The sequence below is a fragment of the Miscanthus floridulus genome, chromosome 1 (assembly GCF_019320115.1).
Source record: "Miscanthus floridulus cultivar M001 chromosome 1, ASM1932011v1, whole genome shotgun sequence".
In the NCBI taxonomy this organism is placed as follows: domain Eukaryota; kingdom Viridiplantae; phylum Streptophyta; class Magnoliopsida; order Poales; family Poaceae; genus Miscanthus; species Miscanthus floridulus.
The window spans coordinates 122,555,189-122,699,367 of NC_089580.1; the positions used below are offsets into that span (position 1 = coordinate 122,555,189).

The following is a 144,179-nucleotide window of genomic DNA, read 5'->3' on the forward strand; positions in this document are numbered from 1 at the left end:
GTAAGCACGCTAAAAACAACCGACAAGGAGATTCAAGGGGAAAAGGACAAGTACCAGAAACTCACCTCAGCCGCAAGCTGCATGTCACCCTCAACCAACTACCAGGCAAACAAAGCCCGCTTCTAGGCGCTTTCAAGCTGCGTGGTCAGCTTGATGAGTTCTGATACCACGACGTGCCCTTGCCCCCCGAAGATATCCTAGAGCTGACGCTCCTAGGAGTCCTGAAGGACGAACCGCGCGCTCATTGGATGCTCAGGGCAGGGCCACTCTAGGTCACCCTCTGGCACCTTGTTGGAGGGCCCAGCCTCCAACCGAGCCACCGCCAAGTCCCGCGGTGACACCACCGACCCGCCAGAGGTCCCAGCCATCGATTGGACCACCGCCAGCCTCTACGACGGCACCAACGGCCCTACCATGACATCACCAACGGGCTACTGTGATGGCACCATCGGGACATCCGCCTCATCATCAGACGGGATGTCCACCACCTCGTCGACCTAGGCTGCCGCTGGGCGTCTCGACCCTAGCCCGACCACATCTTCCCTTGGTGCCTTTGGCTCCGACGGTAAGGGCAAGCCGCGTGACCCTCTACCCGGCAAGGCAGGAAGCTCGGTTTCCCTTGCCTCCACCGTGAGAGTCACCTCCAACGCCACCACTACCATCAGCACCGAGATTGCCGCTAACACCAATGCCACAGTCACCTCCTCCTCGATAGCCGAGTCGGAGGGCACCATCCCTAGAACGGAAGGTCCTGCCGCCGTGACACGCTGCAGGACGGGCTTCTAGGTCTCCTGCACGATGGGGCAATACTCATACCCGGCATCCCCAAGCCACTAACGGAAGGTATGGGTCAGTCACACTCCAACAAAAAGCTCAACCATCAAAAAACTAGAAGAAAATGGAGAAAGACATACCGGGTGGCGAGCGGCACAACTCTGAAGGCCGACCCCGACCTCGATGCGCCCATAGGACGAGGACCGCTCTCGGACTACGACCCATGCCCCCTCACTTTGGATGGGGTTAGAGCCAACCCAACCTGCTCCTGCCTGGCCTGTGAATCGCCATGACCTCCGGCTCGGGGCTCCCCAACCAGAGCAGCGGTCGGGGCGTCCCTCGACTACGAGTCATGCATCGATCGGGCGCTAGTCTGCCCCTCGAACCACTCGGACTGTTCGGCCACATTCACAGTAGGCGGGGCCACCTCCAGCCGCAAGTTCAGCGTCGGCACTGGTCCCGCCGCCGCACATTCATCGGGCCGCTCCTCGGACTGCCCGGCTCATCCAGCCGTGTCCACCACGAGCAACAGTGGAGGTGGCAACACTACTGAGGGGTGCAGTGACTACATCCGCTTCGCCGCTCGCTCACCCACAGTGTCCGCGCTAGCCGCATGCTTCTTCGATGTAGGAACCTCCGCGCGCTGTGTGGCCTCCTGCTCCCCACCAGCAGACGTCGCCGCGAGGTCGCGACGCATCGTCGAGGTCGTAACAACCTCCCGACTCTCCTCCTCGTCGAAGAAGGCCATGTCGTCTAGATCCGTAGGATCATTCGACGTGAGTTCCAACTCGATGTCGCTCGCACGTTCCCCGACCCTCACGCGCCGGGCGACCTCCTTCTTCTTCCCTTCCTTTCGCTGAACCTCTTTGGTTTTCTTCTTCTTCCGGGCGTCCACCGCCTCCTTTTGGGCAGCCTGTCGGGCCTAGCTCGCCGCCCTCTTAGGAAGGTGCGGCCAGGACTTGTACCTCCCAAGCCCCAATGGAACGAATGAACCAAAATCAAAAAAGAAGAGGGGAAGAGGAAAAAGCACGAGCAAAGCGAGGGAGCATACCAGCGAGGGCATGATCGAGGCATTAAACGGTATGGGTTTTCCCACCACTGTCTCATTAGGCCTCAGTTGTAGCACTCAGCCGATGCGACTCCAGATCTCATCGTCCGACAGCTCCTCCGGCGACGCACGGTCAGGGTCTGACCGGCCGTCATACTTCCACATCGGGTGTGTCCTCTCCGCCAACGGTGCGACCCGGTGGTGGTAAAAGGTGTGGAACACCCGCACCCCATCGAGGCCATCCCTTACAAGCTTCCAGAGCTCCTCCTCGATGACCTCCACCTTGTGCCTCTCTGTGTGGGCACACCCCCACGACCAACTCTTCTGCTTCACCGTCCTCCCGCTGGTAAACGCTAGAAATGGTGCCCCCACCGGATTCCTAATGTAGAACCACTCCCCATACCATCCTCGGTTGGAATCACATGGGGAGTATGCGGGATACGAGCTTCCCGTGCATGGCTTCCTCTGTAGGGTGAAGCCTCTGACCGGAGCGATCTCGGCCGAACTCTAGTTCACCATCGCTCTCCTAGAGAAGAAGAGCCAGAAGAGGTCCACATGTGGCTCCATCCCAAGAAAGACCTCGCAGACGGTGACGAAGCCAGTGATGTGCAGCGCCCCCATTGAATTGAGGTGCTATAGTTCTAGACCCCACTCGTTGAGGAGCCCGTGCAGGAACCAATGCGTGGGGTATCCTAACCCATGCTCGTGGAAGGTAAGGAAAGACACCACCTCATCAGGACGAGGTTGCAGGAACTACTACTCCTTCCCAGGGACCCTCCAGTGCACCACCTTCTGTGGCGGCAGAAACCCCTTCACGACGAATGCCTCCAGCACTAACGCCCTCATGGTGGATGACCTTCAGTCCAACATTCTGGTGAATTCTCCTCTTCTCCCTCACTCTTTCACCCTTCCTTTTCTAGAAACCTCCACAGCTCTCAGGAACACTCTCGACGAGGAGGAAAAGAAAAGGTGGCGGTGGCAGACGATGAACAGCTAAAAGAATGAGGCGAACACCCTCTCTCTTCTCCTACTTAAAGGAAAGGGAGCATCGGTTAGGAAAGGGCATGTCGATCAGGAAGGCAAAGCGGCGGGGCGAGAAACTCTCTCTCTCTCTCTCTCTCTCTCCATTTAATGTAGATGGGACACCCCCTGATCGACGAGACATGCCTAGCATGATGAAATAGCTCCTAATCAGACGGGACATGACCAGGACATGGCCCACCACTACCGCACACCAGCCACTACCGCACGTCGGGCACGAAAACCAAAGCATCACCACACGTGGACGACTCCCTATCTCCCCAGGCATGACCTAGAGAGATCCAACAATGAAGTCTCCACCGAGAGAGACCAATCGACCTCCTAAGTTGATTGATTCACTCAGGATAAACACCTGAGATACAGGTCCCGGTCGGACGGCTCCGACTGGAGCTCTTCGAACCCCGTCTCTCAGATCACCAAGGTGAGCATGTGTTCATTAATACATACAGTTCACACAAGGGCTAACCCACGGTTGATGAGCGCAGGTACCGGCTGGACGTCTCCGACTAGAGCTCTTCGAACTCTGTCACTCTAGTCGTGCAGGCGTCACCACGCAAAAACTCCGCCGAAAGACAACCAGACCTCCCTGAGTTGATTGAGTCACCCAGGATAGATCAACTGGACTCCTAAGTCGATCGATTCACTCAGGACAAGTACCTGAGATACAGGAAGGAAGCGAAGGGACGCCCCATGCGGGCCATGCCGACTCCGTCTCGAATGACGAGCTCGGGTCCCGGTCAGACATTTCCGACTAAAGCTCTCCGAACCTCGTCTCTTAGGTCATCAAGGTAAGCATGCGTTCATTAAATACAAAACTGTTCACGCGAGGGCTAACCCATGATTGACAAGCGCAGGTCCCAGACGGACGTTTCCGACTGGAGCTCGACGAACCCCGTCTCTCCAGTCTTCAAGGTAGAACACTATCAAAGCCTCTCTATTTCAATTACAAATCATTCATACATCCATACGCGCATTCATCTCATACGCCTGAACCCCCCGGACGATTAGGGCATGAACCGCCCAGGGGCTCGGGAACTAAGCATCGCACGTGCAGCGAAATGCACCAAAATGCTCCATGTTGTGCCACGAAGCGGTGGCTTGCCTCATTCGACATGAGCAACCAAACAGAGCCAGGGGAGAAAATCGTAGATGAGCACCGTGCGGCCTTCGCCTGGTCTGGCAAACCGGGTCATCTCAACCTTCTCGTTCGATCCTGAACCTCTCGGGCTCACAGAATCTCCATTGAGGGGGAGGCCATCAGGCCACCCGGGTCGGTCTATGGAATGACCTAGGTATCTGCCGGGCTGAAGGTAAAGGAGTAGTGGAATGTCATAAGAGGGCTATGTCGACCCCGTCATGAACGACGAACCCGGATTCCACTCGATCACACCCGTTAGCGAGCTCACCGAGCTAGTCTTTGAGCCCGAGCGATCGGGACAGGCGATGAAACTCAGCCCCTCCGGTTGTGAGGAATCGGATGGGGTAGCGTAAAAATGACTCACAGCCCCCATGAAGGCTCGACAGGGCTTGGGGGTTTAAACGCTATAGGACCGTGACTCTGAATTCGCATCGACGGGATAGACGACATCCGGCTACGACTTGGGACCACGACTCCTTAACTCGCGTCGACGGGATAGGCGACATCTGGCTACGGCTTGGGACCGCGACTCCTTAACTCGCATCGACGGGATAGGCGACATCTGGTTACGGCTTGGGACCGCGACTCCTTAACTCACGTTGATGGGATAGGTGACATCCGGCTACAGCTTGGGTCCACGACTCCTTAACTCGCATCGACAGGATCGGCGATATCCGGTTACGGCTCCTAGGACCGCGACTCCTTAACTCGCGTAATGGCTTCAGACGGCTTCACTAACTAAAACTAACTCTTTCGATCCATGGCGAGCACCGACGCCTGGGTCTACTTGCGACTCCACCTTACCTGATCCCACGGCGCGCACCGACGTCAAAGATCGAACTCTGTTGCATCCGAAACTAAGTTATTTCCATTCACGACGCGCACCGACGCCAGGGCTTGTTTCAAAAACTAAAAACTTCCTCGTCCGATCCCCGGCACGCACCGACCCTGGGATCATTAAGTTCTGTCTCAATCTAATCCCCGCGCTTAAAAACACCTCGGCTGCACAATGACGCCATGGTTAAACAAAATTCCATCTCAAACTAAAAAACATGCACGCCTGCTGACACAACACCCCCAACCGATTCGGTCCGAATCGCCTGGGGCTCGGGGGCTACACCCACGGGTACGCTCGCGCACACCCGGCTGCAAGACAAAAATCCCCCAAACGATTATGTCTGAATCGCCCGGGGGCTCGGGGGCTCCTGTCGGGTTTATTAACCTAGGGTCCCTCGAGGATCGGCTTCCACGCCAAGGCTCGGCCCAGAAGAACGACCTTTTCTTCTTCTGGACCAGCCCAAGAGTCTGAACTCAACAGACCGGAGCACTCGCTTTAGGCCCAGGCCGCCTTCGGTCCATCTCTCCGACCGAAGCGCTAGCTCAGGCTCAGGCTAGCTCCGAACGGCCTCTCCGATCAGAGCGCTAGCGTCAGGCCCCGACCGTCTCCGCACGGCCTCCACTCAAAAAGCCCGATCCGAGGACCGCCTCCAACTCTGGCCCCGTGTCTTCGACCGGGATTCATAGAAAACCCTGCTCATCGCTATTCTCCAATAGGGAACCATCCGATCGAGGACGCCCGCTCGGAAAGAACCAGAAGATGTGCAAAGAAAGGCAAGGCATGGCTCACAAGTTAAAACCACTGTACCAGGGACCATACCCTACACGGAACAGTGCTCTGTAGCCACCCTGACACAAAGTATTGTAGGGGCCGCTAGAAACTCCCATATGGTAAGCCCCCTCCGCGTGTCTCTGGACACCGATTGCGGTATGGGCTCTAGGATCTGCCATACTGAGTGAACATAGCATGGCTCCTCACATGCCACCAGGCATCCAGAAGTATTTGCAGGTACTGGCGTCCATCCTTCCTAAAGAAGATAGCTTGACCTTCCGTACACATCTGACATCCTACAGCGACATCGACAGTATTGGGAGGCTTCAACCATTATCTATTTTTCATCACCATAGGTAGGAAGGCTTAGAAATATCTGTACTCTTTTCCTCTCACCTGTAAAAAGCCATCCCCTTTATCTATAAAAGGGGATGCACTCCCTCCAACCAGGAGAGATCGACTTCTTTAAGCTCAGACTTACTAGATCAACATCAACACTCCCAACCGCAAAACCACCCAGTTCCGACCGCGACCCTTCCGGTCAGAGCCGACTGAACCTCTTGTACACCCCCTTCTTCCTCCTTCTTGTTTGTACCCCCACTACAGACTTTGAGCACCTGGGCTCAGGAATACAGTCGTCGATCGACCCCGATTGGACGTAGGGCATGTTATTTGAACCAGTATAAATCCTGTGTCATTGAGTGCTAGGCCACCTCCGATCACAACGTACAGTAAAACTATAAATATTTACTAGTTGGTCACTTTCTGCACCGACACGTATGTTTTAAGTGTTTCATATATTTCAGAGGTATGTTGCAAGTATTTCATATGGATGTTGCAAAAGTAGATCAGGATATTGCATATATTGCAATGGCTATACACATATGTTGCAAGCGTCTGTTCCAAAGATTTCATCTATTTTTTCAAACGTATGTTGCAAGTGTGTTTAATTGGATGTTGCATATGTTTTGTAATGGCTTTTCAAGTGTTTTCAGGTGTTTTTACAAGTGTTTTAGACGCGTGTTTTAATTGTTTTATCTGTCTTCGAACGTATGTTGTAAATATTTCATCTGTATATTTCAAAAATAGACCAGGTGTTGCACATATTGCAATAGCACCGGTGACTGCGCGAACAACGGCATGCTATAGGACTTCGGCTCCTACCTCGTGCGGCGCGTCTCGCCCTCTCCTCTCCCTCCCTCCCTTTCCTTCCCTTCCCTTTCCTCTATCTCATTGCGGCAATTCGAGCTTGGCGACAGGGCGCGCGCGGGGGATGGCGGTGCTGCGGGGAAAGGAGCGTGGCTAGGCGCGGGCGCAGCAAGGTTGAGGATGTCGCATGTGACATGGGTCTGGTGGACGCTCTCCTTTACACGTGGGTGGGATGGACATGATGTTACGCTTGAATGGGAGCAGCCTCTGAACGCGTAATGCTGCCAGACATCCAGACGCTAGCTGCCCTGTCCCGTATGAATATAGGACCTTTGTAGCTGCGTTTTTTACCATTGATGGTCTACAGCTGCTAACCTGCTACTTACCTTCTCTCACGAATCTTTTTTTGAAATAAATAAATATTAAGGGCCTCTTTAACAACGCTCCTGCGTGCTCCAGCTCTGTCACTGTTTATGCACTGTAGCCAGAGCCGCAGGAGCCGGAAAAACGAGCCCGGACGACTCTGTGAACCGTGCCCCGTGAACAGTGAGATAAAAAAAAAGCATGAGGGAGAAAAGCGACTTCAGTGACAGTTCCCGCTCGACGACTTGGAAAAGAGCGAGGGCAAAATCGGAAGAGAAATAGAAAAAGGGAAAGCAGTTACGGGTTGCAGTAGCGACGCCTCTATCTGCTCGGCTCGCACACCTCAGACACAGGCAGGCAGTGGGGAGCGCTCTGCTCCTCGATCCTTCCGCTGCCTTCTAGAACCTTCCGCCCCCCTCCGTCGCCGCACAGCGCTTTCTCCTCCTCCAACCCCGAAGATGGCTACCATGGAGAACGTGATCGTGCTCGTGAACCGCATCCAGCGCGCCTGCACCGTCCTCGGCGACCACGGCGGCGGGGATGTCGCCGCCCTCTGGGAAGCGCTCCCGTCAGTCGCCGTCGTCGGCGGTCAGGTCCGCCTCCTTTCCGTCACCTCTAGGTGCTTGCTCGCCTAGGATTTTGTTCCGTAGTTCAAATACGAGGCGCTTAATTGGGCGGCCATGTACAGAGTTCGGGGAAATCATCGGTGCTCGAGAGCATCGTGGGGCGAGACTTCCTGCCTCGAGGGTCAGGTATGAAGAGATTTTTACCTTCTTCATTCACTGAATCATGTTTTTTTGGGCTCGAAATTTTATGGTTTTTGGTTTGTGTTTGGATTGGAAGGGATCGTGACGCGTAGGCCACTCGTACTGCAGCTGCACAAGACGGAGGACGGCGTGCAGGAGTACGCCGAGTTCCTGCACATGCCCAAGCGCCGCTTCACTGATTTCGGTAAGCATCCTTCGTCATCTTCAGCGATATAGGGTTATTCACTTATTCTTGGCCTAAGCTGCTATGAAATTGGTTTGTTGGTAAGTTGATTGCTAGTATAATTGAATGCTTGATTGGCCATGTTTACCGTCGCAAGATGCACTGTTTACTGAAACTAATAATTTTATACTATATTTCTGCCAGCAGAAGCTGTGTCTTACTATTATTCAGTTATTAACGAATTTGGTTCTGCCAGTGTGCAATTGTATTGTCTCCTATTTGAGTTCTCTTCAAAATTTCTGCTCGATGAGGATGACACTTCTTACCTTACTTGCTATGTTGCACCTACCATTGCCATTGGGGTCTAAGAAGTATTCGACTTGTGTAAATGGCATGATCATCTTTGTGTTTCCCATGTTGTGCTGCTAGTTCAAATATCATGTGCATTTATCATGCTTTGCAACATGTATTCAAAAGTAGAATGCACAAACTTAGTAAGAAGCAGTTGCCATTTGATCTCAGAGTGGATTTGGTATTTTTCAGTACATGGAAATGGCTGAAGTACTTATCTCAGATGCCAACAATTATTGTTCTCTGCAGCTCTTGTGCGGAAGGAAATCCAAGATGAAACTGACAGGTTGACTGGAAAGACAAAGCAAATATCTCCAGTTCCAATTCATCTCAGCATATACTCTCCACATGGTATCTAAGCCCTGGGCACAACCTGCCACTGCTTTTTTCAAGAAACAAGAAAAAAATGGAGATTATTGCTATTTCTTTTAGTTGTTGAATCTAAAAATCTCAGTCGAATGCTATGTGTATAGCACTATATCTCTTCTTTCTGACAAAAGCTGTGTTGCAATGTTTTTTTGTTTCCTTTTGTTTTCCTGGTCATGTTTTAATAATTGAAATTGATGCTAGTGGACGCTTCTTGTTGACTAGTTTGTAGAGCAGTTGATTTATATGCAAAAGCATCTCTGAGCTCCTGAATCTTTGTAGTATATATTTATTTACTCAATTCAATCGATTATTGCAGTGGTCAACTTAACATTGATTGATCTGCCGGGTCTAACAAAAGTTGCAGTAGGTATGTAAATGTGTTTATTGTTTTTGTTCACGTTCTTGTATTAGGTGGGCCTTTTTCAGGAGAAATTTCATTGATTATGTTGTCTCTTTCAGAGGGGCAGCCTGAAAGCATTGTTCAGGATATCGAAAGCATGGTGCGCTCGTATGTTGATAAGGTATGAATGATGCACATATCTCTAAAACTGACTATGACCTTGACATATTTTGCATGTTGTTTCTTAAATTAAATGGCGTAACACTTGCATCGTTGGTAGAAGTGCACCTTTAGTGGTCATACAAAATGCTTCAGCGTTAACATTCATTTCTTCTTCAGAATAGAATTAAAGCCACTGATGTTTACCTTGTTATTATTCATGTTTCTAAATAGCGCTAGAGCATTTTCAGAGGGCCTACCTCTAAGATATTGCCAATTCTTTTGCTATTGCACCTTAAAATGGTTCCACTAAACACTGCTATTTGTCTTTGCAGCAAAATTTGTTTAGCACCACTAATGCTAGCTGAGTCAAATATCCACTCTTTGCTGTAGATGAATAGAATTCTATGCCTCTTCATTGTGTTTTTTACTCAATGAATGTTGTAATGAGCCATTGAGTAACTGTTGAGTTTATTTCTTCATTGTGAATTGAGTGAATATGAATGTTGATTATAGCCGTGAATATATTATATTTTTGATTGAATGATTGTTAAGACATGGGACATGTATCCTAGAGAATTTTTTATGTATTCAAGTATTATGTTTATGAAATATTGTTAGTTTCATGTTTTTTTCATAATTGATTGACAATTTCCATTTTTTTATAAAACCACTAAATGAAATAGCTTTGCTGTATCCGCTATAACTTTTCATGGCTCTTGGAGGAGGCTGCTGCTAAATGGCGTAGTCCACTATTTTAAACCATGTTTTTAGTTGAAAATGGTGAGGAAATACTCTGTATAGTCTATTCAAGAGCATCTAACTATAACACTTGATCTCACGAGCAGATCTACTAAGTGTAAGACTGGGTAGAATTCCTATAGCATGGACTGAATTATTATGCCTGATTATGCCTGTTCTATCTTGAATTCAATTCCTAACTTCCTATACCTACTCTATGTTTTGGCACTTTGCTTATTGCATACGGTTACATTCTCAATCACATCAACAAGGTGTCTTGAATTTTTGTATTTTCTTTGCAGCCGAATTGTCTTATACTGGCTATATCTCCTGCCAATCAAGATATAGCAACATCAGATGCAATCAAGCTTGCCCGGGATGTGGATCCAACTGGTATGAATCAAGATAGCACACTTGTTTTTCCATGGTATATTACTTTTATTAGCTGATGATACCTACTTTGATTGTGAGTTTGAATACTTGTGTATTCTCGTTTCACATATGTCTAATAAAACCTTTTCTTTGATCATTTCAAAACTTGTCCACATCATATGTGCTCGTCGTGAACAAATAGCCTCTTAACAGGTCACCAAGAACTCTCACACACTAGATACACACGAACACAATGGTTTTGGTGGCTGGAATGACTTGAGCTTTTTCTGATTTTCCTCATAGCTTTATACAGTGCTGAGAGCTACAATTGTGGCTGTGATAGCCTCCTAATTAATGCAGAATATTACCCAAATAATCAGCCTATTACTCCTATTACTCAATGCTGAAATTTAGCTAAAGTAAAGGCTATGAACCTAGACACTAGCATGCACCTAGCACACAGGATTATTTCCAACAATGATTGCATGCACATCATTTTAGGATAGAGACCATTTGCTTGTTTCAGTGTGTTGGGTAGAACCTAAGAGCATTTGTGCCAAGCATGTTGCAGGTTGAAGCATACTATACTCCAACTCTGCAAATTTGGGGCATTTTGTACTAACTGATTATAGACTTCCCTTCCTTGTTACTTCTACCAGTTTCTAAATGAACTATCCTGTTCCCTAACCATTTGTATAATGGAAAAATAAGACACTTGCTAACAAACCTCATTTGAAGTATATCTGTCACCTTTTCATGTCTATAAGTCCAGAACATTCAAAATTTTGTTGTTGAGGTCACCACAGTAGTGTTCAAACTCTTGGCTTGCTGTATCTTAGTTTTATGGTATGTAGCAAAGTTCTAAAATGAGGTAATAAATTTGTCACCGTGTGCATCTTTTGATGCAGAGGGTGCGATATGATTACTACAAACTACATTATCTAAAAAAGTGCCAGGAAACATGATGGTTGTGAACACTAATAAAATAAGAGAACGTGAAGCTGTAAACTCATGTCAGCTACTAGATCAACTTTGGATGGTGTAAGAAGTTGACATAAGAGTAAAGTGGAATGATTCAGGAGTTTTTCCAAGTGTCAGTAATTTGACTTAGATTACTGTTTCTCTTTCTCCAAAATTAAGGTTAATTATCATTTGAGAATCTCCATGCTGACAAAGTCCTATCCTTTTGATTCGCCTAGTTAATTCCTTGGCTTAGGATCATCTTAAATTTCTTCAGGTGAGAGGACATTTGGTGTGTTGACAAAGCTTGATCTAATGGACAAGGGAACAAATGCACTTGACGTACGTTTCTGTGGTCTCTTGTTCTGTGTGAATTATTTGTTTTTATTGCCATTGGACTCTGTAACTTCCCCTTCTTTATTTTCATTTAGGTTCTCGAAGGAAGAGCTTACAGACTGCAGCATCCCTGGGTTGGAATTGTGAACCGTTCACAAGCAGATATCAACAGGAATGTTGACATGATTATTGCTAGGCGAAAAGAGCAAGAGTTCTTTGATTCTAGTCCTGAATATTCTCATCTTGCCAGCAGGATGGGTTCAGAATATCTTGCTAAACTTCTTTCACAGGTTCAAGAAATCTTGCATTGCTTTCATTTATGCTGTTAGTGATCTAAAAAAGGTAGATGATGCAGTGCTGCTTCAATCTTTCAGCATCTAGAGGCTGCGATCAGATCACGCATTCCGAGCATAACCTCTCTGATAAACAAAACTATTGATGAGCTTGAATCTGAGATGGATCGCCTTGGTAGACCTATTGCCTCTGATTCTGGGGTAATTTTTACTGAAATTTTGAGTTGAAGTGCATTGGAGTTAAATGGACATAGGGACATCATGGCTATTCTTTTGCAGGCTCAATTGTACCTCATCCTGGAGCTTTGCCGTGCATTTGACAAAATATTTAAAGAACATCTTGATGGAGGGTAAACCTCATATCAATGTTTTTCTTAATTGATTTACTGTCAATCTGATTATTGTTCTGGGCTGTCCTTAATATTAAATGCAATTTAAAATTTGTAGACGACCTGGTGGTGATAGAATTTATGGGGTCTTTGATAACCAACTTCCTTCTGCTCTGCGGAAGCTTCCATTTGATCGTCACCTCTCCGTGCAAAATGTGAAGCGGGTTGTATCACAGGCAGATGGTTATCAGCCTCATTTAATTGCTCCTGAGCAAGGGTACCGTCGGCTGATTGAATCTGCTCTCAATTATTTTAGAGGTCCAGCTGAAGCTTCTGTAGATGCTGTAAGAAATCTTCTTCCTGTGCTGATTGTATTAGTACTTTCTTTCATCAACTGAAGAGTCTTTTATACATCACTGCAGGTGCATTCTGTTTTGAAAGAGCTGGTGAGGATATCCATTGGGGAGACTCAGGTTGGCCCTTGGTTTCTTAGTTAAAAGTATCAGTTACACCCTTTTCCCTTGTACATTAGTTACAAAAGTTACTGCATCTTTAGGAGTTGAAACGATTTCCAACTCTACAAACGGAGCTTGCTGCTGCATGCTATAAGGCCCTTGAGAGATTCCGTGAAGATGGCAGGAAAACTACTCTACGGCTGGTTGATATGGAGTCAGCATATTTGACTGTGGAGTTCTTCCGCAAGCTCCCACAGGAAGTTGATAAGACTGGAACTGGAAATCCCAGGACTGCAAACCCTCCTGCTCCTTCAGATGATCGTTACACTGATGCACATTTCAGGAGGATTGCTTCTAATGTGTCCTCATACATTGGCATGGTATCTGAAACGCTGAAGAATACTATCCCCAAGTCTGTTGTCCACTGTCAGGTCCGCGAAGCTAAGCGGTCCCTGCTTAATGATTTCTATACTCAAGTGGGTGGGAAAGATGTGAGTAACCTTTCTTTGTGTTCTAGCTTGTTCATTCCTCCTCCTAGCATTTTTTTTCCAGTAAATAAATTTTGTTTTTGCAGGCTAAGCAACTTGCAGTACTCCTTGATGAGGATCCTGCCCTCATGGAACGCAGGTTGCAATGCTTTAAGAGGCTTGAGCTGTACAAGTCTGCTCGGGACGAGATTGATTCCGTGTCATGGACACGATGAAGGTAACACTTATCTTCCATTAGACACATTGTAATTCGACTAATGCAGAATTAGCAGCCAGCTATTATGCACATTGGTTGTCAAGTATTACTAGACCGATCACCTGTCTCGTATCTTAGCCTGTTAATATCAGTTGTGTGCTTGACTGCTTGTGTTGTATCTATGTCTCAACTCCCAACTCTTATTAGGTGCAAATCTCTCAGTCCTTCGTAACCCATGTGGAAACTTGTATGCACGAATGAGAATGAATTTTGTTCATGATACCTAGATTCTGTAGTAGTAGGATGCACATGCAGGTTCTTCTTCCATCTTTTACTAAGTGTAGTCGTGTAGACTGCAGAATTCGGACTTTTAATGACAAATATATTTTATGCAATTTGCCACTAGTCAATCACACTGTAGAATAAATCCACATTGTTGGCTGCGAGCATTACCATGCAATTGAATCAGGAAGTTATTTGGGAGCCGTTCGATAAACAATACTGGTATTGCGTCTGAACATTCTCGGCCTGCTGGACCAGCAAGACCCGTCTGCCATCTACGAGTATCTTTTGTTAGCGTTATTGCTGACATTTTCCACATCCGGGATGGATGACGCGTGCAGTGCAGAACCATCCGAAACAGGGATCAGGTCAGTCAAGCCCCGCATAAGCCTTGGTCAATTTCGCGATGCTTATTTGTCCCGCTCGCATTCTTTCAGCAGCATACAAATCAGTCCGCGCGTTCTTTTCTGGTCAGTTGCGCCCTCCGTTGATCTGACCCTTTTGGTTCGTCGGGGAAATCCTCGCGTGCTGGCCATGGATTCATGCTTTCTAGAGGAGGTTTTGCCCGCCGTGCGCCCTTCCATGAGTTCCCCCCCGCGTAGAACATGTCTTCTTCTGGAATAGAAACGCTAAACGCATGACGTGCTGTCCTGATTTTGACGAGTTCATGCATCTTCAGCAGACTGGATTGGTCGTCCTAAGAACACGAAATTGTCATTAGGAGCCGTACACGTCATCTACTAGTGTTTCCGGTGAAGTTGATGTCACCATGATCTGCCAGTCAGAATAAATGTGCTCCTAGTATTAATCAGGCCTTGATCCGTCTTCCTCATTGCTGAAAACCTCACCCAAATTGGATTGTAGGCTTTTAGAGCACGTCCGTCACCATGGATATGATCATTAGCTGTTCCGGCTGTCCACATTTTGTACAGGTCCAAACTGGCATCGCTGCCCATCCACAGTACCAGTGCGTAATAGCCGCTCAAAAATTTCCGACCAATATTGATTGATGGTGGTAACAAGCGCTACTAATTGCTTATATGTTATCTGTCACGGTCGTGACTCTAATGCCTGAACAAAATCCAGGGCCGCACTTTGGACTTTACTAGCGTATAAATACTAGAACATGCCAGTAGTTATCTCTGGGGGCAGTATTCTTTTAAGGTGAAGAATAGGCCGGCCGGTAGTTGTTGGCCATTACGTACTTAGCAGTAGCACACATATACTCTTGTCTCATTTGGCGGTTGGTCGATTAAGGCACGTCTAGGCATCTAGTGAGTGGTCGGTCGGACCGGATCACCGAACGAGTAATGAGTAATCTCCTCGTGCAGGCCTTCCTCATCGAGCTTATAATTTCTCTGCCGCTGACCACCCCATGACCGAGCACCTCACGCGGATGTGCCACAACCGTCATATCTCTCAGCCGTGTTATCTTATACCTAGATATAGGTTGTAAATCTAGCCTGTGCACTAGGAGCGTACGTGTGGTGTGTGTCAGTGCGTGAATTCAGATAATATAAGTCTTTTAAACTAGAGTTTGTTGCACATGTAATCCCGTGGCGCTGCTGCTCGCCACATACCAGGCATGGGCAGCGCCCACGCGCTCCTCTCCAGTCTCCACCCCCAATGATCCATCCCTCCTCGGCGGACGGACAGACGGGCGTGAGGGCGTCGTTGCTCGCATGTCGTGTGCGCGGGGGGAGGGAGCGGCCGGCGCTCTGTTGGCGTCTCCCCGGTCACCTCACCTGCCGTTCCTCCACTATTCAACTGCTCCTCCCTCCCCGTCAGCTGCTGTTGTTGTCTCCCGCCAAACCTGGACAAGCCTTGTTCCTGTACTCATGGGCCAGAACACGGACCCAAATGGATGGAAGCTTCTCCCTGTCACGCCTGTCGGTCTCTCTCTCTCGAGCACAGAATTCGAAAATGCAGAGCAATAATCAAACAGAGACGGGCATACGCTCTCCAGCAAACAAATCTGTACGACTGTACCGGCACTGTTTCATGGCGTGTGCCGGCGTTTTTGTGTACCATGTTTTTGACGTTTGACTTGAGCCCAATCGACCTAGGAGGCTAGGACTGTGCACGCACCACTCTACGCCCTACTGCCGGTTGAGCCTGAAGGGGCATGAGTCCGATCCCAAACAAACAAGCGAGAGGAAGAGGACGTCCTCGCAAGGGGGAAGCGGGTGGAGATGATAAAGAACCGGCGCCCTTGATTCCTTCCCTCACCAAGCATATATATGTGTCCTGTCCCCGACGTATTCAATTTGTCCGTCAGCGACAACGGGGGCAATAAATCCCGTGCATATGAACGTCCTACTCCTACCGGCAATAACTCCGTTTAAACGGTTTCCCGTTTAGCAATGTTAGAATCAGCATGCCATTCATTCACATATTTAGGGTTGGTTGCTTTTGTTGTTAGACGTGGTAAATTCATGTAAAACAGTGTAATTTCCCCCTAGAGTACGCTAGCCTTGTTTTGGATTAGTGAATTACGCTCGATGGACTATAATTGTTTAAACTTTGAAGTGGAATCTGTCAAGTGATTGCCAATTCTTTTCTTGTCAGTGTGGAAATTTCTCATTTGCAAATCTGTGGTTATATATTTTTATATTATATTATATCTAACTCCTTGCTGAGTTCATTCTCAATGTATGGTCTCTATATAAATCGCAACAAATGTGCTTAGACAAGATCAGGTAAGCATTGTTGAGCAGAGACTTTTTTCTGAGAGGAAGACTCGAGTTTTATTTTGCTTTATCTTTTTTAATAAAAAAAATGAACCCGGGAGTTGAACTAGACTAGCGGAGTAGCCTGCGCCAGGGCCCCACCCCCTCCACACCGTTTCGTTCCGAGTCCCCACCCCCCCGTCCTTCCCTCCCCCAAGATAAATCCCAGCCATTACGGCGCCATCGCCCAGCCCAACCACTCTTCCGGTCTTCCCACAGGCCACAGCGCAGAGGCACAGCACAGGCCGACAGGCGCAAGCGCAGCGCCAAGGAAAATCCGAGCTGCCCTGCTGCTGCACAGCGCGGTACAACTGCAACGCCGCTGCTACAAAGGCAACGCCAAAATCCAAACCCAACCAACGAACCGCGCTGCTCCAGTCTCTTGCGCCTCGCGATCTGCCGCTGCTCCTTCCTCTCGGCGCTGTGGCTGCGGCGGGCGGCGGCGGCTGGCCGGCGTGATGAGCGCTGGGAGATGAGGTGCAAGCTCCACCCTTACGCCAACCCCGTGGGCGTGTGCGCGCCCTGCCTCCGCGACCGCCTCCTCGCGCTCGCCGCCGAGCGCGCCCAGGCCGCCGACGCCAGCAGCGACGGGGGCTGCGGGAGCAGCAGCTGTGGCGGCTCGCCCCCGGCGGCCCTACTACACCTGCCCGCGCGGCGGCACCAGCACCAGCACGGCCACGCCGAGGAAAGGGCCGGGGCGGCGTTCCCGCGCTCCGTCTCGCCGTACGTGCAGCACCGACGCTCCGATGCCTGCGCTTATGCGACCTCCTCCTCCTCGTCCGGGTACCACCAGCACCAGCCGAACCTCCTCTTCTTCCGCACGCCGCAGGTCGGACCGGCCGCAGCGGCCGCGGCCGCCTTTCGCGCCGCCGACGAGCCCGGGGAGGAGACCGGCGGCAAGAGGAAGCAGGCCGCGCCGAGGCGGTCCTTCCTGTCAGCGATCTTCGGCGGCGGCAGGCGGCACGGACGGGAAGCAGTGGCAGGCAGGAAGGAGCCTCCCCGGCGGTCCACCTCGTGGCTCTCGGCGATCATCCGCCGCAAGCGGAGGCCGACCGACTTGCCCGCGGCCGCGTCCTTCCCGGCGCCGCCACGGGCGCAGCAGGACGAGGAGCCTGAGTCCCCCGGAGGCAGCAGCAGCAGCTGGTGGTTCCCCTCGCCGTCGCTGGCCAGACAGCAGCAGCACCGGCGCCGGCACGGCGGCGGCGGCGGCGGCGGCGCTGGCGCGGGCACCAGCGGGGACGGGATCTCGGGGTTCGCCGTGTGCCTGAGCCCGCTCGTCCGGCCCAGCTCCGCCGGCGGCCGGCGCCAGTGCCAGCCGCCGGGCACCTCCACGATGGGAGACAGCCACCGGCGACACGCGTCGGCCGGAGGCGCCGCGTCGTTCGGGCGCAACGCCTCCCGGAAGCTCGCTGATATGGGTAGGTTCCGATGACGCGGCCTCGCCGGCCGGTCCTCGTCGTCGGCGCCGACCGAAGTTCCTCTTTTTTTTAAGTTAAATACAACGGCGTAAGTCCATTAACTTTTTTTTTTGTGTGACGTGTCATCTTACAGCCCGTTCGGGAGGCCGTAAACGATCGTGGATTATTTACTGCTGACTGGTTTGGTGTGAGAGAAAAACACTGTTCCTGGCTGAAAATTTACGATCGTTTACGAGCAAACGAACATGCTTCATAAACTTTAAAACTGTATTTTTAGGTCCATTAACTTTTGGTGGTGTGTCATCTAGTTCCATTAACTTTTAAATTGTATTTTTGAGTCCCTAAACTTTTTAACTGGTTCCTCGTAGATCCATATCCTTTCGTTTAGCAAATAGATCTGACATGACACATCAAACAAGCAGCCATCATGGAGTAGGTGATGAGTTCATAGCTCCTCAAGATGTTCATGGAGACTTGTCTAGCAATAATTCAAATGTAGCAGCTGGTAATTCGTTAATATCCTCTGGTCTTAAATTTGAGACTATTATTTTTAAAGATAAATATATCGTGGACATGGAGAAATTGACAACCGCTGGACTGTCATCAAAGATATTTTATAAAGGTGCCTTATTATTGCGTGAAAAGAAGAAGAAAATAAAGCCAACAAGATACATCAGTACTAATTCTACAGAGGTGAAGATCATCAATGGATTTTTCCCAACGTGATTAGTATCCTTGCTGTAGTATTTTATTATTTCCATGCGTTAATTTTCTATCCAGTTGTGATACACGATCTTTTATCTAGCATATAGCTTTTAGTGCCTACGCGCACCTACGTACGTGAATCAAATTGGTGGCTGCGTTTGGATGTGCCATGCATGTTAGCTGAATCAGAGACTCAGGGTCAATTGGTCCTAGTAGGGCTGGTGGAGTCCGAGTTTTGTTTGACTCAGTTGACCTACATGCCTATACCTGTGGCCTTCGGTCTTGTACTGGGTAAATTAGACTGGATTTTATGTTTGGTTGATCGGCCATGGTGGCTGCTTTTTTGTGTGCCATGTCAGATCTGTTCGCTAAACGAAGGGGTATAGGCCTACGGTGAACCAGTTAAAAAGTTTAGAGATTTAAAAATGTAATTTAAAAGTTGATGAACCTGGATGACACACCACTAAAAGTTAATGGACCTAAAAATACAGTTTGAAAGTTGATAAACCTAGATGACACATCACTTAAAGTTAATGGACCTACGGTGCATTTAACTTTTTCTTTTCTTTTTTGTTAATCTCAAGGATGATTGATGATGTTTGTTAATACAGTAGTAGCACTTAGCGCCTAGGTAGCCGCCACGAGAGTGAAAACAAACTTGGGAAGAAATTCAATGGTGATTCGAGGGGTCTGCTTTGGGCTCTGTTTGGCTGTTCGTAAAGTCGCTTGTGTTGATTTGTACGGTTGATTTTCTGAAAGAGAAAAATATTATACCATGATTTATAAGCCGGCTTATAACGGCAGCCGCACACTTCCTTGGTTTGTACTCCTACGAGCCAGCACATTAGACGAAGACAGTGGATTAGTAAGAAAATTGTGAGCTTTGAAATTTTGTTTCGTTTGGGAGGAATATGTCAATCAAGGCGACCTGGGGATATCAGCTCTGCTGACCTCTGAACCGCGACTTCAATTTTGTCCGCTGCCGAGTGCCGAGCTGTTTATCGGGCGATTGGTTCGTTTTGTTTGTGGCCGGCGCGGTGTTTGCTGGCGCTCACCATTCACTCCCGGAGGCCGGAGGTAGTTGTCAGTTGCGTCGCTAGCCTCCCTCTGTTGGACTTGGATCCTTCCTCTTCCGTCAGCACTGTATTTGGAGCACTTCCTGCTACTACTGTAATGGCCGTAGCCTGTTCGCTTAGGTCGTATTTAGCTTATAAGTCATGGTTTATCAGTCAACGAACGGTATTTTTCTCTCACACCAAATCAGCCAACAGTATTTTCAGCTATGACTTATAAGTCAAACAAGCTCAAACGAACAGGGCCTACTGCCCATGGCAGCATGTGCTCCTAGGTGTACAGGGGAATTCATGGAATTCATTAAAGGCGAGAAGCCGAGAACTGGTCTGGCCGGAGTACTGTGCACAGGGTTTCTTCTGACTCTGAGGCCGCAAATGTATAATCCTCGGCCCGTTCGCTATCCGTTATGGTATAGTATTTTTCTCTCACACCAAATTAATACCAACCGGGCTTATCGTCCAAATACTAACCCGTCGGATGTTACATACTCCTACAGTATGCGTGTAGGATAGGAGCACGTAGTATACAGTATACTATACGGCGGGCAGACGCGACGCGGGATTTATTAACTAGCTGCGTCACGTCATGGGTCGCCCGACCATTAAGAACCCCGCCGTGTGGCGACAAGGCCCCGACGCGACGGACTACGGTCGCCTCGCTCCATGCGCGACAACACGGACACGTAGTGAGCCGCGTCGGCCCGTTCGTCGCCTGTTGCCCGCTGACAATGCAGACCATCGGTTTCAGGCAGCCGCAATCACACGTCACGTACTTAAATGATGGTTGGCACTCGGACACCGTACGCCCAAGCGCGAGCCGCAGGTGCTACGGCACCAACGGTTGGCATGGCGGCTCTGGACGGGCGATACCCGTTGGCCTGCTGATCCGACGAGCAGAGATCGTCCACGACACAAGAGATTTGCGGAATCGCCATGCATGTCTCATTAAGCGTCACATCCCAGTCTCACGCACTCAAGGGCAAGCAAGTACGTACGCTTCGCCACGCTCACGCAGAGAGAAAGATCGGGATTGATGATGCCTCGCAGCCACGGCGAATCTAGTGAGAGTGATGCACGCCTGCAGAAGGCTCATGCAGGCATCGAAGGGAGCGAGTGGCCGAGCGCTCGATGCCTCCGCGGGACAGGGAGGACGACGGTGACAAATTGCTTCTGGGGCAGAGCCGCATAGTAGGATAGGGGCAGTAGGAAGCATTTTAGCAGCGCCATGGGAATGCGAGACCGGATGATGGAAAGGGCCGCACGCCTGGCTCGCGCATCATGACATGGCGCGGGCGACGGCACTGCATGATGATCCGCTACATACACTGCTGCGCGCATTAGCTCAAGGGGAAAAAGGAGCTAGCAGCAACATTCCACTTCCACCAGGGTGCTCGCGTGCGTCTGGCCGGACGACACCTCGCTCGCTCGTCGGCACCGGCGTCTGCGTCGGATCGGACCCGCTGGGCAGCAGGGCCGTCGGGATCACCCGGTCATGGTTCAGCGCACAGCATCAGGTTCCTGGACCGTGCTGTACGTTCCTTGGCAGGAGGCAGTCGGCGCTGCACGTCGCTCAGTTCACTGCCTGTCGATTAGGAGTATAGATTCTTCCATTCTCTAAACGATGCCTACATCACCTGTCCGAATATGGATCGCACTGCAGAGACACGAGGAGACCCCACATCACAAGAACCTCACGCTAGCTGGGAGTGAGACGACTCGACTCGAGCTTGTTACATGCACGGCATGGTAAAATGGCATGGTAGCAATACCAACCAACACCCGGTCAATTCAAATTGCCCGCTCCGGCAGGCGGCAGGCGCACACCTCGGCGTTCCCATCGCTTTTTTCCGTCTTTCTCCGGTTTGCCGGATCAAACATGCCAAAAGCTAGCTCTTCTTAGACGTCGGCGAAAGCAACCGCTTGTTGCGGACAAGACACAGGCACACACAGCCAGTGTTAAACAAACTTGCAGCGGCACTGGACTTTCTGGAAAGTTTATGGGGACGGACGGACCTCGGAAGACGACGGAGACTACACAGCATGCTGCAGCCCGTCGAGCACGCGGTGGTTGATGGCGATTGTAGCCGCATGAGGTCCGGCAACAAAAGGCGTCTACATGCATGGAAGTTGTAGTCCTGGGACTGCACTGCATGCACTTTGCCTCGTCAGCCTGCCTCCCGTGTATTGTATCCGACGGACGAGCTAGTAGCGCTGGCTAAACTGTTCAAATTTTTTGTTTCCTCAAAAAAACTGTTCAATTTTTTTGTGTCCCGTACATGATCCGAGTTGAGATTGTGCTTTGTTGAACAGAAAATCTGGTACCCACTGCGTCAGCACCTCCCTCCTCATCGTATTCTTCTCCAGAATTTTAGCATCTGAACTGAAAGCACTTCGTATATATAAACGCTTTCATTTCATTGGTGAATGCGAGAGCTTAAAGCAAAAATCCGTCATGCCGTTTGCTCTCATGTTAGCTAGTGCTGCAAGGGATAAGTCAACTATATATGCAGTGTGCAGCGGGGCCAACAACAGCCAAAACACTCATCTTTTAGGCGTCCAAAGAAACTTCGATCAAGCAGAATGAAATCCTGTTTGTGAAGATCAACGAGTAGTGGTTGGTGCTCGATTGCATGCTGGAAAGAAAAAAAAAACAATAAAGTTGGGCAGGCCATGCAGCAGCAGCTCCTCCATCCGACATCTACACTTGCTTCCCTCCACCAACCCCGAAAATACGAATGAAACCGGCCAAAACATTATTTATATTATATATATAAATACTGAAACTAGCAATGGGTGGGAGCGTCTTGTCAAAGGGAATATTAGTGGCAGATTGCCGCCTTTCCACGTAGTAACCACACCCTTGCTCCTCACGCGAAAGTGCCAGGCCAAAAGCCTGATTTCCTAGCTAGTAGTTGGTGCTGGTCAGATACCAAACCTTGCAGGGGAGCAATCTATCAGCCTGAGACCCTGAGAGTGACGGCACTAGAAGGATCATGCAATCAGATGGCCCAACTGCTGAATGCTCTATTGGGAATAATGGTGACATGAATAGTCAAGGTAATATAGAACCTTGAGGCTGGCACTAACCCCTTTAATTTGTTTGGTTCCAAATTTGATTCCCAATGATCTATGGAGAATCAATCTGTTTGTTGGGCCTACCTCCATTTGTCTAAACTATATATTTTTTCTTCAAATCATATAAAATAAACTACAAGGATAAGCTTTTCCCTTTTTTTTTATTCCCTGGAGCAGATGCTCAAACTCGTGAGCATTAGCCCAGGGGTTTCAGCTTCTGCTGTTCAGAGTTTGTCACCCATAATCAGCTAGCGTTGTTGTGTTATATCAGGAAGCCTGGTTTGCTGCTTCAGTCTCTGACCTATAAGAGATTTTCTAGAAACTGAATTAAAACAATCACAAAAGGGTCACAGCATGGAACATCTCTGAAGACTCTAGCCTGTTCGGCAGGACTGAAAAATAAGCCAAAATACTATCCCGGCTGATTGTTGTGAGAAAAAAATACGGTTCTGCCTGAAAACACTGTTTACATGAACAGTGCTTTGGTGAGTGGGCTGGCCGGCCGGCCAGCCCCACCAGCCAGCCGAACAGCCCGGATCGCAAGTGCCTCTCATCAACCGATAGTGGGAAACAATATCATATCAACTGTTGAGAGTTGAGAGCCTTCATGCATGTCTACCACCATGTCAATTGGCACAACATAAGACTAGCAAAGATAAATGATTGGCATACCTCAGTGTGCTCCATGGGACCCAACTCTCATGTCAAGATTCATACTTCCATTTAGATCTCAAAGTGGATGTTAGCATCAATGTTAGGCAGACTGATACAGCACCAAAGCAGTAAGATAATATGGCAGAAAAGAACCAAGAAATAAACTTGAAACAGTAAGAGTAAGGACAGGCTACAACAAGTGGGACCAGTCTCCTTTACCGTATAACATAGATTAAGATAAAAAGGAAAATTGTTAAACTAGAATTTTTTTTGTGACCCAAAACGATTTTTTGACACTAGACTGGTACAACTTGGAGTGACTGTCAGTCAGACACCTATGTGCACTAAAGATATGTGCCACCATATATAAATTGTCAAAATAGTACTGTGAGCAATTTTTATGCAGTCAGACACCTATGTGCACTGGCATGTTGGGCTGTTCACTTGCACAGTAGATTTTGGATTATTTTGGATGATTCAATAGTGTTCTGTGAGAGAGAATAAACTGAAACAAGCTGAAAAGTGAACAGCCGAGGACTATGTAACAGGACTTCACAAATGTACTGTATCAATAAGCTCTAATCATCACTGAACATTGCTGATCATGTTCTTCACTATACAAGCCTTTTTTTTTTTTGACAAACACTATACAAGCCAGTTTGTTTCTATTCTAATATTACACCAGTGAGATCATTCCTTGACATAACCCTCAACAATGTTCTGATAAGAAGCAGGCATTGGAACAGATTTAATTAGTATTAGCCGATACAACATCCTGTATGTTGTCTTCCAATTCTCTTTGATTTCTTTAGCTTGTTTTGAAGGAATTTTTTTAGCTTGTCTAGCAGTTAAAAGAAGGGCCAGTTCGATGCTGGTCGCAAGCACAAAGTTTGCCCAGAAAACTGATGGAATAACAGGCATGTGTAAAAGGAACAGAACAGGAAACTACACCGGAAAGACTGCTCAAATAGTAAAATCTGCAGTTACAACCAGCACGTAGCAGAGGAAATTCTTCTCAGTCTTAGTCTCTTAGATACCATCAGCAAGCCATTATGTGCATGATAGGTAATTTATGAAAATGAATTCTAAAAATATAATATAATCTGCATTAATCATGACCTCACGCAGCTGATATTATGCACTTCACAGCTATTCTGCAAATATTACAAAAAATATATTACCTGTACCTAAAAAAAAGACTCGGGAGAGACGTCCCCCTGATTTTCGTCTTAAGAAGATGGTGCCGTGTCTCGAACCCCGACCAGTTGCACCGTGAGAGTGTTGGCATATAGAGTTTGTTTTAATAAAACATGCTCACCATTTTTTTTTGATAAACCATGTTCAGCAAATTGAAATATGCTTCCTCCATTTCAAATTATAAGGCGTTTTGTTTTTTCTAGATACATTATTTTGCTATATATGTAGACATAGTATATATCTAAGTGTATAGCAAAAACCACATATCTAGATAAGTCAAAACGTCTTATAATTTGGAACGAAGAGAGTAGCTTGTAACAAGTAACCTTGGAACAGTGTTATTTACTGAATTATCAGTGAACAGGAGACGAGAGCAAACAAAATTATAGTAAAATTACAAACAGCTTACTGTTGACTAAAGCATTTCAGCTGGACTGAAACTACTCACAAAAATTGAATAAGTGAACAACCAAACACAATCCAACTAGATACAATATAAGCAATTAGGGTTCTGAACACACCTTAAGGCTCATAATGAACTTGCAGAAGCAGGATGTGGATAGAATGTGTTTCTATGTATTTTTCAAATGCATAAATAGGCTTCATAAAATCTCACTAAACATCAGGCTTGATATATGAGGAGCTAGCCCTGCATGTGGCACACAATTTAAAACCAAGATGAGATCTCCACTAGTTCCCTGAAATGCCATGCTGTGTCAAAGTTCATGTTTGAGCACCACTGACAGTATTCACCATCGCCTTCAGCATTAAGGAACAAACTTGACCGATGCAGCGGCACAATTGCTATCTCACTAAAACATTCAGCATTAAGGAACAAACTTGACCGAGCAGGAAACAGGCAAACAGCCATCTGCTTAGGTCACCACGAAGCAATCAACAAAGATGTAAAGTCTCACTAAAACATTCAGGATTGATATATGAGGAGCTAACCCTGCAGGTGGCACACAATTTGACACCAACATAAGATCTCCCACTAGTTCCCTGAAATGCCATGCTGTGTCAAACCTCTTGTTTAAGCACCACAGTCCACAGACAGTATTCACCATGGCCCTCAACATTAAGGAACAGACTTCAACGAAGCAGTGGCACAATTATCATCTCATTGACACAGCAAGTAGTCCTCTGCTTAGGCCACCACAAAGTAGTCAGCAAAGAACTAGCAGTTGGTTTCGTGTTTTCACAGTCACCAACCAACCATCCAGTCAATGAGTCAAATGCCCCTTGGGAACACTACAGAGTTCGTCAATAATCATGGCATTTCAGCAAACTTTGGGAAACCATGTTTGCCCTTATTTCCAAGCTCTTTTTCATCCAATTCATCAGTATCTGAACTCAGATGCTCTGTGGATCTTTGGGCTACAAGAAATATGCCATTTGGCCCCTGTTCGGCTTACCCTATATCCGGCTTGTTCGGCTTCTTTTTTCAGCCGAAACAGTGTTTTTCTCTCACAACATTTTAGCCAGAACAGTGTTTTTCAGCCAAGTTTCAGCCAGCCGAATGGGGATTTTTCTTGTAGCCCTATACAAGCATCGAAATATAGTCCCGTGGTGTTACAAGCCCCTCCTCTCTGAAGCAGTTTAGCTGCTCTTCCACTGTCTGTTGATCTGTGAGCTTTATATACTCCAGCAAAATCTTGTCATGGTCCAGCCGCAATCAACTTGGTAGACGGTAACGGCTTGTAATCAGGATCAGGAAATTGTGATACTCTGGCGAGTGGCGACTGCCCTTTCTTATATCCTTCAATGGTTGACTTAGGTTCTTTGACGCAATCTTACAGACCTTTGCCCTTGACCGCAGCTTGTACTTGGCAGCATATAAGCCCGTGTTTAGTTGGTTGAAAAGTTGTAATTTGGCTACGGTAGCATTTTCGTTTTTATTTGGCAATTAATGTTCAATCATGGACTAATTAGGCTCAAAACGTTCGTCTCGCGATTTCCAACCAAACTGTGTAATTAGTTTTTTTTCGTCTATATTTAATGCTCTATGCACGTATCGTAAGATTCGATGTGATGGGTACTATAGCATTTTTTTTGTTAAACTAAACACGGGCTAACTTTGCCAACGACCCCATTATATAACGTAAGAGCAGAAGTTGACCACTTTCTTGCGGTTATCAGCGTAGCGACACCGCTCTGCCATCGTCAGTAAAAACTCATTATTCACCTGACATTTTGTGTGTAAGCTTGTGTGGCGTGGAACATACAGAAGCATATGGTTGTGGATCTGGTTCACGGTCTCCTTTCAAAAACTCGAGCTTCCAAAACTGCTTGATACACTGCTTCATTTGTACAGTTTCTTAGATAAGCACTTTTTTACCGCTCTGCCAAACACGGTCTCAGTCTTTGGATTCTTCTAAAACGTTTCTCTGGTGATTCTCCATCACGTTCTCTAAAAACGTTTGGAAGGAATTCTATAGATCCGTGGAAGAGAAATGAGAAGGAAATGAACTGAAATTCGGGTGAAACATCTTTTTGGACGATTCTCGCTTATGTTGTGAGAATTGTTTTGGGTGATTCTGGACGAAATGTTTCACATTTTAGCACGTTTGACAGGGATTCTAAAGATTCATGTGAGAATCCGAAATGTTTCTTCAATCTCTTAAAGAGAAATGAGAAGGAAATGAATCAAAACAAGTGAATCATCCTTTTGGTTGATTCTCCCTTATACAATGTTAAAAATAAGAACCGTTCTAGGCAAAATGTTTCACATCTTATTAGCATGTTTGGCAAGGATTCAAAAAATTCACATGAGAATCCGAAATGTTTCTTACATCTAAATGCACCCTATGTCGATCTTTGAGCATGTCGATTCTAAGCGACATGTTGAGTTTTTATGGCCTTTTTCTATCCCATGTACCAGACTGACCAGAACTGATGCTGGCCCATTAACGCATTACATGAGAATACATTTAGTTTATTATGGAGTTACCTAAACCACTCGTGGATCGGAGATCTATATAACCTACTCGCTATGTCCTAAAAAAAAAGTCATTCTCGCCTCTCAAAAGTTCAAAAACTTTTAACTTTGATCAAATATGTTTAACAAAATATTAATATTTATAGTATATAATTAGTATCATTAGGTAGATCATTAAATATACTTTCATAATAATAAACTTATTTAGAGATATAAATGTTGCACGTATTTTCTACAAATTTAGTTAAAGTTGAAAAAATTTGACCAGCAGGATTTCCATAGAGACTCTTTCTTAGGGACAGGGGAGTATATAAATGGAAGCCACTAGCAAAAAAAAAAAAAGCAACCATAGTTGCTATAAAGCTCACACCACATTGAGGGCCTGTTTGACAGGGTTCTGGCTCCTCTGAAAATGGCTCCGGCTTTGGCTCCTCTGAAGGAGCAGCTCATCTGGAGGAGCTAAAGTCATTCTGGAAAACGTTTGGCAAAACGGCTCCTTCGCACTAGACGACGTGAACCCACAACAAGGAGCCGCGCGAAGCTCGTTTTTGAGGCTTCTCCTGCGCATGCAAAAAATGGCTCTGGCTCTTGACCGGCTCTCCATGCGGAGCCCTTTCCGAAAAAGACGTTTGGTACAGCTCCTGCAGGAGCTGGAGCTGAAGCCCTTGCCAAAAAGGCTCTGAGCCACATCAGCTTAAAATTAGAGCTGTCAGATTTCCTGCACTTCCTTTATGCTCAGCTTAATCTGACCTTTCATTGTCCCCGCACGAGTGCCTCTCGAGGCAGCCGAACAGACCATAGACCAAGCGGCAGATGAGAGTCCATTTGGAGGCAGGTAATTAAACAGACCAACAGACCAACAGACCAAACGTTGCCTGCTTCGTCTTCTGCAAACTGGATACAAAACTGAATAGGAGCCGCTCTATCTTCCATAGGACCAGGCCCAGCTATATTGTGCCAGAAACCTCGCCGCTTCCGCAGCTGCGCCTCACCTTGCTCTGCGTCAACCCCTTCCAGCCTCCCTACACTTGGCAGCCGCGGGCTCTTAGGCTGTCTTCCTCGACGTGCAAGTCCAGTTCTTGCTCACCATGTATGAATCGGCGACGCTGAGCTCCCATGCGGCAGAGGCGTTAGTGCAGCACTGCTGAGCGCGCGGTACTCTCACGTAACAGTTGCGGATAAGTATTTTGTATTTGCACTTTGCAGAAGTCTAATGGCCGGGCCAGCCTGTTACACGGGATGCTGATGGTGCGACACTGTTGCCCATCGGATCGAGGGGCGGAGGGAGTTACCTCACGCAGCATGCCCTAGATGATCCAATCTGTAAAGGCATGCGAGACTTGCAGAACCCCAACTTCTAGATCACCGGGCTCTGGGAAGCAAGCGAGTTTTACAACCAAAAAAAAAAAAATGTTACCCAGATAAAACTAGATTACACAAAATCACAGTCAAAGCGCTCTATATATTGGTTATGTTTGCTTTCAAAAATACTAATATTTAAGACATCACAAAGATAGGCTACAAAAATACACTTGATAATACTTTTTTATAGAGTGGTAAAGTCTTCCTTTTACTAAATAATAATTCGGCTCAGATAAACCAAGAACATAACCACAAAAAATGACAACCTATGTTAAATATTTAAGAATTGCATTATCTACAATTACAGCATATACAACAGGAAAATGTTACTTACTGAACTGTTGTTCATCGAATACCAACTATCCAATAGAGATAAATGGGAACACACACGGACTAAGCGTAACTTAGCAGGTTAGATTCCTTGTGGTGAAACCTGTCTACTCGGGTTTAAGTCCCCCACTTGACATGGGTGCTCACATTTTCCTAGATTTATTCCACGATTTAATGGCGCTATTCTTTCAGTGGTAGACGACGTGCCCGTCGACAGCGAGACACCTACGGTGACTTCGTCAATCTCGAGATTTGCCGGTCTAACTCAGTTCTTCGGAGGTGCTCATAGGGGTAGGGTGTGTATGCGTGCGTTTATAGGGTTGAGTGTGCGCTTGTGTTTGTGAGCTTCTGTGCCTGTAACTGGGTCTCGCAAAAAAAAAAGAAATTGCAAGAGTTTGACGCCAGATTTACTGAACAACACAATGGACTGAGCATGTAACCGATAGCTAGATGGCTAACATACCATATAGATGAGTTATGTGCGTGATTGGAGGCGAGATCTCGCGAGGGTGGAGTAGAGATTTGTGTTAGATTCGGTTTAGGGTATGTTGTGTGCGTCTAAGCTCGATTCCGTATCTCATGGTGGGTCTGCCTGTCATGGATGGAAACGGAGATGCTAGCGGCCGGACATCCGGACGGACGCCCGCGCATGCTAGCCCGTTTCCCTACACCATGTTTCCCGCACTCGCTCATTACGCATGACCATGTGGGGCTTACGGGCCAGAATGTCTCCCGCGCTGCCTGATCGCAGGTGAGGACCATCTGTCTGCTCGGTGGCGCCACTTGACTCTCCGAATAACATGAACATGTGCAACATGAAACACTTAAATGTAACATATGTCTGAAACAGATGAAACATCTGGAACATACACTTGCAACATATGTGTAAAAACATATGCAACATCCAGATATAACACTTGCAACTTGCAACATGAAAACACTTGCTGCAACAGAAGACTGAAACAGATGAAACATTTTAGAACATACTGTTGCAACATATGTGTGAAAACATACGCAACATCTAGATCAAAACAATTGCAACATATGTCTAGAAACAGATGAAACATTTTGAACAAACGCTTGCAACATGCCTCTGAAACACTTGCAACATATGCAACATCCCTCGATCAACTTTTGCAACATCCATATGAAACAATTGCAACATACATCTAAAACGCCTGAAACACTTCAAACATACATATGCAACATAGGGGAACGAAAGGATGGACCGGTCAATTATTCCGGTCGTCGGGGTCAGAGACGGCGGCAAGTGGCTGCGTGCGAGCACCATTGCCACTAGGGGCGAGGAGCGCCATGGCTGCTGAGTGGGGGAGCTCGATCACCAAGGTGAGAGAGGGTGCCGCCGAGGGTGGGGAGGGCACCGCGCCTGGGTGGGAGAGAGCCGCCTACTCCCCCGTAACACCGCCACGCCACCTCCATGGATCTCGCGTCATGCTCCATGGATCTCGCCGGGGTAGGGGAGAGGGCCACTGGATCTGCAGCATTGGGGGCTCCTAGTGGGTGAGGATGCCGGGGTGGGGGAGGAGGACGCCGGGGTAGGGAGGGCGCGCGCCGGGATGGGCAAGCGAGAGAGAGAGAGCGGAGCAGCAGAGAAGAACGAGAGAGAGGACCTCATTGGGCAGGCGGCGCGTGCGGAACGAGGCGGCCATGAGTTGATTTTGTTTTTTATTTATTTAGATGAGCAACGTGTGCGACAATGACGTAAAAGTTGTGGTGCACGCCATGCCACGCGTCAGGAGGGGAGTTTATTGTCGGACGTCTAGCATTTCCAATGGAAAAATAGTGATAGACATGGGACAGGTCGTGAGGGGCGATGGACTGAAAGCTCTAGTTTGGTTTTGGTTAATTGATGAAACCCTAAGTGCTAACCTAGTTTATCAAGATGATTATGAGATAGGTAGCACTACTTCAAGTGATGAAGCAATGACGAAGATCATGACAAAGGTGATAGCATGGTGATGATCAAATGCTTGAACTTGGAAAAGAAGAAAGAGAAAAACAAAAGGCTCAAGGCAAAGGTATAAAATGTAGGAGCCATTTTGTTTTAGTGATCAAAACACTTAGTGAGTGTGATCACATTTAGGATAGATAGCCGTACTATTAAGAGGAGTGAAACTCGTATCGGAATGCGGTTATCAAAGTGCCACTAGATGCTCTAACTCATTGCATATGCATTTAGGATCTAGTGGGGTGCTAACACCCTTGATAATATTTGTGAAAATATGCTAACACATGTGCACAAGGTGTTTGCAGGGTTAAGATGGGTTTGGGTCCCTCTCTTCCTCCCGCCGAGCTTGTGAGGCGGGATTCGGCGCTTTTGGGAAAATGAAATGTCTATTTTCTATTGCGCCGGATGCAAAATTCTTGGTGGTTGGCACACTTGAGCAAGGGTGAAGAAGTTAGAGTTGAAATAGAGTTGGTCGAATTGATGCTGGCGTCGGTCTACTGACCGGACGCTGGGTCACTCAGCGACCGGACGCTGAAGGGCTGCGTCCGGTCGAGCTGTCAGATGGCACAGTCGCTAGGGTTGAGCACCGGACGCTGGTCTGCGTCTGGTCAAGGTGGACCGGACGCGTCCGGTCGAAAAAACATGCCTCGGGGAGCTTACTGGAAACGACCGGACGCTGGAGCTTCAGCGTCCGGTCAGTTTTACCGAAGCGTCCGATCAGCTTCATAGCCGTTGAAATCTGACGAACAGCGTTTGAAGCCGGTGACGCGTGGTGTCCATCGGGCAACCGGACGCTGAGGGCCAGCGTCCGGTCAGTATGACCGGAGCGTCCGGTCAGAGCGCGTTTTGCCCAGTGAAGGGGTATAACGGCTCTATTTGATAGGGGCTCTATTTATAGCCCCATGGCCGGCTCAAAGGACAACTCTTGCACATTTTCATTGACATAGCATCCTTGTGAGCTTAGCCAAAGCCCTCCCACTCATCTCCATCATTGATCCATCATCATTGTGAGATTGGGAGAGAATCCAAGTGCATTGCTTGAGTGATTGCATCTAGAGGCACTTGGTATTCGTGTTGCGCTACGAATTTCGCTTGTTTCTCTTGGTGGTTGCTACCACCTAGACGGTTGGAGCAGCGGTGGAGGATCGGCACGAGTTGGTGATTGTTCGTGGCCGTCTCCGGTGATTGTAAGGGGAGTTGTACCTTCCCCGGTAGAGTGCCGAAAGGTAACTCTAGTAAATTGCTCGTGTCATTGAGTTACCTCACTTGTGGGTCGGTTCTTGCGGTGTCCAATCGTGTGGACGAGGTTTGTGAAACACCTCTTAGCCGCCGAACCACCAAGTGTTGGTCGACACAACGGGGACGTAGCGTGTTGGCAAGCACGTGAACCTCGGGAGAAAATCGATTGTCTCTCTTCTTTGGCATTCTCCCGGTGATTGGCTATATATTCATCTTGTGATTGGTTCATCCCCTACACGTCGGTATAATCACTCTACTCACTCAATTACATTCTTGCAAACTAGTTGATACAAGCTCTTTAGTGTAATTAAAATTGAGAGCTTGCTTTATTATTTACATTCATCTAGTTGAGCTCTTTAGAGTAGCAAGGTTGAGAGCTCTTAGTGAGTAATTACATAGCAAGTTTGTGTGCCTAAGTATTCATTGCAACTAGAATTGTTGGATAGGTGGCTTGCAACCCTTGTAGAGCTAGAGCAAGTTTGCATTACGCTATTTGTCATACTAATCAAATTGCTCTAGTTGATTTGTAGATTTTTAAATAGGCTATTCACCCCCCCTCTAGCCATATTAGGACCTTTCACGGACTGGTGGGCAGCGGTGCCTGTTTCTCTCTGGATATGATCTGCGAGAGAGAAAGCAATAGAGATGAAGATAGATAGATTTAGGATTCTTATTCGGTTATTAGAATCCCTATTCAACTTACTCGAAGGTATCTATTTGAATTAGAATAGGATTCTTAACTATACTTGTGTCAAATCACTATATATAAAATAGGAGGGTTATAAACAAACTAAAAAAGACATCTATATTCATGGAGTTAGTTAGGGGAGGCTAGACCAAAATAAATGGTGAGAAATTTTGGGCTGAAATTTTGCCTCTTTATTATTAGGTATAGATATAAAAATAATTTGGCTCAAATAAAACAAGAACATAACAAAAAAATGGCAACCTATGTTAAATATATTTAAGAAATGCATGATCGACAATTACAGCATATACAACAGGAAAATGTTACTTACTGAACTGTTGTTCATCGAATACCAACTATCCAATAGAGATAAGTGGGACGCACAAAATCGAAATTGCAAGAGTTTGACGCCAGATTTGCTGAATAACAGGTGCCTAGTACAAAAATATATTTTGCAGAGATGAGAAAACAGGCAAAGTGAGACATGAAGCTATGGACTGAGCAGGTAACCGATAGCTAGACGGCTAATTGGCTAGCATACCATATGGATGAGTTGTACGGTTGTACCCAAGCAAATAATCAATCGGCACAACGTAGGAAAACCAGCAAACCATTATTTGCTATAAATATTGGAGATAACTATGTGCTATGCAGGTACTCCCTACGTCCCTAAATATTTGTCGTTTTCGCTTCTCGAAAAATAACTTTGACTAAATATATATTAAAAGATATTAATATTCATGATACATAATTAATATCATTTGATAGATATTTGAATCTAGTTTTTTTAATAAATTTATTTAAAAATAAAAATATTACACGTATTTTTTATAAATTAAATTAAAGTTATTGACATGTAAATCATGGCGACGAACGCTGAGGGAGTAGGAATTAGTGGGGAAAAGAGATGCTAGGTCATGTCAGCGATGTACGTGAATATCGAAATTTGTGCTGACAAATATTTAATATGTGGGTAAGCATGTAGCGTCGGAGAGCCTCCAGTCTCTCTCTCTCTTTTTTTTTTTTTGGTTGAGAGGATCCTGCCTGGCTCCTTGCTTCTAGTCCCTTGTGCAGAACTGGGCCGTGTCGCATGTATTGGGCCGGAACCGGAGAGGCAACAAGTGGGTCGAAACAGCAAGCCCAAGCGCCTGCACGTGGGATCGTACGGCGATCCTTCTTCGGACTGTTCTATGTCGTTGTCGAAGCCAACTGCCGAGGATCTCGTCGTTCCCTGACGCAAGTCACGGTCTCTCGCGTTCGCTTCGGTCGATTTCTATCCCTGAATCCCGAGTCCCGACCGCGACCGGCAACCCCAAACACTAGCGTCCGGTGGCGGTGGCGGCAACTGGGTGAGCGGCTCCACGGCGAGCGGCCTACGTGCGGGCAGCCGGGCGTGAGGCGGCTCCGCGGCAGGCAACCGGAGGCGGACGTGAGGCCACGAGGGCGGGCGTCGGGCGGGGGCTAAAGATGGCGATAGGGACCGCGACCTGATATCTAACCGGTATTTATTCTATTAGGGTTTAAATATGGACTAAACATACTATCTACGGGTACGTAAATAGATCAAACCCTTCACCCATCGGGTACGTGGGTATGGGTATGTTCCAGCAGTCCCCGTAACCGTTTACCCATAGGTAAAAAATACACAGCCATTTGAAAGAGATCAATGCTCCGTGGTTAGACTATATATTCTGAAAAGTAATGCAGGTAGAGAGAAACAAATATGCTTGCCAGTAACCTTGGTCATATTTGGTGCAAAAATCATAGCAATGTTGCGAGCATTCATCTTGTTGTAGCTTTTATTTTTCACCACATCTGCCATGAGATTGATGGCCCATTCAAGCAATGCTGCTTTAATAGGAGGTAGGGTACTTGCAAGATGGCTACACTCTTCTTCAGTGTTGCAGTGCATCACTTGTTCTGGAGTCAACGAGTCCAATACTCCACTTGGAAGTTCCCGAAACCATGTCTATAATCAATAACTTCTACATTAATCATGACTAATGTAGAGGAGAAACTAAATGGAAAGGAATCTTAATTTGTAGAAGATATTATTATATGCTATTATTTGTCTAATTTTGTGTGCTCTGGTTAGTGGTGATTGCTGTTGAATTGTTGATTTTCATGTGCATGAATAAATTATTGGCGGGTACGGGTGACTCGACGGGTATGATTTACCTGGCCGGGTATGGGTCTAGGAAAAATTCCCCACTCATGATGGATATGGGTATTCTGATGGTACCAAATTTTTATGGCGGGATGAGTCTGGAGTGGCCATACCCGATGGAGATTTACCCATTGCCATCCTTAGCGGGGGCGCGAGGCGCCGTTGCGCCGAAGCGGCTCCACGCCGCAAGGGTGGGAGCTGGCTCCACGGCGCGCGCCCGGTGACCGGTGTGCTCAGGCTTCGGGGCGTCCAACGGGTTCTGTTCGGGCGTCCTGCAGAGCATAGACCAATGCCGGCGCATGCCTTAGCCCTTGTTTAGTTTCAAAAAAAAAATTTCTCAAAAAGTGCTACAGTACCTACCACATCGAATCTTGCGATACGTGTATGGAACATTAAATGTAGACGGAAAAAAACTAATTGCACAGTTTAGTTGGAAATTGCGAGATGAACGTTTTGAGCCTAATTAGTCCATGATTGAATACTAATTGCCAAATAAAAACGAAAGTGCTACAGTAGCCCAAATTCTAAAATCCAGCCAACTAAACACGCGCTTAGTGTAAGTGAAATTGGCTATCTAGGTGATTCCATGTTTTCATTTTTAGATCTGAACCATGAAGAGGAAGAGTTTTCAATTATGTGTTATATATTTGATATATATATTATGTAATTACGTCTATGCGGTATTATACATACTGAATATTAGGCTTTACATTTTGAATACCCAACCTCAAAATCTTAGGCCCTGTCACTTACTTGAGTTAATTTTAACGATTTTTCTTCCAGCTACTGCCACCATTTAACATGTTAATTTTAACGCTTTTTCTTGCGGCTAATGCCACCATTTAACATTTTAGCTTATTCTTTTACTGTGCCATACAGGCATACAGCTTGGCGAATCATACTAGTATGGCCAGGAACATTTTTTCTTATATAATATAAAAGGGAGGGAAGAGAAGCAGCACTATAAAACATTGCCCTGCCTAACTGCTGACGTGGACGAGACCTCAAGTCTGAAGACGAGGACCGAGGAGACAGAGAGAAGGCCCGGCCGCGCCACCCACCGTCGGCTCGCCAGTCGCCTCCTCCCTCCTCCTCGAGTTCCCAAATCCGAACCAAGGTAATTCTTGGAGCTCGTCTTTCCCGTTGTCTCCCTCTTCCCCGTGCATCCAGCTGCTCCGAAGATCTCTCAGATCTTATTCTCCTCTGGCCCATCTCTCTTCATCTCCATGCATGGATGAACAAGAGACGGAGAGAGAGACCGAGATGCAAGCATCGAAACTAGGTAGGTGTGGCCACGTGAGGTTCGTCCGTCCTGCTGATCTTCCTCCCACCTTACTTGACCATGGAACCTTTAGAGCTAAAAGGCACCGGGCACTGGTTAGATTAGGCTACTTGTTAATTAACAATTGGCATCGCGATTAGACTAGTGTTTTCAATTATGTGTAGATCTCTCAGATCTTCTTCTCCTCTGGCCCATCTCTCTTCATCTCCATGCATGGATGAACAAGAGACGGAGAGAGAGACCGAGATGCAAGCATCGAAACTAGGTAGGTGTGGCCACGTGAGGTTCGTCCGTCCTGCTGATCTTCCTCCCACCTTACTTGACCATGGAACCTTTAGAGCTAAAAGGCACCGGGCACTGGTTAGATTAGGCTACTTGTTAATTAACAATTGGCATCGCGATTAGACTAGACCAGTTGATTACTCACAATCAAACAATCAGTATCGAGATGTCAAAGGCAGGCACCTTTAGCGGGATCGATACTTTTCTTTTAGTCTATCTATTCAATTCAGTAGCAGAGTAATCAGAAGACGCCACTTGTTTCGCTCGCTTCAAAGGCGCTGTCACGGTTTCAGATATGTTTATATTTTCTTCTTTTCCACCCTTACTTTTTGATTAAACTAATTATCTGTTTCTGGTCTTCGTTTAGGTGTCCTTTCTCGCTCCTACAATTTTTTTTCGCGTGTGCCATATGTGTTCCCGGTAAAGTTCCCTGTCCCTTTCAGGAACTCCGGACGGTTCCCATTTTTCTTTCTTTCATAAAAGTTTCATTTCGATGTTTGGAGAACAGTGACGTACATGTACTGCGAACTATTTGATTTGACTGAAGAAAAAAAAATGTTGCCTATAAACACGACTCTCCAGTCTCCTCCGTCTTCAGAGCTGTGATGTGATTTGTCCAGATACCTACAAAAACGTACCAAATCCTATCTTTTTGCCCTACTCATTGTTTGGTTCCCATGCTTCCATAATTTATATGGCCTGTGAATTTTAAATGAAGAAAAGAAAGGAAAATTATGGATCATGGATTACTGACTCATGTCATAACATTGACTTTTTGTGCAGGGTTGTTATCTGTCTTTGTAGCCGAAGAAACAATCCTGACAAAGAATGGAGAGCTCCTCAGCTAGGAGCAATGTTTCTGAGGGAAATCACCTGGGTTATGCGAGAAGCACATCTATGGATTCCACTGGTCCTCCGTTAGCTAGTAGGTCTGGCTCAATGTTAAGCAGGAGAAGTAGCAGACAGGGCTCAAGGGGATCCATCAGCCTCTCAAGGGATATGGGGGACTCCATACTGAGCTCGATGAGGCATTCTCTTCAGTCGGCGGATCAATTGCTAGGAGACATCGATAGCTCAGTTCTGGCTCAGCTCATCGAAAGTGGTCGTGTTCTATCACCCGAAGGCGATTTTGATGAGGATACAGCAAGAATCTCTGAGCATCATAAGATTGGCCCTCTTCCAGATGATGCAATAAAGCAAAACAGCAACAAATTTGCATCAGCACCTGCATCTTCAGCAGAGACAAAAGATACTACTATTTCTAACGTCCTAGCAGATTCATCTACCAAGGTAAAGATAGTAATTGAGTTGAGCAGCTTCTTATCCATTGATATATTGCTGAAAGGTTGTATTTTATGCTATATGTGCTAACATAACAATGCTTTGGTTTGCTCTAGGTTGAACCATATAAGCTTTCTCTGAGGCTCGACTATGCTGCTTACATGATCCATTTAGCTGTCTTTGGCTTTTTCGGGGTAACTCTCCAACATCTTGCATGAGGTTCTTTGTGGTAGCTCTTACTTAATCTATGCTGATCTAATGTAATGTGGCAACACTTGGTGTTTCATGCTAATGGAGGTCCTGGACCATTGAAATTTAGAGAAATCTTACATTGATACTTTTTAGCACATACTGTACCAACTTAGGTGTCTGCCAGCACCAAGTACTGATGTGTGGATGTCTAGATCACTGAAGGATCCGGCAAGATTGCTATTAGAGGATGATTACCTATCTTGCATTATTCCAGTTCCCTTGGACTAATTATGCTTTTAATAACTAATCAGGTATTCACAAGGTATGGGCTCCAAAAGCTGTTTGGCCCAGACTGCTTGGCACTCACCTCAGACCAAAGCCCGCTTTACCCTGACCTTCCATCTAATATGGTATGCGCAATCCTTTTGGTGTTAAAGTTACACCTTGAGTCGTAGAGAAACTACAGAGGATTTTATATGTACTAACTCATGTTGATTGCCAAATTTCTTGGGCCAGCTTGGATCTTTCTTGATGGGCTGGTTTGGTATCATATTCAAGGCTGATATACGATACATATCTGACCATCTTATCGTCGGAATCACAACTGGATACATGGGAAGCCTTACAACCTTCAGTGGGTGGAACCAGAAAATGGTTGGTTTGTCTTCCAAAGGCCACTGGGTATATGCTATAGCGGGCGTAGTACTAGGTATCTCATCATCATTTTTATGATAAAGTGCAATATGTCCTAAATTAGATAGTATCAAACCAAAAATAGGAAGAAAATAATCCTTCTGATGGCTAACAACATTGATTCAGGGATGTTCATTGTCAATGAATCCATCACGATTGGTGCTGAGACGGGTGAGCGCCTACGGAGTTTGATCCTGAAATACATCAGGGAGAAGAGTTTGATAGGTCACAAATATGACTGGGAGCACTGGAGGGTGGATACCAGGACTAAGCAGTTTGTGATTTTGTCAGTGATGATAATTTTGATGTCTTTCTTTTGGATTTTGAGCATAGTGTTGACTGTAGTAAAGATGCATAGTCTTGCTGACGGTGCTGTCCTTTGGATGGGCTGCTCGGTAGCACCTCCAGGAGTTTGGCTACGCTGGTACCTGGCAAGGCTCAATGGCCAGGGAATTGGCAAGCAGAGATCCTTGAAATGGCTGCCCATTGGGACCCTGGTAGCCAATGTTCTTGCTGCAGGCATCATGGCCATTCTTGCTGTAACCTCCAAAGCGGTATGGCCAAATAATTTTTCATACAAATTCACGATTTGTTGTGGGTATATTGACTTTTCCATACATTAGCCTGTATATCTGATTCGTTTGATTTTTCTTACAGGTACATACAGAGCGATCGACAACTATTATTAGTGGAATACAGCTTGGCTTCCTTGGTTGCTTGAGCACAGTGTCTACTTTTGCTGCTGAAGTGTATACAATGAGAAGAAGCGGGCAGATTGCCAGGGCCTTTGTTTATGCCGCATCCACTTTCCTGCTTTCTTTTGTGCTGGGAACTCTAGTGTATTCTGTGCCAGTTTGGGAAAAGCATTATAAATGACCTCCTGCAACTTCCAGGTCAACAAATTAGCAGATGGCTCAAATGTGCAATGGGAATTTTTCAAAAACATACTCTGTGTTTTTACATGTTGTATTAGTTTTGTTCTAAGTTAAATTGATAGTCAAAGTTAAGATTTAAGAATGTTTAACTTAAGAAAAAAACTAATACGACATGTAAAAAAATGGAGGGAGTACAAGATTGTGTCCCCGTACTAAGCAAGAACATCAAGACCTGAAAAAGTACAAGATACAGAGTGAAGAGCTCGAAGGTTCACAAATATGGAAGAGAGCACCAAATATGCAATTTAGTTGCACAAATATTTGCTGAATGGACCCAGAGCCATCTATATACTTGGCTAGGAAAAACAGAGTAAACTCTGCTTAGTAGAATACGTAGTGGTATAGAACAATTTTTGTCTTGGAGAATGGAGTACATGTATGTTCAAAATGAGCGCACATATAGTATCTGTGAACTAAAATGGTATCATTAAAGTATGGGATTTGAGATGTACATATATGAATTTGATTAGTGTGGGATTAGCTTCACTTGTATTCTCATGCTGTCTCGTGTAAATGCAGGACATCTAGACATGTCCTTTTCTAGTTATTGACCTATTGGCTTAATTGAATAAAACCATTTGCTTTTGACAGTGTGTTGATTCTTTGTTTCAAGTGGCATGTACTCTTGTGAAAAGAAATATTATAAAATGGATGAAAGGATATATTGTTTTTGTGATGTTGAGAAATGTTTGCCAGTGGTACATGCATATACGGTAAGAATTCCAAAGTGTACGTGCGAACACAAGGTTGACAAGTACCTTTGTGTGTTCGTTTTATGATGAGTGATTGTCAATGTGATCCACGAAGTAGGTTGAGTGGTGACTAACCCTACCATGGCGAAAGCTATGTGTACAACATGTCTTTTGGCTTGTGTTGTGCAGGTGTGGAGCTCGGATGCGGTGGTCGACGGCGAGGTGAAGGTCAAGGAGGACGTGCCGTGCCGACAGACCGGGAGCGGTGAAGGACGGACGTGAGGCTTGGACCAAGGGACCCAGAGGCCGGGTGACTAGCCGCGGTGGCTGACACTTGAGACATCGACAAGTGCAAGAAGACATGGAGTGACGGTGTTGACCGGGTCAAGACGGCGGACGCGTGAGTCGAGCGAGGCTCAGGAGGACTTAGCGGGCCGGCCGGTCGAGGACGGCGGTGACACGCGTCGGATGGCGGGGGACGCGTATGGAGTACGCTACCCGCGGACGGTTTGATGGTTTGGACCTCAAAACCATCGGATGGACGGTTTACGGGTTTGGGCCTCAAAACCCGGGCGGAGGTTCCAAGGAGGGACGGACGGCACGTGGCGGCATCGGGGAGTTCGCGTCGAGGCGAAGCTACCGATGAGAAGGCGCGGTGGCCGTCGGATCAAGATTACACCGGGTTGGACAACAACGCCCTTGGGCTTAGCGGTTCAACTCATTTGTATCCAGGGACAAAACTGGAAATGTGTAATAGCCCTGTTAAATAGGATGAGGGAGCCCCCGTCTCCCTCACCTCCTCTAGTTTTCATTTTCTCCTTTAGGGTTTCTTCCTCTAGTTTGCTTCCATGTATGAGAGAGGTCCACAACTCAAATTGTGACTTGGTTTTCAAGGAATCGGTGGCCGTAACCACCGTATGTCCTCCGGGATTCATGATTTAGTTGTGTTCTTGATGCGATTTTGGTGTTCTTCACGAGCTCCTTTTGTCCCTTCTTGTTTCCCCTCTCGTTTCTTTGTTTTGGGATGATTTTGGTTCGTTCTTGTTGCCTTGGATCGATCAATGACATGAGTAGAAGCTTTCCACCGAAGGAAATCCACTAATTCCTCACGAGATCGCAGATCCGAGCAATTTAAGTTCTTGACCTATTTTTGGGGGATTCTTCAATTCCTTCGATTCACGGAGTTAGAGTTTGTTTCGGGCCATGATCCTTTAGAGGTTGCCTTTCTACTCGCTTGTGAACCCTTGTGCAAAGTTTCAAGTCATTTGGAGTTGATTTGATCAAGTTTTGGCTTGATTTGATTTTTTCCCGAGAAACTGCTCGCTCATACCGGACGCGTCCGATATGATCTAGGACGTGTCCGATATTTCTCACTTTGGAGTTTTGAGCTGAAATTTGGTGGAGACCTTCCCTTGGTGTCTAAAGAGCTATGGTTAAAATTTTATGATTTTTGGACAGCATTTGACGGGGTTTTGGAGTTTTCTCTTTTGGTCAGCTTGCTGCTGAAAATACCGGACGTGTCCGAGATCATACCGGACGTGTCCGAAAATACCGGACGTGTCTGATATAATACCGGACGTGTTCGATATTTGCAGGAGCAGTGCTATTTTTCTTTTGGGAGTTTGCTCATTTGGGCTTCGATCTGTGTTCCATTTACTCTGTGGTGACCCGCTGTGTTCTGAGGGAGCATCCACCCTTCTCTAGGGTTGTGGTCATCAAGTCTTTCGTGTATGCTTTTTGGGGATTGATGTTGGGACAGTGGTTGAAGATTTCGAAAGAAATTTGAGGCTCCCATTCACCCCCTCTCTGGTCGCCGTTTCCGGTCCTTCAATTGGTATCAGAGCCGGTTAAGGATCATTCCACCTTAATCGGTTCGTGATCCACGAAGGCGACATGGAGCGTGGTTCCGGCAAACCACCGCACTTTGATGGGTCCAACTATCCTTATTGGAAGATCCGCATGTCTGCGCATCTCCAGGGGATTGATTGGCTCGTCTGAGAAATTTGTGAGGATGCTACTTACGTTGTGCTTCCTGTTGTGGCCCGTACCACCCAGGATCACAAGGATCGGCACAACGTAAATAGCAAAGCTCGCAGTGTGCTTTTCTCGAGTCTTTCGCTTTCTGAGTTCGAGCGTGTCTCCGATTGTACTACAGCTCGAGAGATCTGGGTGAGGCTTCAGAGCTATCACGAGGGGACCGCACAGGTCAAGACTAGACTCTACGAGACGTACAAGCGCGAGTACGAGAACTTCTCTCAGCTTGATGGCGAGTCCATCGATGCCATGTTTTCTCGCTTTCAGACTATCGTCAACAAAATGAAAGCGAACAAGGCCAACTTACCTTATAGTGATCATGAGAGGGCGCTCAAGCTTCTCTATGCCCTTGATCAAAAGGTATGGGACGTGAAGGTGTCGGCGATCATCGAGTCGGCTAACTACCACACCCTCACCATCGACGAGCTTTTCAGCAAGCTCAAGTCCACAGAGATCGACTACCAAACCCAAGCCAAGCTCAAGAATCCTTCTGCACCAACCATGGCTTTGGTCTCAGGTAGTGGTTCAAGTTCATTGACTAACCCTTCACAAGCTTCTTTCTCTTTGTCGTGCTTGATGTCAGTCACAGAGGACCAGCTGGAGTCTCTTGGGGATGATGAGTTGGCACTCGTCATCAGTCGGTTCTCTCGGTTTTACAACAACTGTTTGAACCGTCGATGCAGTGGTGGACCGAAGGAGGGATGCTATGGATGTGGAGATCCGGACCACTTTGTCGCCCACTGCCCCAAGAAGAAGCCCTTCACCAACAAATATGACTCCAGCAAGCGCAAGGATAAGCGCGACTACACCTCCGGCAAGCACAAGGCCAAGGGCGGCTTCGACAAGGAGGCAATCAAGAAGGCGTACTGCAGGAAGGCCAAAGCTCAAGAACGCGCCTTCCTCGCCTCCCTCAGCGACCTCGATGACGACTCCGACGATGATCACTCTTCTTCTCCCTCGACCGACGATGAGTCTGAGAAGAAGCGCGAGGACAAGCTCAACGGTCTCTGCTTTGTCGCCGGTGCAAACCGTGGTGGGTTTTGCACTATGGCGGTTGACGGTGGAGCAAAGCTCAAAAAGGACGTCGACGTCGACGACGACAAAAATGAGGTACCGCCCACACTTGACTCACTTATGCTTGAGCTTGATACTATGAATGATACATTGATGAGTCAAGATAAGTTGCTTAAGCGTGCTGCCCATGAGAGAAAAGAGTTTAAGGACCAGCTAGAGGTTGCTTTGAAGGAGTTGGAGCTTGCCAAGAGTGGTGTAGTGGTGTCAGAGGAGGAGAAGTGCGATGAGTGCGCTATACACATGTCTAACCTCTCTGACTTGCAATCCAAGTATGCTGTTTTGCTTGATGAATGTGATGAGCTGAAGTCTCGTTCTGGGTTGCTCGGTGCATGCAAGTCCTGCTCAGGCTTACAATCTGAGTTGGCAGAGAAGGTTGCCAAACTTGCTGAGTTTGAGAAGGCCAACTCAGATAGCACCACCACTACATGTGTTCAATGTGAAGCTTTGGTGTTGGAGCTTGAGTCCTGCAGGCACGATAAGATGGGAACCGAGGAAGAAAACACACAACTTTGGTCCATCTTGAGCTGGGTGTCGTGCAGTGAGCCTCAGTTGGGCATGATGGTGAGCCAATTCAGGCGGGGAATTGACTCATCGGGAGTAGGCTTTGCTATAGGTGGGAAGGGTGAGCATGTCTATGGCAAGGTTGGTGAACATAGTGGTTTGAACCCAAGTGAGAAACCCACCAACACTCTCAAATTGATCAAGATCCCTCCACCAGAGTCTACCAAGCCTATGATCAAAGATGACCGAACCACTTTCGGAACTCACTCGATACTCTACCCAACATCTCTAGTGCACCCCTTCCTAAAGCCAAAAAGCCTCAGAGAGTGAACCACATCCACAAAAGAGTGAGTCAACCACCATCCAAGAGAGAGGTGAGGTACCACTGTGACTATTGCCATAGAGATGGCCATTTGGCTGAGTTTTGCTTTAGGAGGAAGAGAGATGAGCGGCACGAGTACGAGTTGAACAATCGGAACATGTACCGTCCTCCCCATGGTGTACATGTACCACCTATTCAGAGGCACAGTGTTAGGCCTAGAGGTGCAATGCCTTAAGGTGCTAGGCCTCAGGTGGCGAGACCACGTGGTGGTCGTGCCCGGCGTGGCCCAAGTCATGATCTATATGACTCTGGACCTCGCGACGGTGGCTTTCAGTCCTACACTCCTAGCGGACCACGTTTTCCCCCACGTGGTGATCGCTTCTCTCCAATGGGACATGGCATGTATGGTGTTTTTCCTAACACTTTTCCAGGGCAAATGACTCAACACTGGTATTCTCCTCATTTCACTAACCCCAGTGTTGTGCCATTTGCTCACCCCCTGTCTTTCTATTGATGCAGAGCGGAGGCCTGGAGAACACGTGGCTTGTTGATTCTGGCTGTTCGCGCCACATGACCGGAAGTTCCAAATGGTTCTCCAGCCTTGACCCCATGCAATACAAGGAGTACATCACATTTGGGGACAATAGCAAAGGTAAGGTGCTGTCTCGTGGGACCATTCGGGTCAATGAGTCTTTTATCTTGAAGGACATTGCTTTGGTTTCAAGCCTGCATTTCAATTTGCTCTCTGTTTCGCAACTCCTTCAAGATGGATTTGAGGTGTGCTTTAAGACTGTACTTTCTCGTGTGCTTGATTCTCAGGGACATCTAGTTTGTCAGATCGTTCCTTTTGGTCGAGTTTTCAAAGCTGATTTCTCTCAGTCTTTCGGTTCTTCTCGCTGTTTGGTTGCCGGATCTTCTTCTGATCTGTGGAAGTGGCATAGGAGACTTGGTCACTTGAGCTTCGATCTCCTAGTGAGGTTGAGTTCTCTTGACATGATCCGAGGATTGCCCAAACTTAAGTTTGAGAAGGATCTGGTATGCCATCCATGTCGCCATGGAAAGATGGTGGCTGCTTCCCATCCTCCAGTGACTCAGGTCATGACCATGAGACTCGGTGAGCTACTCCATATGGACACAGTTGGTTCGGCTCGGGTTCGGTCAGAGGGAGGGAAGTGGTACGTTCTTGTGATCGTGGATGATTTTTCTCGTTATTCTTGGGTGTTTTTCATGGAGGGCAAGGACAAAGCGTTTTCTCATGCTCGTGACTTGATCTTGAGGTTGCAAACTGAGTTACCAAAGAATGCCATACGAGCTATCCACAGTGACAATGGCACTGAGTTCAAAAACTCTTAGTTTGACACCTTTTGTGCTTTCTTGGGTCTTGAACATCAGTTTTCTTTGCCCTATGTCCCTCAGCAGAATGGTGTTGTTGAGCGCAAAAATCGGACTTTGGTTGAAATGGTCAGGACGATGCTCGATGAGCATAGGACTCCTAGGCGTTACTGGGCCGAAGCCATCAACACCGCCTGCCATGTTTCAAACCGCATTTTTCTTCGTGCTTTCTTAAAGAAGACATCCTACGAGTTGCGGTTTGGGCGTCCACCCAAGGTGAGTCATTTTCGAGTCTTCGGTTGCAGGTGCTTCATTCTTAAGCAAGGTAATCTTGACAAGTTTGAATCTAGATCTTCGGACGGTATATTCCTCAGTTATGCTTCTCATTCACATGCGTGCCGTGTGCTTAATCTTGAGACTAACCGTGTCGTGGAGACTTGTGAAGTCACCTTTGACGAAACCATGCCCTCTTCTATTTCTGTCTTTGAACGTGCAGGTGATGAAGAGATGGGTGACAGCATTTTCATTGCGGATGACGATGACATCGATTGAGATGATCCCAAGCCATCTCAACTAGCTACCCCGATCGAGCCAGCTTCGACCACTTTGGCTCATAGCCCTGAGCCCTCCACCTCTACTTCATGGGGTCCGTGCGAGCCGCTTCCTCAATCGACTGAGGAGGCCCTAGCTGTGGATGAGGGGGAGGTGACTTCGTCTTTGGGTGCACCTCGACATATCCAGCGACGCCATCCTCCTCAGACCATGATCGGCGACATCAACGAAAGGGTAACGCGTTCCAAGTCTTATCATATTTCCCATTTCGCTCATTCTACTTTCGTAGCTTCTTTTGAGCCTCGAGATATTGGACACACACTATCTAATGCCGATTGGGTTAATGCTATGCACGAGGAGTTAGAGAACTTTGAGCAAAACCAAGTGTGGGTTTTAGTTCCACCTCCACCAGAGTGCCACCCCATAGGTACAAAGTGGGTTTACAAGAACAAGCAGAGTGAGGATGGGGTGGTGGTGAGAAACAAGGCAAAATTAGTGGCTCAGGGTTTTTACCAAAAAGAGGGAATAGACTATGAAGAAACCTTTGCTCCTGTTGCCCATCTAGAAGCCATTAGGATTCTTTTAGCTTTTGTAGCTTCAAAAGGGTTCAAGCTGTATCAGATGGATGTAAAGAGTGCCTTCTTGAATGGGCACATAGAGGAAGAGGTTTATGTGAGGCAACCCCCTGGCTTTGAAAATCCAAAGTACCCCAACCATGTTTTTAAACTCCACAAAGCCTTGTATGGTTTGAAACAAGCCCCGAGAGCCTGGTATGAGCGTTTAAAAGCTTTCTTGCTTAATAAGGGTTTTAGGATGGGTTCCGTAGATAAGACTTTGTTCCTCCTCAAGCAAGGCACAGACATCCTTTTGGTTTAGATATACGTGGATGATATAATCTTTGGTGGCTCTTCTCATGCTCTTGTTGCCAAGTTTTTAGATACTATGAGCAGGGAATTTGAGATGAGCATGATGGGTGAATTGACTTGCTGCCTCGGGCTGCAAATCAAGCAAACTCATGAGGGGACGTTCGTGCACCAAGGCAAGTACACCAAGGACGTGCTCAAGAAATTTGATATGGGTGAGGCCAAGCCTCTTTCGACGCCCATGTCAACCATGACGGCCCTGGATGAGGACAAGGAGGGAGAAGCCGTGGACCAGAAGGAATACCGAAGCATGATCGGGTCCCTGCTGTACCTAACGGTGATGAGACCGGACATCCAGTTCGCAGTCTGCTTGTGCGCGCGCTTTCAATCTTCTCCGTGCACGTCTCATCGTCAAGCCATCAAGTGGATCCTTAGGTACCTTCGTTTCACACCCGAGTTTGGTCTTTGGTTTTCAGCCTCCTCCTCTCTTTCTCTTTGCGGGTATTCTGATGCGGATTATGCTGGTTGTCGTGTTGAGAGGAAGTCCACTTCGGGGACTTGTCAGTTTCTTGGATCTTCTCTTGTGTCTTGGTCTTCTCGCAAGCAGTCTAGCGTCGCCCAATCCACCACAGAAGCTGAGTATGTTGCTGCTGCTGCTTGTTGTTCCCAGTTGCTTTGGATGATAGCTACTCTGAGAGACTTTGGGTTAGAGTTTAGGCGAGTGCCTTTGTTTTGTGACAGCATCAGTGCCATAAGTGTAGCCAAAAACCTAGTCCTTCACTCAAAGACAAAGCACATAGAAGTTCGCTTTCACTTCTTGCGTGACCACTATGAGAAAGGTGATATCGATCTGCACCACATTGATACCCAAAACTAGCTCGCATATATCTTCACCAAACCACTTGACCAAGCCCAGTTTGCTCGCTTGCGAGGGGAGCTTGGAGTTTGTTTCCCTTTTTAGAGGAGGGAAACTTTGGTTGTTGTATTCTAGTTTTGCTTTTCTTTGTAGTTTAGCCTTTGTTTTTGTTTTTATATCTTTCTTGCATATCATATCATCATGTATCATATTGCATCCTGAGCTTCATCCTTATAGTAGCTAGATTGACACTATGCTCTTGTTGGGGATGTTATGGATATACATGATGTGCTTTTGGCTTAGGCTCCTTTTGATCAATTGATGCATGTTATGAGCTAAGGTTGTTTTCCAAACTATGAACTTGATTAAAACTTGTTGTAACATGAAATGTGTTCACCACTACTTGTGGCACTAGCATGTGTAGAATGTGTCGAGATCTTTTTCTTGCTTCATGTATATGCTTAGTTGCTACGGCTCATACTTTGAGTTACACACTTGCTTGAGAAACTTGAATTTGTGCTAAAACTTGAAAATCAAACTCAGTGATTTGAAAAGATCGGGATGGGTCTGTACTATCCTATGTCAGAGTATCGAGACAGCTCTAAATTGCACTTATTGGTGAACTTGAGCTCTGTAATGGATACCGAGATCATTGTCTTAAGTTTTTGATTGCCTTTGGCATAGGCTTGACATGGTCGCTAAGTCAAGTTTTGATGGCACAGATAACCTCCCGCACACACTTGTCTGACAAACTTTGGTAATAAGCTGTATAACTCCGATAAATTTCAATTGGTGTCTAAAATTTGATCAAACCACAAGTTTGTCTCATGACATGATGTGTGAACTTTGTTTGAGGTAGTTCACTTTGCATACATGTGTAGCACAAGGTCGATCTCCTGTCTACTTTTGCTATGTGCTCCTTTGGTGGTGAACCCTCTTTTAAAATTGCTCAAACTTGATCAAAATTGCTTAAATGCCATATTTCGTCTCATTTGGTCACTTTGAGCATTTGCTAGCACTTGTATGTGTTGCTACATATACATGACAGCATCAACTAGAGCCTTTTTTCAATCTACTTACTATAATCTTGAAGCTTCTGCATTCATGCATTTCTGCATTCATAGCATGATTTGAGGGGGAGATGCAATCTTTGGGCTCTAGCTTGATAAGTGCATGTGTCAACAAGGGGGAGAAGTTTTCCACACTCACAATGACACAAGGGGAGAAATATTCAGAAAAGGGGAAGAAACTTCCAATTTCACCTAAAGTTGAGAGATATGCATTCATTTGAGAGAGATTGCACTTGTTCAGGGGGAGTTGCATTTGAGGTGTTTTGCTAGATGTGTTGAGCCTTTGCCTCTTCTGGAGGGTCTAGCAGTTTTTTGGTTTTTTGAGCTTTGCTAGTGGTGTTGAGCCCGTTGCCTCTTCTTGAGGGCTAGCTTTGTTTTACTTGGTTGCGTCGAGCCGTTGCCCATGTCTTTGGGGACCAAGTTTTGCTCATTTTCAAATGACCCAGTTCTTGGCTTTTCTTTGGCTTTTGGTCATTTGGGTGAGTTCTTTCTTTTCTATTCTTCTTCTTTTTCTTTTGCTCAAGCTGTTCGTGTATTGGTGTTGACAATGCACTCATCAAGGGGGAGATTGCGAACACAAGGTTGACAAGTACCCTTGTGTGTTTGTTTTGTGATGAGTGATTGTCAATGTGATCCACGAAGTAGATTGAGTGGTGACTAACCCTACCATGGCGAAAGCTATGTGTACGACATGTCTTTTGGCTTGTGTTGTGCAGATGTGGAGCTCGGATGCGGTGGTCGACGGCGAGGTGAAGGTCAAGGAGGACGTGCCGTGCCGACAGACCGGGAGCGGTGAAGGACGGACGTGAGGCTTGGACCAAGGGACCCAAAGGCCGGGTGACTAGCCACGGTGGCTGACACTTGGGACATCGACAAGTGCAAGAAGACATGGAGTGACGGTGTTGACTGGGTCAAGACGGTGGACGCGTGAGTCGAGCGAGGCTCAGGAGGACTTGGCGGGCCGGCCGGTCGAGGATGGCGGTGACACGCGTCGGATGGCGGGGGACGCGTATGGAGTACGCTACTCGCGGACGGTTTGATGGTTTGGACCTCAAAACCATTGGATGGACGGTTTATGGGTTTGGGCCTCAAAACCCGGGCGGAGGTTCTGAGGAGGGACGAACGGCACGTGGCGGCATCGGGGAGTTCGCGTCGAGGCGAAGCTACCGATGAGAAGGCGCGGTGGCCGTCAGATCAAGATTACACTGGGTTGGACAACAACGCCCTTGGGCTTAGCGGTTCAACTCATTTGTATCCAGGGGCAAAACTGGGAATGTGTAATAGTCCTGTTAAATAGGATGAGGGAGCCCCCGTCTCCCTCACCTCCTCTAGTTTTCATTTTCTCCTTTAGGGTTTCTTCCTCTAGTTTGCTTCCATGTATGAGAGAGGTCCACAACTCAAATTGTGACTTGGTTTTCAAGGAATCGGTGGCCGTAACCACCGTATGTCCTCCGGGATTCATGATTTAGTTGTGTTCTTGATGTGATTTTGGTGTTCTTCACGAGCTCCTTTTGTCCCTTCTTGTTTCCCCTCTCGTTTCTTCGTTTTGGGATGATTTTGGTTCGTTCTTGTTGCCTTGGATCGATCAATGACATGAGTAGAAGCTTTCCACCGAAGGAAATCCACTAATTCCTCACGAGATCGCAGATCCGAGCAATTTAAGTTCTTGACCTATTTTTTGGGGGATTCTTCAATTCCTTCGATTCACGGAGTTAGAGTTTGTTTCGGGCCATGATCCTTTAGAGGTTGCCTTTCTACTCGCTTGTGAACCCTTGTGCAAAGTTTCAAGTCATTTGGAGTTGATTTGATCAAGTTATGGCTTGATTTGATTTTTTCCCGAGAAACTGCTCGCTCATACCGGACGCGTCCGATATGATTTAGGACGTGTCCGATATTTCTCACTTTGGAGTTTTGAGCTGAAATTTGGTGGAGACCTTCCCTTGGTGTCTAAAGAGCTATGGTTAAAATTTCATGATTTTTGGACACCATTTGACGGGGTTTTGGATTTTTCTCTTTTGGTCAGCTTGCTGCTGAAAATACCGGACGTGTCCGAGATCATACCGGACGTGTCCGAAAATACCGGACGTGTCCGATATAATACCGGATGTGTCCGATATTTGCAAGAGCAGTGCTGTTTTTCTTTTGGGAGTTTGCTCGTTTGGGCTTCGATCTGTGTTCCGTTTGCTCTGTGGTGACCCGCTGTGTTCTGAGGGAGCATCCACCCTTCTCTAGGGTCGTGGTCATCAAGTCTTTCGTGTATGCTTTTTGGGGATTGATGTTGGGACAGTGGTCGAAGATTTCAAAAAAAATTTAAGGCTCCCATTCACCCCCCTCTGGTTGTCGTTTCCGGTCCTTCAGTACGTCTTTACATCTAAGAAGGGTATATAGAATATAATTGCTATTGCTCTTAATTTGAGGTTTCCTTTTCTATGCTCGTCAGGATGTGGCAGAAAAAAATTCGGAGATCAACAATGTAAATACTTTTATCCAGATTCCTGAGCCAGCTGACATGCAATCTGTCGAAGAACAGAACGATCTCCTTGAGGATTAAAGAGTAGCTTTCTCCTTTTTTTTGGAGGACCAGTGGCTTGTCACATCTTGTTCCCTTATTCAGTACAAAAGATTTATGCAAATGGTCCAGAAGTATATCATAATTTGCAATCAAAGTGATTATTTGTTTCATGTACCACAAAAACATAATTATATTCTCTTGCTGTAACGAGAGAAAAGAAAATGAGAATCTGTACAGCATTCCTGAATGAATTCTTGGAATACATACAGCTATAACATGTATATAAATTATTGCACAAAAAAATTGAAAAGCCTGCATCGTTCTTAAGAAGATTTGTTGGGAGATGATGCAAAATTCCCTGTTCCTTCTGTATGTTAGCATGTGATGTGACAGCACATTGTTCGCTTGAGAAAAGTTGCAATTCTACCTTTTATTCCCCATCAATTGGGAAGACAAACAGCAGGACATCATTCATTTGAGAATATTCCTTGAATAGTCCTTACAATGATCTATTTCTTCAATTGTGTCGAACACATCATAATTCCGATGTCCACTTGCAATGTTTTCTGATCGTCCGATTAATCGCGATTAATCATTCTTATCGGTACTTAGCACTTGATTAGGCCCTCCGATTCGATCAGAGCGATCAGAAACCTGATCGTCCGATTAATCGTCGATTACTCACGATTAATCGTCCGATTATGTCTCTTTGCCGATCAGCACTAAATAGACAGATAGGCTACTTCAGTTTACTGGGCTATATTTATTTGGGCCAGGCCCATTAGGGTTACTCTTACATACCTCACCCCTACTCTTTCTCTCCTCAGTACTCCTCACTCCCGCTGTGTGTGCAGCTGAGCTCCATCTCTTCCATGCTGCGTGCATCTCACTCCCTCCTCCCTCCCTTCCAGTTCCAATCCAAGCAGCCCATCCGTGGATCTTCCATGCTGCTTGCTGCTTCCTCCTCCCTTTTGTTGCAGGGTCGCCTATTCTCTTATCCACCTGTAGGCTGCAGGTCCAGGGAGCACGAAGATGAGCTCCTCCTCTGAAGGTGAGTCATTAAATCGGTTTTGTTCTGTCATTTCTGTCATCTCTTTTCCTCTGCACTCTGCTTAAATCTTGATGCTTTGTTTCTTTGGCTCTTTGCTGAACTTGCGTAGATGAAAATCGAAAGCGGTAGCTTGCAGTGGAAGTCATCATGCCTGGGCCTAATCCTGAAGGAGGTGCTGGTGCAAGCTCATCAGTTGCATCAGGTGGTGCTGGTTCAGCATCCTCAGCTGCTCCAGATGTTTCAGCACTGTCTACTATATAAATATATAGTATATGGTATATTATATATATACCATACATATATGATATATATAGTTATATAGTCCTGCTATATGCTGGACGATTAGACCGATCAGAGGTCGATTAATCGTCCTGATCATCGATTTTGGTACCAGACCGATTAGGAACGATAAGCCGATCAGAAAACATTGTCCACTTGACCCCCTCATTGAGGTTTCTTTTGGATCAATACAGTCATGAACTCTGCAGGGATGCAGTTGTTGTTGTCTTATCTCTGCTTATTGAAATGAATGGCTCCTGTGCATCGAACAAGCATGACCATCCTTCAACCTCACAAGTCAAACTAAGAACAACCATCCATTCATTCTGGATGGTCCAATCTAGCCAGTTGCTCCTCTACCTTGTTCATCAATTCAATGTTCCCATGTATGGTGCAATTCCTAACAAGAACTTCCCAAACTCGTTCGTTAAAACTAAATGGTGAGCTTTTTATCCATTCAATTACTTTATCATTGGATGATGCATGGCTAACCAAATCAACCATACAAAAATAGTGCTCTTGTCCTGGAACAATCCTGTATCTCTCACTCATCAAATAAAAAAAAATCATCCCTTCTTCAACTAGGCCGCAGTGGCAGCAAGCCGTCAAAACCAGAAAGAATGTATTAGCATCAGGCTTCTGTCTTTCATGAATCATCTGAACAAACAATCCAATCGCATCCTGTTCATGACCATGATGACACAGAGCAGACAACATGACATTCCATAACACTGCATTCTTCCTTTCCCTACCTGTTAGGCTGAACACCTCTATGGCACCAGACAAAAAGCTGCATTTTGAATACATGTCAATGATTGAGCTAATGATCATTGCACTTCGACCAAAACCACATCTTAGCAACATTCCATGGATCTGCTGCCCAAGTTTCAGTGAACGCATAGCTGCACAAGCACTCAGGCAACAACCCAAGGTGATTTGATCTGGCTGCAAACCTTCCTTCATCAAGTGTTGAAACATATTCAGTGCATCCATTGGCTGCCCATGGCAAACATATCCCTCGATGAGGGCATTCCATGAAAATGCATTCCTCTCTGGCATCTGATCAAAGAGCTGACGAGCGGTAGCCAGTTGGCCATCTTCAGCACAGGCACAGACTACTGTCATCCACATATGCACATCCTTGATATGCATCTCATCAAATAGCTTCTGTCGGTGCAGAAAGTGACCAACTAGTAAATATTTGTAGTTTTGCTGTACGTTATGATCGAAGGTGGCCTAACACTCAATGACACGAGATTTATACTGGTTCAGATAACGTGCCCTACGTCCAGTGGAGGTCGGTCGGTGACTTTATTCCCGAGCCCAGGTGCTCGAAGTCTGTAGTGGGGGTACAAACGAGAAGGAGGAAGAAGGGGGGATACAAGAGGTTCGATCGGCTCCGACCGGAAGGGTTGCGGTCGGAACTTGGTGGTCCTACGGTTGGGAGTGTTGATGTCTATCTAGTAAGTCTAAGCTTGAAGAAGTCGATCTCCCTTGTTGGAGGGAGCGCATCCCCTTTTTTAGATGAAGGGGATGGCTTTATAGGTGAGGGGGAGAGAGTACGGATGTTTCTAAGCAGTGTTATCCTAAACGCTAAACGGTAAACAGTCGGTCACCTACCGTTTAGCCTATTATTCGGGCAAAACGGGTGTTTAAACGGGGAAAACAGCCGTTTAAACGGTCAAAACAACCGATTAAACGGAAACGGTGTACCACCGTGTAGCGTTTAAACGGTGTGTAAACGGGCTAAACGGCCGTTTAGGCGAACAGTGTTTCTAAGTCTTGTTGCCTACGGTGATGAAAACTGGATAATGGTTGACACCCCCCAATACTGTTGATGTCGCTGTAGGATGTCAGATGCGCACGGGGGGTTGAGCTATCTTCTTCAGGAAGGATGGACGTCGGTACCTGCAAATACTTCTGGATGCCTAGTGGCATGTGAGGAGCCATGCTATGTTCACCTAGTATGGCAAATCATGGAGCCCATACTGCGATCGATGTCCAGGGACACGCGCGGGGGGGGGGGGGGGGGGGGGGGCTTACCATATGGGAGTTTCTAGCGGCCCCTACAATACTTTGTGTCAGGGTGGCTGCAGAGCACTGTTTTGCGCAGGGTATGGTCCCTGGTACAGTGGTGTTGACTTGTGAGCCATGCCTTGCCTTTCTTCGCACGCCTTCTGGTTCTTTCTGAGCGGGCGTCCCCGGTCGGATGGTCCCTAGTCGGATTGGCGCGCCAGTCGGAGAATAGCGATGAGCAGGGTTTTCTATGAACCCCGGTCGGAGACACAGGGTCAAGGTCGGAGGCGGTCCTCAGGTCAAGCTTTCCGAGCAGAGGTCGTGTGAAGGCGGCCGGGGCCTGAAGCTAGCGCTCAGATTGGAGAGGCCATTCAGAGTTGGCACGAGCCTAAGGTGCTCCGGTCGGAAATATGGGCCGAAGGCGGCCAGGGCCTAAAGCGAGTGCTCCGGTCTGTTGAGTTCAGACTCTTAGGCCGGTCCAGAAGAAGAAAAGGCCGTCCTTCTAAGCCGAGCCTTGGCGTGGAAGCCGGTCCCCGAGTGACCCCGGGTTTATGAACCCGACAGGAGCCCTCGAGCCCCCAAGCCCCCGGGCGATTCAAGCCGAATCGTCCGGGGGATTTTTTTCGTTTTGCTGGCGGGTGCGCGCGAGCACACCCGCGGGTATAGCCCCCGAGCCCCTGGGTGGTTTCGGGTGGAACCGGCTAGGGGGTTCTTTGTGTGGTGTCTGTGGGTGCGTGTGTGTTTTGAGTTTTAAGACGTAATTTTTGTTTTAACCATGGCGTTGTTGTGCAGCCGAGGTGTTTTTAAGCGCGGGGATTGGATTGAGATAGAACTTATTGATCCCAGCGTCGGTGCGTGCCAGGGATCGAGTGAGGAAGTCTTTAGTTTTTGAAACAAACCCTGGCGCCAGTGCGCGCCGTGGATGGAGATAGCTTAGTTTTGGATGCAACAGAGTTTGATCTTTGGCGTCGGTGCGCGCCGTGGGATCGGGTAAGGTGGAGTCGCGAGTAGTCCTAGGCGTCAGTGCTCACCGTGGACTGAGAGAGTTAGTTTTGGTTAATTCAGGAAGCCGTTACGTGAGTTTAGGAGTCACGGTCCCAGGAGCCGTAGCCGGATGTCGCCGATCATGTCGACGCGAGTTTAGGAGTCGCAGACCCAAGAGTTGTAGCTGGATGTCGCCTATCCCGTCGATGCGAGTTAAGGAGTCACGGTCCCAAGCCATAGCCGGATGTCGCCTATCCCGTCAATGCGAGTTTCGAGTCATGGTCCCATGGCATTTAAACCCCCGAGCCTTGTCGGGCCTTCGTGGGGGTTGTGAGTCATTTTGCGCTACCCCATCTGGTTCCTCACAACTGGAGGGGCTGAGTTTCGTTGCCTGTCCTGATCGCTTAGGCTCGAAGACTAGCTTGGTGAGCTCGCTAACGGGTGTGATCGAGTGGAATCCAGGTCCGTCGTTCGTGATGGGGTCGGCATAGCCCTCTTGTGGCATTCCACTACTCCTTTACCTGCAGCCCGATAGATGCCTAGGTCGTTCCATAGACCGACCCAGGTGGCCTGACAGCCTCCCCTCGATGGAGATTCTGTGGGCTTGGTGAGAGGTTCAGGATCGAACAAGAAGGTTGAGATGACCTGGTTTGCTAGACCGAGCAAAGGCCGCACGGTGCTCATCTACGGTTTTCTCCCCTAACTCTGTTCGGTTGCTCATATCGAATGAGGCAAGCCGTCGCTTCGTGGTGCAACACGAAGCGTTCTGATGCATTTTGCTGCATGTGCGATGCTTAGTTCTCGAGCCCCCAGGCGGTTCATGCCCTAACTATCCGGGGGATTCAGGCGTATGGAATGAAATGCACGTATGGATGTATGAATGTTTTTAAATTGAAATAGAGGGGCTTTGATAGTGTTTTACCTTGAAGACTGGAGAGACGGGGTTCGTCGGGCTCCAGTCAGAAACGTCCATCTAGGACCTACGCTTGTCAATCATGGGTTAGTCCTCGTGTGAACAGTTTTGTATTTAATGAACATATGCTTACCTTGATGACCTGAGAGACGGGGTTCGGAGAGCTTCAGTCAGAAATGTCCGACCAGGACCCATGTTCGTCATTCAAGACGGAGTCAGCATGGCCCGCATGGGGCGCCCCTTTGCTTCCTACCTGTATCTCAGGTGCTTATCCTAAGTGAATCGATCGACTCAGGAGGCCAGTTGATCTATCCTGGGTGACTCGATCGACTCAGGGAGGTCTGGTTGTCTCTCGGTGGAGATTTCGTGTGGTGGCGCCTGCATGACTGGAGTGACGGAGCTCGAAGAGCTCCAGTTGGAAACGTCCGACCAGTACCTGTGCTTGTCAATCGTGGGTTAGCGTCGAGGATGGCGGTGACACGCGTCGGATGGCGGGGGACGCGTATGGAGTACGCTACTCGCGGACGGTTTGATGGTTTGGACCTCAAAACCATTGGATGGACGGTTTATGGGTTTGGGCCTCAAAACCCGGGCGGAGGTTCTGAGGAGGGACGAACGCACGTGGCGGCATCGGGGAGTTCGCGTCGAGGCGAAGCTACCGATGAGAAGGCGCGGTGGCCGTCAGATCAAGATTACACTGGGTTGGACAACAACGCCCTTGGGCTTAGCGGTTCAACTCATTTGTATCCAGGGGCAAAACTGGGAATGTGTAATAGTCCTGTTAAATAGGATGAGGGAGCCCCCGTCTCCCTCACCTCCTCTAGTTTTCATTTCTCCTTTAGGGTTTCTTCCTCTAGTTTGCTTCCATGTATGAGAGAGGTCCACAACTCAAATTGTGACTTGGTTTTCAAGGAATCGGTGGCCGTAACCACCGTATGTCCTCCGGGATTCATGATTTAGTTGTGTTCTTGATGTGATTTTGGTGTTCTTCACGAGCTCCTTTTGTCCCTTCTTGTTTCCCCTCTCGTTTCTTCTTCCTTCTTCTTTCTTCGTTTTGGGATGATTTTGGTTCGTTCTTGTTGCCTTGGATCGATCAATGACATGAGTAGAAGCTTTCCACCGAAGGAAATCCACTAATTCCTCACGAGATCGCAGATCCGAGCAATTTAAGTTCTTGACCTATTTTTTGGGGGATTCTTCAATTCCTTCGATTCACGGAGTTAGAGTTTGTTTCGGGCCATGATCCTTTAGAGGTTGCCTTTCTACTCGCTTGTGAACCCTTGTGCAAAGTTTCAAGTCATTTGGAGTTGATTTGATCAAGTTATGGCTTGATTTGATTTTTTCCCGAGAAACTGCTCGCTCATACCGGACGCGTCCGATATGATTTAGGACGTGTCCGATATTTCTCACTTTGGAGTTTTGAGCTGAAATTTGGTGGAGACCTTCCCTTGGTGTCTAAAGAGCTATGGTTAAAATTTCATGATTTTTGGACACCATTTGACGGGGTTTTGGATTTTTCTCTTTTGGTCAGCTTGCTGCTGAAAATACCGGACGTGTCCGAGATCATACCGGACGTGTCCGAAAATACCGGACGTGTCCGATATAATACCGGATGTGTCCGATATTTGCAAGAGCAGTGCTGTTTTTCTTTTGGGAGTTTGCTCGTTTGGGCTTCGATCTGTGTTCCGTTTGCTCTGTGGTGACCCGCTGTGTTCTGAGGGAGCATCCACCCTTCTCTAGGGTCGTGGTCATCAAGTCTTTCGTGTATGCTTTTTGGGGATTGATGTTGGGACAGTGGTCGAAGATTTCAAAAAAAATTTAAGGCTCCCATTCACCCCCCTCTGGTTGTCGTTTCCGGTCCTTCAGTACGTCTTTACATCTAAGAAGGGTATATAGAATATAATTGCTATTGCTCTTAATTTGAGGTTTCCTTTTCTATGCTCGTCAGGATGTGGCAGAAAAAAATTCGGAGATCAACAATGTAAATACTTTTATCCAGATTCCTGAGCCAGCTGACATGCAATCTGTCGAAGAACAGAACGATCTCCTTGAGGATTAAAGAGTAGCTTTTCTCCTTTTTTTTGGAGGACCAGTGGCTTGTCACATCTTGTTCCCTTATTCAGTACAAAAGATTTATGCAAATGGTCCAGAAGTATATCATAATTTGCAATCAAAGTGATTATTTGTTTCATGTACCACAAAAACATAATTATATTCTCTTGCTGTAACGAGAGAAAAGAAAATGAGAATCTGTACAGCATTCCTGAATGAATTCTTGGAATACATACAGCTATAACATGTATATAAATTATTGCACAAAAAAATTGAAAAGCCTGCATCGTTCTTAAGAAGATTTGTTGGGAGATGATGCAAAATTCCCTGTTCCTTCTGTATGTTAGCATGTGATGTGACAGCACATTGTTCGCTTGAGAAAAGTTGCAATTCTACCTTTTATTCCCCATCAATTGGGAAGACAAACAGCAGGACATCATTCATTTGAGAATATTCCTTGAATAGTCCTTACAATGATCTATTTCTTCAATTGTGTCGAACACATCATAATTCCGATGTCCACTTGCAATGTTTTCTGATCGTCCGATTAATCGCGATTAATCATTCTTATCGGTACTTAGCACTTGATTAGGCCCTCCGATTCGATCAGAGCGATCAGAAACCTGATCGTCCGATTAATCGTCGATTACTCACGATTAATCGTCCGATTATGTCTCTTTGCCGATCAGCACTAAATAGACAGATAGGCTACTTCAGTTTACTGGGCTATATTTATTTGGGCCAGGCCCATTAGGGTTACTCTTACATACCTCACCCCTACTCTTTCTCTCCTCAGTACTCCTCACTCCCGCTGTGTGTGCAGCTGAGCTCCATCTCTTCCATGCTGCGTGCATCTCACTCCCTCCTCCCTCCCTTCCAGTTCCAATCCAAGCAGCCCATCCGTGGATCTTCCATGCTGCTTGCTGCTTCCTCCTCCCTTTTGTTGCAGGGTCGCCTATTCTCTTATCCACCTGTAGGCTGCAGGTCCAGGGAGCACGAAGATGAGCTCCTCCTCTGAAGGTGAGTCATTAAATCGGTTTTGTTCTGTCATTTCTGTCATCTCTTTTCCTCTGCACTCTGCTTAAATCTTGATGCTTTGTTTCTTTGGCTCTTTGCTGAACTTGCGTAGATGAAAATCGAAAGCGGTAGCTTGCAGTGGAAGTCATCATGCCTGGGCCTAATCCTGAAGGAGGTGCTGGTGCAAGCTCATCAGTTGCATCAGGTGGTGCTGGTTCAGCATCCTCAGCTGCTCCAGATGTTTCAGCACTGTCTACTATATAAATATATAGTATATGGTATATTATATATATACCATACATATATGATATATATAGTTATATAGTCCTGCTATATGCTGGACGATTAGACCGATCAGAGGTCGATTAATCGTCCTGATCATCGATTTGGTACCAGACCGATTAGGAACGATAAGCCGATCAGAAAACATTGTCCACTTGACCCCCTCATTGAGGTTTCTTTTGGATCAATACAGTCATGAACTCTGCAGGGATGCAGTTGTTGTTGTCTTATCTCTGCTTATTGAAATGAATGGCTCCTGTGCATCGAACAAGCATGACCATCCTTCAACCTCACAAGTCAAACTAAGAACAACCATCCATTCATTCTGGATGGTCCAATCTAGCCAGTTGCTCCTCTACCTTGTTCATCAATTCAATGTTCCCATGTATGGTGCAATTCCTAACAAGAACTTCCCAAACTCGTTCGTTAAAACTAAATGGTGAGCTTTTTATCCATTCAATTACTTTATCATTGGATGATGCATGGCTAACCAAATCAACCATACAAAAATAGTGCTCTTGTCCTGGAACAATCCTGTATCTCTCACTCATCAAATAAAAAAAAATCATCCCTTCTTCAACTAGGCCGCAGTGGCAGCAAGCCGTCAAAACCAGAAAGAATGTATTAGCATCAGGCTTCTGTCTTTCATGAATCATCTGAACAAACAATCCAATCGCATCCTGTTCATGACCATGATGACACAGAGCAGACAACATGACATTCCATAACACTGCATTCTTCCTTTCCCTACCTGTTAGGCTGAACACCTCTATGGCACCAGACAAAAAGCTGCATTTTGAATACATGTCAATGATTGAGCTAATGATCATTGCACTTCGACCAAAACCACATCTTAGCAACATTCCATGGATCTGCTGCCCAAGTTTCAGTGAACGCATAGCTGCACAAGCACTCAGGCAACAACCCAAGGTGATTTGATCTGGCTGCAAACCTTCCTTCATCAAGTGTTGAAACATATTCAGTGCATCCATTGGCTGCCCATGGCAAACATATCCCTCGATGAGGGCATTCCATGAAAATGCATTCCTCTCTGGCATCTGATCAAAGAGCTGACGAGCGGTAGCCAGTTGGCCATCTTCAGCACAGGCACAGACTACTGTCATCCACATATGCACATCCTTGATATGCATCTCATCAAATAGCTTCTGTCGGTGCAGAAAGTGACCAACTAGTAAATATTTGTAGTTTTGCTGTACGTTATGATCGAAGGTGGCCTAACACTCAATGACACGAGATTTATACTGGTTCAGATAACGTGCCCTACGTCCAGTGGAGGTCGGTCGGTGACTTTATTCCCGAGCCCAGGTGCTCGAAGTCTGTAGTGGGGGTACAAACGAGAAGGAGGAAGAAGGGGGGATACAAGAGGTTCGATCGGCTCCGACCGGAAGGGTTGCGGTCGGAACTTGGTGGTCCTACGGTTGGGAGTGTTGATGTCTATCTAGTAAGTCTAAGCTTGAAGAAGTCGATCTCCCTTGTTGGAGGGAGCGCATCCCCTTTTTTAGATGAAGGGGATGGCTTTATAGGTGAGGGGGAGAGAGTACGGATGTTTCTAAGCAGTGTTATCCTAAACGCTAAACGGTAAACAGTCGGTCACCTACCGTTTAGCCTATTATTCGGGCAAAACGGGTGTTTAAACGGGGAAAACAGCCGTTTAAACGGTCAAAACAACCGATTAAACGGAAACGGTGTACCACCGTGTAGCGTTTAAACGGTGTGTAAACGGGCTAAACGGCCGTTTAGGCGAACAGTGTTTCTAAGTCTTGTTGCCTACGGTGATGAAAACTGGATAATGGTTGACACCCCCCAATACTGTTGATGTCGCTGTAGGATGTCAGATGCGCACGGGGGGTTGAGCTATCTTCTTCAGGAAGGATGGACGTCGGTACCTGCAAATACTTCTGGATGCCTAGTGGCATGTGAGGAGCCATGCTATGTTCACCTAGTATGGCAAATCATGGAGCCCATACTGCGATCGATGTCCAGGGACACGCGCGGGGGGGGGGGGGGGGGGGGGGCTTACCATATGGGAGTTTCTAGCGGCCCCTACAATACTTTGTGTCAGGGTGGCTGCAGAGCACTGTTTTGCGCAGGGTATGGTCCCTGGTACAGTGGTGTTGACTTGTGAGCCATGCCTTGCCTTTCTTCGCACGCCTTCTGGTTCTTTCTGAGCGGGCGTCCCCGGTCGGATGGTCCCTAGTCGGATTGGCGCGCCAGTCGGAGAATAGCGATGAGCAGGGTTTTCTATGAACCCCGGTCGGAGACACAGGGTCAAGGTCGGAGGCGGTCCTCAGGTCAAGCTTTCCGAGCAGAGGTCGTGTGAAGGCGGCCGGGGCCTGAAGCTAGCGCTCAGATTGGAGAGGCCATTCAGAGTTGGCACGAGCCTAAGGTGCTCCGGTCGGAAATATGGGCCGAAGGCGGCCAGGGCCTAAAGCGAGTGCTCCGGTCTGTTGAGTTCAGACTCTTAGGCCGGTCCAGAAGAAGAAAAGGCCGTCCTTCTAAGCCGAGCCTTGGCGTGGAAGCCGGTCCCCGAGTGACCCCGGGTTTATGAACCCGACAGGAGCCCTCGAGCCCCCAAGCCCCCGGGCGATTCAAGCCGAATCGTCCGGGGGATTTTTTTCGTTTTGCTGGCGGGTGCGCGCGAGCACACCCGCGGGTATAGCCCCCGAGCCCCTGGGTGGTTTCGGGTGGAACCGGCTAGGGGGTTCTTTGTGTGGTGTCTGTGGGTGCGTGTGTGTTTTGAGTTTTAAGACGTAATTTTTGTTTTAACCATGGCGTTGTTGTGCAGCCGAGGTGTTTTTAAGCGCGGGGATTGGATTGAGATAGAACTTATTGATCCCAGCGTCGGTGCGTGCCAGGGATCGAGTGAGGAAGTCTTTAGTTTTTGAAACAAACCCTGGCGCCAGTGCGCGCCGTGGATGGAGATAGCTTAGTTTTGGATGCAACAGAGTTTGATCTTTGGCGTCGGTGCGCGCCGTGGGATCGGGTAAGGTGGAGTCGCGAGTAGTCCTAGGCGTCAGTGCTCACCGTGGACTGAGAGAGTTAGTTTTGGTTAATTCAGGAAGCCGTTACGTGAGTTTAGGAGTCACGGTCCCAGGAGCCGTAGCCGGATGTCGCCGATCATGTCGACGCGAGTTTAGGAGTCGCAGACCCAAGAGTTGTAGCTGGATGTCGCCTATCCCGTCGATGCGAGTTAAGGAGTCACGGTCCCAAGCCATAGCCGGATGTCGCCTATCCCGTCAATGCGAGTTTCGAGTCATGGTCCCATGGCATTTAAACCCCCGAGCCTTGTCGGGCCTTCGTGGGGGTTGTGAGTCATTTTGCGCTACCCCATCTGGTTCCTCACAACTGGAGGGGCTGAGTTTCGTTGCCTGTCCTGATCGCTTAGGCTCGAAGACTAGCTTGGTGAGCTCGCTAACGGGTGTGATCGAGTGGAATCCAGGTCCGTCGTTCGTGATGGGGTCGGCATAGCCCTCTTGTGGCATTCCACTACTCCTTTACCTGCAGCCCGATAGATGCCTAGGTCGTTCCATAGACCGACCCAGGTGGCCTGACAGCCTCCCCTCGATGGAGATTCTGTGGGCTTGGTGAGAGGTTCAGGATCGAACAAGAAGGTTGAGATGACCTGGTTTGCTAGACCGAGCAAAGGCCGCACGGTGCTCATCTACGGTTTTCTCCCCTAACTCTGTTCGGTTGCTCATATCGAATGAGGCAAGCCGTCGCTTCGTGGTGCAACACGAAGCGTTCTGATGCATTTTGCTGCATGTGCGATGCTTAGTTCTCGAGCCCCCAGGCGGTTCATGCCCTAACTATCCGGGGGATTCAGGCGTATGGAATGAAATGCACGTATGGATGTATGAATGTTTTTAAATTGAAATAGAGGGGCTTTGATAGTGTTTTACCTTGAAGACTGGAGAGACGGGGTTCGTCGGGCTCCAGTCAGAAACGTCCATCTAGGACCTACGCTTGTCAATCATGGGTTAGTCCTCGTGTGAACAGTTTTGTATTTAATGAACATATGCTTACCTTGATGACCTGAGAGACGGGGTTCGGAGAGCTTCAGTCAGAAATGTCCGACCAGGACCCATGTTCGTCATTCAAGACGGAGTCAGCATGGCCCGCATGGGGCGCCCCTTTGCTTCCTACCTGTATCTCAGGTGCTTATCCTAAGTGAATCGATCGACTCAGGAGGCCAGTTGATCTATCCTGGGTGACTCGATCGACTCAGGGAGGTCTGGTTGTCTCTCGGTGGAGATTTCGTGTGGTGGCGCCTGCATGACTGGAGTGACGGAGCTCGAAGAGCTCCAGTTGGAAACGTCCGACCAGTACCTGTGCTTGTCAATCGTGGGTTAGCCCTCGTGTGAACTATTTGTATTAATGAACACATGCTCACCTTGGCGACCTAAGAGACGAGGTTCGAAGAGCTCTAGTCGGAGACGTCCGACCGGTACCTGCGCTTGTCAATCGTGGGTTAGCCCTCGTGTGAACTATATGTATTAATGAACACATGCTCACCTTGGTGACCTAAGAGATGGGGTTCGGATAGCTTCAGTTCAGAAACGTCCGACTAGGACCTATATCTCAGGTGCTCATCTTGAGTAAATCGATCGATTCAGGAGGTCGGCTGATTTCTCCCGGTGGAGATTTCGCTGCTGGATCTCTCTAGGTCACGCCTAGGGAGACGGGGAGTCGTCTACGTGTGGTGGCACTTCGGTTTTCATGCCCAGCACATGGTAGTGGTTGATTGTGCGGTAGTGGTGGGCCATGGCTAGGCCACGTCCCGCCTGATCAGGAGCCGTTTCATTGTGCTAGGCATGTCCTGTCGATCAGGGGGTGTCCCATCTACATTAAATGGAAAGAGAGAGAGTTTCTCGCCCCGCCGCTTTACCTTCCCGATCGGCATGTCCTTTCCTAACCGCTGCTCCCCTTCCTTTAAGTAGGAGAAGAGAGAGGGTGTTCGCCTCGTTCTTTTGCCTGTTCATCGTCTGTTGCTGCCGCCTTTCTTTTTCCTCCTCGTCGAGAGTGTTCCTGAGAGCTGTGGAGGTTTCTAGGAAAGGAAGGGGAGAGAGCGAGGGAGAAGAGGAGAACTTACTGATCCTTTTTGCAAGCTGAAGCAAGATGTCGGACTAGAGGTCATCCACCATGAGGAAGTCGGTGCTGGAGTCTTTCGTCAAGAAGGGTTTTCTGCCGTCGCAGGAGGTGGCGCACTAGGGGGTTGAAAGGTCCTAATGGCTAGAGGGGGGGGTGAATAGCCTAATAAAAATTTCTACAACAACACTTAATCAAATGGTTAGACAATTATGAGGCGAAGCAAGTGTTGCGCTAGCCTACTCAAAATGCAAGCCACCTACCACAATTCTAGTTTAGATGGTGTCAATTCACACAAGAGCAATGACACTACCCTATGTTAGTGTGCTCTCAAAGGCTAACTAAAGAGCCACACCAACCAAGCATGCAAGCTCTCACAACTAGCTACACTAAAGAGCTTGTCAACTAGTTTGCGATAAAGTAAAGAGGGTGATCAAGAGGGTTATACCGCCGTGTAGATGAATGAACCAATCAATCACAAAGATGAATAACAATGATGACCAATCACCTCGGAATCAATGATAAACACAATGATTTTTACCGAGGTTCACTTGTTTGTCGGCAAGCTAGTCCTTGTTGTGGCGATACACTCACTTGGAGGTTCACGTGCTAATTGGCTTCACACACCAAACCCTCAATAGGGTGCCGCACAACCAACACAAGATGAGGATCACACAAGCCACGAGCAATCCACTAGAGTACCTTTTGGCGCTACGCCGGGGAAAGGTCAAGAACCCCTCACAATCACCACGATCGGAGCCGAAGACAATCACATCCTCCGCTCGACGATCCTCGCTGCTCCAAGCCATCTAGGTGGCGGCAACCACCAAGAGTAACAAGCGAAATCTACAGCGAAACACGATCACTAAGTGCCTCTAGATGCAATCACTCAAGCAATGCACTTGGATCACTCCCAATTTCACTATGATGATGAATTAATGATGTAGATGAGTGGGAGTACTTTGGCTAGGCTCATAAGGTTGCTATGTCAATGAAAAATGGCCAAAGATATGAGCCACAGCCGACCATGGGGCTTAAATAGAACCCCTACGAAATAGAGCCGTTGTACCCCTTCACTAGGTACTCTGCGCTCTGATCAGACGCTTCTGTCCACTTGACCGGACCCTAGACCTAGCGTCCGGTCCACAGATGGACGCCACGCATCATCAGCTTCAAACGCTGTTCGTCAGATTCCAACAGTTATGACGCTGACCGAACGCTCCGGTAAAAACTGACCAAACGCTGGAACCTCAGCGTCCGGTCGAGTACAGTAAGGGTCGAAACCTGGTTTTCCTCGACTGGACACGTCCGGTCCACCTCGACTAGACACAGCCCAGCGTCTGGTGGTAAACCCTAGCCACTATACCGACAGTCAACACAACCGGACGCAGGCAGTCAGCGTCCGGTGCTTCTAGATCTAGCGTCCGGTCACTGGACCGACGCTGGCATCAGCTCTGTTCTCACTTCTATCTTCTCCACCCTTGCTCCAATGTGCCAACCACCAAGAATTTGCATCCGACGCAATAGAAAATAGGCATTCCATTTTCCTAAAAGCGTCAAATCCCTCAACCCTGCAAACACCACCTCCTTTGTAGATGTGCCAACACCACCAAGTGTATCACCTTGTGCACAAGTGTTAGCATATTTTCACAAACAATTTCAAGGGTGTTAGCACTCCACTAGATCCTAAATGCATATGCAATGAGTTAGAGCATCTAGTGGCACTTTGATAACCGTATTCCGATACGAGTTTCACCCCTCTTAATAGTACGACTATCAAACCTAAATGTGATCACACTCTCTAAGTGTCTTGATCACCAAAACAAAATAGCTCCTACAAGTTATACCTTTGCCTTGAGCTTTTTGTTTCTCTCTTTCTTCTTTTCAAGTTTAAGCCCTTGATCATCTCCATGCTATCACCATTGTCATGTTATGATCTTCATTTGCTTCTCTACTTGAAGTGTGCTACCTATCTCATGATCACTTGATGAACTAGGTTAGCACTTAGGGTTTCATCAATTCATCAAAACCAAACTAGAGCTTTCAGGTGTCCCTGGGGGAGAGGAGTTCCCACGACCTCGTCCTGGTGAGGTAGTGTCCTTCCTTACCTTTCATGAGCATGGGCTAGGATACCCCATGCACTGGTTCCTATATGGGCTCCTTAATGAGTGGGATTTGGAGCTGCAACACCTCAATCCGACGGGGGTGTTGCATATAGCTAGTTTTGTCACTACCTACGAGGCTTTCCTCAGGATAGAGCCGCACGCGGATCTCTTTCGGCGATTCTTCTCTGGGAGGACCTTGACGGTGGGGAGCTCGGTCGAGGCCGTGTCGGTGGGGGGTTTCACCCCTTAGAGGAAGCTGAGCGCAGGAGGTTCGTACCCCGCATACATGCCTTGTAGTTCCAACCGGGGGTGGCATGGGGAGTGGTTCTACATCAGGAACCTAGAGGCGGCGCCGTTCCCGGCGTTTACCGGTAGGAGGTCAGAGGAGCGGGAAAGCTGGTCATGGGGTTATGGCCGTAAGGGGAGGCACAAGGTGGAGGCCATAGAAGAGGAGCTCTGGAAGGTCATGAGGTGCGGCCTCGACGGAGTGCAGGTGTTCTACACCCTCTACCACCGTCGAATTGCGCCATTGGCGGAGAGGACGCAGCCGATGTGGGAGTACGGCAGCCGGTCGAACCCAAACCGCATGTCGCTAGAGGAGTTTTTGGATGGTGAAGTCTAGAGTCACGTTGGTTGGGTGCTACAGCTGAGGCCCAGGGAGATGGTTGCGGGAAAACCCATACCACTCAATGCCTCGATCGCGTCCACATTGGTGCGTTCTCTTGTTTTTGTTCGTGCTTCTTGTCTGCTCTTTCCTATTTCTTTGACCTAGTTCATTCGTTCCGTAGGGGCTTGGGAGGTATAAGTCCCGACCGCACCTTCCCAAGGGACCAGAGGGCGTGGCTCGGCAGACCGCTCAGAAGAAGGCGGCCGAGGCTCGGAAGAAGAAGAAGAATAAGGAGATCCTATGGAAGCAAGAGAAGGAGTAGGAGATCGTTCGGCGCACGAGGGCTAGGGAACGTAGGAGGGACGTCGAGTTGGAACTCGCGTCAGACAATCCTACAGATCTGGATGATATGGTCTTCTCCGATGAGGAGGAGAGCGAGGGGGGGGGGGGTCGTTGCGACCTCGACGGAGCGTCGTGATACCGCAACATCGTCCGCTGGTGATGAGCTGGTGGTCGCATGTCGTGCGGCGGATCCCTCATCGAGGAAACGCACAGCGGGCGCGGACGTCGTCGGTGAGCGAGCATCGAAGCGGACACGGTCACCATGCCCCTTGATAGCGTTGTTGGCCCTGCCCCCACCTGTTGTGGGCATGGTGGAGCAAGGCAGGTGGTCTGCTGAGGGGCGGACTGACACTCACACGTCGCTCGGACCGGTGTCGACGCATGACTCGTGGTGGGAGGAGGACCTACCTGCTGCGGGCATAGTCGAGCATGCTAGGCGATCTGAGTGGTGGACCGAGGCACGTGTGCCGCGTGAGTCACAGTCGGGGGATACTGCGCTTGTTGCTCCGGTCAAGGATTCCTGAGCCAGGGGTCGAGATGACCTGCAGGTCAGGCAGGAGCTGGTAGGGATGACTTTGCCCCCTGCTGAAGTAAAGGAGCGCGGGTCGCAGTTCGGGAGTGGTCCTCGACGCGCAGGCGCATCGAGGTTAGGGTCAGCCTTCAGAGTTGTGCCGCTAGCCACCCGGTATGTCTTTCTCTGTTTTCTTTTGGTTTTTCGCTGGTTGAGCTTTTTGTTGGAGTGCGACTGACCCATACCTTCCGTCAGTGGCTTGGGGATGCCGGGGATGAGTATTGCCCCGACTACCGTGCAGGAGACCTAGAAGCCCATTCTGCAGCGTGTCGCGGCGGCAAGACCTTCTGTTCCAGGGATGGTGCCCTCCGGTTCGGCTATTGAGGAGGCAATGGTTGTGGCATCGGTGTTAGCGGTGATCCTAGTGCTGATGGCGGCGGTGGCATCGGAGGTGACTCTCACGGCGGAGGCAAGGGAAACCGAGCTTCCTGCCTTGCCGGGTAGAGGGTCATGTGGCTCGCCCTTGCCGTCGGAGCCGAAGGCGTCGAGGAAAGATGTGGCCAGGCTAGGGTCGGGACACCTAGTGGCGGCCTAGGTTGACGAGGTGGTGGAGATCCTGTCTGACGACGAGGCGGATGTCCCAGTGGAGCCGTTGGTGCCATTGCAGCAACCCACTGGTGATGTCCTGGTGGAGCCGTTGGTGCCGTTGCGGAGCTTGGTGGTGGTCCAGTCGGTGGCTGGGACCTCTAGCGGGCCGATGATGTCACCATGGGACTTGGCGGTGGCACGGTTGGAGGCTAGGCCCTCCGGCGAAGTGCTAGAGGGTGACCTGGAGTGGCCCTACCCTAAGCACCCAGCGAGCGCGCGGTTCATCCTTCGAGACTCCCGAGAGCGTCAGCTCTGGGACATCTTCGGAGGGCAAGGGTACATCACAGTATCAGAACTCACCAAGCTAACCATGCAGCTTGAAAGCGCCCAAAAGCGGGCTTTGTTCGCTCGGTAGTTGGTTGAGGGCGACATGCAGCTCGCGGTGGAGGTGAGTTTCTGGCACTTGTCTTTTACCCCTTGAATCCCTTGTCGGTTGTTTTTAGCGTGCTTACCTTTCATAGGAGATAAGGAAGACGTCGTCCCGCAAGTCCCACTTCCTCCGGTCGGAGTACGCCCGAATGGCCGAGCTCGAGCGTCGGGCGGAGTCCGCTTGCCACGAGTCCTAGGATCGGGCGGCTGAGGCGGCCACGGCACGGGTGGAGGGGCAGCGTGTGGAGGAGCGAGCGACTGTGGTCGAGCAAGGGCTCGAGGCGGCAAGGGCCTGCCAGGCGGAGACTGAGGCGGAGTTGCGGGCGTCCCTGGTGAACATCGAGGTGGCACTTTAGGAGGCTTTGGCGGCCCTTGATCTGGAGTGCGCCACCCTAGAGTCAGCGGAGAAAGCCCTGGAGGTGGAGCGAAGGGCCCGATCGGAGGCGGATCGAGAGATGCACACGCTCTGGGGTCGAGTGATGGAGACAGAGGACGCGAGTGCCCGACTACATGAGTAGGTGGCCTAGCCACGTGAGCAGGTGGCTCGGCAAGCGGAGGATCTCTCCACCCTTGAGGCTTCTCACATCGGTATGTCCCCTTTTTGTTTTTTGTTATGTTGGCTTTTCCCTCAGCCTGTTTCTGAGCTCGTTGCTCTTCTTGCAGAGCTGGGCGGAAAAGTGGAGGTACTAGAGTGGGACTTGGAGACGACCAAGGCGATGCTTGGCCGACGTACGGAGGAGCTGGCCAAGTCCCATGAGGAGTGTCTACTCTTGAGGGGGATCTTGACCAGATCTACAACGTTGCCCAGCACGTTGTTTCGGAGATCTTTGGGTCAGCGCCGAGCACCAGCGCACCCACCATCCAGCTGGCGGAGGTCCCGAGGGAGGTCTGGGATCTTATCATATCTGGGCTATTCTACGGGGCGTCGGGGGTGCTGACCATGGTGGGGACACACCATCTACACCTGGACTTCACCACCATATGTAGCGGATACGCTGAAGGCATGAGCATGGCGGACATCTAGTCCATCAGGGAGAGCTTGCTGCCGTACGCGCGGTTGGTGGCAGACCAAGTCTCCATCGAGTGGGTGATGGACGTCCGTCGTGAAGACCTGGCGAAAAGCGCGCGTGGAGAGGATGCCGCAGAGCTCTCGGATGGCGAGGAGCCTGGGTCGGAGGTGAATGTCACCCCAGTTTTGGCCGAGCCGGATGCCGTGCCATCGGGAAGTGAGCAGCCTATGCCTTCGTCGGTTGCACCATCGTCGAATGTCGCTGAGCCGGCCTAGTAGCATGTAAAAATATAATAGTAGTTAGTAAATGTAGGAAGTTTTAAGTTCGTGGGGAAGCCCCCGTGTAAGACGTTTCGTGGTGTGTTTTAATTACTACAATTGGTTTTTGTTCTTATGATGGAGTCGCTCCGTTCGGGGAAGCTTGTTCCCTTTCGTTCCTTAGTTTTCCCTTAGCATAATTTTGTTTTAAATTTCTTTCTATCTCATACCTGCCCGTTTGTTCCGTAGGTCACAACTTTGCGAGCCCGGGGCATGGCCCACAAGGCTCGACCGGTCGTAGCCATAGGAAAAGGCGGGGTGCGATCAGTCGGAATGTTCTAAAGCAAAGTTACGTAAGGTAAAACAAAGAAACGAACTACCCCCTTGTTAGGGTAGGAAGGAATTTCTCCATACAAAAGCAAAAGAGTACTTAAGGTAAAAACAACAACAAAGGGGTAGTAGAGCCCCCTAGTGGAGCCCCCGAGCGCCCCGAGCCGAAAAGTGTTCGGGTCGGGGTGCTCTTATAGGAGCGTTCGCTAAGTAAGGTAAGACCAAAACTTAGGAAAAGAAGAAAAGACATAGTTGTTCCAAGGTCCTTGGAGAGAGCGTCGTCGTCGTCCTTTAGTCGGTAGGCTTTTGGTCGGATCACCTCAGTCATCTGGATCCTCGCCCGCTGCGGCCTGTTCTTCGGTCGTGGCCTCCTCGCCTTTTTCTTCCTTTAGGCTGCCAGCCTACCTCAGCAGGCGCTTGAGGAGATGGCAGTCCTTGTAGAGATAGTTGATGGGATAGTTGTGGTTGGTGCACGGGCTCTCCATGAGCTCGTGAAAGTGGCCCAGAGGGTCTTGCTGGGGCTGAGTGCCCACATAATCTACCACGGTGGCCAATGCGGAGTTGGTCGGTTGACGGCGATCCTTTCTATTCTTCTTTCCCCTCTGTGTGGAGGGGCCCTCGTCTTGATCCTGGCGCTTGGCCTTACCTTTGTCACGGCCCCCATTGAAGTGCGGTAGAAAAGGCGCTTACTGGGGGTGTTGGACAAAGGTTCGTGGCTCTAGGCTGTCAGGGCTAGAACTCCGACTGACACTACGTGCGTCTTGGTTTAGCCCAAGCCGCACATAGATAGGCGGTCAGCATGAGGTGGTCATCAAGTCAAGACGAGGTGCGGTTGTGGCTTCTTGTGCCGCAATCGATGGTTGTGGCGATGACAGGGTGTAGTGCCCATCTGCTGCGTCCCTATTCCCCGGACAGGGAGCGAGGTCGTGAGTCAGTGTCGCGATACAGAGCACTCCGCTTATTGAACGGCGGTGGTCTCCAACAGTGCCCAGAGGTTCTGGTGGATTGCTCGTCCACGAGGGTCGTTCGGCTCGGGCAGGTCGCGTAGGAGCATTGCCACAGCAGCAACATTCTGACTAGCCCGAGCGAACTGTGGGGGGTCGGTCCCCCAAACTGGAGCGTTGCGCTAGGGCTGACGGGCGTGATCCCGATCGCCGCTCGCCGGTCTATGCGCACGGGGCGCAGTGTGGTGTGCCAAGCGTGTTGGTGCAGTTGGTGTCTGATGCGGCCACTGTCATTGTAGATCCTCCTCGTGCTCATGTGTGAGCTCGGAGGTCCCCGCGTGGGGGCCCAGCGGGGCGTGGGTCCAGAAGGACTCCGTTACCCCTAGCGGCTGTTCCGAGGCGTCCGCCGTAGCATACTCCTAGGACCGACGGTGGCTAGGCGCCACGTCGTCGATGCTAGAGCCATCACTCCTGATGTTGTCATCCATGATGTCGAGGAAACAGGTGGGAGCATAGCTCGCCATCCCCACGAACTCAGATGTGAGAGGGTGCGGCGCCAGCACCTTTTGGAGTCCCCGAGCGTATGCGTCCGCGGAAGACGCGAGGCCATAGGGGAACCGGCCGTATGGCGGCTGCGACGGGGACAACGGTAACCCACCGGGTATTTGGCGGAAAATAGAGCACAATAAGTAAATAACAACATGTATATTACTCACCACGGGGTTTGAGCAGAGAGTTTGCTCGGAATGAAGCACAGATGCCGCGCCGTCGAAGTCACGCGTCCCAGAGTCGATGGTGGACGTCCCTCCGACGGATGCTGGGTCGCGAGCCTCCTCGCGGAGGTGGAGTACGCCGAGCCGGTCGGCGACGAAGTCTAGGCTCCCGAAGCGGAAGGCCTAGGATGGCTCGAAGATGGGTGGAACCCGCATCCCCGCGGGCGAGAGTGCGGGGAACTCCAGCGAGCCGAAACGAATCGTATCGCCCGAGCCTGCCACGGCGGGGGTGGCGGAGAAATGGCCATCCGATGACCAGAAAAGTGTTGAACGTACAACGTCTTCCCCACAGACAGCGCCAACTGTCGGTGCAGAAAGTGACCAACTAGTAAATATTTGTAGTTTTGCTGTACGTTATGATTGGAGGTGGCCTAGCACTCAATGACACGAGATTTATACTGGTTCAGGCAACGTGCCCTACGTCTAGTGGGGGTCGGTCGGTGACTTTATTCCTGAGCCTAGGTGCTCGAAGTCTGTAGTGGGGGTACAAATGAGAAGGAGGAAGAAGGGGGGATACAAGAGGTTTGGTCGGCTTCGACCGGAAGGGTCACGGTCGAAACTTGGTGGTCCTACGGTTGGGAGTGTTGATGTCTATCTAGTGAGTCTGAGCTTGAAGAAGTCGATCTCCCTTGTTGGAGGGAGCGCATCCCCTTTTATAGATGAAGGGGATGGCTTTACAGGTGAGGGGGAGAGAGTACGGATGTTTCTAAGCCTTGTTGCCTACGGTGATGAAAACTGGATAATGGTTGACACCCCCAATACTGTTGATGTCGCTGTAGGATGTCAGATGCGCATGGGGGGTTGAGCTATCTTCTTCAGGAAGGATGGACGCCGGTACCTGCAAATACTTTTGGATGCCTAGTGGCATGTGAGGAGTCGTGCTATGTTCACCCAGTATGGCAAATCATGGATCCCATACTGCGATCGATGTCCAGGGACACGCGGGGGGGGGGGGGGGGGTGGGGGGTGGGGGGGGGGTGGGGGTGTTGGTGTGTGGTGGTGGGGGTTTGGTTTTTTTTGTTTTTTTTTGGTTTTTTTTTTTTGCTTACCATATGAGAGTTTCTAGCGGCCCCTACAATACTTTGTGTCAGGGTGGCTGCAGAGCACTATTTTGCGTAGGGTATGGTCCCTGATACAGTGGTGTTGACTTGTGAGCCATGCCTTGCCTTTCTTCGCACGCCTTCTGATTCTTTCCGAGCAGGCGTCCCCGGTCGGATGGTCCCCAGTCGGAGAATAGCGATGAACAAGGTTTTCTATGAACCCTGGTCGGAGACACGGGGTCGAGGTCGGAGGCGGTCCTCGGGTCAGGCTTTCCGAGCGGAGGCCGTGTGAAGGCGGCTGGGGCCTGAAGCTAGCGCTCCGATCGGAGAGGCCATTCGGAGTTGGCACGAGCCTGAGGTGCTCCGATCGGAAAGATGGGCCGAAGGCGGCCAGGGCCTGAAGCGAGTGCTCCGGTCTGTTGAGTTCAGACTCTTGGGCCGGTCCAGAAGAAGAAAAGGCCGTCTTTCTAGGCCGAGTCTTGGCGTGGAAGCCGGTCCCCGAGGGACCCCGGGTTTATGAACCCGACAACTTCCTAGCATCATCAACACAATGGCATTTTCTATAAACATCAAGAAGAGAGCTGGCAATTTTGGTAGGAAAGTATCCTATTTGGTAGGATACAATATCTTGCGGTGCACGTCGACCAGTGCCATGCACGCCTTTATCTTGTGGGCTGTGCCACCTTTGAGGGTGCGGCCCCTATCTTGTCTTGTGGATACCGGGGTCATACACAAGCCCACTCTGCCTAGGGGTGAGCTCCACCTATGTAGCAACCCGCTTGCGCTTTCGTTCTCGTTTCGCGCAAAATGGTTAACCAAAAGTTACTATGCGTCCTTGGCCTGATTATTTAAGCTAGTCCAGCGAACTCAGAATTCACGATATGATCCTAACTTCTGGTTGCACAGTGTTTTATGCAGCTACAGAACTCAAATTCAGCCCAACCCCAATTCAGTGCTAGAGCTACAGTAGCCCCCACCCAACCGCAAATTCAGTCCATGAGCCGGGTCTCACAGCTGCATTACAATCCCAATGCAACGAAGAAAAAAATAGATTATCCCTGAAACCGAGGGAATGTGGTATAAGATTGATTGCGAGCCAGAGAGATTTCCTTTGTTAGTGCTCATATGCGAATTTCAGCAGCTGCTTCACACGATTCTGTACCTGCAACATGTCCAGATTACTGCTGCATTCGCTGAGATCACGGGCGCGCCACCATAACAACTCATTGGCAATATGCTAAACTACTTTGAAGCAACTTCCTATGCTTCAGAACCAGTACATCATCAATGGAAGGTCCAGCCTCTAGGTCTTCAATCAAGATGCTGACAGCTGAAGCAGATGAAGACTTTGCCACGGCCACAATGCTTCAACAATTGGGTTCATCGAGCATATAATTTTCAGACTGACTCAGTCATCACCTGAGCAGGCAGCTTGATCAGAACATAGGGGGAAAGGCTTCAACAAATCAAATACCAGCTGGTCAACAAAGTCAGCAAATATAATGTCGAATATGGACTGGACTGCAAAATAAGGAAAACACATTGTAACACTCAATCATGTAATTAGACAGATGAAAAAATGGAATCATTGAAAGTATAACCAGACAAGCTTTTTTATTCTTTTTTTTTTTCATTCTGCACCTTCATCTTTTGGAATGTTTGGCTGGTCTACTAAGAGTTGACGTAGTACAGCAGTGTCACTGGAACTGCAAATGAAAATATCACCATGATTGCTCTAGCTAATAAAACACCAACGAAGATGTATGAACTGCATGTGTTCTAAATACTAAATTAAGAAAAAAACATCACTATCATCTATAAGAATCTCGACAGAGAATGAATTCCAGAAATGACAAATCAATGAGTCATTAGGAAAAGCTGAATGGCAAAACCATCGAACTTGCCTGCTCTTCCATGTCAGCAAGGATATAATTGATGATTTTAGTGTAAACCTGTCAAATGGCAACCAGAATAAGTTCACACCAAAATAAAAGGGGGGCAGATTTTCCTGCAGGAGAGTTAAGATTAGATGAACATGTGTTGTGACTCCTGTGAGAGTAGTGCCAGGACATATGTCTGTGGCGTCTTAAAATATCAGTATAATGGAAGAATATAAATCATGTCTGAATTGGAGGATTAGCATACAAAGGTTAGAAGTTGGATGCAGCTCTATTATCAACTGAGAATATTTTAAACCAACATGAGCTGAACTTCTTAGTCATAGTTATTGATATGGTTGGATTGGATCATAAGAAATTAGGTCAAGAACAATGATCTTGTGGAAACACAACACAAGAAGCACCAGCATAACAATAGCATAGTTATATTAAGGCCAAATGCAAGCTATAAATGATTAAATTGGGCAACTGGAAGGGGTCTAAGTATAATTCCATTCTTACTCTGCCTGGTGCATCTCGCATAATGTTTGAAATCCATCCAAGCATTCTGCAATCGTTGGCAAAATTCCCACTTGTAACTGCATCTGTTTTGCCGTGAGTGCCGAGCCGCCTCTCACCATCTGCTTGTTATCACGCAGAGCCTTATTTAAAGCTTTCACAATGCCATTGAATTTCTCCCTGAATAATTGGCAGCATTGTTGTCAGACCAACTTGAATTAAAATTTTCCCCTTTGTCTGTTCACACCAAAATTGAAGGAAACTGTAAATGTAATAGTAAAGTAGCTTACAGGACCTCCCTAGCATTAACGAAAATGAGCTCCAGAACCTCCATCTGGTTCCCCATGAGTTCCTCTCTGATGTTGGGCACACCACGCAAGGGACCATAATTCTTGTCCTCTCCAAGGGCCTTTATCAAATGATACAAGCAATCAAACTTAGGTTCCTCTACATAGTTGAGAAGCTAAAATGACAACAGTACAACACAACCACATGCCACTGCAAGTTATAAATTTTCCATAGAATTCTCAAAGATACAAGCCAGTCAAGTAGCAACTTGCCGTCTTATGCAAATAGCAAAACTGCAGACCACCAATAGTTAACAGAATAACCAAGGATTCTATGAAGCCCCAAAATTTGCTGTTGCAATCTCAGAAAAGTGCTGCGCAACAATTACGAAAGAACAGTCTCAAACTGCATCATGGTTGTGAAACCTTGGGCCGCCAAACTGGCTGTCACGAGTTGGGACATGGGACTGCACGAGAGGATGATCCAAGAAGGTACCTGAAGGCGAGAGATGACCGTGCCGGCATTGGAGAAGTACGAAAGGAGGCGAGTGTTTAGGTCATCCCACTGGCCCATCTCCTCCTGCGCCTTCCTCACACGCTGCTGCACCTTCCGCACCACCGCCTCCATCTAGTTGTTTGCTTTTTGTTCGGCTTTCACTGTCCCACAATGGTTTCTTGAAGCCTATGGCCTAGATGCCTAGCTCCCCTGATTCTGGACTACGGGAGCCTCACAGCATTGTGCCAAAGGGGAGAGAACTGGACACAAGTCGCAACACAGGATTTCAATGCAGAGCATGCCTAGCCAATTCTCCAATATGCAATTCGGTATCCAATACACAACTTGGTAACACAACTACAAATTTTGCCATGCAATTCAGAAAATAACAATCTCATAGGAGCGAAGTAGCGAACTATTCTGAAAATAGTGCTAACATAGATCTCCCTACAGGTATGAACCTAGACACACAGGATTATTTCCAACAGATGATCGATGAGTGAGACTGAGAGATGCGTCCGTGGAACCGCGGAACCACCCACAGCTATGAAGTGTAGGTAGGTCTAGGACCACTGTGCTTTACCTATACGTTACTTAGTAAGCATCTAAACAATAATTAAACATTTTACATGGTAGGATATTTTCTACCAACTAAAACCTTTTATGGAACAAAATTGTCCTACTAGGACTAGGAACAACTATTTGTTTTATAAGAAGGAAAAAACATTCGTGAAGAGGAAAGAATATTCTAGAGGACGAACAAAAAATGTCCTAGTGTGAACGATGTGGCTGTTCGATGCAGCGAACTGTATATACGATGCATAAATATAGGGCCCATGGCGGACCCAAGAATTGTTCAAAACTAGGGCCACTTCCAAGTAGCAAAAACTACCTTATACGGAGTACGTCACAGATAGAAAATAGCTAAAATGAAGGAATATTTTACCCCATATGTCACACATAGAGAAAGAGCTAAAGTGAAGAAAAAATTTCTAATTGATATGATGCTTGAACTACATGCTTATCATAGTACACTAAAATTGTCAAGAACATTACATTACGAGATTATGCACAGAAATAAGATGCCATGGTCTTGGTCCTCTTCATTGTAAATAATGTGTAGATTTAGATTGATGATTCTACCTACAATTCTCAATCCAACTTAATAGATACTACTGCAAATGGTTGAATTGGAAATTGGAGTAGTAGTAGAGAGAAATACCTCAAACTGGAGCTCACTACTACAGGATTGATTTTGGGTGGCGTCACCCTTTTTTTTACGGAGGCGGGCGTCCAGGTTGGCCGCCTCGGTTATTCCATGGCCGGCCGGAGAACGGAGGCTGGACTGCCGGAGAACGGAGGGGTGCTGCCGTGCACCGTGCTCGCGTGCTGCGGCCTACGGGCTGCCTGCGGGCTGTGGCGCAACCGCGCAAGACATCCGGGGCAGCGCGTTTCTTCTCATGCCTGGATCCTGAAGCGGCGGCTGTGCCGCCGGCGTGCTCTCCACGTCCAAGGGCTAGCAGTGGCAGCCGAGCGCCCAAGCTGGCGAGCAGAGCTGCGGACAGCCGAGTGCTGAGTGCAGGGGTTAGGGCGGATAGATTCGTCGGATGCAGCACTCCGGTAGCCGGCGAGCAGTCGGCGGCGGCGGATCGATGCCGAGGCGACGGGGGTCGGGCGCCGGGCGCTGTCGCGTGGAACGCGAACGAGGACTAGACTAACAACTAATTAAGTTACTGTAATAAAATCAAATAAAAAAACAAATATGAAAAGAAGATTCTAATAGTGACCAAATTAAATGGGCGAGAAAGCTCATGAAAATTTTAGAAAAAGATTATGAATAGTATTCAATCCTCTCCCCTCTATAAAGGAGAGAGAGGATGGCCGAAAGACATCATCCTCGAACGTCAGCGTATACATCTTCATGTACCGAAACAAATCAGGAAATAAAAGGTTTATTTCCTCAATCAGTTCTAGTTTGTGTTCTTGCATCTGTGCAATCCAACTAGGTTTCTCAACAATTATAAGTCGTTCTGATTTTTTTTAGTACATAGCTTTTGCTATAAATCTAGATCTTATGTATACATTTCTTGAATACCATCGTGATAATATAGGATACATCTCGTAAATACTATGAGAATAGCCATATTATATTAAGAAATAGATGAAGTGAACATCACCCAAGATCATGATCAAGAAAAGATACTTTGAAATAGAAAATACAAAATAAAAGAAACAGAAAGAAACGAAAGGTAAATAGAAAACAAAAGTAATAAAATAAAACAATATAAAGGAAAGAGAAAACAAAAAAAAGCCACATAATAAAAGAAAATAATAAAAAGATATGGAACTATGAGAACAACTTAAAATACGCCATAAAACATTCCATGAATACTAAACAACAAAAAAACAACGTGAAACATACAATGAATTTACGTAAAGAATCAAACATACACCACTGACCATCTTTTTTTTTGAACTTACTACATGAATGTTGCAAATACATGTATAAATATGAGTACTATGAGAATACTTCATAAAACATCTCAAAATTACTATAGAAACAGTATAGAACACATCATAGAATATCAAATACTCCGTATAACCAAGGAAATAAAAATAAAGAGAATAATTAACTAGATAAACATAAAAAAATGGAACATGAACTCAAACACATAAATGATATATATGGGCTGAACTGGAATACATGGATCAAAATGAAGTAACAAGATGAGTTTGGTGCGGTGGGAAGAAAACTTACCCAACAACCCATTACAGAAAACAAACAACCCGAAACTACCGAAACAATCGAGCGGAGGTGATGGTCGGTAGCACGCTGGGGAGAATCGTCCATTTCGCCTTAGTTTGAGCACAAACAAATCATGATTCGCACATCAGTGATCATAGTCATAGCACTGGGAAACGGAATGCTTGTCACTACCACGATGGATGTACTCAAAAGCTAACGTTTTCACCTGAATTTCTGAGATTTATCATACACGGGGTACAATAACCCATCATGTTTGTCGTTACAAATTAAACCTCCAGGGAACCACCTTGTATTCTCAGCAAACATTTCTCCTTAATACAATGATCCGTAAGTTTTTTGCGTATTCGAGAATAAAAATTACAAATTAAACCGACATCATGTTACAAAAAAGAATGAATCAAACTTAACGCGGAAATGAAGTAATTTTGATGAAGCAAATGGGAAGGAGAAGGGCAACATCAGACGATCAAACCATGTTTCCGTAGAAAATTAAAGTAAGCGAGAATGACGAACAAGATCAAGAGGTACGGTGGTCAATATAATGGCGGATCATCAGTTGAACCTGCTGCAGACCTTGCGGATCTCCCCCTGCGTGCCGGTGAGCACGTTGACCTCGCTGAGCTTGACGAGGGCCTTGGGGAAGAGCGAAGTGAAGAGGCCGTTGTCTTTGGCGAGCTGGTCCACGATCCAGCTCGTGGACCCGTCCTTGTACAGGTTCTGATCGACGGAGAGCACGCCGCGTTTTTTCTGCAGGTTCTTGTAGTAGTGGTTGTCCACCTTGAGCGCGCTCCACTGGTCGTCCAGGAACACGACGTTGTTGTCCGACGAGGGCACGTTGGGGCACACCTGGTTCTTGTACACGATCGCGTAGCTCGGGTCCATGCCGGGGTCCGTCGCGCCGGGCCTGCCGCCGTACCTGTACAGCCGGCTGCTCTTGATCGCGTTGCAGCGCGTGGCGCCCACGGTGTGCGCGCCCAGCAGCAGCGCCGTGTCGAACGCGCTCAGCCCCAGCCCGCCGAAGTACGCGACCGTCTGCGCCGCGGTGAACTCAGGCGACGGGAGCTTGACGTCGGAGGCCAGTGACCGCCGGCGGTCCCTCCGCCCCGTGCGCACCGCGTACGCGGCCCCGCCGGCCAGCGTGACGGCGTCCCTGGTGGCGAGGATCTGGATGTCAGAGCAGGACACGACGCCGGGGCACCTCCGCTCCAGCTCCGCCTTGATGGCCGCGATGACGTCGTAGCCCTTGACGCTAAGGTTCGGCGGCGCCGTCTTCTCGGTGCCGGGGCCGTCGATCAGCAGACCGCCGTCACAGCCCTGCATGCGAATTATATAGTAACCGTGGCACCGTGCCGTGTCATCACGTTATTAACAAACCAGCGCAACACACGCGTGGACAGTGGATTTGCTATAGCTTGTACACGTACATTGACGGCGCACTCGTGGAACTGCATGCGGAGGAGGTAGGCGACGATGGGGTTCTCGCGCGCGAAGCGGGCCCTGACGATGCTCTGCACCACCGCCTCCACGTCGGTGCCGTTGCACTTGCCCTTGTAGAACCCGTACTGCAGCTGGGCGCTGCCGCCGCTGGCCAGTGCCAGGATGGAGACGGCCACCATGAGCGCCGCCGCCGCCGCACCATTGCGCGCTGCTGAGGCCATACCGATCTTAGCTTGGTTTGTCTTTGGGATTTCTCGACAGATCAGTATGGTGACAGGGAAATGGTGCATGGCTAGCCTACTTATAGGATAGTACCGCTGGGTCTGGGAGATAATACAACGCAACAAAAAAAAGTGATGCGAGCTTAGTTGTTTACTAGTACTGTTTTCATGGTCGTGGAGATCACGATATGACGCTGACAGCCCCATGTCTGTCCTTTTATGTATCCATTAAATCCATTAAACAAAAGGACCATGCTAGCTGTGCCTGGAAGATGCAGTATATATGCTGTCCTCTGAGTTTTATTGTATTATTGATCCGGCTGGAATTCAGGCTCAGGGTTTTTATTTGGCTGCACACCTTGATGTTAATTGACCAGTATATATATGTGCTGCCTAGATCCTGCAATAGTGGGCTTGCACTAACCCACTCACACCAACAGCGGAGCAGGCCATGGATGCCGACCATCATTGTGCAGCATTACTCTTCAGAGCCGTTTTCCCAACAATTTGTTTATTGTGCATGCTTTCATCATTCTAATAATCGAAATAAGTGTTCTACATTTAAAGTCCTGAACACAGCAACTGAGAATTAATATGAAGAAGTCTGCAGTTTGGCTGCTCTTTCGTGCTATTCTCTGACTAGGAGGGAGATTAATTTGATATATTCCTTGCACAGGATATTGTAATCTGAGGGAGTAAGAGGTCAGGTCAAAACTCAAAATTTTGTTCTACTTTTAATGAAGGGATGAGAAGGAAAAGGTCACTAGTTATTTAATGCAACGGAAGTCTAAACCATTCAATACGGATAACTGAGCACAAGTCGCAGCCTTTGTTTGTATCTGCTCAGCTGTTGAAAACATCGTTTGTTTGCTTAATGAAATAAACTCCCTTTATCTAGAAAAAAATCTTTGATTGATTGATCTACTGATTTATTAGTATGAGACAAGAGTCTTTGAGTCTTTTTCTCTCGTGGGCTCTGTTCCTGCTCCCTCACCTCACCTGACAAAAATAAGAGCGGGCGCTTTGAACAGACTTGGGCCTCTTTCAGGCTGCCTGACTCCTGCCTAGGACGGCCCATGCATGGTCTCGGGTACACACATGTTTAAAAAAAAAATCTTGTCACTCTTGATTGCACGGTCTAGGAATGGGAGAAATATTGGTGGCAGCCGACATCTTCAAATGCAAGGAGAACAGGGAAGTATTCTTATCATTTTCTACTGATGCATTACGATTGGCTTGGATTAAAAACGAAATTGGGCGTGCACAAACAAACCTTCAGGATTTGTTTCAGGATTAGATAGATGCCAGGATGTACTTTTGCATTAGACTGAGAGCTTTTGTTAACCAGGTGGCAAATGCTTTTGATTGCCTTCTAACCTAGGTCAGTAGGTGGTAAACTTGGTTGTAGCTAGTTACACTCTTTTGGTAGGAGCAAGTAGAATATATTAAGTTGCTAATTAGGAGTACAAGGGCTGCAATGATCCTGACTTTTATATCAGTAAATACAATGTTACTAAGTCCTTTGTGTTATGTAATGATCCCACATCCTTCTTGCTATGTCATCTCGCTTTTGATTCCCAGCTTGTCTAGAGTTATTGAATGCTTGAATATCACCATTATAGTTCAGATCTCCATTTGGCACGTCAACAATCTGGTTTGCATCAATTTCAACATTGGAGTTACTTGGCCACAACATATCTCCGTTGTGTAGGCGTATGAAGTTGTGTAGAACACAACAAGCAACTGATATGTCCACTTGCTTATTAACCGGCTAGTGTGCACCAATTCTCAGAATAGGAAACCTCATTTTTAATATGCCAATTGCCCTCTCAATATGGTTCCTTAGCTGTGCATGTCGAAGATTGAACAATTCTTTGTAATCCCGAGGCTTTTGATTAGCTCTTCCTTGTTCCTGTTGATGATATCTTGTTCCACAATATGGCGCAAGAAATTGTGTGGTGTTTGCATAACCTGCATCTACTAGAAAAAAATTACCAGGAGGCACTTCAAAGCCATGGTTAAGTGCATCTTGTAGAACTCTTGCATCTGAAGCTGATCCCTCCCAGCCGGCATGTACATGTACAAATTTTAGATCGAAGTCACATGCTAGCATAACATTCTGAGATAGTGTTTGCTTTCTATTCCGATATGGTTCTTGCCGATCCAGCGGAAGTATCATTGGTATGTGAGTCCCATCATATAGTATATTATCTTTAAGTAGTTTGTGTGACCTTCTGAAATTTAAAAATCAAATTGTGCATTTGTTCATACCTGAAAGAAGGGGTGGAATTTTGGTCTTCGCAAAATCTGGTGCGGGTGTAGGGAAGGTGGGCATATATATACACATGTAAGCTGTGTAATTGCATCAAGCACTGCTCCAAAATGGCAACTTATTGTTTCTCCACTGTGCTGAAACTCATATTGCAAGGTCTCGTTACTTGCATTTTTCACTAGTGCATATAAGGATATAGCAACCTTCTCTTCTATTGAGATGGCCCTTGAATCAGCAAGTAGTTGCTTCTCACGCAACTTATTGACCAAAGCTTGGAAAACACCAACTTCCATTCGGAAGTTCCTTTTACTTAGGCTCTCGTGGCCTGTTAAGATTTCATGAACACGCTCAGCTCCTGACAGTTTTGATGTATGTATGGGATTCTTACTAGATGATGGGTGTGATGAATCTTCTATGGTAGGGAGAACAAACAACATGAACTAATCTTCATTTTGTGATCGTCGTCGATAGTTTGGATCCATGACTAACACAATGGAAACCCAACTAGGGATACTCAAATATGTTGCAGGTTCGCTTTACAGATGTCCACCTCATATATAGTAGAGAGCAAAAAAGGAAACGACTCGTCCATCAGTACATAAATAAAAGTTCATATATATTTACAGAAATTGAAGTTCAGTTATGAGATTTGTGACTTACCAAACGAAGTGTCTGTGCCAGTCAGATCTCTTGTCATGCTTTGTGACCGACCAGATTTGGAGAGGAGCTAGCTGTATATGACAGAAGGCTTTCTTGTGGTGTTTTTGTGACTGAGCAGATGTGGAGATGAGCTACTTAGTCTCTTCAAGATGCAAATGAGACGTATGAAGTTTGTGTGCTGCTGGATGTATTTATAACTCGCATGTATTTGTAACTCCATGTAACGGCTAGTGTCTGATTTAAATGCAACGGCTAGCAAGAGCTTCTCAAACATGTCCAGGACAAGTCCTTTGTTTCTCCTGTGGTGCTGCCAAAAGAACAGTTGTTTTACTTTTCTGTGTTTTTGAACCCTATGTGAGTGGAGAAACCTAGCACGTCATTTCCTATGTTTTTCCTATCCCTATATGTTTCGTATCCAGTGATCAAAGAGGGCCTTAACATGAAGACGAATACCTGTCCGGTCCAGCCCATTTCAATTCTTTTGTTGTACTCCACGTTGATGGGTGAGATTAGTTCCTTGTTGGGTCGGTGCCTATTTGACTTGGCGACTCCGCGGCACATGGGCACTGTTGCTTGAGCTCCAATGCAGTCTCTTTGAGACTTTGTTTACCTTCAGTAGATCAGAGGCAGGCATCAATGTATCATCATGAGCAGATCCAGCACATGAGAATGTATGCGCAGCTCCGGCTTGTATGGCTTGTATGGCCACAGTCCACACCAACTGGATGTCTGGTTGCTTCAAGTCCAGATAACTTTTATAGCAGAACACATATCGCGGGTCAAATCAGATTAAGGTAGCTCACCTATAGGATATATAGTACTATGCAGGAGAACAACTTGTAATGTAGGCTATAGCTAACATATGAGGAAGCTCCAAATGGGAGCGACGGTAGCTAGCTAGCTAGTAGCAGGCCGGTGGTAAATATGTATGAATATATGAATATCACTTCAATTCGCAACAACGAGAACATGCTGCTTCCATCTTCTACGCATGCAACCTGTGACATTCATGCATGCGGTCAATGCATGCATTTGAGGAGTATGAAGACACTGATGAATTCAGTTTCGCCGCAAGATCGAGCGCACACATACTTCAGCTCATCATATACTACTGGCACTGGCACCAGCTGCCGTGTGTCAGTTGGCCATAAAATGGAAGTTGGGCCTTGTTTAGATTGCAAGTTTTTTCACTCTCTCTCCGTCACATCAAATCTTTGGACACATGCATGGAGTATTAAATGTAGATAAAAAAATAACTAATTACACAGTTTGATTGTAAATTACGAGACGAATCTTTTGAGCCTAGTTAGGCCATGATTGGATAATAATTGTCAAATACAAACGAAAGTGCTACAGTACCAAATACCGATTCCTAACCCCAATCTAAACAAGGCCTTGCCTGCAGGAAGCACCGTACCAATCTCTCTGCAACTTTCTGTTTAAAGAATCATAAAGCGTTCTGAAAGATTGAGAAGTCAGAAAACTACACGCTTTACGCTGCTACAGCTAGCAGCTCCATGCATGATTCAGATTCTATTCTTGGAGGAGGAAATTAGGTCGATCGCGGCAATCTAGGAGGTAAAGGTGGTGACCCTAATAGCCTTGAACGACTCCTGCAGGTCAAATACGGTGAGAAGAAGACTCACAAAGTCACAAGTCACCCACAAATCAACAGCAGATTGCAGACGTAGAGTGAGATACCTCAGACCTCTCCCTCTTTGGGAGCTGCATATATTGTATGCGCCTGCGCATCGGAAGGGCGGTCCGTGACTTGGATCCAAAGCACATGCATGCCCAACCAACCGAGCCACTTGATCATCACGTGTTTCGTGTTTACTACGATGATCTGTGTGAGAGACACACTCTCTCTCTACTTGATGAATGTGGAATCCACATGTAAACGATTGACTCCACGGATTTTTTAAAGTGCCTCGCTAGCTGATTAACTAAAAAAAAAACTCGGTAATCAAAGGAAAGAATGCATACGCATTAGCAGTATAAGATCTACCTTTGCTGGAGTGCTTGATCATATATGCATTAACACTTGCATGATTGCATGTGTTTTTTTTAATTTTTTTGATTTGCTGATCTGGCTACGTTGGTGGGAATATAATGCATCACTACCGGAAACAACAGATTTGCCGAGTGCCAAAAGATTTGCCGAGTGCATTCCATCGGTCACTCAGCAAAAAAACTGTTTGCCGAGTGTTTCAGAAACCACACTCAGCAAACTAATTGCACTCGACAAACCAATATCTTTACCGAGTGCTGAAAAAGACCACTCGGCAAACTAGGAAAAAACACTCGGCAAAACAGAGATACTCGGTAAAAAACCGCCACGTGGACATCCGTCAGTTAGTGTGCCGGCCGTTAGGAGTTTGCCGAGTGTCCGTTAGTGTCACTAAGCAAAGAAGTAAGTTTGCAATGTGTTTTTCTTTAGCACTCGGTAAAGAAATAATTTTGTCGAGTGTTTTTTTGGCACTCGACAAATAAATAAGTTTTTTTTCTCTTCTGACCTTGAAACTTTTTTTACTGTCCACGTACAACATGTGGTACTCCATGTTAAGATTTGGTATATTTCTGGATCTGTTTGCTATATTTAATTAATTTATTGCATTTCAAGGAATTTTTTGGTATAAGTCAAATTTGAACTGCAAGTGATTCAAATAATAGAATAAAATGAGCATAAAAATGATATTCATATTATTGAGTCCGGTGTGAGGCCTTACCCATGAAATAAAAATAAATTTCAAACATCTTGTTCAGGAAACACGACCATGAATGTGTGTCCGAATGGTTTTTAAATTCTAAAAAAAAACAAACAAAGTCTGAAAATCATGAGATTTGTCAAGATCTCGTGATATCATACGTGGAGGCCATGGTAAAATATTGAGAAGGTTTTGCATAATCTGCCACGTACGATGTTTACAAACCGAAGTATCTCAGAAGAAAAATCGTAGCATTTAGAAGGATTCGATAAGATTTGGAGTCAAAGTGACGGTCGAATTGGGGTTCGACTTCAAACCTTTTTGTATAGGTAATAGAGAACATAGATGGATTCATGTGTAATTTAGGTAATTTTTTTGGATGCGTTTGATAATTTTGATTTATTAAGTGCAATTATAGAATTTTAATTGATATAAATTGAATTTGAGCTATAACTGCATGAAATAATAAGTTTTTTTCTCTTCTGACCTTGAAACGTTTTCTACTGTCCATATACAATATGTGGTACTCCATGTTAAAATTTGGTATATTTCTATATTTGTTTGCTATATTTAATTAATTTATTGTATTTCAAGGAATTTTTTGGTATAAGTCAAATTTGAACTGCAAGTGATTCAAATAATAGAATAAAATGAGTATAAAAATGATATTCATGTTATTGAGTCCGGTGTGAGGCCTTACCCAGGAAATGAAAAGAAATTTTGAACATCTTGTTCAGAAAACACTACCATGAACGTGTGTTCGAATGATTTTTAAATTCTAAAAAAAGTAAACAAAGTCTGAAAATCATGATATTTGTCAAGTTCTCATTATATCATACGTGGAGGCCGTGGTAAAAAATTGAGAATGTTTTACACAATCTATCACGTACGATGTTTACAAACCGAAGTGTCTCAGAAGAAGAATCGTAGCGTTGAAAATGATTCGGTTAGATTTGGAGTCAAAGTGATGGTCGAATTAGGGTTTGACTTTAAAACTTTTTGTATAGATAATAGATAACATAGATTGATTCATGTGTAATTTTAGTAATTTTTTGGATCCGTTTGACAATTTTAATTTATTAAGTGCAATTATAGAATTTTAATTGATATAAATTGAATTTGAGCTATAACTGCATGAAATGATAATTTTTTTTCTCTTCTGAGCTTGAAATGTTTTCTACTGTCCACATACAACATGTGGTATCCCATGTTAAGATTTGGTATATTTCTGGATCTGTTTGCTATATTTAATTAATTAATTGCATTTCAAGGAATTTTTTGGTATATGTCAAATTTGAACTGCAAGTGATTCAAATAATAGAATAAAATGAGTATAAAAATGATATTCATGTTATTGAGTCTGGTGTGAGGCCTTACCCAGGAAATAAAAAGAAATTTCGAACATCTTGTTCAGGAAACACGACCACGAACGTGTGGCCGAATGATTTTTAAATTCTAAAAAAAAGAAACGAAGTCTAAAAATCATAAGATTTGTTAAGATCTCATGATATCATATGTGGAGGCCGTGGTAAAAAATTGAGAAGGTTTCGCATAATATGTCATGTACGATGTTTATAAACCGAAGTATCTCAGAAGAAGAATCGTAGCGTTGAGAACGATTCGTTAAGATTTGGAGTCAAAGTGACGGTCAAATTGGGGTTCAACTTCAAAACTTTTTGTATAGGCAATAGAGAACATATATTGATTCATGTGTAATTTTGGTAATTTTTTAGATCCATTTGATAATTTTAATTTATTAAGTGTAATTATATAATTTTAATTGATAGAAATTGAATTTGAGCTATAACTACATGAAATAATGGAATAATATTCCTAGAAAAATGATATATATATTGTTCAGCGAATTTGAGATGGTATTTTTAAAGTATATTAGAACAAATTGAGGAAAACACGTTATGGAAAAGAAGGAAAATGAAAAAATAAGTTTGCGAAGTTTGCCGAGTGTCCCTGATATGGCACTCGACAAACATGGGGTTTGCCGAGTGTCAGACCTGGAACACTAGGCAACCCTCTTCCCCGGGCCCCACACACGTGTAGTAGTTTAAGATTTGGAAATGGGAAAAAAACAAAACGGGTTTCCCGAGTGTCCGTGATCTAGCACTCGGTAAACCTAGGGTTTGCCGAGTGTCAGACCTGGGACACTCGGCAACACAGCTTTACGGGCCCCACACACACGTAGTAGTTTAGGATTTAGAAATTAGAAAAAATGGGTTTGCCGATTGCCCGCAATCTAGCACTCGGCAAACCTGTAGTTTGCCGAGTGTCAAAACTAGGACACTCGACAAACAGCTTTACAGGCCCCACACACGTGCAGTAGTTTACATTTTGAAAATGAAAAAAAAATAAAATGAGGGTTTGTCGAGTGCTAGATCGTGGGCACTTGGCAAACCTCCCTCGTAATCACCCTAGTCCCGCACCCGGCCGCACACACGCGCACACACTCACACACACAACCGCGCCCACACCAGCCCATGACACCGGCCCTACGCCCATGCCCATTGCCGGCCCTGCCACCGGCCCTACGCCTGCCGCCTGGCCTCCCATGCCGCCCCTAGCCCCCGACGCTCAGCCTCCCGCACCCGATGCCCACCGCAGGGCACGCCCACCATCGGCCCCTGGCGCCCTGCGCTCGGCCCCTGGCCCCCACATGCTGACGATGCAAGCTCCGACGCTCGGTCCCCGCCCCCGGTGCTCGGCCTCCCGCACTCGACGCCCCACGCCCCACGCCCCGCGCTAGGCCCCCAGCCCCCACCGCTGGCTTCTGTGCCCATGCCACACTATCGAAGTTGTAGTTCAAAGGTATATGCCAAGAATTTTTATTGCCTAGATTCATGTATTTCTGTCGACCTTAGAGGATTTCAACACTGATTGCTATGTAAAAATGTGTAAAAACCAGGTTAAATGCCTTGCCATGCTAGTTTGTGTGTGCCTACCTTTCTTGTGTTGCTGTGGTCTGTGGAATGGAAATGGAATGCATCATACATGGTCGCATGGATGGTAGAGCTTCTACTCCACACCTTGGCATGGTATGCTAGTGGAATACAATGTTGTCAACTATAGCGGTGTGACATTTATCTCTGCCTGCCTTGATGTATGTGGTTGTCAGCCATCGTGCTGTTGGTTTGGTGTGTATATCGTTGTCGGCCATTGTGCCATTGGTTTGTTGTGGGTTTTGGTTACCTCACCGTGCAGGGGAGTTGCTACCGAAATTTACAATTGACACTATTATGTTCCTTTGTTGCAGGAGAGGCTATTGCAAAGATCATTCCCCACCGTCCTCGACTCGCCACTTTGTAGGACAACAAGGTGAGGCATCCTACACCCCTCTTTCTGTATGATGTTTGTATATCACGTAACCTAGCTAGGCGTCTCCCGTTCGAAAGAGACACGGTTGGAAATATGCAGATCTTTGTATATCTATAACCGTATCTGTTTTGAATTATCCATGTTTTTTGTATAGCCCAAGTATGTGTAGATGGGGTTAGTTTCCATGCTCTACTCTGATTCAAGATAGAGTTTCAGCAGCATCTGCATGTTATTCTTTGGATACACAATCTCCCTGCTAGGATGTATATTTAGAGAATAGTGGGGAGGTGCTACCGAAATTCTGTCTCGGATAGAAGTAGAGCATGGAAACTAAACCCATCTACACATCCTTGGGTGGGATTAGGACATATCTTCACCTATTAGACCACCACATAGGGAAATGTAGATGCAATTGATTTTTATATTACTTGCTGATATGTTAGAGGATAGATGACCATGAGTGGATGTACACGGGCCGCTCTAGTCAGGGTTCGTTCACTGATGAATGGATTGAGAAGACCAATGCTTCCTTGGAACTAGCATTTGCAAGGGCTAAAGGAGCGTGTGCCACTTGGTGTCCCTACAACATTTGTTCAAACACGCATCGATAAACAAATGTGGTCATGGGTAAACATCTTTGCAAGAATGGATTCACGGCAGACTATACCCGGTGGATCTACCATGGTGAATTCGATCATGTGAGAGACAATATCTACATTGTGGCTCAACAGGCCATGCAGGTTTATTATCTCTCATACCCATGCCAAACTATAGACCGTCTTAAGGGTTGGGATGTTGTGTGCAAGGTATCGCCACACGGTAAACTACCTGTCCCAAGCAATCAAGATTACAACATAGACCCCAACACATATGACAAAGAGTTCTTTCAAGAAGATGGGCTCGAAGGGAGTTTTGAGATAGACTTAACTGAAGCTCAGGGTATGGAAGTAGACAATGAAAGTGGTGCTGATAGGATGCTGGAGACGAGGTTCAGAATGTGAAGGACTTAGAATTATTTCAACGATTACATCTAAGTAATGACGGTGATGATGACATTCCTCCTTCGAAGCACAGGGATGATTATATCGACATGTGTGATAGTGATGATGAGACTTATGATCCAGCTAATCCCAATCATGATGATTATTTCTAATACATGTATGATCCATGCTAATTGATTTATTATTTATCATACCATGTTATTTTCTAAGTATGTTTTGTTTATTTTGCATCTATTTTGATGTATTATCTATGCTAATTGGTTTACTCTTTTTAATTGTAGGTGATTAAACAATGGTGGGCGGTAGAAGAGGATAACATCACTTTACTCAAAAGCGATAGCAACGTGTAAAGGGCCCGATGCAGCTAAGGGGTCTAGGAAGAGACCTTGGGTAGACCCAGGGGTCGAGGGAAGGGTGGAGGCAAGACGAGGCCACCGTCGCTTGTACCTTCATCGCCATCTGAGTTACCTTCCACTCACTCATCCTCTGAGGAGGAGGTATAGGTGGAGGAGGAGGTACAGGTGGAGGAGAAGGCAGGGGTGGAGGAGGAGGAGGTAGGGGTGGAGGATGAGGTAGGGATGGAGGAGGAGATAGGGGTACCTCTTCCTCTACTTCATTGTGTGTGTGGTTGTGAGGTCCCTCGACCCTCCCGAGGCGACCGATACCTCTTGAGAGATGCCCGCTGATTCAACCCGATGGAGACAAGTAACTTTAGATGTTATCACTAATTTTTTGTTTGATATGTTCAAAATTACAATAGAAACTAATAATTTATCTTAATCACTTAGGCAGGGGTTGGAGAAAGGTCAGTGGGGGTGATCACGCACGCCATGTGAACGACATCCTTAGTCTTTTGATCAAGGAAAAGTTCCCTAGCCTGGTGCAGTTCGATGGAACTATTGAGCCAGCCTACATGTGGGCCCACTATGCCACCGTCCCCGATGCCCCTGATCGGGATGGTAGGGTATTTGCCGACAAGGCGCAGCATGTCAAGGCCGAGCTTTGGGTAAGTCTTTCTCGCACTACATTGCTCAATACATTGCATTGATTGGACATTCTTGAAATAATGACTAGATACATCACGTCTATATGTAGGATTTCTTTAGATGCGAGGAGAGATACGAGGCCAAGGCAGATGCTATGGCTGACAAAGCCGCCAAGAAACTCATCAAGGACATACACTATGAGGTGCGCATCCAGGCCATGATCCAATACCACGCAAAAATTCTTAGAGTGAGGCTCTCTAAAAGTGCGGTAAGAACCATGAGGCTGACCCTAGAACAATACCTGAAGGTAAATATAGAACATTAATACTTATTTTTCTGAGATTAATTACGCTTAATTTCATCTTCTTATATGTCATATACTTGAGGACGTAGGTGCCTCTGTGGTGGTGTGCCTACGATCTATAGTGCTAGACCCAGATGGTGGACAGGTGGTGCGACCCCACGTGGGAGGAGAATCACAACGCTTGCCGGGAGCGACGTTTGCTGATACTGGGTGCACCACACCATCAAGGCAACCTCAACCTCTCAGAATACACGGCTAGATGGGTACACGAATTCATTTCTTTATTCTAACATTCAATTTTGCATAATTTCTAATCATATTGCTTTTTTTTGCAGTCGGTGGCACATGGTGGCGAGCCTTTCTCCTAGTTCATGGCATATGCTTTGGCCCACAAGGGCAAGGCAATGGCTGATGTCGCCTACAACCCAGAGGACCCACCCTTGGTGTGCAACAACGAGTCCATCCACAGCCACTTTGATGGATACACATCGATGGCAAGGGCGGTATATGGCCTAGAGTATGATCCGAGCACCCATGACCTTGATGGAGAAGTGGTCATGAGGGAGGGAGAAGGCAAGAAGCATGGCTGGTTTAGGATTGGCGACGGCACAATCAACACGGCCAGTACTCCCACTCTCTCCCAGATTCAAGCACGGAGCACCTGTTCCAGCCCGGTGATACGCTCATAGCCGGACTCTACACAATTCCAGATGAACACACTCCAGGTTAATTCTATTTTATTCATCGTTCATTGATTTTTACATACTTTTGCATTGCATTGTAACATTGGGATGAAATATTGTAGGCTCAGTTAGAATAAGAAACAAGACGCCAGGAGGAGCTAGAGGTGAAGATGGAGGTAGAGCGATAGAGGGCGGAGGTAGAGCGATAGAGGATGGAGGCAGATCGGCTATAGATGTTTGAATATATGAGGGGTGTTTACGCTGCAATCTGTCAACCTCCACTACCGATGATAGTCCCTCCTTCTCAACCTGCTCCAAATACTATTTCAGGCACTGTGAGTCACTTTACAACCTTATAATCACTGTTTCTAATTTATGCAGAATCAATCTTATAAAGATGCCCAGACACTAGAAACTTAGTGACTAATGCTATATGTTTGTTACCAACTATTACTTAAGCAATCATACTAGAGCACAATGCAACTGAGAAGATATTGTTGATAGTTGCAAGGGTTATACTAGTTAGACAGCAGAGAGACCATACATGTTGTTCAATCTTGTCTCACACATGTAATCTCTTCTCCTTTATGCAGAATCAATCGGCGACATCGAATGAGTCTCATGACCCAACGTGGTCATAGTGGAACCCGTGGCCTAAGTGACTACTTATGATTTTATTTGCATTTGCATTTGTGGATTACCTGTGACTACTTGTGACTATTTGTGGTTGTGACACTACTAGAGAATAGACTTTAGAACGATGTCCCAATTTGGCATTAGCCTTGGCATTTTTTGCCCCTGGGACTAAAGGTTCCTGCCCAACGATCGTCCGTGGGGCAGGGATCTTTAGTCCCGGCTGGTATTACCAACCGGGACTAAAGGTTACCTTTAGTCCCGATTGGTAATACTAGCCGGGACTAAAGCTTTTAGTCCCGATTTGGGTGATGCCCTAGGAATAAAGATTAATCTTTAGTCCTGGTTTGGCCCCCTAACTAGGACTAATTATCCTAGCCTATAGACCAGCTCATTTCTTCCTCCCCGAGCCCGAGCAATTCCATTCAAACTCACTGCCTCTGTTCTTCAACTTGCTGTTGTTCTTGCTCTCTCCCCCTCATTGGTGTTGCTCTTCGATTTTGGAGGTAACAAACTTAATCCTCTTATGTTTTATCAGTAGCTTATCTCATTTTGCGATGTAGATGCATGTGTAACTTTATATGTTGGACTTTATTATGATTTTATGTCATTTTTAGCTCAAAATCACATGATGATTTGCATATATGTTTGGATAAACAAAAGTTAAATTAGTTCATCAAAATCACTTGATAGTTTAGTATTGCTAGTATATGTAGTATATTTCATGGTTTAGTTAGATAAATAAATATTTTTATTTTTTAATATATTATTTTAGAAATGAGAAATTTACAATAGTTTGCAAAAATAAGTACAGAAAGTAACTTGATATGGTGGATTTGATTATGATTTCTATGTCATTTTTAGCTCAAAATCACATGATGATTTACAATAGTAAAATCACTTGATAGTTTGGTATTTTACTATTATACATAGTACATATTTCATGGTTTAGTTAGATAAATAAATAATTTTAGTTTTGTTTAAATATATTATTTTAGAAAATGTGAAATTTACACTAGTTTGCAAAAATAAGTATATAAAGTAGATGACAACTGGTACCGGATCCTCGGCCTCTCGTTCGGTTGCAAAACGACTGAGGCCAGAACTCCCTCTCATTATCTGCGGTAAGTGTAAGCAGAAGATTATGATGGAGTACCGAGTCAAGAGACAGGGACCCAACAAGGGTCGTGTTTTCTACAAGTGCCCGGATCGCGATGTGAGTTTTTACGCATTTGATTATTATGGCTAATTGACCTGCTTTTCTTGAATATTTTTGACTAAATATTTTTTGGCTTTAATTTCAGTGGGAGGGCAATGGATGCGATGGTTGGTACGGGGAGAAAGATTATGCTACATACGTGCAGAATTCGGGTGCGCTTGAGGTAGCGGCTGTTGCTGATGAGGCAGTGAGCCAGTAGGAGAAGCTTATTGATATTCAATAGACGAATGATTTGTCTGTTTTAGTTGCGTAGGGTCACGAAATAATTATGTTACTGAAGTGCATTGTAGTTTTAGTTTGTTTAGTGATAGTTGGGATTGCTTACGTTGTAGCCAGGCTTAGTTAATTAATCAATCGTGTGTGTGTCATCTATGTTGTGTAATAAAATACTTAATTATGTTCAATGTTTTCATAATTTGTCGTGTAATGCAGATTATGTCACACCATTGGATGTACAATGCCGATCGCCGCTCCCAAGACTTTATTGAGGGCGTGCACTATTTCTTAGGTGTGGCCAAGGCAAATAAGCGGGATGGTTTCATGGGCTATCCATGTGCCCTATGTAAGAATTTAAAGGAATATTCAAGCTCAATGATTCTTCATTCACATTTGCTTAAGTCAGGTTTCATGTCAAACTATATATGTTGGACTAAGCATGGAGAAAGCGGGGTCATGATGGAAGAAGGTGAAGGAGAAGATTTAGACATTGATGACATTATTGCTCAGTATGGTGCCTTTGATGATACTACAATGGGGGGAGATGAAGAAGAGGTAGCGGCAGAAGATGATCTCGGTGATGCTCTTGGCGATGCCATTCGTGATGCACAACAAGAATGCGAAAGTGAAAAAGAGAAAGTTAAGTTCGAGCGCATGCTTGAGGATCATAGGAAGTTGCTATACCCGACGACCGAAGAGGGGCAAAAAAAGCTAGGTACAACACTGGAATTGCTACAGTGGAAGGCAAAGAATGGTGTATCCGACAAGGCATTTAGGAATTTATTGAACCTCATAAAGAAGATGCTTTCGAAGCCAAATGAATTGCCCACCACTACGTACAAAGCAAAAAGGTTGTCTACCCTTTGGGATTAAAAATCCAGAAGATACATGCATGTCCTAATGACTGTATCCTCTACCATGGCAATGAATACGAGAATTTGGATGAATGCCTGGTATGTAAAGCATCGCGGTATAAGATCATGCACGATGATCTTGGTGACGTCGAGGGTGAACAACGTCCTAGAAAGAAATCCCTGCCAAGGTTATGTGGTATGCTCCTATAATACCATGCTTAAAACATTTGTTCAGAAATAAAGACCATGCAAAGTTGTTGCGGTGGCATAAAGAAGACCGTAAGGTAAACAATATGCTGAGACACCCAGCTGATGGGTCCTAGTAGAGAGCGATAGACAGGGAATTTCTAGAGTTTGCAAATGAGGCTAGAAACTTAAGGTTCGCCTTAAGTATAGATGGTATGAATCCTTTTGGGGAGTAGAGCACTAGTCATAGCACTTGGCCAGTTACTCTATATATCTACAACCTTCCTCCATGGTTATGCATGAAGCAGAAGTTCATTATGATGCCGATCCTCATCCAAGGTCCGAGGCAACCTGGCAACGACATTGATGTCTATCTGAAGCCATTAGTTGAAGAACTTCTAGTTTTATGGAACAAACCAGGTGTACGTGTCTGGGATGAGTACAAACAAGAACACTTTGACCTACGAGCAATGTTGTTCGTAACAATCAATGATTGACCTACTTTAAGTAATCTTTCCGGTCAGACAAATAAAGGATATAATGCATGCACACATTGTTTTGATGACCTTGACAGTATATATTTGAAAAGATGTCGAAAGGTCATGTACTTTGGCCATCATCGATTCCTTCCTTTGAATCACCAAGTAAGAAAGAAAGGGAAGCATTTTAAAGGTAAGCAAGACCACCGGAAGAAGCCTCATAACCGAACCGGGGAAGATGTACTCGCAATGGTCAAGGATGTGAAAGTAGTATTTGGAAAGGGACAAGGTAGTGAATCTGTTCCCAAAGATGCTAAGGGACACGCACCCATGTGGAAGAAGAAGTCCATCTTTTGGGAGCTACCCTATTGGTAAGTCCTAGAGGTCCGCAACGCAATCGACGTGATGCACCTAACAAAGAATCTTTGTGTGAACCTGTTAGGATTCATGGGTGTGTACGGGAAGCCAAAGGATTCACTTGAAGCACGTCAGGACTTGCAGGGCATGAAAGAACAAGACAACCTTCATCCAGAGAAGACAGATGATGGACGTTATTACTTAAGTCCTGCTAGTTACACGCTTAGCAAAGAAGAGAGGGGCAGCATGTTCGAATGTCTAAGCAGCATCAAGGTCCCATCAGGATTCTCCTCCAATATAAAAGGTATAATAAATATGCTAGAGAAGAAATTCCTAAACTTAAAGTCCCACGACTGCCATGTGCTTATGACGCAATTGCTTCCAGTTGCTTTAAGAGGAATTCTACCTCCACATGTACGTCTAGCCACCGTGAAGCTATGTGTATTCCTCAATGCAATTTCTTAGAAGGCAATCAATCCAGTGGAACTAGCTACTCTATAGAATGATGTGGTTCAATGTCTTGTCAGCTTTGAGTTGGTGTTCCCTCCATCCTTCTTTAATATCATGACACACCTCCTAGTTCATTTGGTGAAGGAGATTAGTATTCTTGGACCTATGTTCTTACATAACATGTTCCCCTTCGAGAGGTTTATGGGAGTCTTGAAGAAATATGTGAAAGTCCGTTCTAAGCCTGAAGGAAGCATCGCCCAGGGCTATGGAACAGAGGAGGTCATTGAGTTCTGTGTTGACTTTATTCCTGACCTTGCCCCGATTGGCATTCCCGAATCATGACAAGAGGGGAGACTCAGTGGTAAAGGAACTTTAGGAAAGAAAACATATATTGGAATGGAAGACGATTATTTCAATAAAGCACACTACACAGTTCTTCTGAACTCGTCATTGGTGCATCCATACATCGAGATACATAAGGAGTTCTTATGATCCAAGTTTCCAGGGAAGACTGAAGCTTAGATTAGGCGTCAGCACATAGAAAGTTTCAGTGGTTGGTTGCGAAAAGAATGTCAAGGCGATGACAATATTGATGGGCAACTGTATTTGTTGGCTAGGCAACCATCGTGGCATATCCTCACGTACCAAGGGTACGAGATAAATGGGAATACATTTTACATAGTTGCCCAAGATAAAAGGAGCACCAATCAAAATAGTGGTGTTCGCATAGATGGCACAGATCCAAATGGGAATATATAAACATATTATGGCCGCATAGAAGAGATATAAGAACTAGACTATGCACCTATTTTAAAGTCCCTTTATTCCGGTGCCAATGGGTGAAGCTGATCGGAGGAGGGGTAACAGTCTACAAAGAGTATGGAATGACAACAGTGGACCTCAACAATATTGGGTACAAAGATGAACCATTCGTCCTTGCTGCCGATGTGAGTCAGGTGTTCTATGTGAAAGACATGTCTACAAAATCAAAGAGAGGAAAAAACGAAGACATCAACTCAATGATCAATGAGCCAAAGCATCACATAGTTCTTTCTGGGAAAATAAATATAGTGGGAATTGAAGACAAGTCAGACATGTCAGAAGATTATAAAAGAAATGTCCGAATTCCACCCTTCATAGTGAAGAAAGATCCAAGCATCATGTTAAATGATGAAGACACTCCATGGTTACGACAAGATCATAACCGAGGGTCATACGTCAAGAAGAAATTCACTGTTATACCCGCATGATACAACGATACATGTTTAATATATTATGTTTTAGAGACAGATATTATGTAATATGTTATGACTTCACATTGTAATATGTTTAATATATGTTTCAAATTTCACAAGTGTGTGACATAGTTTCAGAAAGTCTATATGAGATTCAAGAATTTGTGACTAGTGTTTGATAAAACTTTCTCAAATGGGAAAATGAGCTATGTAACAATTGTAGATCTTGCTGAGATGATCAAACTTGGTATTCAGAGTTTTTTCATCTGAGGTCATTTAGTGTCTCATTTGAGCAAGTTTGACCAAGTCAAATTTGGTCAAATAAAAAACAACACTTTGACTCTAGTATTATGAACTCTAAATGACTTCAAATTGAAACATTTTGAATACCAAGTTTGTTAAAATCATCAAGATCTACAATTGTTGTTTTGGTCAACTTTCCATTTGAGATAGGTTGGATGGTTCAAATTTGTGATTTTTAAATTTCGACGTCTACAAACTAGTTTTCGGAACCCTAGATTGTCTCAAATTAAAAAGTTTTGAATACCAAGTTTGTTCAGCTCATCAAGATCTACAATACTTATATAGGACATTTTTTTATTTGAGAAAGTTTGAACAAAATGTAGTTCAAATTTCACAAGTGTGTGACATAGTTTTAGAAAGTCTATATGAGATTTAAGAATTTGTGAATAGTGTTTGATAAAACTTTCTCAAATGGGAAAATGAGCTATGTAACAATTGTAGATCTTGCTGAGATGATCAAACTTGGTATTCAGAGATTTTTCATCTGAGGTCATTTAGTGTCTCATTTGAGCAAGTTTGACCAAGTCAAATTTGGTCAAATGAAAAAACAACACTTTGACTCTAGTATTATGAACTCTAAATGACTTCAAATTGAAAAGTTTTGAATACCAAGTTTGTTAAACTCATCAAGATCTACAATTGTTGTTTTGGCCAACTTTCCATTTGAGATAGTTTGGATGGTTCAAATTTGTGATTTTTAAATTTCAACGCCTACAAACTAGTTTTCGAACCCTAGATTGTCTCAAATTGAAAAGTTTTGAATACCAAGTTTGTTCAGCTCATCAAGATATACAATTGTTGTTTTGGTCAACTTTCCATTTGAGAAAGTTTAGATGGTTCAAATTTGTGATTTTTAAATTTCAACGCCTACAAACTAGTTTTCGGAACCCTAGATTGTCTCAAATTGAAAAGTTTTGAATATTAAGTTTGTTCAACTCATCAAGATCTACAATCCTTATATATGTCATTTTTTCATTTGAAAAAGTTATAGAATAAAAATACTTTATTTTCTTTATTTTTATAGGTTCAACAAAAATTTCCTGTCATTTTGGTCAAAAATCGAGAAAAAATTAAAACATTGACGTTACAATAATGTGATAATAAATTTCCTATCGAATAATATTAGTTTTATTAATTTTAAGTTACAAATATATTTTTGCATTAACAAAATACTTAGTATTAGTAACATTTATATTCTATATTCATAAAAGAAATTAAAAACTTTAGGTTACAAAATTTTCCTATTTACAATAAATAATTAGTTAATCAATAGTATTTTTAAAATAAATATTGCAAAGTATTGAAGTTGATATAGAATTAATTGATTAACCTAGTATTAAACAAGAAGAATAAAATCAAAATCCCAGGCCTTTCCAATTACTCTGGCGGGCTGCCAAAATTTTCAGGCCTTCAGTCCCGGCCCAGGCCAGGAACCGGGACTAAAGGGTGGTCGGAATTGCCCGCCCAAAAATACCTTTAGTCCCGGCTGGTAACACCAACCGAGACTAAAGGGTTGGACCTTTAGTCCTGGTTCGGCTTACCAGCCGGGACTAAATGGCGTTTAGTCCCGGCTGGTGTTACCAGCCGGGACTAAAGGGTCCCGGCCTATATATATCGAACGGTTCCTGCCTGTTCATCTTCTACTTTTCGATCTACACGTCGATCTCGTCTCTGCCGCGCCCGGCCGTCGAGCTCGTCTCTACCGCACCGCCATCGTCGTCTACCCCCGCCCGGCCGCGCCAATCCGTCCGCATCGCTTCCCGCCTGGCCTCGTCGTCGAGCCCCGCTCGGCGGCCATCGAGCTTGTCTGCCGCGCTGCGCCGTCGTCGTCCCTCGCCCGGCCACGCCAATCCGCCCGCATCATGATCTCGCCGTCTCCGCCGTACGTCGTCCTCGCGCGAGGTGCTCAGCTCGGCCCCGTGGCCGGCCAGCACGCCCTGCCCGGCCCACCATCCACCCCAGCTAGCCTGCTAGCTAGCTGCTGATCTCGGCCATATTTTTTACAAAGTTTCTAGTTTTTAGATTGTTTTTGATATATATGTTAGATTAAAATGTATGTTAAATTTAATTACTAGTTTATTTAGATAGTTTTTAGATTGTTTTTTAGATAGTTTTTGATATATATGTTAGATTAAAATATATTAAAATTTAATTAGTAGTTTATTCTTAGTTTTTTAGTTAGTTTTTTAGATAGTTTTTGATATATGTTAATTAGATTTAAATGTATTATATTCTATCTCTCTATATATGTTAGATTTAATTTTGTTTTAGTAATTGACACGTGCATATTTTATTAGTAATTCTATCTCTATATCACATGCATATTTGATTTTAGTAATTCTATCTATATATCACTTGGATATTTTATTAGTAATTCTATCTATATCACATGCATATCTAGAGAGAGATTCTATATTTATACATATGTACTTAATTATTTCTATGTGTATATATACATGTACTTATTTCCATGTGTTGAGAGAGAGAAAATTGTATCTAGAGAGACATTCTATGTGTTATCTCACATGCATATCTAGAGATATATATACATATGCACTTATTTCTATGTGTTTAGAGAGAGAGAGAGAAAATTGTATCATTCTATGTGTATATATACATGTACTTATTTCCATGTTTTTAGATCGAAAGTGTTTTTGATTCGATTCCAAAGCCATACCTTATTATTGTTTATCCTTATGAAATATTATGTGTTATTATATTTAATTGGATTTAGTAATTCTATATGTGTTATCACATGTACTTATGTTATGTGCCATAGTAATTCTATCTATGTGTTATCTTGAAGATACAAATGGCTGCTCCGGATGATAACTTGAATGATGACATAATGGCGGATATTATCAACGTCGGCACCAATACGGATGTAGATGACACGAGTCAGTACTTTGCTGATTATGATGATATCCTGAATATCCCGGTGGTTGAAGATCAACAAATTGTCGCGCAAGAAAATACTGGTGAGGTATATTCGATTATCTATCATCTCTTATAGATGCATGCGTACGTATATTTGTTGTTAATCGTTGTGTTTCTACTCATGTAGCCGGTCTCTGGATCTACATCAACCACCGGCAAGAGTAGGAAAGTCTGAGGGCCAAAAAAGCCATTAGAGGGCCGTTTTATAATATCAGAATTCGACACCGACACCAGCAAACCATTAGGACCACATGCTCAGACATATGTCAATCAATGTGGGTTCATTGTAAGGGATAGGATCCCAGTTAGTGCTCGTGAATGAAAGTAGAAGATATCCGCTCCTAATGTTAGTTTTGTATCTGATCGTGACAAGAACCTAGCTTGGAGAGATATCACTCATCATTTCACATTACAAGCAGATGATGCTTTGAAGGAGCTAGTGAGGGATTGGACAACGAAGAAGATGGCAACATTGTTCTAGAGTTGGAAGAAGACATTGTATAACAAGTTTATCTTGAAGAATGATACGTCGGATTTCAATGCTAAGGCGTTTGTCAAGTTGGAGTCCCATTGGGATGACTTTGTACAATACAAGACATCTCAAGAGAGTGAGGAACATATGATGAGGAATTAGCAGAATGCCCGACAGAAGCAATACCATCATCGTATGGGATCAGGTGGTCATAGGAGTGCTATTCCCAAGTGGCAGAACCTAGAAGTAGAGATTACTGCTAAGGGAATCATACCTGAAACAATAGAGAAGAACTAGCCTCAACGCGCGAAGAATTGGTTCTACGCTCATGGGGGAAGCCTAGACCCAGACACTGGCAAGCTAATTTTTAGCCAAAAAATCAAGAGAGCAACACAGAGACTAGCTCATGCTAGGGAAAAAGCTGATAGTGGTGTTTTTAAGCCCAACAGAGAGAAGGATGAATTGACTATGCCCTAGAGAATCCCAAACACGGTGGTCGAACAAGAGACTATGGGGTAGTTCCGTGGCTACAAGCATTCCCAGCAGACAAAGATACCTACAGAAGCCGCCAGAGAAAGAAGGATGAGGAGGCAGACCGAATCCGTGTATTGGAGCAATTTGTTAATGAGTCACGATAAGCATTGCTTGAATCACATGAACGACAAAAATCTCTTGAGGCAAGAATGCAGGAGGAGATCAAGAGGCAAGTGCAGCTAGCAATGAGTCAAATGCAATTACAATCAACACCGAGAGTCACCATTAGCCCCGTTGGTCAGATGAAAAGCAGTTGTGCTTCCACGGAGCTGCCAGTTATTCAAGATGACGTTGGGTTGCGCTTCCCTGTTGATGACATTACCGAGCCTCTAACAACATGTGAGCTGCACATTCTAGATGGTAATAATGCATCAATCATGGTGGCTATCGGGGTTGTATCTCCAATAGACCGAATGAAGACACCAAGAATCCATGGGTCAGTTATTCAACCTGGATATGCTAGCGTCTCGGTCGATAGAGTGCTCAAAGGTTACAGCAATGTTCCTCTTGACATTGAAGGCGGTGATGGGGAGAAGACACTAGGAGAAGCAGAGAAGACATTTATTCAATGGCGCAAACGCTTCATCATCATTACTGGGGCGCCACCGCTTCCCCTACCTCACCCTAGGTACGAATGAAAGTGAATGAAATATTATTTTCCATTAATTTTATATTGGCTTCAAAAATAATTGACTCACAACTTGTTTTTGTAGCAGGGTTTCCCCCTAGCCTAGCCCAATCATTCATTCCCCATCTCATCACAGTGTCGCGGGGGGCAAGACGACTTCATCCCCACGGCGATCTCCAACTCCTACACCGGCCCCATCGCCTCCACAACGATCTCCAACTCCTACACTGGCCCCACTGCCTTCACAACGATCTCCAACGCCTCCACGCCGGTCTCCAACACCGGCCTCATCGCCTCCACGTCGGTCTCAAACACCGCCCCCACCCCCTCCACAGCGACGCACTACAGAGACATCTAAGGTCCGAGCAGCAAAGAAGACCCCGAAAAAAAGAGTTATTTCTCAAGAAATACTTCCTAAAAAGACTGATGACCAAATAGCAGCTGAAGAAGACAAAAAAGTGAAAGCTTTTTTTATAGATATCGAAAAGCAGAGACAAGCGAAGCTTAAGGAGAAGCCGTACTTTTACATACCATGAGATCTGCTGAGGCAGAAGGTCGAAGCTCACAAGAAAAAGATGCTTAAACTTCGTAAGCCTCCGCCACTATCAGACTATGACCGCTCCCTCATGAAGTCACATGATGCAGATAAGAAAAGGAAAAGAGCATCAAGGAAGGATGTCCCACAGCTCGGACAACAGAAGCAACCAATGCAAAATCTTGTTGTTGCTAATGAATATGGTTCCAACATAGAAGTCTATCGACCAGACAACTCTGGAGAAGTGTCGGTTCAAGACCTTAATGCTTTTTTGAACTAACTGGTTTAACCTTGGATCAATTGACGGGCAAAGCTCTAATCTAGAACCTAGAAGTTGATACCTGGAAGACTTATAAATTTAGCAAAAGTCTGTATAACCCTGCGGCTCTGAATGAATTGGGTACGTAAATGTACTTGCTCAACAAGTGGTACATGCAGATGTGTGGCAGGGGTGATGAGTGGATCTTTGTCAGATTTAGAGACCATCATTACTTCCGTGGCGATGACATCTTACATATTAGTTTCGAAGAATTGCATCAACTATACCACATGGACGCTCTGGACAAATCAATCATTAGCTGCTTTTGTTTGTAAGTGATTCTTACTTTTATTTAATAAACTCACTTCCATGCGTACGTGTATATAATTATCCTCACATGTAACTTATATTTATATACAGATTCCAGATGTCAGAGCTCCAAAGAATACAAGACACCAGTGTTGGCTTCATTGATCCTTATATCGTATTCAAAACCGATATTATTGTCAAGAAGCAGTGGGTATCTGAAGCATAGAAGAATATCATGAGGTTCTTCATAAAGCAGCACGACAAGACAATAATACTTTTCCCATACAACTTTGAGCAAGTGTTAATAATAATATAGTCTACACATTTTATGTAATATCAATACAACTTATATGCATGTATGTGTGTGTATAAACCAATGTAGGTTTTACTGGATACTCATTGTCATTGAGTTAAACTCAAGTCGGTTAGTAATCTTGGACTCATTGAGAAAAGAGCGGGCACTATACCAAGATATGATAGACATTATCCAGGGGTAATTTTGATCTCTCGCGCATAACTATTATTAAATAGACTTTGCCATAATTTATTAACGATCGTACATTATTGGCCGCACAGGGTTTGAAAAGAGTTTATTCGGCAACACCGCAAGGATTGCAAGTCACCACTTAATGTAGTTGAAATACCAGTAAGTTGTACTATATATACTTCCCCACGTGTTTAATTACTATATCGTACTTCAATTTACGTGTGAGATGATGAGAATAATCTTCTTCTCGTACAGTGGTGTTTGCGGCAGCAACCAGGTAATAACTTGTGTGGATACTATGTTTGTGAATTTATCACTGCACACATAAGAAGAACTCCTAAAGATGTCCTCAGAGTACGTATATATTAATTTTTTTATTTATTTTTAAATGAATATATATATATATATGTATGTATTAATACTTTTCCTTTTATTTCAAATGCAAGACTGAATGGTTGAAACAAATGGTCGTGCAAAAAGACCATCTGAAAGCAGTTCAAGAGTCAATAGCAGGATTTCTTCTAGAAAAAGTGCTAAATCCCAACGACGAGTTCTACTTTGATCCTAAGGAATAAATGATGTAAATTAAATATTTATTGATATCGTTATTTTCGAGAACAAGATTATGAAAGTGTTGTATATATACATATATATCTATAATATATATAGTTTCATACTTTATTCGAATATAATAATGCTCGAGATGAGAATTAGATGTAATTATATGCGTGCGTGTATTTATATTAGCAGCGTAGAATACGTACATAAAAACATATTATATATTAAACAAATATGTGTAACTGAACTGAAAACAAATTAAACAAAAAAAAAGAAAAAAAAGGAACCTTTAGTCCTGGTTGGGGTTACCAACAGGGACTAATGGGTGCGGCCACGTTTGCTCGGCTGGAGGGCCTTTAGTCCCGGTTGGTAACACCAACCGGGACTAAAGGTCCCTCTTTAGTCCTGGCTCGATGACCCGGGACTGAAGGTTCCACCTTTAGTCCCGGGATCGTTGTCCCGACGCGGTAACCGGGACTAAAAGCCGTTACCGCCCGGGACAACAAGGCCATCCTGTAGTAGTGTGAATGAACATACTAGTGATTCTGAAGTTTATTTGCATTTATGTGTTGTCGATATATCTATATGAACTGCCTGTGATGCTTATTGTAAACTATGTGTGATGCCTGTAATGTTTATTTGAGTGGGGTATGTTATACGTGACCGAACAATAAAAATAGGAAATATATGGTCGCTTTGCTGAGTGTTACACTCGGCAAAGAGGCCTTTTGCCAAGTGCTAGGGTAAAAACACTCGGTAAAGCAGACACGTGGCTAATTTCTGTGCATTCTGGGACTAAAATGACTTCTTTGAGTGTCTGCGTTGTGACACTCGACAAAGAAGCCAACATTTGTACGTTCTGGACCAGTCTTTGCCGAGTGTCTGGTATTTGACACTCGGCAAAGAAGGCAGGTTTGCCAAGTGCTCGAGATTTGACACTCGGCAAACCAGTCCGGGAGTTGAGGCAGGTTTGCCGAGTGTCAGGTTCGGAAGACTCGGCAAATGCGTCGTGATCGTCTCGGCGCCGTCACGTTGCTTTTTTTCACCGAGCGTCGGTTTCAGCTCTCGGCAAAGTATTTGCCGAGTGCCCTATAGAAAACACTCGGCAAAGAGACGTTTGCCGGCACTGTAGATGCCGTGTGCTGTTTACTGAGTGTTACGCTCGACAAAGCCTTTGCTGAGTGTTTTTTGGTCTTTGCCGAGTGCCTGTGGCACACGGCAAAGCCACCGTTTCTGGTAGTGCATATGCTATGCACAGCAGGTATTAGCTAGATATACACTACAGGGAAACCGAGCATCAGTGATAAAATATTGTGATGAAATTTTGTTTTGTTACTAATTCATGTGTTATTAGTGACCAAACTAATTTTTGTCACTATTTACTTCGGTTATTAGTGGCAAACTACTATTTCGCCACACGATGCACCTTCAGTGGCGAATTTAGTGGAGAAGCATTAATTTGCCACTAATAAATTGGTTAATTGTGATTAAATATTTTTTCCTCACTGTTATGACATTTATCAGTGGCAAAAAATTATATTGCCACATGGTACAAGGTTAGTGAGAAAATGTTGTGGCGAAATAAAATTTTACCACTATTTAGCATATTAATTGTGACTAAAAATTCCCTTCACTATTATTACATTTATCAGTGATAAAATTTTATATCGCCACAAGGGACATTGTGGCAAAATATTTTTAGTCACTATTTATCTGATTATTTGTGATCAAATAAAGTTTTCTCACTATTACAATATTTATGAGTGACAAAAACATGCATCTCATATGATGCACAATTTGTAAAAAAATACTATGGCAAAATATTATATTATCAACGTTTAGTAGATTGTTTGTAACAAAATATTTCTATCTTAATGTTCTAAGATTTTTACTTGTGCCAAAATTTCGTCACGATTATTTCTTTGTGAACACATAAGTTACAGGCTACATTTTGAACATCAACTAGCGTACTGTCGTATTGGGTACGGTTGGGTTTGGTCGACAAAGGATGCCTGTTGCATTTGGTTTAATAAATCTTGAAGAATTATACACATATTACGTATGCACGATACAGCTCAAAAAGATAGAAATGAACCACTGTTCTGGCACTTTTCCACAGAACGTCTTGCAAAAATAAGAAACTCATGAAGCACATGTGCAGATGTGCTCTTCCTCACTTAACTGAACAGGCCCTTGTTCCTCTTTCGTCACCCAAGTAGCAGAGTACTAATCTGTCCTCTCCATTGTATCTTCTCTCAAGCAACAATAGGAACAAATCAGAGGTGATTCTTATTCGGTCATCCAGCCACTCTCCCCCTTCTCCGTCCGTCAGCACATCCTTCTCAGGTGCCTCCACTCGACGTTGTCCGCCGCTGCTTCTGCTCGGATCCAAGCTGTCTGCGGCGAGGTCCCTCGTCACCTGTGCTAGCTCGGTGACCCCATGGGCTGCTTCAAGAACAAACACTTGTATGGTTATGAAAGGGAAGAGGCTTCTGATGAAAATAGGAATGATAGTGCCGACAACTTGTATTGACCATATATTGGAAGTATTACCTGTCCGCAGAGTCGTTGGACACCAGCGTCTCAACTCTGCACCAGTGCGGATGTTCACGTGTGCAGACCGGAGGCAAGAAGCAAATGGATCTGTGTGTGGCGGCCGTAGCAGTGTGGGTCTGTTTTGGGTTTATAAGCGGTAGCCATTGAGTATTGAGTTCAGATTTACGGGCTACCAGATTCGGGTGCAAAAATTTAGGAGGTTCTTGCTCTATTTTTTTTTTCTTTCTATTTCTGTGGTGAACATTAATGCCGATGAATAAATGGCAGGCAGCCTGGTTACTTGTTTAGGACCTGATTTTGTATTTGACATTTATTATACTCATCATACTTTGGTGAATATAGAAGTCGATAATATAAGCATTCAAACCATATTCTGTGGTGAACATTATATTTATGAATAGAAAATTATGGTATTCTGTATTACTTTTTATAAATATTTAATATATGATTTAAATAATCATTTATTTATGATTTTATATATTAAATTATTAGTTTAACACTTCTTTTGTACATATATTATATACTCATACTTTAATCCTGACTTGTTTAATCATATTGTTTTTACTAATCTAGGTATAAAAAGGTAGACACATGATATTAACACGGGTGGTAGATGCTTACATGCATACACGCACACATCCAAATGAGTCATCACACTAAAATACATTTAGGAAAATAGGAGCAACTACATCGTGACTAACATGGATGGTCAGGTTCCACCCCAAGAACCTAAACAGATGAGCTACACTCAATTCACATATATTGAATATCTTTGATTTATCCCTTTATGTACAATTTTTGCCTTCGCCCAATGATTTACGAGGATACATTGGCTATGAATCTTGGCTTTGTTATAACACTACTAGGAACTCAAGGAGACAAGGACCCTTAAGGGCAAGGCCAATGCAAGCAGCATGATTGTTAGCCCCAGCTAAAAAGTTATAGTCCATGTAGACATCGATAAATGAGATCTCTATCTTCACAATGCAGGCCTATTGTCTTGATTTTCGAGCCCACCTTTATCTGTCATACGAGTAGTCTAAAGCACATAGGCCCTGTTTGTTTCAGCTTATAAGCGGCTTATCGGTGGAAATAAGCGAGAATCCCGCCAAACGCTTTGCTTATTTCCACCGATTCTCGCTTATGTGGTAAGCCGCTTCAGAGATTTGAACTACGAGAAGCGAAAAGCGAGAAGCGAGAAAATCTTCGCTTAGATTATAATCAAGCGTGTCTGGGAGAAGCGGAAACAAACAGGGCCATAGAAACACAAGGGCATAGGTTTGAAAATCCAGCGTCATTTGGAGTCAGGCAACGCCCACTTTACTGGTTGCCACAGCCTTTTGTCTGGCAAGGCTATTGTCTCCTCTGGAAGACAATCTGACGCTATGCATGGCTACGATCCTAGCTGATCTAGAGCATCGGTGCGGATGTGGAGTCTCGGGCAGTACTCCAGGGTGGCGCGTTGGGGAAGGCCTTAGTACACTTGCTAGCTTTTGTAGTCAAGGTTGATGGAGTCCTTCGCCTCCAATAGAAATCTTTTTATTTGTTGTATTGACTATTAATGTTAAACTTAATATGTGGAGTTAGTTAGACTATCTAAGAGTAATAATTTTAGAAGGGAAAAATAATTAAATATATCAATTAAACAATAATTATTTATATAATGTTTATCTTGAAATTATAAATTTATAAATTATATAAAATAATTTACATTAGCAAAAAATTGAAGTATTAAAATAATTTTCAATGATAAATATATTAGGTTTAAAATAAATTAAAAAAGTACTAAAATTTATTTAATATTTATGTATCATTAATAATATTAAAATAATATTAAAAGTTACTTATACATATTCTACTAAATAGTTCAATGCATCATTAGTAATATTTAAATTAAATAATTAGTCACTAGTCTTGGAGAGAAAACTTTTAAATTCATTATACCTTGTTCTTTGTAGATATGGATAAATGTCAGATATTTAGTACGGATCTGAAATCGGATAGAAAAAACTACTGAAAAATGAATTCGGATACATCCATTTAATATCCACATTAGAAACAATATGAATACGGAAATCCATATTACAAGTTTTAACGGATACGAATTAGGATAATTCAGATTTCTAGACATCCATTTTCATCCCTAATTGCGTAGTACTAGATTTTTTTTTGCCAAGTCTTCCTCCATTGGGCCATCATCTATCTATATATTCTATCTTCTCCGGAACAATATGTCCATCAAGGTTTGTGTCCCCCGAGTTTGTGCATCCAGTGAAGTAACAAAATTAAAATCAATGGCTCAGGCCTTTCTCGTAGCTTCACCACGATCAACAGACACGGTCACTTTGGTTTCAACGCTCCTTCCCACGCGCCGCTGACACTTTCTCTTTCCTCTCCCCGTCTCCCAGCTCTCCTTCCATAATTTCTGCAATTCCATAACTTCCTTTGACTATCGTTGTTCTTCCAAAGCACGCAGGAGAAAAAAAAAGAAAGATCAAATGTTAACGGGAGAAAATCACGTTTGCCTGCCATGCATATGTATGGGAGACAAATATCATGCCCCCAACCCCACGCCCTCGCCCGCTCGCGTCAACCATGCTGCGTACTTACGTGCAATCCCTCAGCTGATTCCCTCTATTCCTTCCTTTAATCCTCGCCCACTCTCTAATCTTATTTTGCATGCAATTGCTCAGCTGATCAATCAATCACTCGCTCGTCGTCCCCACGCACACGCCCTTGGAGGTATTCTCGATTCGATTTGGCCGGGTTTGGAGAGGGGTTTGGCGTGGCTTCTCATGGCGCTTTTCTGATTTGGACAGGAGGAGGTGACGGTTGAGAGCGCGGCGGCGACGGAGGAGGAGAGGCGGCGGTATCTCGAGTTTCATGCCGCAGGCGGCAGCACTGCCATTGGTGTTGGCGGACACAGCATACACGTACGCCAAGCAGGGCGCGGGCCCACTCCGCCCCGGAGTCGACCATGTTGAGGGCACTGTCAAGGACGTCGTCGACCCCGTCTACAACTGCTTCCACATCATCCCGCTCGACATCCTCAAGCTCATCGACCGCAAGGTAAAGAGGAGGCGTCGCTAATTTCAATGAAATGTAATTAGCAGGTGTAGGTACCAGGATGGAATTTTGTCAATTATTTTTTGAGTTCAAATCTCGTCAATTTAGCCTATGGGTATCGATGCCTCCAGCCCACTCCAACATTTATATTTCTCAAAAAAAAATTGTCAGATTGTTTCAACAGGTGAAATAACAACCAGAGAACTGACAATGCACGTGATCAATTGAATTCAGATGTGGCTATGGATAAATTTGATCAACTAAATGCTGCAGCACACAACACTAAAGGTGTTTTCCTAATATGAAACATGTTTCTTTACAACATTGTTTATTTCGATGATTTAGCTACTCTATATTATACTGATCTACATTTATTTTGTTTATACAGAGTGGAGAAGTTGCGCATCTATTGAGAGAACAACTTGATCGACAAATGGCTGATTTCTTTGCACACATTCATTCTGGTGCTTTGCAGTCTCCAACATAGAGTTTAATACCTATAGTTGAATAAATTGTTTGAGATTTGGAAGTAGTGTGAGTTATTTTGAGAGTTCCAAGTGTTATTATTTTTTGTGTATTGCTTGATTGCAACATTGTCATGGTTAAAGAATTATTGAAATAAATATTATTGGTCTATAGTTGAGACAATTATATTGGTACAATGTATATCTGTTGAGCCATTTTTTCACTAAAACATGGGTGATAATGATAAATCGTTTGCCACAACATCTATTGTTTCACACAATTGAGACTTCTTGCAACAAAATTTGTCATAACTAATATTTTCACACAAATGCTATGTTTTTTAGTGATGAAATTATCGACATAACATGTCTTATCAATTCTCACAAAAAGATCATATTGTGAGAAAAAGTTTTGCCTCTGTAATATATATGTGAGGATGAGTTACATCACAAATAAAATGCATTTGTGTCAATAAGGTGCCACTTTTTTCCATATACACTGTGGCGGTCAACTCGACACAATTGCAACTAAAATAGTGAGAACAAATTTTGACACAATAAACTTGTATAGTGGCGAAGCTTTGGTCACTAACACGTAGTCTTTAGTGACCATATAATTCGTCACTTTTACAACGGTAGCTGTGACAACAAAATTGCCATAAATACTCTATAGTCGTGTCAACTATTCTCACCACTAAAAACATTATAAGTGGTAATTTTTTTGGCCACTAATACATATGTTTTTGTGGCTACGAATGGGGCCACAAATGGCCACTTCACTAGTGGCACCAGCATTCGTCACTAATGAGTATGGTCATTTGTGGGGAACGAAAAATCATCACTAGAGTATCTGTGAGGCGAGTATCTGTGGCGACTAGTGGCGATTTTAAAAGTCACCACAAAGACTAGTTTGTGGCAAAAAAGTAAGCTTTTGTGATGAAAATTTTCGTCACAAAAACCCTTCGCCCTTGTGGTGATATATAGCATGTACACATGACCAATCGATTCATTTGTTCCTTCATTCACGGATCTTATATTATGAGCGTACATGCGTCAAATGATTAGGGCATTTGTGCATTATGCATACATATTCATATTGAGTTGATCTCCAATGAGGTGACTGGAAAGTACATCCGGGGAAAGACCTCCGGTGAAATGAAGAAATTTGGTCAATGTCTGCGTGTGTTGTAGGGGGGCATCAATAAACCACTAGAACACAATTAGATGAACATTATTCTTTACTATACAAAAGTGCTCCGGTTCATATAGTGAAGCAAACACTCTTTTGATGGACTATGGCATATATGCTTCACGACGATACCGGACTTTGTTGTTTGATCTTGTGGACAAGTGATTGACATATATTCCTTGGCGGTTTACTTCAACCTCCAAGGAATATATGTTTCCTCGAGAGTTCAGGAGCACTGCCAAGAAAACTGCACTTTCCTTGACGGTTTGATTTTGGCACTCAAGAAAATCCTTGGCCCTCACGGTAATTCCAGATTCTGGTAGCGAGTTGCATTTTTTTGGGGCAGAGATAGTACTACTCAATGGTACCCTGTTTCCTATATATGGAATATGTTATGTACTCTTTCTTAGGTTAACCCTCTCCAGAAATTTTGGATATATAACAATTCAACTTTTTGAATACACCTTAGAGTATCTCAAAGGAGGATAACATGATCATACAAGATTTAATGAGAACTATAGTCTCCCTCTCTCCATATGACGAATGTTTTCATTTCCAAGAGTCAGGTTTCTTTTGGAGCCTATTTTCCACCTTCTCTCTGATCTTTGTTAGAAAGGCATATAGAGTATTTGGTAACTACTCCCTCCGTTTTAAATTGTGAGTGTTGTTTTGACATTTCTAATACATAACTTTTGCTATACACTTAGACATAGACCATGTTTAGTTTCATTTGCCATGGCAAAAGATTAGCCCCTAAAGTTTTGCTGCTAAACTTTAGTCCTACTTGAGGTGTTTAGATCCATGGCAAAAGTTTAGTCCTCTATAAAAAAATTACTGATTTGCCCCTCTGTCCCCTTCCTCCCTACCCTCCCAGCCGCACGCTCGGCGGTGATGACAGCCATCACCGAGGGGTGAGGCCGGCCCACGGCACGACGGACGGCGGCGGGGAGCTGAAGCGACAGACGTCGGCAGTGCTCGAGGGGGAGACGCTCGCCGCAACCACGAGATCCAGAGGAGGAGGAGGGCGCGGGGGAGGAGAGGAAGCCGCTGAGATCCAGGGGAGGAGGAGGGTGAGAGGGAGGAGATGATGCCGCCGCCAGTGGAGGAGGCCGCGCGGGGGGGGGGGGGGGGGGGGGGGGGGCCGCACCAGCCGGGGTGAAGGGAGGGAGCGCCGCCGGGGGGCTACAGGAGGCGTCGCGCGGTCGCGGGTGGATGGGGGTATGAGGTGTCCTTCATGCACCCAAGGCGTTTTAGCCCAGTTTTGCACCTCTTGAGGTGCAAATAGACTAAACTTTAGCTCTGCACCTCTTGAGGTGCAAATAGACTAAACTTTAGCTCCCTCTCTTTTGCTCACTTTTAGCCCAGGTGTTTAGATCCATTTGTTCAAAACATGGGCTAAAAGTGCTGGGCAAAAGTTTTGTCAAAGGAAATAAACAGGGCCATAGTGCGTGATGTGTCTAATAAGTGCATAGCAAAATTAGTTATGTATGTAGAAATGTCAAAACATTTTATAATTTGGAATGGAGAGAGTAACATTTATCACAACTGAATGAATATTACGGAGTATAATCGAGCAGTGACATGAAACATTGTTGAGCTATATATGCATTATAAGTTTATCCATGAACTTCTATATATGTCTCACAAGATGACTTAATTTGCTCAGCAAGGATTGGTCGATTAGTAGCATTAGTTGATCGAGATCCAAATAAGGCCTTGTATTAGGGCAATGTAGATGTATAGATATTCTAAAATGAATGGGCACGGTACCAGCCTGGTGATGCTGAGCTGGTGAGTTGCCTGAGCACCGGCATCCGATCCACCAGCCTGCAGGCACGTGTGGTGGCACGGCTACTCAAGCGCAAGCTCACAGAGCCCTACGTGCAGTGCCAACCGCACAGGCTCCGAACGACGCAGCACGAGTGCACGACTCTCCGCGCAATCCCAGTGACTGGCGACTGCGTGCTCTGCCCACTGGTCCGCGCGCGATCTCTAGGCTAGCACGCATCTTCTCTGTCAGGTCAGGTCTTCTGAACTAGAGACAGCTATGCTACATAGCCCACCACCATTATATTCCGTGTGCGGCTTCTTGACCCCATCACCTTCACCTCACCTCACAGAGACGCAGAGGAGATCGGAATTCGGAAGGGGAGGAGAGAGTCGCCCACAACTACCACCACCACCACCACACCAGCAGCAGCAGTAATCTCCCTGCTGCTCGAACAAGCAGTGTGTTATTATAGCTAGGCTGCGGCTGCACATGCACTGTGCTGTGCTGGTCAACAATACACTTCTCTTTCCACCAGTACAGTCACGAAGAAGTACTCCATCAGAGTAGCAGCAGCAGCAGTATTATAGCCACCACCACCGATCAGTCGACCGGAGACGATGCAGCCGGCTTTCTCCGCCGCGCTGCTCGCCGCCTTCCTCGTCGTGCTGGCTTATTCAGCCGTGAGCTGCCGCGGTCAGCTAGCCAACAACTACTACGCAGGCAAGTGCGGCAACTTCAGCGTGGAGGCCATCATCCACGACGCCGTCAAGGCCCGCCTCGTGTGGGATAAGAGGATGGTCGCCGGCCTCCTCCACCTGCAGTTCCACGACTGCTTCGTCGCCGTACGCAAACACCACCATGCCTGCTAGCTAGCTAGCTAGCTTTCTTCAATATCTCGTATCATCTATCGATCGATCCATCAATTTCATTATTATTGATTTATTTGTTGTTGAATATATGAAATGAAGGGGTGCGACGCGTCGATCCTGCTGGACGGGCCCAATACGGAGAAGACGGCGCCGGAGAACAGTGGCATCTTCGGCTACGACTTCATTGACGACGTCAAGACGGCGCTCGAGAGAGTATGCCCCGGCGTCGTCTCCTGCGCTGACATCATCATCGCCGCAACAAGGGACGCCGTTGGCATGGTGAGTCACCCGGCCCCATTTGTATGCTACACGATCGAGCTGCGAACAAGCAACAATGCCGATTTTTTTTTTGAAGAAAGCAACAATGCAGATTGATTTTCTTTTTGAGGAATCGCAATGTCGAACTGAATGACGATGATTGACTTCATTTGCTCCTTTGGCATATGATGATTTATCTTTTGGTTTTGCTAAGAGCAGACAATGGCTTCAATTTGTAATTATTCATTACTAGCTAGGCAGGCTACATCACATTGTTAATCCTTTTGTTGTTTTACTACTTACTATTTACAAAGTGATGATTTATTTGCATTTGAACAAAGTATTAATCTGCATGTACAACAATGCAACGCAAGTCCAGTGCGGAGGGCCGAGCTACCAAGTGCAACTGGGCAGAAGGGACGGCATGGTGTCACAAGCGTCAATGGCGAGCATTCTGCCGGGCCCCAACGTCGATGTCCCCACTGCTATCGATCTATTCGGACGGAAGGGCATCAACGCCCTCGAGATGGTCAGCCTGATGGGTACGTCGCCGCCTATATGTTGCAATTTTATTTTAATGCAGAAAATGAGACATAAAAAGTTAGCGAAAGATCAATATATACGTACGTACCGGTTTTACTAGCGAGTACAACTTGTGTTGAAAGTTTTACCATGACCCACGTGCATGCATGTCCTCTCTTCGGTAACATGAAGCAGACTGGTTTTACTAAATAAATTAGCCTCTTTTGACCTAGAACACAGCTAAGCGTATTGATTCGAGGTGCAGATATCAAGCAGAGCTCAACACATGGAATATCACGTACACGGAACACCAGTGTTGTGTTGGCACATAAAATAAGCACTTCGTATACTTAGATATGCGTTAGTTTAATGAGCTAGTTTGCTGGTCTAACGTTATACTAGCACCACTATATATTATTGTTTGTGATTGGTACAGATATATCATATTTATTACGTTATTTCCCCTTTCCATATCTATCCCCATGCATGATGATCTCACTACCCAGCTCCTCATCAAACCGTAAATCATAATAAGTAATTGCTGAATGAGTTATTCTGATCGAGGTCTCAGACTTAGAGCACACAGGTAATAAATGAGTTACCAAAGAGTAAGAATCAAAGCTAATCACGCCGGACACACAAACTGCTACTCTTTCTAAAGAGGTTGTTTTAAGTCAAATATTTTAAACTTTAACTACAAATAAATATTCTTTTGGGTTGAGTTTGAAAATATAAAAGTGATGTAAATAGATTTATCTCAAAATGTAATTTTATAAAAGTATATATTAACTATATTTATAAATAAAATTAGCCATCAAAATTGTTTTTAGAGGCCGTGTCGATGTCCAAAACAACTTTCTTTAGAGATAGAATAGTATAGCCATCGATACAATGCAACTGCATCTTTAAAATAAACTATACTAACAGTTTTAAGCGCCAGTAGTTTTTTCATACAAATAATCCGGCCCTGTCTATTCCTTTTCTTGCAGGCGCGCACACGGTGGGGGTGACACACTGCTCCGTGATCCACGACCGGCTGTTCAACTACAATGGCTCCGGCTCGCCGGACCCGGCCATGGACCCTATGTACGTGTGGATCCTGACGACGTTCGCGTGCCCTAAGGGCCAGGCCTACGACAACATCGTCTACCTGGACGACCCCTCCAGCATCCTCCTCGTCGACAAGAGCTACTACTCCCAGATCATGAAGCGCCACGGCGTGCTGTCCGTGGACCAGGCTCTCGGCGACAACAACGCCACCGCGTGGATGGTGAACTTCCTCGCCACCACCGACTTCTTCCCCTCCATGTTCAGCCACGCGCTCAACAAGCTCGCCGCGCTCGACGTCCTGACCGGCACCGCCGGCGAGATCAGGACAAACTGCCGGCGGACCAACTGATGGATCGATCTGCTGGCAATCAATTAATTGATGCACAAAACGAGGTTAATTATTACCAGCAGCTAGCTAGGAGTAGCTAGCTAGACGAGCAGCTGCTGCGAGAAACAGAGAAAGAAAAAAGAAGAGAAGAGAAAGCATATACACGCGGCCGGAGACCAATGGATCGATGACTGAGGGAGCATTGCCATCAGTGATATAGCATGTGGTTTTACCATAGTTAATTTGAGTAAAGATTCAAACTACTGGAGTAGTACAAGGATCATTTTTTTTGGTGTCTGTACGCTAATTCTTTTGTACGTGGCCGGTATAAAAATAAACGTTCCATGCATATACACCACTACTTTATACTATATATATATATATCAGTATTTCTCAAAGGAGAAATGTTTATTGCTTCGTTCTTCTTCTCAGTGAAGGAGGATAAATGATCTTTTCTAGCGCTGCAACAAAAAGAGAAATTAGTGCGGCCAGACAATGAGGTCAAATGAACACCTTGGAGGGGGCGTCTGCTAGACTATGACAAAGCAGGGTAGAGTGCATCCCGAGAGGGCATCGGCCCCTCTCCGGGATGCCGACGGCCAACGGGCTCTCCCTTCGTGCACATCTGGAATCTTCGATAGTAGATCAGGCCAGTTTTCTTTTTATTCCATCTTCCAAAGTCGCCTTGGACCAGCCACCGGCCCGCGGCATATGGCAGTTTTCTTTTTATTCCATCTTCCAAAGTCGCCTTGGACCAGCCACCGGCCCGCGGGCCGCGGCATATGGCATCTGCTGCCACAGTAGCGGCGCCCTGTGGAGTACTAGAGGGCAAGGGCGCAGTACTCCTTCAGTTCTAGCAGATTCGACTGTGGGGAAGTAGCAGCAGAGAATTTCTTCAGATCTGGAAGCCGCCCGACCCCTCCACTCCAGCTCCGATCTTGGAGGAACTCGCCTGCAGCTCCGATCTTTGGATTTTGGTGTTTGATGACTAACACAACTAAATTGGACTAATGAATTTGCAAGTGTTTGTTTTGTAGTTCAATAGGGTATAAGACGTGACTTGGACAAAGGCGACGTGATGATCCGATGATCAACACCATAAGCAAGACCTTAGGAGCATAAGAAAAGACCCAAGATATCAAGCAAAGTCCAAGCATGAAGATAGGAACCAAGCCGTACGCAAGATCGCGAAGAAATGAGCTCGCAGAGGCGACCGGACGCTGGACCGGACGCTGGAAGCGCGACTAGACGCTGGCGGCAACCGACCGGACGTAGGGCATCAGCGTCCGATCGAGTACAGAGAGGTTCCAGGCGCGCGAAACTGCGACCGGACGTGTCCGGTGGCAGGCGACCGGACGCTGGTAGCGTCCGATCAGTGGTTCGTGGCTGCAACGGTCAGGACGACCGGACGCGTCCGGTCAGGACGAGTTTAGCGTTCGGTCAGTAGCAGAAAAGCGGGACTTCATCCCCAACGGCTACTTTCTCAGTGGGGCTTATAAATACAACCCCCAACCGGCCATTTGAGGTGTGTGGAGCTGAGAAAACATACCAAGGGTGTTGATACACCATTTTAGTGATCTCCACTTGCATAGTGCTTAATGTTTTATTAGGTGATTAGCGTAGGTGCTTTGCGAAGTGTTTAGGTTGATTAGACCACCGTTTATGCGCTTGCTCTAGGTTTAGCCCTAGTGTTTAGTGAGGTTTGCATACCTCTTACCACCCGGTACTTGCGAGCACCATTGTTGTACATCGGAGGGGCTTCAAGTCTTGCGAGATCACACCAACCGAGTTTGTGGTGTGGCCGCCACCGTGTACCAGAGGGAACAAGGCCCGCGGCGTTTCGGCCGGAAGCTTGATAGTGAAGACGGCGGGGAGCATCCGGGAGAGGCTTGCCGAAAGGCATGTCAGAGACCCACTTGCACGTGGGGAAGGCTCGAGGCTATCCACGGAGTTACCCGACCGGGAGTTTGGCCCTTGCGAGGGATTCCTTGCGAGGGGCTCCAACGAGGACTAGGGGGAAGCTTGCGCGCTTCTCGATACCTCGATAAAAATACCAGAGTCGTCGACGGGAGTTTGCATATCTCTACCTTGCTCTTTATCTTCCGCATTAACATTGATTACTTTACTTCGTTTGCGGTAGAGATAGCAACACACTAGCAAAACCGTAGTTGTACATTTAGATAGTCTATCTATTGCATAGATTTTGATAGGGTTAGAAAAAGAGGCCGTAGTTTAGAGTTAGATTTTTAAGTCGCCTAATTCAACCCCCCTCTTAGGCGTCACGGTCCCTTCAATTGGTATCAGAGCCGATTGGCTCAATTTGGACCTTTGGCTTAACCGCCGTTGAGCCAACACGATTTAGCGTGGTTGGGATGGATACCTCTAGGCCTCCGCACTTTGACGGCACTAACTTCCCTTACTATAAGGCTAGAATGGCTTGCCACCTTAAGGCGGTTGATTTGGGTGTATGGAGAGTCACTCGTGATGGGATGAAACCCATCAAGAATTCTGAAAAAACCACAAAGAGTGATGAAAAATAAATGTATTTCAATGCTAGAGCTAAAAATTGCTTGTTTGAATCATTTAGCATGGATGTGTTTAACCAAGTGTTCACTTTAAATACGGCACATGAAATTTAGTTAAAACTCCAAGAGCTCCATGACGGCACAAGTAATGTCCGTGAGCAAAAACATTGTCTAGCTAAACAAAATTATGAATCATTTACAATGAATGATGAGGAGCTTGTTCGTGATATGTATTCTCGTTTGAATCTAATTATCAATGAGCTTCATTCAATAGGATTAATAAAGCTAGATGATGCGGACATCATGAGGAAGATCATCTCCGTGCTACCACAAAAGAAATATGCAAGCATCATCACCATCCTTCACAATATGGAGGACTTGAGCACCATGACCCCAGGCATAGTCATCAGCAAGATAGTGACATTTGAAATGTCACGTAAGATGGGTCAAGAAGAAGGCTCTTCATCAAGCAAAGGCAAAGCTCTTGCATGTAGCAAGAAAAAAAAGATGAAGGGCAAGCAAGTTGAGACAAGCTCAAGCTCCTCAAGTGAAGAAGAAGAAGAAGATGATGAGGACGATGATGATGATGATGAAGATTCAAGTGATGATCAATCTTCCTCCTCCACCTCCGACCTTGATGAAGAATCAATCAAATTAATCAACAAGGTGGAGAAGATGATCCAAAGGCTCAATGTCAAGGGTGTGCCCATCCAAATTCAAGATCTCATTTTCACCAATCAAAGAAATGAACAAAGAAAGAAAGGATGCTATGGATGCGGCGAGTTGGGGCACTTTGTGGAAGTTTGTCCAAACAAGTCCACACCCAAGACAAAGAAGAAGGTATGCAAGAACCAAGCCCTCACATCAATAAGATCATGGGATAATTCTTCAAGTGAAGAACACCATCACAAGAGGCGAGGTCGCAAGCACTCATCATCACGCTCTTCTCATGTGTGCCTTATGGCATGAGGTAACAAAAGCTCATCCTCTAGTGAGAGTGATAGTGATGATGATATGCCTTCTTATCATGAGATTGTGCAACAAAATCTTAAATATGCTAAAGTTTGCACTAGTCAACAAAATAAGCTCAAAAGTTTAAAAGAAAAGCTAGATAGTTCACAAGAAGCATATAAAACTTTGCTTGAACAATATGAAAACTTTGCTAATCTAAATGTTGAACTATCTACTAAAGTTGAGCAGCTTGAGGCTAGTGCAACACAAAATGCATGCACAATTAAAGATGAGCAACTTGTAAAGAAAAATGAAAAATTAAAAGAAAAGTTAGCTAGCTCACAAGATGCTTATAAAAGTTTGCTTGCTAAAATGGAAACCATGTACAAACATTGTGATGAGCTAACTAATAAAGTTGCCAATCTTGAAGCTGTTAGTAACACTCCCACCAAGGCATCTAAAAAGATAAGTTCTATCTTTGATATGTCTAAAAAGGATGCCTCCACTTCTTGTAATGATTTATGTTTAGACTCATCTTTGTGCAACCAAGTTTGTGTTGAGAAAGTTGTTGTAGATACATGCACACAAGAGGTTGCAAAAGAGAATGAGCAACTCAAGCAAGAAGTAGCTCGCCTCACCAAGAACTTGACTCAAGTGAAAGGCAAGGCGAAGCAAGCCTAACTTCATCAAGATAACACCGTCAAGGGAGTGAAGAAGCTTGATGAAGGACAAACCATGGTTTGCTACGTGTGCCACAAGGAAGGACACAAGTCCTATGAGTGCAAGGTGAAAAATGGGGGAGGAGAAAAGAAGAAAGAGAAAAAGCAAACAAGCAAGTTCTCCAACACCTACACCAACAAGGTGGACAAGAAGATCTCCACACCTTATCTTTTGAAGAAGAAGAAAAATGACAAGGTGGTGGCCATCAAGGTGAACAAGCAAGCCAACATTGGGGTCAAACGCTTTTGGATGCCAAAGGAAATCATTTCCAATATGAAGAGCACCAAGAAGGTTTGGATCCCGAAAGGGAAGTGAGAAGTCCCATAGACTTTGGGGAATTTAGAGACTTGGCAAAACATGGGTGCATTTTATGGGGTGCATCATAATGGACAACATCATTGCCAAGAGTGTTAGTTAATATTATGGACCCAAATTCCTCTTCCCATGATAGGTAATTAGATGTTATTGCTTTCAATTGGTACTTACTTCTAGTATTTTTTTGGTATCTTTAAGCATCTAGTTACTCTTTGTCATGCTTATATCTTTTGTCATGCATACACTAGGTATATCTTATGGTAGGTTTGCTCGGTTTCACTCTTAACCCTTGGAGTAAACCTACATGGTTTAAAATTGTTTAGGAACACGACACATAGCTTGCATTACATTTGTTCATCTAATATGTGCCAAAGTCCAAATTGTAGATAATCTCTTTCGAATATCATCTTCAAAAATGATTCTCACATTCATGTGATGTCATCTTTCAAGTGATATTATTGATTCTAAAATCAATGTGCATGTTTCCTATAAGTATTACATACTTGTGTGCACAAATTTAGGGGGAGATTACTCTACAAGTTGGATACTTTGAGACTAACACCTTTTCAAGCTTATCATGTGTGTAGTAGTCTCATTGCAAGGAAAATGGAGTCCTTAGAGTTAAGCATCATACTTTAAATATCCACCACCTATTGCAAGTGGTAGAAATAAAATTGATTTCCACATGTGGTATTTCTAAACCGATATCATCATGTTGATTTTATTTTGATATTTATATGATTTCTCCATGCATTATATAGATTAAATTCCCTTGAGCTATTTCTTACCAATTATGCATATGCTTTAGTCTTCAATTGGTATCAATATGCTTAAATTTAGGGGGAGCTTAGTCTATATAATGTGAGAGTCAAACTTTGTGATCTATTCCACTCTACATACAAAAGATCACGAAGTTTGATCCTCCTTTATGCAACTAACGTCTTCCTTTTCGGTGTTTGATTCCAAAGGGGGAGAATTTAGAGGACCAAAAGCAAGCATCATTTATAGGACCTATTAGTCTACAAGTGGTAATGGTCCAAGAAAGGGAGGATAGTGAATTATGGATTAGTCTAAGTAATGGGGAGAATTTATAGGAAACTAGGCTTAAATCCATAATGCCACATGGGAACATTTTGCAAGGGCAAGATAAGTGTTCATACAGTATCTTTTTGTCTTACAAGAAATATCTTTTAGCATCATATAAACTTGCCCCTTGCATTGCATCCTAGCAAGTAGATAGTTTTCCGTTTCAAAATTTAATTATTTGCTTTCTTTGGTCGTGTTATCATCAATCACCAAAAAGGAGGAGATTGTAAGGAAAATGGACTCTAGGCCCATTTACTTTGGATTTTGGTGTTTGATGACCAATACAACCAAATTGGACTAATGAATTTGCAAGTGTTTGTTTTGTAGTTCAATAGGGTGCAAGACGTGACTTGGACAAAGGCGACGTGATGATCCGATGATCAACACCATAAGCAAGACCTTAGGAGCACAAGAAAAGGCCCAAGATATCAAGCAAAGTCCAAGCATGAAGATAGGAACCAAGCCGTACACAAGATCGCGAAGAAACGAGCTCACAGAGGCGACTGGACGCTGGAAGCGCGACCGGTGGCTCGGTAGACATGCGACCGGACGCTGGACCAAACGCTGGCGGCAACTGATCGGACGTAGGGCATCAGCGTTCAATCGAGTACAGAGAGGTTCTAGGCGCGCGAAACTGCGACCGGACGTGTCCGGTGGCAGGCGATCGGACGCTGGTAGCGTCCGATTAGTGGTTCGTGGCTGCAACGGTCAGGATGACCAGACGCGTCCGGTCAGGAGCAGAAAAGCGGGACTTCATCCCCAACGGCTACTTTCTCAGTGGGCTTATAAATACAACCCCAACCAGCCATTTGAGGTGTGTGGAGCTAAGGAAACATACCAAGGGTGTTGATACACCATTTTAGTGATCTCCACTTGCATAGTGCTTAATGTTTTATTAGGTGATTAGCGTAGGTGCTTTGCGAAGTGCTTAGGTTGATTAGACCACCGCTTATGCGCTTGCTCTAGGTTTAGGCCTAGTGTTTAGTGAGGTTTGCATACCTCTTACCACCCGGTGCTTGCGAGCACCATTGTTGTACATCGGAGGGGCTTCAAGTCTTGCGAGATCACACCAACCGAGTTTGTGGTGTGGCCGCCACCGTGTACTGGAGGGAACAAGGCCCGTGACGTTTTGGCCAGAAGCTTGATAGTGAAGACGGCGGGGAGCATCCGGGAGAGGCTTACCGGAAGGCACGTTGGAGACCCACTTGCGCGTGGGGAAGGCCCGAGGCTATCCACGGAGTTACCCGACCGGGAGCTTGGCCCTTGCGAGGGATTCCTTGCGAGGGGCTTCAACAAGGACTAGGGGAAGCTTGCGCGCTTCTCGATACCTCGGTAAAAATACTGGAGTCATCGACGGGAGTTTACATATCTCTACCTTGCTCTTTACCTTCTACATTAACATTGATTACTTTACTTCGTTTGCGGTAGAGATAGCAACACACTAGCAAAACCATAGTTGTACATTTAGATAGTCTATCTATTGCATAGGTTTTGCTAGGGTTAGAAAAAGAGGCCATAGTTTAGAGTTAGATTTTTAAGTCGCCTAATTCACCCCCCTCTTAGACGTCACGGTCCCTTGAACTAAATACACTAACAGATAGAGCACAATTTGAGGAACCTAACAAAATTGGTTTCACAATTTTTGGATACCTATGCGAATTGATATTAATTTTCAAAGTTCAGCTCATAAATTAAAATATAAAGCTATTTCTAATTCCTTAAGAAAAAGGAAAAACGAATTCCACCCGCGGCCCACCACCGTGCAGCCCACGCGGACGCGGCCCAACATGAGGCGGCCCACAACGGGGAGGCCCACACGCGCGACACATGCAAAAATGCCCCTAAACTCTGGGCAAACTAACCCACAGTCCATATCACTATTCCTAAAGAGAGCAAGTATGCAACGAAACCCTTGGAAACTCCCTCCTTTACAACCGCATGGTCCTCGGCCACCCGCGCATGCACCGGCATGGTAGCAATGGCATTGGATGACCATGCTGGCTAGCTAGGACCTGCGCTAGCTCCACTAACGGGCCGACCCCCATCTACAACCCTAGTGCCTACACTAGCCTAGGTTACAGGAGCGACAAAGCTCATGGAAGTGGTTACCACGATGTGCGGCCAAGCGCAATAGCGACGCGGCCATGCTGACCACCCTAAGCCACCGCGGGGTGAACTAGCTAGTGCTATAGCATCACTATCATTCCCTAGTTGCAGCTGCAGTGGTGGTTTGGCCGGAGGTTCCCTGAACAGGGCTGGCCACGTGCGGGTGGTGGGATGTGGCGGCGCTCCAAGATGGCACGGCCACGTCAGTGGCTACGATGAGGCAGTAGAGGTGCAAGTGAGGTGCGCAGGGTGAGTAGAGGTGGAGGTGGAGTTCGTGGTTTAGATGGATTGACGAGGGGTGAAGCGGTGGGTGGCTGCCCTCGGCCATGGCCGGTCCCAACCTTAATGGCACGGTAGAGGGGAACTCCAAATTGGAGCACGTCATGACGCAATTTAAGGCGGGGTGGGGACAGTTGGCACCCAAATGCCAAGGCAAAGACATGAGCATGCAAGATTTAAGGCAAGCCCCCGCGCTCTGGATCACCGGGGTCACGACGTGACCGCGGTGGGAAGTAGGGGAGGGCATAGCGGTGGAAACAGCGACGAGCAGTGACGCAGCTAGTGCTCTTTGGTGGGACATGGGCATTGCAACCGGGGTACCCACGCCAGGCGCAAGCGATGAGCGCAAACGGCCATGGCTGACTCTGGCCCACGCACCGCAGTGCCATTAATGGCAGGCCGACGGCGCCACAAGGAGGCATCCCACATGTGCAGCAGCAAGGCAACAACGACGTGGTGCAGGAGCACATGGTGGTGTAGTGGCAGCGAGGCACAACATAGTGAGCAAGCGTGCAGCGCAGTGACGGGACATGGGTGGCAGCATCACAGCGCGGTGGGCAGCCAGGCGCAGGGGTGGTAGGGCATGGTGGCTAGCTGGCGCACCTGAGTAGGCAGCCTATGGTAGCAGCGGCTGGCCTGCGCATTGCCACACGTGTGCATGCACGTGCCGATGCCATGACGTGAGGCAGCGGGCCCGTGACCGCGCACAAACTAGGAAGTCGGCCAAGAACACGCTGTGCACGGTTTTTAAAGCATTTGAAACCCCTAACCAGTTGCTCCAATCCCCCAAACCCACTTCGCGACACCATAGGGGGTCCATTAGGCTACTAAAACAAGCCATAATACTTCACTATTCCTTAACCTAATCTCTCACGATAAATTGCTAAACATAGCAGTGTCTAACAGTCGACAAACTTGAAAATTTCTAAGTGTTAGAGCTAAATTAGATTTCCAATTGCGATCTCTAACCTAATGGAAATATTAGCTAGCAATATCATTTTTCGACCGCATGTATTTCATTGTCATTTACAAAGTTTGCACTTCGAATCTTATTTAAGTATCACATACATGTTTTACAACATTTTTGCTTAATAAAAATTAGTCTTAAACCCTAAGTGATATAACATGACTATTGAATTAACTTTCATTTCGCACTTCCATTGATTGTTTTTAGTTACGGAAATTGATCTACACTCTTTATTACATGCATTAACACATAAACATGATGCTCATGACATGTTTTAGTAAATGATTTACAGTGTAACACCAAGGGTGTTACAAATCTACCCCCTTAAACAAAATCTTGCCCCGAGATTTCATGTGCCTAGTGTGGGAAAAGAGATAAGAAATAAATTCTGATTTAAACAATTACCGTGGTGAACTAGAAAAAAAGGTGGGGATAATGCTTCAAAATATAGCTTTCTTTCTCCCACGTTGCTTCGTCCTCTGAGTGATTTTACCACTGAACTTTGTAAAACTTCACCACACTGTTTCTAGTCACTCTTTTTTTTCGTCCAAGATCTTGACAGGATGCTAAATATAAGACAAGTTGGGCTGGAGGGGAAGTCCTTCCACTTCCACCACTTCATCGGAGACCCACAAACATTTCTTTAACTAGAAAACATGGAAGACTTTATGTACTGCTGATAAAATATCCAGGAGCTAGATACGGTAGGCAGTAGAACCACAGCGGGCCAAAATCTTGTAAGGTCCAACATAGCGAGGGGCTAGCTTCCCACGGACACCAAATCAATGTACACCTCTCATGGGAGATACCTTGAGATACACATGATCACCAACTTTAAATTGCAAGGGCCTTCTTCGCTTGTCCGCATAAGTTTTCTGATGACTTTGAGCTGCCTTCAAATGGCTCTGAATAATACTTACTTGCTCTCGAGCTTCTTTGATAAAATAAGGTCCAAAATATCCACAATCACCCACCTTAACCCAGTTAAGAGGTGTTCTATATTTCTTACCATACAGGACCTCAAAAGGTGCCATACGAATGCTTTCTTGATACCTATTGTTATAAGAGAACTCAGCTAGAGTCAAGCATTCGTCCCACTTTTTAGGAAAGAAAATGGCACAAGCCCTCAACATATCCTCAAGTACTTGATTGACTCTTTCAATCTGACCATTAGTTTGTGGATGATAAGCTGAACCTCTGAGGAGACTAGTACCAAGACATTCCTAGAGTTGCTCCCAAAAATGAGAGACAAAGACTGACCCTCTATCAGAGACGATAGTAAGAGGAACTCCATGTAGGATCATGATCTGGTCAAAATACAACTTGGCATACTTCTTGGCTGAATACCTGGTATCTATCAGGAGAAAATGAGCAGACTTAGTGAGACGATCCACAATGACCCAAATAGAGTCATACCCCTTTGCCATGCAGGCAAACCCACAACAAAGTCCATGGAAATATCCTTCCATTTCCAAATAGAGATAGGCAAGGGCTACAAAAACCCCAGTGTACGCATATGGTTTGCCTTAACTCTTCCACAAGTATCGCATTCTGTGACGTACTTGGTGATATCCTGCTTCATATTGACCACCAATACAAGTGGCGCAAATCTTGGTACATCTTGTTGCTTCTTGGATGGATGGACAACTTGGAATGATGAGCTTCATCCAAAATCTTTCTTCTAAGCTCATCACTTGAGGGAACAACTAATCTATTCTTGAACCTTGCTACACCTTGATCATCAATACTAAAATGTGGACCATGCCCTTTGGCAATTAATTTCTTGATATGCAGGATTTCTAAAACATCTTGCCTTTGCTCTATAATAATGTGCTCAAGTAAATCCAAGACTAGAGCAATATGGGCTAGCACCTCAACATGGTTGAGAGACGAGGGTGCTTCTTCAACTTGATACGGCTTCTGGCTCAAAGCATCAACTACCACATTAGCTTTTCTAGGATGATAATGTACCTCTAAATTATAATCTTTGATCAATTCCAACCATCTCCTTTGCCTCATATTTAACTCAGACTGAGTGAAAATATATTTGAGGCTTTTGTGATCCATAAAAATATGAACCTTGTTTCCCAACAAATAATGCCTCCAAATTTTTAGAGTGTGCACCACAGCAGCTAGCTCTAAATCATGGGTGGGATAATTCACCTCATGCCTTTTCAGCTGACGTTAAGCATAAGCTATCACATGTCCATCCTGCATAAGCACGCATCCCAATACAGTCCTTGAGGCATCACAATACACATCAAATGGCTTGTCAATATCTAATGGGCAAGAACAGGAGCAGAGGTAAGAAATTGCTTCAGAGCTTGGAAAGCTTCTTCACAAGCCGGACTCCATACAAACTTGACATCCTTCTAGTGCAGCTTGGTCATCGACTGAGCTATGTTGGAGAAGTTAGAGATAAAGCACCGATAATAACCAGCAAGACCAAGGAACTGACGAATTTGATGCACTAACTTGGGAGATTTTCAATTTAACACATCCTGCACCTTGCTTGGGTCTACAGAGATACTTTTAGATGTTAGATCATGTCCCAAAAACTGCACTCGATCTAACCAAAACTCACACTTGCTGAATTTGGCATATAGCTTGTGTTCCCTTAATTGAGTCAGTACTATTCGAAGATGTTGTGCATGTTCTACTTGGTTCTTGGAGTATATCAAAATATCATTAATGAACACCACTACAAACTTGTCCACTCTGGCTTAAAGACTGAGTTCATGAGATACATGAAGAATGCAGGAGCATTGGTGAGACCAAAAGACATGACTAGGTATTCATACATCCCATACCTAGTAGAGAAAGCTGTCTTTGGTATATCTTGTAGACAAATCTTAATTTGATGATACCCAGAATGAAGATCAATCTTTGAAAACACTTTGGCACCAGCCAACTGATCGAACAAAGTATCAATACAAGGTAAAGGATACTTGTTCTTAATAGTTAGCGCATTGATAGGGTGGTAATCCACGCACATCCATAGAGTACCGTCCTTCTTCTTCACAAAATAGCCAGACAACCCCATGGTGAAGAACTAGGACGAATAAATCCCTTCTCCAATAATTCGTCTAACTGCTTCTTCATTTTAGCTAGTTCTTTAGGAGCCATGCGGTAGGGGCATCGGGAAATAGGAGCAGTGCTAGGTTCTAACTCAATGGAAAACTCCACATCTCTATCCAGTGGCAACCTAGGTAGATCATCAGGGAAGATATCCGGGAACTCATAGACCACAGGAATAGAGGCAAGTTCAGGAGAAACTTCAACATGAACAACAACTGGTAAGGCTGGATCTAAGGGCATAAGAAGAGACATCCTATCCTCGGAAGAAGGAAGCCATAACTCAACAACTTTCTGCTTAAGGTCTAAAACTACCCCATAAACTCGCAACCAATTCATGCCCAGAATTGCATCAATGCCTTGTCCAGGCAGCACCATGAATTGGAGGCGGTAAGTGTGAGTGGCTAGCACTAATCCAACTATGTCCGTCTGAGTATTAACGCACAACACGCACCCAGAGTACTAATTCTATAGGCAATAGGTATAGCCATAAGAGATATACTATGCCTTTGTGCAAACCCCATGCTCATGAATGAATGTGATGCACCAGAATTAAACAACACATATGCTGGGTGGGAATAAATGGTAAACATACCAGCCATCACTAGTTCGTTCTGCAAGATCTTCTTAGCCTCAGTGAAGTTAACTTGCCTACAACGGCTTATGGGCACCCTCTTCTTGATAATCGTCTGCTTGATCAGACGAGAGTTAGCTAAAGGCTAGGAAGACTATAGAGGCTGGTTCTATGGACACTCCCGAGCATAGTGGCCTTTCTTACCGCACTTGAACAAGCGCCAGGCTTGTTCCACTGCCCTTGATGAGGCGGAACCTACTGTCCCTAGGGCTATTGTTGTTGCACCTGCTAAGTAGGTGCACAGTATTGAGTGGAAGGTGCCTGGTAGGTCTGCTGAGGCTAACGAAATGACTGCCCGCCCAAAGACTGATAGGGCACTCACCGGACAACTGTACCTTCTAAGCCTGGGGTGACTAGAAGACCCAGTAATCACCCGCTTGCGCTTCCACTCAGCCTAGGAGTCATGCTGAAGTTCCTCCATGGCAATAGCAGCATTCATCATAGCACCAAAAGTCTGGTAGTTCCCTACGTGCAGCTCCTTCTATAGACTGCAAGAGAGGCCACAATAGAAATGGTCCCTCTTCTTCTTATCAGTATCGACGTGGGTCCCAACATACTATGCTAGATGGTTGAACTTATTCACATAATCCATCACAGATATGCTCCCTTGCTTTAGGTCTAGGAACTCCGTCAATTGCCTATTTAGCACACTAGCAGGAATGTAGTACTCTCTGAAAGCAGCGGTAAACTCCTACCAAGTCACACGGTGATCCACCGTCTGCAATGCATTAAATGTGTCCCACCATGCACTAGTAGAACCCAATAGCTACTGCGCTGCAAAGTGCACCTTCTGCTCCTTAGTTACAGTGAGTAGTAGAAACTTCTGCTCTAGAATACGAGCCAATGCTTCGCATCTAGAGGATCAACAATCATCGTAAACATGGGTGGGTGCATCTTTAGGAAATCCTGGTAAGAACAGGGGCCCTCGGGACCACGAGCACCACCCCCGTTCCTGCCATTGCCTCCGTGGGCCCCACAAGCGAAGCCACCAATTGCCTGGGCCAGCATCTCTAAGGCACAGGCTGACTCGCGACGAGCAGCCAGCATCTCCGCCATCATCTCTGCATGGGTCATCGGAGGTGGTGGTGGCAGAGAAGGAGCCAGAAGTGGGGCCTCGTGGCTCTCCCCATTGGTGTTGCCAATGCTCTCACCATGACTATTATCACCCAGGTCTGCCCTAGCGCTGGTACTCCCACGACCAGACCTCAGGTTCATCTGTAAAGAGATAGGAACCAACCATTAGGGACCCCCTCTAGATTAGGAACAAGAGATTAGAGAAATGATAAGACTTTTATTAAAGCATTCTTTTAGGTTATCCTGTCAATTCACTAATCCAAATTATACATGTAGGGGGAGTTTAGTTTAAGCAAGATTCTCCTTTCATGATGCATGCATCGGCCTACCCGTTCACTCAAGTCAGAATATAGCGGCATTTGTAAAAAAAAATTGGCACATTGCACACTAACTTTCTGCTTGCTAAACGATTCTTATGTAGCATAAGTTAGTGTACCTGTAGAAACTTGATTACATAAAACCAGTGCTGCTATCCTAGATAGACCATATTGCTAGGGCTTATACTTATTTACATAATTTTATCGTATCATACTTTTCACAAAATTTTTGTTGGTCAAATTCTAGGTTTTGAAAAGAGTTATGAAACTCGTAAGTCATTATTGGCTCTACTACCACCTATGGTAGAACTGCCCGAAATAACACACCTTTGGAGGTGCTTGTCTTCCACTAGACACTAAGCACTCCGAAAGCAAGCTACATCGGATGAGTTCCATTGAGCACACCCTAAGGGAGAACTCGAATAATCAACATTTTTTCTTCAGGATCCAATAATGAGAATGAGTGTACAATACTTAGTCCATTTCATACAACAAGAGTTCTTAGAAATACATTATTATAATACCAAGTTCAGAGTGCGGAATTTAAACAGCGGAATTACAATAAACATCTAACGATAAGATACAAGGATCCATATGTGCCCACTAGAAGAATCCTCCACACAACAGCTATTCCTCAAGCTACACCTACAACAGGGGTAAATAAACCCTAAGTACACAATATACTCGCAAGACTTACACGACTAGTGAGAATAATTTCCCGACTCCAAAGGATATGATAAGCTTTATGGTTTGCTGGGTTTCCTTTTTGCAAAAAGCAATACTAGTAGTGAATCCTTATGTATGTGTTTTATTAGCAGTGATGATTAGTTCATTAGCTAACCATTCTATGTAAGCACCTATTCTACTTTCAAGCAAGAGTTGAGCAATCAGATCCATTTCACCATCTTTTAACTTCTAGTTCTTACTACGGTGCTAAATCGTAGGCAAGTCGTACCGGATTACCCGGCGATTCGTGAATCAATGTGCCTAGTTGGGTACCCAAAACACATGCCCCACTTGTATCCTAGGTACAAGTAGGACCAACCCAACACTCTCCTATCAAGGGGTCAAGGTCCCCGTCCAAACTTGGACTCCAAGCCCCCACACCTGAGTCCCAGACTCAGTGTGGTGCTTAGACCTCCACCATCCCTGCCTCCAATCAGTCGGTCTAGAAAGAGCCAGAACCCACAACAAGAGAGCAACGAGCCTTCCCAACTCCCATAAACAAGTATGTGCTCAGGATAATAAGTCTGTGACTTGACTAGAATCCAATGCAACGACCGGTCCTTAACCAACATGGATAGGGAAAATAGTGTAAACAAGCTATTCCCCATTGGCCACAGGACACAACCTCTTACACCCACCAATACCAGTACCATATCCCTACCCGGTCTCCATTTCTTTTAACCATTTTATTATGAGAGTGATAATAATAATCGCCTATTATGAGTAACGACAGGTTACTCACGCTACTAAAAAACCTAAGCTTAGCAGCTACTTGACCTAAGCTAGTCTGTGGCAGCTTCGGGGCCTCATCCTACACGAGGACCTCCTCCTTGTACTCTTCAATCACCTCTTCGTACTCCTACTCACCCTCGGTCATGAACTCCACCAACTTGTTTTCTACATGCATGCAATGACAATGCAACGCTCAATATTAAGGCAACATCAGTTCTTAAAATAAGAATACATCTACTAAGCCACTAAGCTAGCTCTAATGACTAAGATACCAAACTAATCATCATTCCCATCAAACCAGCAGGGTTTCACCTACAAGTGCTACTTAGCAACTAAAATATATTCTTACTCTTATTAATGATTTCCTATATACTACAACAAGGAGTACTTAGCTATCATATTTCTCAACCAATTCTAAGGCTACAAAAATTACAGTAAGCACATAATAATGCAATGAATCTACTGTAAAAATTTCATGGTCAAAGCTATTACCAATTTGCCACAAAAATTCCTACAAATACTAACCTAAATAATACTAAACACTCGCAAATGATTTAGTAGCCATTGGTATCAACAAATATATATATATATATGAACTAAATACACAAATAGATAGAGCACAATTTGAGGAACCTAACAAAATTGGTTTTACAATTTTTGGACACTTATGCGAATTGATATTAATTTTCAAAGTTTAGCTCAAAAATTAAAATATAAAGCTATTTCTAATTCCTTAAGAAAAGATAAAAACGAATTCCACCCGCGGCCCACCACCGTGTGGCCCACGCGGACATGGCCCAACATGAGGCGGACCACAACGGGGAGGCCCGTGCGTGCGACACATATGCAAAAATGCCCCTAAACTCTAGGCAAACTAACCCGCAGTCCATGTAACTATTCCTAGAGAGAGCAACTATGCAACGAAACCCTCGGAAACTCCCTCCTTAACAACCGCATGGTCCTCGGCCACCTGCGCACGCACCGGCATGGTGGTGATGGCATTGGACGACCACGCTAGCCAGCGGGGACCCATGCTGGCTCCACTAACGGGCCGACCCCCATCTACAACCCTAACGCCTACACTAGCCTAGGTTATAGGAGCAATGGAGCTCACGAAAGTGGTGACCACGGTGTGCGGCCAAGCGCGATAGTGGCATGGCCATGCCGACCACCCTAAGCCACCGCGGGGTGAACTAGCTAGTGCTATAGCATCACTATCTTACCCTAGTTGTAGCTACGGTGGTGGTTTGGCCGGAGGTTCCTCGAATAGGGCTAGCCACATGTGGGTGGTGGGATGCGGCGGCGCTTTGAGATGGCACAGCCACGTTAGTGGCTATGGTGAGGTGATAGAGGTGCAAGTGAGGTGCGTAGGGTGAAGTAGAGGTGGAGGTGGAGTTCGTGGTGTAGATGGATTGACAAGGGGTGAAGCAGTGGGTGGCTGCCCTCGGCCATGGCCGGTCCTAACATTAATGGCACGACAGAAGGGGAACTCCAAATTGGAGCATGTCATGACGCAATTTAAGGAGGGGTAGGGATAGTTGGCACCCGAACACCATTGCGAAGACATGAGCATGCGAGATTTAAGGCAAGCCCCACGCTCTGGCTCACCGGGGTCACGACGTGACCGCAGCAGGAAGCAGTGGAGGGCATAGTGGTGGAGACAGCGACGAGCAGTGATGCGACTAGCGCTCTTTGGTGGGACATGGGCATTGCAACCAGGGTACACACACCAGGCGCAAGCGATGAGCACAAATGGCCATGGCTGGCTATGGCCCATGCGCCGCAACGCCATTAATGGGGCGCTGATGGCGCCACAAGGTGGTATCCCATGTGCGTAGCAGCAAGGCAGCAACGATGCAGTGCAGTGGCAGCAAGGCACGACATAGTGAGCAGGCACACAATGCGGTGACGGGATGGCGGCGACAACATCACAGCGCGGTGGGCAGCCAAGCGCGGCGGCTCGCGTTGGCGGCTAGCTGGCGTACCCGAGCGGGCAGCCTGCGGCTGTCTTGTGCGTGGCCACACGTGTGCGTGCACGCACCGACACCACGACATCGGGCCTGTGGGCCCATGACCACGCACAGACTAGGAAGTCGGTCGAGAACGCATTGTGCATGTTTTTTAAAGCGTTCGAAACCCTAACTAGTTGCTCCAATCCCCAAACCCACTTCGCTACACCATAGTGGGTCCTTTAGGCTACTAAAACAAGCCATGATACTTCACTATTCCTTAACCCAATCTCTAGCGATAAATTGCTAAACATAGCAATGTCTAACAGTCGACAGACTTGAAAATTTCTAAGTGTTAGAGCTGAATTGGATTTCCAATTATGATCTCTAAGCTAATGGAAATATTAGCTAGCAATATCATTTTTTGACCACGAGTATTTCATTGTCATCTACAAAGTTTGCACTTTGAACCTTATTTAAGTATCACATACATGTTCTATAGCATTTTTGCTTAATAAAAATTGGTTTTAAACCCTAAGTGATATAACATGACTATTGAATTAACTTTCATTTCGCACTTCTATTGATTGTTTTTAGTTACGGAAATTGATCTACACTCTTTATTACATGCATTAACACATAAACATAATGCTCATGACATGTTTTAGTAAATGATTTACAGTGTAACACCGAGGGTGTTAAAGCAGGGTCCCAAGTTGATGAAGGATCAGATGCAGGACCAACCTAGGACCGGACGCAGGGGTATGTGAGTCTGATCGGTTATATAAAGGGTCCAGAGAGGGTTTTTTTGGACCAGATGTGTCCTGTCAGGTTGGACCGGATGCTCTAGAAGGGTCACTCTAACGATCGACTTTTGTGCTGACGTAATTATAGCCGCTGGCTACTGACCTACGAGTCATTCACGTGGACCTGCACGTCCAGTCACCTCATATTATGTTGAGTTGGACCCCAATGGTTATGTTTTGAATGGGGGAGTATAAATACTTCTCCCACTCATCCAACTTAGCTCTCTTGCCCATTTGTTTAGCCGAGGAAACACTTTGGAGTGCAAGGGAGAGCAAGAGCCTAGTGGGGTAATTGAGATTTGAGAATCCGAGATTAAGGACCTCATTAGTGCATAGGGAGTAGCAAGTGTGCATCCACCTTTCTCATTAGGCTTGTCTTGGTCAATTGAGAGTTTGTGCTTGTTACTCTTGGTGATCGCCATCACCTAGATGGCTTGGTGCTGATTGGAAGCTTGGTGATCATCCGGCGAAGCTTGTGGATGACCCAAATCATGGTGTGAGTGGTTGTGGGTGATGCATAGCAATGGAGTGTCGAAGAATTGGCCCATAGAGAGCACTTAATCCTTGCATAGATCAAGGGAGAGCTACACCCTTGCGCGGGTGCTCCAACGAGGACTAGTGGGGAGTGGCGACTCTCCGATACCTTGGAAAAACATCACCTCGTTCCTCTCTCTATCTCTTTACTTTAAGCATTTACATTTGAGCAATTTAATTCATGTGTTTACGTTCTTAGAATTGCCATGCTATAGTAGGATTGGAACCTAGGGTGCAAAACTTTTGTGTGATAGAACAATAGAAATACTTTTAGGCACAAGGGGGTGAAATGGTCTAAGTGTAGGGCTTAATTATTGTAAGAAATTTAGAATTAGCCCAATTCACCCCCTGTCTTGGACATCTTGATCCTTTCACCCTACTCCACAACAAAGCCAAGAGGTTACAGGACATAAACCTCCTCAACCAAGTCTCCATTCAAGAACACTGATTTGACATCCATATGATGCACCTTCCAACCACTTCTTACTGCCAGTCAAGGCTCCTCTTCATCCAAGAAGAAAGATTTAGCATTCAGGCTAGCCAAGATGAAAGGTCCTAATAGCTAGAGGGGGTTGAATAGCCTATTAAAAATTTCTACAACAACACTTAGCAAACCGGTTAGACAAATATGAGGCGAAGCGAGTGTTGCACTAGCCTACTAAAAATGCAAGGCACCTACCACAATTCTAGTTTATATAGTATCTATCCACACAATGGCTATGTCACTACACTAAGTTAGTGTGCTCTCAAAGGCTAACTAAAGAGCCACACTAACCAAACTAACAAGCTCTCACGACTAGCTACACTAAAGAGCTTGACAACTAGTTTGCGGTAATGTAAAGAGAGAGAGCAAGATGGTTATACCGCCGAGTCGAGGAATGAACCAATCAATCACAAGAATGAATATCAATGAAGACCAATCACCTCGGAATCAAATGATGACACAATAATTTTTTTACCGAGGTTCACTTGCTTGCTGGCAAGCTAGTCCTCGTTGTGGCGATTCACTCACTTGGAGGTTCATGTGCTAATTGGAATCACACACCAAACCCTCAATAGGGTGCTGCACAACCAACACAAGATGAGGATCACACAAGCCATAAGCAATTTACTAGAGTACCTTTTGGCTCTCTGTCGGGGAAAGGTCAAGAGCCCCTCACAATCACCACGATCGAAGCCAGAGACAATCACCAACCTTTGCTCGATGATCCTCACTACTCCAAGCCATCTAGGTGGTGGCAACCACCAAGAGTAACAAAGGAATCCCACAGCGAAACATGAACACCAAGTGCCTCTAGATGCAAACACTCAAGCAATGCACTTGGATTCACTCCCAATCTCACAAAGATGATGAATCAATGATGGAGATGAGTGGAAGGGCTTTGGCTAAGCTCACAAGGTTGCTATGTCAATGCAAATGGCCAAGAGAGTGAGCTTGAGCCAGCCATGGGGCTTAAATAGAAGCCCCTATGAAATAGAGTCGTTGGCTCCTCAGTCCACTAAAAAATTGGGGCGACTAGACGTGCTGGTCTGATCGACCGGACGCAGGACCCTAGCGTCCGGTCGCACGATGCACGCCACGTGGCCCCTGCTTCAAATGCTGATCACCTAATCTCAACGGTAATTTGTGCACTTAAGTTGTGACTAGACGCTCTATAGTGTAGGACTGGATGTAGGACCCTAGCGTCCGATTATAAGCGACCAGACGCAGACAAGCCAGAGTCCGATCGTTTCCAGAGAGCTTCCCGAACCTCTGTTTTGCTACCGGGCGTCCGCTCCTATACGACCGAACATATCACCTAAGTCTAGTCATTCTCCAACTGCCATGCATCACTGTTGTTCCTCATGCTACCATGTCAACGTATGTCAGTACTGACCAGACACGGGCCCTGAGCGTCTTGTCACTCTTCGCGCTAGCGTCCGGTCATTAGACCAAGACCGTGTGCTCATAGCTGCTACTAACCGGACATAGGGTCAGAGTCCGATCACTATGTGACCAGCATCCGGTGCACTTTGTGAAACCCTATCTTTTTGTATAGGGCGCCGGTGGCACCATCAGACTCTACGGGCGTACACTCCGCCGGTGAAGTTTTGAACCCTTGCTCCCAAGTGCTAAACACAATGTGTATCACCTTTGTGCATGTGTGTTAGCATATTTTCACAAACATTTTCAAGGGTTTTAGTACTCCACTAGATACTAAATGCATATGCAACGAGTTAGAGCATCTAGTGGCACTTTGATAACCGTATTTTGATATGAGTTTCACCCCTCTTAATAGTACGACTATCGAACCTAAATGTGATCACACTCGCTAAGTGTCTTGATCACCGAAATGAAAAGGCTCCTACCACTTATACCTTTACCTTGAGCCTTTTGTTTTCCTTTTTCTTATTTTCAAGTCCAAGCACTTGATCATTATCATGGCATCACCATTATCATGTCATGATCTTCATTTGCTTCACCACTTGAAATGTGCTACCTATCTCATGATCACTTTGATAAACTAGGTTAGCACTTAGGGTTTCATCAATTCACCAAAAGCAAACTAGGGCTTTCACAAGAGAAGAGGAGCAAAGAAAAAGTTGCTCTTGATAGCTCTAGTGATGATGAAGTTGATAATGCAAGTCTTGCTATCATGGTGAGAAGAACCAACAAGTTACTCAAAAATCTAAACAAGAATGGTGTAAAGTTTGATTGCAAAAAGAAGAAATTCTTCACTAGTAGCAAGAGGAAGCCCATCTCCAAAATGGATTGCTATAATTATGGAGATCTTGGTCATCTAGCTCATCAATGTCCCAAACCCAAGAAAAACAAGTACAAGAAGAAGTACAAGGGCAAGAAAGATGACTCAAGTGATGATGTTGAGAAGAAGAAAAATAAACCATACAAGAAGGATGGCAAGAAGAAGGAATATCACAAGAAGAAGAATGGCAAGGCTTAAATTGTTGGTAATTTGCTCATGGACATTTAATCATCAAGTAGCTCATCTAATAGTGAAAGTGATAATGAGAAGGAGAAGGTGGCCGCTCTTGTGATTGGGTCTTCACTATCTCCACCACCACCACCACCATCGTCCTCTACACACCTATGCCTCATGGACAAGCTCAAGACGATGTTGCACAACAGATACAAGGCACTCGAGGACTAGCTTTGGGGGGTATGACCCTAGATACCTATGATAGACCACATGGGCTGTGCCCCTAGGGGTGGCCTAGCCCACAAGACAAAGCCTTGCGGGGCATGGCGCTGTTCGGCGCTGAAGTGGTCCACGACACCTAAGAGGGGGGGGGTGAATTAGGCAACTTAAAAATCTAATTCCTAAACTATGGCCTCTTTTTCTAACCCTAGCAAAACCTATGCAAAAGATAAACTATCTAAATGTGCAACTATGGTTTTGCTAGTGTGTTGCTATCTCTATGGCAAAAGGAGTAATACAAATAATGTAAATGCAGAAGTTAAAGAGCAAGGTAGAGATATGCAAACTCCCATCGACAACTCTGGTATTTTTTACCGAGGTATCGAGAAGCGCGCAAGCTTCCCCCTAGTCCTCATTGGAGCCCCTCACAAGGTATCCCTCGCAAGAGCCAAGCTCCCGGTTGGGTAACTCCATGGATAGCCTTGGGCCTTCCCCACATACAAGTGGGTCTCCGACGTGCCTTCTGGCAAGCCTCTCCTAGATTCTCCCTGCCGTCTTCACTATCAAGCTTTCGGCCAAAATGCCGCGGGCCTTGTTCCCTTCGGTACACGGTGGCGACCACACCACAAACGTGGTTGGTGTGATCTCGCAAGACTACAAGCCCCTCCATTGTACAACAATGGTGCGCGCAAGCACCAAATGGAAAAAGGTATGCAAACCTCACTAAACACTAGGCCTAAACCTAGAGCAAGCGCATAAGCGGTGGTCTAATCAACCTAAGCACTTCGCAAAGCACCTATGCTAATCACCTAATAAAACACTAAGCACTATGCAAGTGGAGATCACTAAAATGGTGTATCAACACCCTTGGTATGTTTCCTCAGCTCTACTAATTCCAAATGGCCGGTTGGGGGTTGTATTTATAAGCCCCACTGAGAAAGTAGCCATTGGGGATGAAATCCCGCTTTTCTGCTACTGATCGGACGCTGGAGTCATCTTGATCGGACGCATCCGGTCGTCCCAACCTTTGGAGCCACAAACAACTGATTGGACGCTGCCAGCGTCTGGTCACATGCCACTGGATGCGTCTGGTCACAAGTTCGCCGCTCTGGAACCTCTCTGTACTCGATCGGACGCTGCTGTCCTACGTCTAGTCGGTTTGCCACCAGCGTCCGGTCACTTGCTGAGTGTGTTGTCGGACTGATGAATAGTGCCATCGGTGCGTCCGATTGATTCACTTGTTCAGCGTTCGGTCGCTGCTGTTGACGCCTGCTGTTGTCGAGCCACTAATCGGAACGTCGGGTCACTTTCTTCCAATGTCCGGTGCAGCGTCCGGTCGCTTCTATGAGATCGTTTCTTCGCGATCTTGCGTGCGGCTTGGTTCCTATCTTCATGCTTGGACTTTGCTTGATATCTTGGGTCCTCTCTTGTGCTCCTAAGATCTTGCTTGAGGTGTTGATCATCATGTCGCCTTTGTCCAAGTCACGTCTTGTATCCTATTGAACTACAAAATAATCACCTGCAAATTCATTAGTCCAATTTGGTTGTGTTGGTCATCAAACACCAAACTCCAAAGTAAATGGGCCTGGGGTCTATTTTCCTTACAATCTCCTCCTTTTTGGTGATTGATGACAACACGACCAAAGCAAGCAAATAATAAAATTTTTGAATTTGAAACCTATCTACTTGCTAGGATGCAATGCAAGGGGCAATATTATATGATGCTAAAAGATACTACTTGTAAGACTACATAAAAACTCATCTTGCCCTTGCAAATGTCCCCATGTGGTATTATGGATTTAAGCCTTGCTTCCTATAAATTCTCCCCATTACATAGTCTAATCCATAATCCACTATTCTCCCTTTCTCGGACCATTACTACAAATTAATGCTTGCTTTTGGTCCTCTAAATTCTCCCCTTTGGAATCAAACACCAAAAAAAGACATTAGTAGCACAAGGGAGGGTCAAACTTTGTAATCCTTTGTGTGTAGAGTGAAATAGATCACAAAATTTGACTCTCACATTATATAGACTAAGCTCCCCCTAAATATATGCATACATATGGTAGAAGACAAAGCATATGCATAATTTGCAAAGTATTGCACAAGGGAATTTAATCTATATAATGCACGGAGAAAGCATATGAATATCAAAATGAAATCAACAAGATGATATTGGTTTAGAAATACCACATGTAGAAATCAATTGGTGGTGGATACTTGAAGTATGATGCTTAACTCCGGGGACTCCATTTTCCTTGAAATGAGACTACTACACATATGATAAGATTGAAAAGGTGTTAGTCTCAAAGCATCCAACTTGTAGAGTAACCTCCCCCTAAATTTGTGCACACAAGTATGGAATACTTGTAGGAAACATGCACATTGATTTTAGAATAAAAATACCACTTGAAAGATGACATCACATGAATGTGAGAGTCATTTTCAAAGGCGATATTCGGGAGAAATTATCTACAATTTGGACTTTGGCACATATTAGATGAACAAGTGAAGGACAAGCTATATGCCGTGCTCCTAAACAATTTTAAATCATGTAGGATTGCTCCAAGGAATAAGAATAAAACCGAGCAAGCCTACCATTTGAAGTACCTAGTGTATGCATGACAAAATATATAAGAATACAAATGCAAACCTAGGCATGAAGAGTAACTAGATGCTAAAAGATACCAATTGTAGGAAAATTTAAATCTAATACCAATTGAAGTAAATTGAATCTAGTTACCTAACATGGGAAGGGGAATTTGGGTCCATAGTATTCACTAACCCACTTGGCAATGATTTTGTCCATCATGATGCACCCCATGAAATGCATTCATACTTTGCCAAGTCTCCAAATTCCCCAAAGTCCATTGGACTTCTCTCTTCCCTTTCGGGATCCAAACCTTCTTGGTGCTCTTCATGTTGGCGATGATTTTCTTTGGCACCCAAAAGCGTTTGACCCCATTGTTGGCTTGCTTGTTCACCTTGATAGCCACCACCTTATCATTTTTCTTCTTCAAGAGATATGGTGTGGAGGCCTTCTTGTCCACCTTGTTGGTGTAGGTGTTGGAGAGCTTGCTTGTTTGCTTTTTCTCCTTCTTTGCTCCTCCCCCTTTCTTCACCTTGCACTCATAGGACTTGTGGCCTTCCTTGTGGCACATGTAGCAAACCACGGTTTGTCCTTCATCAAGCTTCTTCACTCCCTTGACGGTGTTATCTTGATGAAGTTGGGCTTGCTTTGCCTTGCCTTTTACTTGAGTCAAGTCCTTGGTGAGGCGAGCTACTTCTTGCTTGAGTTTCTCATTCTCCTTTGCAACCTCTTGTGTGCATATATCTGCAACAACTTTCTCAACACAAACTTAGTTGTACAAAGGTGAGTCTAAACATAAATCATTACAAGAAGTAGAGGCATCCTTTTTAGACATGTTAATGATAGAACTTTTCCTTTTAGATGCCTTGGTGGGGTTGTGCTAATGGCTTCAAGATTAGCAACTTTATTAGTTAGCTCATCACAATGTTTGCACATGGTTTCCATTTTAGCAAGCAAACTTTTATAAGCATCTTGTGAGCTTGCTAACTTTTCTTTTAATTTTTCATTTTT

At 45.6% G+C, this 144,179-nt stretch overlaps 6 protein-coding genes and 2 pseudogenes across 10 annotated transcripts; 4 read left to right on the plus strand and 4 right to left on the minus strand.

Annotated features, from left to right (window-relative positions):
- Nucleotides 1-7,447: 7,447 nt before the first annotated feature.
- On the plus strand, nucleotides 7,448-13,836 carry LOC136539920 (phragmoplastin DRP1E-like). The gene is made up of 15 exons (XM_066531902.1): nucleotides 7,448-7,715; nucleotides 7,811-7,874; nucleotides 7,966-8,073; nucleotides 8,653-8,754; nucleotides 9,089-9,139; nucleotides 9,232-9,293; nucleotides 10,315-10,405; nucleotides 11,622-11,686; nucleotides 11,776-11,970; nucleotides 12,055-12,174; nucleotides 12,253-12,323; nucleotides 12,421-12,646; nucleotides 12,725-12,775; nucleotides 12,859-13,248; nucleotides 13,332-13,836. The coding sequence occupies exons 1-15, from the start codon at nucleotides 7,581-7,583 to the stop codon at nucleotides 13,458-13,460; spliced, it is 1,860 nt and encodes a 619-aa protein (XP_066387999.1). The 5' UTR covers nucleotides 7,448-7,580; the 3' UTR covers nucleotides 13,461-13,836.
- A 2,810-nt stretch (nucleotides 13,837-16,646) lies between these two features.
- Nucleotides 16,647-19,406, plus strand: LOC136492491 (uncharacterized). The gene has a single exon (XM_066488492.1). The coding sequence runs from the start codon at nucleotides 16,925-16,927 to the stop codon at nucleotides 17,882-17,884; it is 960 nt and encodes a 319-aa protein (XP_066344589.1). The 5' UTR covers nucleotides 16,647-16,924; the 3' UTR covers nucleotides 17,885-19,406.
- A 6,675-nt stretch (nucleotides 19,407-26,081) lies between these two features.
- On the minus strand, nucleotides 26,082-26,880 carry LOC136462509 (nuclear intron maturase 2, mitochondrial-like; annotated as a pseudogene).
- Nucleotides 26,881-36,238: 9,358 nt separating this feature from the next.
- On the plus strand, nucleotides 36,239-40,615 carry LOC136539927 (fluoride export protein 1-like). 5 transcript variants are annotated; one of them, XM_066531919.1, is made up of 8 exons: nucleotides 36,239-36,384; nucleotides 37,615-38,121; nucleotides 38,229-38,306; nucleotides 38,616-38,714; nucleotides 38,821-39,013; nucleotides 39,124-39,551; nucleotides 39,655-39,890; nucleotides 40,524-40,615. In XM_066531919.1, exons 2-7 carry the CDS (start codon nucleotides 37,660-37,662, stop codon nucleotides 39,871-39,873), a joined length of 1,479 nt encoding a protein of 492 aa, XP_066388016.1. In that variant the 5' UTR covers nucleotides 36,239-36,384; nucleotides 37,615-37,659; the 3' UTR covers nucleotides 39,874-39,890; nucleotides 40,524-40,615. The 5 variants fall into 5 exon arrangements, with proteins under 5 accessions (XP_066388016.1, XP_066388010.1, XP_066388037.1 ...); XM_066531925.1 differs by lacking the exons at nucleotides 36,239-36,384; nucleotides 40,524-40,615 and adding exons at nucleotides 37,236-37,251; nucleotides 37,340-37,465 and having other exon boundaries at nucleotides 39,655-40,021; XM_066531913.1 differs by lacking the exon at nucleotides 40,524-40,615 and having other exon boundaries at nucleotides 39,655-40,021.
- Nucleotides 40,616-75,784: 35,169 nt separating this feature from the next.
- On the minus strand, nucleotides 75,785-77,761 carry LOC136462522 (uncharacterized protein At5g43822-like). The gene is made up of 6 exons (XM_066461621.1): nucleotides 77,556-77,761; nucleotides 77,063-77,181; nucleotides 76,776-76,952; nucleotides 76,281-76,328; nucleotides 76,018-76,082; nucleotides 75,785-75,897 (listed from the first exon to the last, which is right to left on the minus strand). The coding sequence occupies exons 1-6, from the start codon at nucleotides 77,685-77,687 to the stop codon at nucleotides 75,785-75,787; spliced, it is 654 nt and encodes a 217-aa protein (XP_066317718.1). The 5' UTR covers nucleotides 77,688-77,761.
- Nucleotides 77,762-80,874: 3,113 nt separating this feature from the next.
- Nucleotides 80,875-81,980, minus strand: LOC136492500 (peroxidase 57-like). Its single transcript, XM_066488497.1, has 2 exons — nucleotides 81,747-81,980; nucleotides 80,875-81,636 (listed from the first exon to the last, which is right to left on the minus strand). The coding sequence occupies exons 1-2, from the start codon at nucleotides 81,978-81,980 to the stop codon at nucleotides 80,875-80,877; spliced, it is 996 nt and encodes a 331-aa protein (XP_066344594.1).
- Nucleotides 81,981-83,493: 1,513 nt separating this feature from the next.
- Nucleotides 83,494-92,407, minus strand: LOC136462532 (uncharacterized; annotated as a pseudogene).
- A 23,828-nt stretch (nucleotides 92,408-116,235) lies between these two features.
- LOC136492509 (peroxidase 57-like) lies at nucleotides 116,236-118,666 on the plus strand. Its single transcript, XM_066488503.1, has 4 exons — nucleotides 116,236-116,460; nucleotides 116,587-116,766; nucleotides 117,125-117,287; nucleotides 118,257-118,666. The coding sequence occupies exons 1-4, from the start codon at nucleotides 116,236-116,238 to the stop codon at nucleotides 118,664-118,666; spliced, it is 978 nt and encodes a 325-aa protein (XP_066344600.1).
- Nucleotides 118,667-144,179: the final 25,513 nt, after the last annotated feature.

Coding starts and splice junctions, on each gene's coding strand:
- LOC136539920 (XM_066531902.1), top strand. CDS start 7,581: ATGGCTACCATGGAGAACGTGATCGTGCTCGTGAACCGCATCCAGCGC. Junction 7,716..7,810: donor TCGCCGTCGTCGGCGGTCAG/GTCCGCCTCCTT, acceptor GGCCATGTACAG/AGTTCGGGGAAATCATCGGT. Junction 9,294..10,314: donor TGCGCTCGTATGTTGATAAG/GTATGAATGATG, acceptor TTTTCTTTGCAG/CCGAATTGTCTTATACTGGC.
- LOC136492491 (XM_066488492.1), top strand. CDS start 16,925: ATGAGGTGCAAGCTCCACCCTTACGCCAACCCCGTGGGCGTGTGCGCG.
- LOC136539927 (XM_066531919.1), top strand. CDS start 37,660: ATGGAGAGCTCCTCAGCTAGGAGCAATGTTTCTGAGGGAAATCACCTG. Junction 38,307..38,615: donor CTGTCTTTGGCTTTTTCGGG/GTAACTCTCCAA, acceptor ATAACTAATCAG/GTATTCACAAGGTATGGGCT. Junction 39,014..39,123: donor TATAGCGGGCGTAGTACTAG/GTATCTCATCAT, acceptor ACATTGATTCAG/GGATGTTCATTGTCAATGAA.
- LOC136462522 (XM_066461621.1), bottom strand. CDS start 77,687: ATGGAGGCGGTGGTGCGGAAGGTGCAGCAGCGTGTGAGGAAGGCGCAG. Junction 76,953..77,062: donor GTTAATGCTAGGGAGGTCCT/GTAAGCTACTTT, acceptor CCAATTATTCAG/GGAGAAATTCAATGGCATTG. Junction 75,898..76,017: donor AAACATTCCAAAAGATGAAG/GTGCAGAATGAA, acceptor CTTATTTTGCAG/TCCAGTCCATATTCGACATT.
- LOC136492500 (XM_066488497.1), bottom strand. CDS start 81,980: ATGGCCTCAGCAGCGCGCAATGGTGCGGCGGCGGCGGCGCTCATGGTG. Junction 81,637..81,746: donor TCCACGAGTGCGCCGTCAAT/GTACGTGTACAA, acceptor ATTCGCATGCAG/GGCTGTGACGGCGGTCTGCT.
- LOC136492509 (XM_066488503.1), top strand. CDS start 116,236: ATGCAGCCGGCTTTCTCCGCCGCGCTGCTCGCCGCCTTCCTCGTCGTG. Junction 116,461..116,586: donor TCCACGACTGCTTCGTCGCC/GTACGCAAACAC, acceptor TATGAAATGAAG/GGGTGCGACGCGTCGATCCT. Junction 116,767..117,124: donor CAAGGGACGCCGTTGGCATG/GTGAGTCACCCG, acceptor ACGCAAGTCCAG/TGCGGAGGGCCGAGCTACCA.